This window comes from Furipterus horrens, unplaced genomic scaffold, assembly GCF_987537825.1.
Source record: "Furipterus horrens unplaced genomic scaffold, mFurHor1.1.pri manual_scaffold_2, whole genome shotgun sequence".
NCBI lineage: Eukaryota > Metazoa > Chordata > Mammalia > Chiroptera > Furipteridae > Furipterus > Furipterus horrens.
The window spans coordinates 169,956,163-170,090,132 of NW_028327172.1; the positions used below are offsets into that span (position 1 = coordinate 169,956,163).

The following is a 133,970-nucleotide window of genomic DNA, read 5'->3' on the forward strand; positions in this document are numbered from 1 at the left end:
TAGTAGTAACGAGAAGTGTTTAACCCAGGATAAATGTTGGACAGTAGAGGGAACAGAAATTTACTGATGATTGGCTGTGTGGTATGATAAAAAGAGTCGTGGATTGTTACAGAGTGGGGGTCACCAAAAATCCCCAGAGCCTGCGGGTTGGGGGATGGGGAAAAGGAAACAATTTTTAAGATGCCTTTGTATGACTATGGCTAGTAGCTAGGGTCTCTCAGTTATGCAAATGGCTTTGGTTCTTCCAAGGCCCCACAGATGGGAGGGGTTTGACCATGGAATGGTACAGAAAGAACATACAGAGCCTGTGCAAGGTTCTGTGAATGGTCATAACTGGTTATAACCCCCAATGCGTCACAGGATGCAGTCAGGGATTTAGAAATAGGCGGCAACCATTTTGAAGAGGAGAGGAGATCCATGTGGTTTGCAAGGAGGGTAGAAGAGAACTCCATGCGGCTTTGAAAGGGCAAAGAGAGAACCATGCGTGATCCTGTGCAACATGGCACATGTTTTCCTGGGCTGTTATATAGAGGCTGATGACATTGTACCCCAGATCCTGAAGGAGACAGCTGACAGATAAGGGATGGTGAACTTCTGGACATGTTTTTGGCTTCTAGCCTTTTGGGGAGCAAGGGAAGTGCTGGGTCCCTTGGGAGAGCAGGGCTCTGAGCTAAAGTGCTCACTGTCCTCCCCAGGTTGGAATATTGTTAATAAAGACCTGTTTTCCTCAACACTAGTTGTTGGGTTTTACACCAAGGTGCCACGTGAAAGAACCCCCTTTTGCTCTGTAACAGGATGACCTAGAGGTTTTTGGTTTGAGCCCCTGAGAGAATATGATTCATACTGGTTTCCCTGTCTTAGAGCCTATCATGGGAGAGACTACTTCATGGAGGTTATCTTTGAAGGGCAGGGAGATTAGTTAGGAGGCTACTGCAATCATTCTGGAAAGAAGAAAAAGGCCTGAGTCTGCGCAGAGGCTATAGGTATGGAGAGGCATTCAGAGAGCACAGACTTGAGAGACATTTAGGAATTAGAAAATTGCCACTTCGCAAAAGCAGGGTTTTTTTGTTTTGTTTTTTGTTTTTTAACTAAAATTGAAGATGGCTGAATCTTTTTTTTCCAGTAAGTCTACTTATACCCTAGAGCAGGGCTTACCTGAGGGATGTTTTTCTATAACCCTAGAGCTAAATTAAGAACATTTCTTACATTTTTAAAGGAAATAAAAAAAGGGGGGAAGATGTGTGACAGAGACTATTTGTGGCTCTCAAAACCTAAAATAGCAGATTTTTGGCCAAGATGGAGGCCTAGACTGACACACTCTGTCTCCCTCCACAACTAAGAAGGACTACAACTACTGCAAAACCAGAAATATCCAGAAGTTCCAGAAAATAAAGCTACATGGAACTCCAACATATGAAGTTATAAGTAAGTGGTGCTTGTCTGGATGGGTAGGAGGGGCGAAGCTGGGGTGGAGAGGTCAAGCTGTGCTGCTGGCTGCAGCTTCAGCAACAAGTGGGGGGACTGCGATAAGCACAGACACCCGTATTTAAGGGGAGGCAAGAAGCGTCAGGGGAGCACCCCCGGCTGCAGTCCAGACCCGTCAGCTCACGATTCTAATGCCGGGGAAGGCAGACGTCCATTGCCTCGGACTGTGCGGCCCAGAGGGCATGGGGATGGAGTAGGAGGCTCACGGTCTCTCAGTGGAAAGTGAACGGCACGAATCCATCTTGGACCCCCGCCCCCACACAAAGTGCCACAGTGTGGTAAGAAGGGTCATCAGGTAGTGACTAGTGCACGGGGCTCCGCCCCCTATAGCGTAGGAGGTGTGTCAGCCCGGCCCAAGAAGGAAAGGTAAAGAAACCTGTCAGGATGGCAGGGATAATGATAGAGATCCCAATCACGCAGCTGCCCAGAAAGCAAATACATGAATTAACGTAAGAACAGATAGATAATCTTTCTGAGGCTCAGTTCAGAGCTACAGTTGTAAGACAGCTTACAGAAGTAACAGCGGGACTTAATCAAGATGGTGAAGGAATGAAGGCTAGTCCTGCTGAAATGAACAAAAACACATATGAAACTAGTGGTGAGGGAAGGAAAACCAGGGATGAAATCAACAAATCAGAGCATAGGGAAGGAACAAACAGTCAACCAGTGCAGAAAGAGGAAACAAAAAGTGAGGAAAATGAGGAGAGGCTCAGAAACCTCTGGGACAGCTATAAGTGGGCCAACATCTGAATCATAGGGTGGGCAGAAGATGAAGAAGAACTAGAAATTGAAAAATTATGTGAAAAAAATAATGAAGCAGAACTTCACTATCTTGGGGAAGGAAATAGACTTACGGGTCCAGGAAGCACAGAGAGTTCCAAAAAAACGACCCAGGGAGAACCACAGCAACACACATTATAATCAAAATGTCAAAAAATTAAGCATAAAGAGAGAATCTTAAAAGCAGCAAGAGAGAAGAGAACGACATACAAAGGGGTCCCAATAAGACAATCAGCTGATTTCTCAAAGGAGACTCTGCAGGCAAGAAGGGATGGCAAGAAATATTCAAAGTAATGAAAAGCAAAACCTACAACCACGATTACTCTATCCAGCGAAGCTGTCATTCAGAATGAAAGGGCAGAGGAAGTGCTTCCAGGACAAAGTAAAACCGAAGGTGTTCATCAGATCCAAACCACTGTTATATGAAATGTTAAAGGGACTTGTCTAGGAGAAAGAGGATCAAAACTATGAACATTAAAATGAAAACCATATCACAACAACCAACAACAGAAGCTAGGGAATCGAAACAAAGGCAAACTAAGTAGGCAACAAGAGTGGGACAAGAATTATAGGTATGGGGAACATTTTGGGGAGAGGTCAGCAGGAGGGGTAAGGGGGGAGAGGGAGGGAGATGATGCAGGAATTCAGAAGCATAGTAGGAGGGAGTAGAGTAGACAGGAAGAGGTTGAGAAGAACTATATGCACAACCAATGAGCATGGACTAAGCAGGGGGGACAGCTGGAGGAAGCGGTGTCACTGGGTGGAGGGGAGAAGAGGGAAAAGATATTGGGACAACTGTAACAGTATAATCAGTAAGACATATTAAAACAAAACAAAACAAAACAAAAACCCCTAAAACACTTACTAAGTGGTCCTTTACAGTGTAAGTTTGCTGACCTATGCTGTAGATCACTGGTTTTTAAAGTATAGTTTAGCTGTTGCTAGAGCAGCAGCAGCACCTGGGAACTTGTCAGAAATGCATGTTCTCAGGCCTCAATGCAGACTTGCTGAATTACAAACCCTGGGAGTGGGACCTAGAAATATGTATTGGGTTGGTCAAGATGTTTGTTTAGTTTTTTTTTCCCATAAAATAAAAGATACATTTTTAATTGTCACCAGTAACTTCATTGACTTGGATGTTTGAGTATGTCAGCTATCTTCCATGTGGTATAACATTGATTGTTCTCAATTAACATCTCTATTTGATTGCTATCAATTTCAGTCGGTCTACCTGACTGTGGAGCATCGTCTAGTGAGAAATCGCCAGCACAAAACTTTGCAAATCGTGTTTGACAGTCACAGCACCTTCTCTATACACTGCACAAAACTTTTTTTTTTGCATTTCAGTTGGCGTTTTTTATCTTTAAATAATAAAGCACAGTATGCTGAAAATGTTGCATGTTTTCTTCCATCTTCAATATTAAAATGACTATACAAAAATTCAATTTTGATAAGCTTTTTTTTCATGCATGCAGATATGACAGCTGTCACAATACAGTGTAACAAAAATGCTTGAAATGAAGTTAAATACAATGAAGTGCTCCTAGAGCCATTTTATGGAAAAAAACAACCTACCAACTTTTTGGCCACCCAACATTTTAACAGGTTCCCCAGGTGATTCTAATGCACATTAATTTCTGAGAACCACTGCTCTAGAGAAACTTTTTACCTGTGCACTGGGATGTATGATGAAGAATAATAGTGTTGTACATGAAAGCTCCAAATTGGAAACTACTGAAGGTCAATCAGCAGTAGAGGAGATAAATTGTGGCAATTAATAATCAATATAATGAAAGTATTGTACAGCTTGTAGTTAAGGGCATGGAGTGTAAAAGCAGACTGCTTGTGTTTGAATCCCAGCTCCACCAAAGAGTAGCTCTCTGACCTGGCAAGTTACTTGACCTATTTAAGCCTCATTTTCCTTCTCTGTAAAATGGACATAAATGTTAACTATTTTATAGGGTTATTGTGAGGCTTAATATGTAATTAGAAGAGTGCCTTGTACATAAGTATTAGACTTAAAGGGCAATCTGCATATTATAATTCTTTAAGGAAAAACATGTCAAAGTTCATAAAAGTGATGGTCTGCCTATATATTTTGCATGTAACAAAATGATTAAGTAACCTCAGGTAAAAACTATGTCTATTTTGGAGGTTAGAATGTTGGCATTACTGCTGTAAACCTGGGTTTTCACATGTAAGAAATACTAAAATTACTATTACAGGATTGTGAAGAAAAAACTGATGAAATGTATATGCCCGCATTATGTTTGGCACATGGGAATTTAATAAACATATTCTCTTTCTTAACTGCCCTTTCTTTCACCACTCCTTCAGCCCTTCCTTCCAAAATTATTCTGCTGTCTTGATATTCTGATAGAACTAAGGTGCGAAGTGGCTTCCCTGACGGTAAGATTTGACTTTTTCCAAGGTCAGGAGAGTCAGTAACTCATTTTTCCCCAGCTACGCCCCAGGGCCAATTTGTGTCTAGATCTAGGACAGGGCTGTAATCCTGATATCTCTTGGGATTTCATTCTTTAGTAGCCTCGGTTTGTAAAATGCTTAGCATGTACTTAGCAACACCTGAATACAGAACAGGCACACAGGGAAATAGATTCTTTTCCCCTCTGTGGAGGCCACAGCTTATTCTTCTACATCCCAGGGCCTAGCTGTTAGGGTAAATTTGAGTTTCTCAGTGGAGTTTAAAATCTTCATTTCCTAGAATGGGTTAACGATATAGGTGAGTTTAGAGTTCAGCTGAAACCACTGGCAGCATTTTATGCTCATCTTGGGTAGCAAACACCATAAAGACGCAATTCAAAAAGAAAATTCCCTTCCTCTTAACATTAGTAATCAAAGGGCACTAGAAATATCGGTCTTCGAAACAGCCCAAAAGAGGGAGCCCTGCACGCGAACCGGCTCCAGCTCTGGCGCGATGTGAAAGGGCGGCAAGGCCACACAGCCTTCAGGCAGGAGAAAGGCAGCCTCCTTGTGACGTCAAATCAGCGGACTCTAGTACCGGCTTTAGGCCGGTTCCGGTTCCCCGGCTTTCTGGGCGCGAGAGTACGTGAGCGCGGCGGTATTCTGCGCGTGCTCCGCAGAGGGACGCGAGAAGGTTGGGCCCAGCTCGCGAAGAAGATGCGTGATTGGTTGGGGCCGTGCTGGGGGGTTCCCCAGCCCTTTCGGCAGGGGTAAAACAATAAGAGGGGGCGGTGGCAAAGGGGGCGGGACGTCCGTGTTCTTGGTAGCTAGCTGCAGCGCCTGGCGCCCGCGAAGAGCTTGTTGCAAGGGAACGAGCTCGCGGCTCTCCTGCTTCCGAAGCTTGACGTTTGTCGGAGAGAGGGGGAGGCGAGCGAGAAGAATCCGCTGCAGCGGGTTGGGTTCTCTGCGACTCTCCTGCTGACCTCCGCGCGACGTACCTGCCGCGGCTGTTGGTTGGAGGTGTGTAAGGGGTCCGGGAAGCGTTGTCGGTGTAGTGGTCGGAAGGGGATGTTCCCTTCGCGTGCGGCGGCTGGAGGCAACCGCCTAGAGCGTGAACCCTGATGTCGGAGGTTTAGCGGCAGAGAGACATTGTTCTTGCCGGCTGCCTACGCTGCCGTGTGTGCGTGAGAGAAGCCGAGCGTTTCCTCTCAGGTGAGGGGTGGGAGGCCGCGTGGGAAGGGAGGGAGGTGACCGACCGGCGTTGGGCGGACTGAGGGCTCCGAGGGCACAGGTGGAGCCGGGATTTGTTGGGGATGAGGTGACGAGCTGGGAAGGGGGACGCAGTAGTTCCCAAAGGCGCGTTAATGGAGGCTTAATACGGGCGGTGAAGGAATGGGCATTTCGGAGAGGATGTTTTAGGTGGGAAGCCTACCAGCCTTATCTCCGACTCATTTTTGCTGCTCTTATTCCTGGTTCCCTTCGAGCGGGGGGGGGGGGCAGTCGCCGCCGCGCCCGTGGGGGAGGGGGAAAGAGGCTCTGTCGGCTGAGGCAGAAGCGACGCAGATGCGAAAGTAGAGGCCTCCGGGCACCATTTCTGTGCATGGAAACAGAATCCGGGTGTGAAGGCAGCCGCTGCTTCGCTTAGCCAGCCAGTACCTAAGCGTTCCGCCGTCTTTGACCTCCTCTCGGGTTTATCCCCAACGTGTTCAGAAACTGGAGCTATCTGTAATGTTTGCTTCTTCGTGCCCTTTTTATGTAAACGATTCTTTATTGATCTAGGAACAGAAAAGATGTTTGCTTTGGGGAATGGATTTTTTTTTTCCTACCCCACTTTTGTGGGATGTGGGCAGGATAGTGAAGGGGAGGACTCTAAGCCTCCCTAGAGTGTTTTGTTAGTGGAATCTAGTTGAATTTTACCTGCCTCTAAAAGATTTCTTAAGATGGCCCTGTGCCGCTTTGGAGCGGATATAGATTTGCATCTATAATTTTCCGCATAGATCAGTATTTTTCCCCTTCAAGGTCTACTTAATTTTTTCATAGTTTTCTTTTTGCGGGGAGGTGTCTTTGCTCTCTTAAACAACCAACCAAACAAACAAAAAAAAAAACGTGTACCGAAGGTGCAGTAACAGCAACCCCCTATATGATTGCTGTGATATTAACTTAGGTTAAAATACTGTTTTGGGGGGTTCAAGACTCCACATCTCATGCTAGTCTTCCAAATGTTAGCATTGCATGTACCTGGCTCCGTGAACCATTAACTGCTGTCTGGGAGCCCCATATGCTAGAAGGGAAGAAGATGGGAATTCCTTGTCCAGCTCCATATTTGGCAGTTAATATAGCCTTAGGCATGTGAGCAAAGTTTCTAAGTAAACGTTTGGCCCCGTTAGTGTCCAGTGGTCCTTTTGATGTCCAAAATTTCTGGTCTTGACAAAATAGACGTTATGGATTAGTTTGAACTTCTTGGAATTGAATTGCGTGTTTCTTTGGTGATATGTATTACCTTTTTATTTTCTTAAATGTTTAGAACTAGGTCATGTGATTTAATCTCTGAATGGTGTTTAATTTAAAAGGTTATCAGGAACTGTTGGTAGGATAAAGGACCTCAATGAATTGCTTACTAAGAGCTGTTCAAATTGCAAATATTCGAGGCTGAAATATTAGTCAGTAGTGAACAACTAGTACGAGTGGAGAGAGAAAAAAGCGGAGAGAGCCAGAGTGCTTGTAGGGTAGGTGGGTATCTAAAGTGGTGGAACCAAGGAGAAAAAAATAAGTAATAATTTAATAATTGAATTGAGTGCTTATTTTGAAAGCGGCTGAGCACTTGAGTTGCCAGCAAACTCTTGACTTTGAATAATATTGGCACTGTCGGTAGCAGGAAATATTTATTTGTATTTCATTTATGAGAGATCAAAAATGAAAATTGCCATAGCAGTTTCTGAAAACCTATAAATGCTACTAATAATGTCTTTAGATTTTTAACAGTTTCCTTATCCTGCAGAAGTACTGCTGTTGATGTCCCATCAGGATTGAGAATTCTTTCCTAGGTTGCTTTAAATAAGACTTTTCCTAGATAATTTATGCTGAGGGGGTGTGGTGGTGGAGAATGACTACTTTTCAAGTCTGGTCTTTATAGGTACAAACTTAAGGGTTATTTCTGAACTTCTAAATTCACTCAAGTTTAATTGACAAACATAACTTGGTTACTCTCCACTAGTGGCACTTGTTTGAGAGCTAATAGGGCACAATTGGTTCTTCTCCCAGAACTCTGGACTGGCTCAGAAGCAATAGTATCAGTTTCTTGACTGCTTCGTCTCGGCTTATTATTGTTTAATTTCTGTATATTTTACCTTATTTTGATACTCCTTTGTAGTATGTTTGGATGACTCTTGGATTTCCTATCATGTTACTGTCTCCTGCTTTTTAGCTTCTAGCAACAATATCAAATATGTGAACAGTTGGACTTGAAAAAAAATTTTTAATGTATTTTTTGTTGTTTTTCTATTACAGTTGTCCCATTTTTCCCCCTTTGCTCTACGCCGCTTCACCCACCTCCCTCCTTGCCCACAGTCTACCCCCATTTAGTTGTCCTTGTCCATGGGTCATTCACACTAGTTCCTTGACCTGGACCCTTCCTCTTCTTTCCCCCCTTCTCGCCCTTCCCCCTCCCCTCTGGTTCCTGCCTGTCTGTTCCCTGTTTACATGTCTCTGGTTCTATTTTGCGCATTTGTTTGTTTTGTCCATTAGTTTCCTGTATTAGGTGAGATCATTGGACTTGAACCTTTTTTTATTTTTTTGTGTCTTTGGCTGTTCTACAGCGGTTGTTTTTGACCAGTGTAATGAAAACATCACCAGAGGCAGGACACCTACCTGATTTCAGATTGTCTCTCATTACTGTAACGGGGGACCTTGAACTCCTTCCTTTTCTTAGGCTCTAAACATCAGTTTCCTTTTTTGTAAATGAAGCTAATATCCTATCTGTTTCAAGGAGATAAAGGAAGTGTAGGTTACTTGCTGATCTTTAAAGCATAATATAAATACATGCTTTTTGTTGGACAGCATTTCCTCTCTTAGTACTTGGTCACTTTTAATAGTATCTGAGCTTAAAAACTTGCCTCTTTACCTTTGGGACCTAAAAAAAAGAAAAGAAAAGGCTTAATCCATTTATTGTTTCTTTCTACCACTGGTGCTTGGAGTTTGATTGTAATTCTTTCATTCTGTGGTCTGCCACAACAAATGAGAGGTCTTGGCTCTGAAGAGAGAGAGATATTGTACATTGCTGTTTGATTGGTAAAGTCATTTTAAACAAAGAACATCTGGAATTTTGCAGGGTTCTAGTCTTAATATGGGGTTAACTATTGAGAATAGATATAGTCCATGGCTTAGTGAGAAGGGGCCTGGGCCTGACTTGTGGGAGCCCAGGATGAGGGGCTCTAGAGGGGAAAGGGAATGAATAACTATCCAGCAGTAAAGATAATCTGTGTCGTAGCATAGACATAGCCTTTGTTAACATTTTTTTTCTGGTAAAAACTGCATCCTATTAGAGATATTATTTTTATAAGAAGCAACTTGTACATATAACTTTACAGTGCTGAAAAGTTTTGTAGATCTTCTATTTTTCTAAATGTCATATACTTTTGGTTTCTTGGGAGTCTTTTTTGTTTTCTTTTTTAAATAAGAAGACATGGTGTCTCAACTTCATAGCAGTTTTCATTTTGGCAATTTTCTCCAAGCATTGAAATAGCCACCAAAGTGTGACATGAATTTTCATGTCAGTAGTTTGCAAAGTGAATGCCCCCCGCCCCCAGAATTATTTGAGCAAAGATGCCACATGTCTTATCATTTGTAAATAGATGGTGGTCAGAACACTCTTGGCTGCTCAGAAAGAGAATTTTTGATTGTCTGTTTTCATGCTTATCTGTAGTGTCCCTGGTTATGACCATTTGTTTGATGTTAACAATTATAATTAAATTTTATGGTTAGATGCAGATTTAGCTGTTTTATCACTGTATGGATAATAGACAAGTTTCTTTAATAAAATGAAGATGCCATTTGAGATCCATGAGATTAAAGAGAATTGATGGGATATAAAATGATTTCATTTTTTTATTGAAGTCTGCTCTGATAATTATTTTGCTATAGTAGTAGATCTAAAAGATTAATTTCATTGTCTTACCCAAGTGCATACATTGCCATACATTATTGAAATCAGACCTTAGTTACAAATTTTATGCTGTGTTTTTCATTGGTTTTTCTTTCCCCCAAGGTTTTATAATCTTTGACACCATTTTAATGATTACATGAACCTGATGTTTCACTGTTGTGGTTTGGTTTATTACATATTTGTAAGACCATTAATACCAGGTTATCTGATAATACTATATCAGGTAAGCACAAGTGTTTTTTAAATTACCTCTTGGAAACATTAAAGTTGGAGATGTACCTTACAATCTAGGCAGTAGGTTTTTCTTTATTCTTTCTGTATGTAGCTGCTCATTTTTAATTCTAGTTTGGCATCTTTACTGGTCTCTTTCTCCCATCTCAGTCTTTTCAATGTTTTCTCCAATTAGTTGGCCATATTTAGGCATACTGTCAGTACTTTTTTGGTTTACTAGTGCTAAGTGAATTTTCACACTTTCAACCTTTATTCTAGAGCCATGTTTCCTAACCAGTAATTCGTATCTGTTTAGATCAGCGGTTCTCAACCTGGGGGTCGGAACGACCCTTTTACAGGGGTTGCCTAAGACCATCGGAAAACACATATATAATTACATATTGGTTTTGTGATTAATCACTATGCTTTAGTTATGGTTGGGGGTCACCACAACATGACGAACTGTATTAAAGGGTCGCGGCATTAGGAAGGTTGAGAACCACTGCTTTAGATGGTTATCAGAAACTAAAGGGAAAATTTTAAATATTTTTAAAACTACAAAGTTAATATGTTTTTTAAAAATACTTGGGCAATTAGTAAATATATTACCAGTGATCTTAAGAATTGGTATGTAGCTTTCCTTGTTTTTTCCTAGACCTGTAATACATGTATCTTGTATATTTCTTTCTGTATCATGCCTTTTTTTCCAAGGGTGTGATTGTTATTCTACAATTTAGTTATTGTACTTAACTTTTGTGGACAGTATTTCCACAAGTTTATAACTTTCCTGCTTTTCTCTATTTCTACTGAGTGTATAATTTTGTATTTTATAGCTGTGCTATAATTCAGTAAACCATTTCCCTCTTGGTGGGCATTTAGACTGATAATTTCTTCTTTTGTGGCACTGAAAAACCTCTTTGCATGTATTTCTTAGTGATATGTCTTGAAGTGTGATTACAGTATTTGTGTACTGTGTATGTGTTCACTTTTAATACTTTGATCAAAACTGAAATTACATCTCTAAAAAGTTTTTAATATTTTATATTTTCACCAGTACTGTAAGTGAAAAGAGTCTATTTTTCCACACTTTTATAATCCTCGCCAGAGGATATGTGTATTGATTTGAGAGAGAGAGAAACATCGATTGGTTGCCTCCCTTATGCACCTCAGCCTGGATGGAACCCAACAACCTTTTGGTGTATGAGATGATGCTCCAACCAACTGAGCCACCTGGCCAGGGCTCCCACACTCTTTAACAGTACTGAATATTATCAGTCATTTTAATTTTTGTTAATCCTAGTAAGTGAAAGATGGCAACTTTGAATAAATTGCCTTTCTTGAATCATTGAATAGTATCAGGGTACCATGTTTCTCCAAACAATTGGTGTGTAGTATATTCTCCCAAAATGATTGTGAAATGATTGACGTATGGAGCATAATTACATTGCTAAATGTTAATGATGGAGGAATAATTTACAAACAATTAAAAACCCTCTTCTCATGTGCTTGTTATATGACTTTGGATAGACATACATAGTCATGAACCCACCACCACAATCAGAACAAGATATTTTTATCACCTCAAGATATTTTCATCACCTCTGAAGTTCTCTCATGTTCTTTTAATAGTCATTTCGTTTCTGCCTCCAGACCCTGATCTGATTTAGCCCTATAATTTTACATTTTACAGAATGTCTTTAGCTTTGAATAATGTTTTTGAAACTCATACATGTTGTTGCATAAGTCTATAAGTTTTTTGTTTTTGTTTTTTCTGATCGGTATTCAGTCAAATGGACTAATACCACAATTTCTGTGTTCATTCACCTGGCTAATGGTTATTTTGTTATTTTCAGTTTTTGAGTGTTTATTTTTATTTGTTTTTATTTTTTAAGTTTATTGATTATGCTATTATAGATGTCCCAGTGTTTCCCCTTTGTTCCCCTCCATCCAGCACCCCCCACTCCCTCAGGCAGTACCCCCATCATTGTTCATGTCCATGGGTCATGTCTATAAGTTCTTTGGCTACGCCATTTCCTATACTGTACATCCCCATGGCTCTTCTGTATTTCTTAATCCTCTCACCTCTTCACCCATTCCCCTGCACCTCCCTCCTGCCTAGCAACCGTCAATACATTCTTCATATCCATGATGCTGTTTCTGTACTTCTTGTTTGCTTAGTTTGTTTTTAGATTCAATTGTTGATAGGTGTGTATTTATTGCCATTTTATTACTCATAGTTTTGATGTTTATTAATAAAGCTGCCATAAACAACATACAAGTCTTTGGACTTATGCTTCATTTCTCTTGGGTAAATGTGGAGGCAGGAATAGGATTGCTGGGTAATATAGGATGTGCATGTTTAATTTTATAAGAAACTGCCATACTGTTGTTGAAGGGACTGTAACATTTTTTCATTTCTATCAACTTTCCCTATCCTTGTAAACAGTACTTCTAGATATTTATGTAAGTCATTATAATTATAAGTATTTAGTGGTATGTTATTGCCTCATTGTAGAAATCTAGAAGCGTTAGAAGGAGGTGGTCAACAGTGATAATACAGAGAAGTAAGAGGACTGAGGAGAAGATGTCATTGGATTTTTGACAAGAATTCTGACTTTCTAGAAAATGATATTCAAGGGAAAGCTCAGATTATAATATATGAGGGGAATAGCGAAGAGGAATACTAAGACTGATGTGTATTTAGCGATGTAGGATAGAATATGATAAAGACCCAAAGTACTTTGAGAAATCAGAGGAAAGACAGTTATATTCCATTGGGCAAACAGGAAAGATTTTCAGGGGACAGTGTTTTAATTGGAACCAAATGTGAATACATAGGGTTTTAATCATTAGATAGAAAAGAATGGAATGAGTATTAGAGTAGGAGTAAAAGGTGTTCTTGTTAATAGACTTCTAGAATCCTGGTGTTTGAGCAATCAGACCTAACTTTATTAGACACATGACTATTTTTACAATATTTCTTTTGAATTGTTCAGTTGGTCTCTAGAATAAATACCTGCAGTGACTGGTCATTCATGAATTACTCTTTCAGGTTATTCTTTTCATTTTATCTATATGGAACCTAAATATACCTTCCTGTAATTTCCATTTACTGTTCAACCAGTATGTAACTTGTATTGTACAAAGTAGAACTGAACTATCAACTCGTTTTCAACATTATATGCATACTAGCCTGAGGTTGTTTGCTTTGAGGGCAGCCCAATTTCTTTCTTTTTCTTTTTTTAAATTTAATTAATTAAGTTTTAGAGAGAGGGGAAAGGAGAAAGAGAGGGAGAGAAACATCACTGTGTGGTTGCCTCTCACATGCCCCCAACTGGGGAACTGACGTGCAAGCTGGTCATGTGCCCTGCCTGGGAATCGAACCAGCGACACTTGGTTCTCAGGCTGACGCTCAATCCACTGAGCCATAGCAGCCAGGGCTTCCCATTTCTATACTAGTAATTCACTGACTTTTAACCAGAAGGTAAATAAAAACCTAAGTACTTAACTAAAAGCTGAAGTTTTAGTGATGGAAGGAATAGAGGGTGATAACTTTGGTTAAGTTTTATTTATTTATTTTTAAGTCCTCACCAGAGGATGTGTTTATTGCTTCTAGAGAGAGATAAAGGGAGGGAGGGGGACTGACAGACATCCATGTGTGAAAGAGAAACATCGATCGGTTGGTTGCCTGCTGACTAGGGAACGAACCCTCATCCTTTTGGTGTTTGGTACAATGCTCTAACCAAGCCATCTGGCCACGGCAGTAACCGTTTTTGGTCTTCTTTAAGTATTTATTTTGAAATTGAGGAAATCTGAGCATATTGTAGGTATCTATATGAAATCTGATGTGGACTTTTTTTTCTATCTTATTTCTGTTTATGTGTTACTTTCTCACTTTCCGCCAGTTCCCTCTCAATGGGTTATAGGTATTAAGAGATTTAGAAAAGATAGTACAGTAACAGTTGACATAGAGCAGTTTCCCTGGACGACATATGCTTCAGGAATTAGTCTAGGCAGGTGGAGAGGAAACATTTTTTTAAAAAGGAATGAATAAAAGAATATTGATGAAGATACACAGGGATTTTAAGTGGCATGGACAGAGTTGGTTAGTAGAATAATCTTTGAAGTAGCTGAAGTTCTGTAAAATAGTGAGGGAAGGTGGATAATCATGTTCGTATCTGGATGAATAAATAGGATTGATAACTTATTGACAAAGAAAAGAGTAAATTTTACATTGTGCATCTCAGTCTGACACAATCTCCACATTGTCAAATGGAGTTTAATACATGGAATTTCACTCTTTCTGAAAAGATATTTGCTTTTCGATGGTGCTAGAGGCTAACAACCTTCTGAAGAATTGTTTGGTACCATCTTGGCTATCATTTGAACTGCATAGTCTTGTAGACTTGACCAGAGATCATATCTCAGTTTGTAAATGATGAAATTGAGATCCAAAAAGGTCATTACTTATTATTCTGAACATGCAATTTGGCTCTTTCTTCCTCTTGAACTTATTATATACACTGGCTGTGTCTGAATGATAAACACAAGTTGGTATTACTCAGTTGTCAAGTCCCAAACTACCTTGTTTAGTGGTTCATCTATAATTTATCCCTAATGCCGCTTTGGTGCATTCCTTATTTATTGAATTATTAGTTTTCCTACTTAAGGGGATAAAATGGGAAGATGGAAGAATGGCAGTTAGTTGCTTGTAAAAAACACACAAATTAGTCTCTCATTAAAAAATAGAGTAGTCAATTAGGCTGTACTCTCTCCCCCGAATCCCTTCTGCTTGATTTCCATCAATTACTTTTTAACCCTCTTAAAAACTTTTTTAAAGTATATTTTATTGATTATGCTGTGACAGTTGTCCCAATTTCTTTTCTCTTTGGTCCCCTCTGCCCAGTACCCCCTGTCTATTTTGTACGTATCAGTTATGCTTCTTAATCCCTGTACCATTTCCCCATTTCTCACCCTTCGCCCTCCCAGCTGATAATGATCCCCATACCTATGATTCTTTTCCTAGTCTGGTTGTTTGCTTAGTTCGTTCTCGTTTTTATTTCATTTTTTGGTTCCATTGTTGATAGTTGTGAGTTTGTTGTCATTTCAATGTTCATAGTTTTGATCCTCTTTTTCTTAAATAAGTCTCTAACATTTTATGTAATAATGGCTTGGTGATGATGGACTCCTTTACCTTTACCTTGTCTGGGAAGCACTTTATTTGCCCTTCCATTCTAAATGATAGCTTTGCTGGATAGAATAATCTAGTTTGCATGTCCTTGCTTTTCATTACTTTTAATACTTTTTGCCAGCCCTTTCTTGCCTGCAAAGGTTCTTTTGAGAAATCAGCTAATTATCTTATAGGAACCCTTTTGTAGGTAACTCTTCTTTTCTCATACTGTCTTTAAGATTCTCTATTTATCTTTAATTTTGGCATTTTATGATGTGTCTTGGTGTGGTCCTCTTTAAGTCTGGCTTGTTTGGGACTCTCTGTGCTTCCTGATTTGTATGTCTTATTTCCTTCACCAAATTTGGGAAGTTTTCCTTCATTTTTTCAAATAAATTTTCAATTTCTTGCTCTTCCTCTTCTCCTTCTGGCACCCCCATGATTCAGGTGTTGGCATATTTAAAGTTGTCCCAGAGGTTCCTAAGCCGTTCCTCATTTTTTTCAATTCTTGTTTCTTCATTCTGTACTGGTTGACTGTTTCTTCCTTATGTTCCAAATCATTGCTTTGAACCCTGAATTCCTTCCCTTCACCATTATTTTCATGTGGATTTTCCTTCATTTTACTTAGCATAGCCTTCACTTCTTTCCTTCTGTGTTTGCCGTACTCAAGCATAACTGTCAAGCCTGTGAGCATCATTATTACCAGTGTTTTGAACTCTGCATCTGTTAGGTTGGCTATCTCCTTGTCACTTAGTTCTCCCACTGCAACCTTGATCTGCTCCCTCTTTTGGGCCATGCTTCTCTGTCTCTTCAACTTGACGGTCTCCTGTGTTTGCCTCTGTGTCTTAGGTAGAGCTGTCGCACCTGTTACATTGTAAGGGGCGTAGCCTTAGGTATTGGTCAGTATTGGGCAACCCGTGTCACTGTGGCAATGTATGTAGGGGAGGGGTCTGAGAGGGAACAATGCCACTTGCTGAGTTCTCACCCTTTTTCCTGGCACTTCTGCTTTCTGTGTGGGACTGGTGCCCCTCTAGCTGTTGCCCTGGTTGTGGTTCTGAGAGTGGGTAGGTTAGTGGACGTTCTGGGACTGTGGGGGTTCTATAAACAAATGGACTCTGCTGAGAGACCAGTAGTTTCTTCCTCTACCCCAACCCCCAGTGTTTTTCACAGGGGCAATGTGGGTTTATTTTCCCCCACTGTGGGGCTATGTGGTCTGGTCTGGTCTGAGGCTGTGATCGCTCCCCAGAGGTCCCTCCCTACTTTTTCAAATGTGTGCTTTGCATTTTCTAATGGCAGCCACATCACATGCTCTCTGCCCCTGCTCTGCCCCTCCTACCTGTCTGGATAAGTATTTCTTGTTTGTATCCTTGTTGAACTTCCATACAACTCAATTTTCTGGAACTTCTGGTTGTCTCCAGTTTTGAGGTAGTTGTAATCCTTCTTAGTTGTAGAGGGATACACAGTGTGTCTACCCATTCCTCTGTCTTGGCCAGGAGTCCTAGCCCTCTAAATTCTGATTCACTAAATCAGAATTATGGTAAAGAAGTACCTGATCTGTAAGTTATATTTCGCAGTATAATTTAAACAGCATCCTCAGGGTGACATCTTTATTTCATTTTATCATGGAGCCTCCTGTGCCTTATAAAAGAGGCTCTGCATAGCCTCTTCTGTATAGCTTTTTAGACTTTTACCAGATTAGCATTGCCATTTCTCATTTACCATTTCAAGTTACCTCTTTTGAATAAATGACTTATTGAATAATAATCAAGTAAAAGTTACCTCTTGCCTAGCTCTGGGCTAAAAAATCTTTTTAGTGTATTTTGACCCTTTCTTTGATATTGATAGGTGTATTTGGTACCCTTTTTCTTTTTTTTACTTTGGTTGTATGTGATAAAAATAGTAAGTGAATATTTATCTTAATAAATGTGATGGAAGATTTGAGATAAATGACAAAGCATCACTGTAGAAAATCTGGAAATAGGGAGGAGAAAGAAGGAAAATGAGAATCCCCATACCCAAATACAATCCCTAATATAGCAGATTTCTGTCTTTAACCTTTTTCTTTTTAATTTTTTTATTTGTTAATTAATTTATTTTATTTTTAGAGAGGGGAAAGGAGAAAGAGAGGGAGAGAAACATCACTGTGTGGTTGCCTCTCACTTGCGCCCCCAACTGGGGACTTGACGTGCAACCTAATAATGTGCCCTGACTGGGAATTGAACCAGTGACACTTGGCTTGCAGGCCGACACTCAATCCACTGAGCCACAGCCGCCAGGGCTCTGTCTTTAACCTTTCGAACAAAACTATTTTGTACCTTTTTTTTTTTTTTAAGAGTTTGTTTGTTTATTTGGGGGGGGTGGGGAGGGAGAGAATCAGTGTATGAAAGATACATCAATGGATCAGTTGCTTTTTGCATGCCCCAACCTAGGACCTGGCTGGCAGCTCAGGCCTGTGCCCTGACTGGGAGTCTTGACGGGTGACCCTTTGGTTTGCAGACTGCATTCAGTCCACTGAGCCACACCAGCCAGGGCTGTATCTAATAGTTTTATTTACAGGATAAGTTAGTACCTTCCCCTGTATTAATATTTTTTTTAACATCAGTTGTTATACAGTATTAATATGTATGTATTTCCACATTGTAGTTTATAAAATGTTACTAGATAAGTCTACTATTCTTCACCCTTCCCCTTCATTCCAAATAAAAATACTTTGTTGCTTAGCTTTGTTACTTCATATGTAACAAACGAGAGTCCTTCATGCCTTATCTTCTCCTCTTTTATCGCCTTGGCCTGCTTTTTGTGCTACTTTAGCGGCTTCTTCTCTTGCTACTTCCCATTCCCTACACCCTGCCACTGGACACGATGAATTAACTATTTTTATTTATTTATTTATTTTTAAAAGATTTTACTTACTTATTTTTAGAGAGGGAGGAAGGGAGGGAGAAAGAGAGGGAGAGAAATATCCATGTGTGGTTGCCCCTCACAGGCCCCCAACTGGGGACCTGGTCTGCAATCCAGGCATGTGCCCTGACTGGGAATTGAACTGGCAACCCTTTGGTTCACAAGCCTGTACTCAGTCCACTGAGCCACACCAGCCAGGGCGAAATAACTATTTTTGAAAGCAAGTGAGGCATTATACAAAAATTTTAAAACATTATGGGATTTTTTATAGACAGAGTTTTGGGACAGTTATAAAAGGAAAAACAGGGAAGCTAATAGAGCATATGTGAAAGTTGAATTGGGAGTCACTTGGGTGGTATAGAGCTAGTCTTAAATGTAGGCTCCAATATGGTTTGTATTTGATTTTTGTTACAGTTGTAATGATGACTGTGGACCATTTTAGGCTTATAATTTTAACAAATGATAGTCAAATTTTCTCCCCCCCCACTCCCTTCTCCAGTTCTAATGTTATAATTCTGACTGTTCTGAGGCTATAAACATATAAATTGTTTACTTTAAATGGTGAGAAGTTGTTTTTCTAATTTTATTTTGTTTCTTCACCTTTATCTTTGAGATTTCAGCTTAAAAATAACTTTAGCTTAGCACCTAATATATTCTGTTCTCTGTTTGCTTGTTTATATTCTGTGGCAGACAATAAACTCCTTGAGGGCTAGAGGTTTATCTTCCCAGTGTATTTTATTTACTATAAACAGTATATGGCTTAGGTGCTTTATCAATGGAAAGAAAGATTGGAAAGAACATACACCAAATGTAAAAACAATTATCTTTGAGTACTGAAATTATTGGTGATTTTTAGTGGTAATCTTTATTTTGAAAAAGTGAAATAAATTCCTAGGATAGAAAATATGAAGAAGACACAGGCCAGTAATTTTCCAGTAAGTGTAATCTCCCCGTCCTGCCCTGTATCCTCTATGTAGTTTTCAAAAAAGAATCAATAACACAAGAAAGAAAGGATTGTCCCCAAAGAAAAAAAGATGCTGTGAATGGAAAGATTTGGTTATGATTTTCTTATAGTCTGAGGCAGCACCTTTGAGGGATAAGGGAGATGAAGAAATAGAGACAGGAGATTCAGATGTTGATTACCAGTAGTTGTTGGGATTTTATTCTTTTGCCATTGTAAACTACTTTTTAATAAATGGTATTGATTTTTTTATTACCACTTGTATGTCTCAGATAACTTTGTGAAAGTTTACAAAGAGGACTTTCTAATACTTACTAATCGTGTGTTTTTTGCTCCTTTAGCATTTGACATTGTGCAGCAAAGAAATGGTTATGGAGAAGCCCAGTCCGCTGCTTGTAGGGCGGGAGTTTGTGAGGCAATATTATACTTTGCTGAATAAAGCTCCAGAATATTTACACAGGTAAATTTTAAATGTATTGTTTTAGTATTTTTTATTTAGTTTTATTTTCCTGAATAGGAGTTGACATACCGTCTTTTCCTGTCTCTTAGCAGTATATTTGTAAACCATATCTAATCTTTATATATTTTTTAAAGATTTTATTTATTTTTAGAGAGAGGGGAAGGGAGAGAGAAGGAGAGGGAGAGAACCATCAATGTGTGGTTGCCCCTCACAGGCCCCCAAATGGGGACCTGGCCTGCAACCCAGGCATGTGCCCTGACTGGGAATGAAACTGGCGACCCTTTGGTTCGCAGGCCGGCACTCAATCCACTGAGCCATGCGAGCCAGGACCAAATCTAATATTTTAAACATCTAATAGCTAAAACCAATATTTTCCAAGTTTTTTGATGAAAGCCACAGTAAGAAAAACACTTCATATATAACACACACACGCTTTTGTGTATGCACAAAATTACATCCTCTGATACTTTGTTTCATTTTAAGAAAATGTTAGGCTTGACAACTAATGAGTCCCAATCTGCAGTTTGAATTCATAAGCTTAAGTCGGCTCTTTAAAGTTCTCTATAGTAATGTTAGGAGATGAATCTTATTAAGTGATTATACTTGTGAAAATTTCTTGATTGATCTGCAAAATAGTATTCCTTGGTAAAACAGGAATAGGAACCTTGTTTACTATTTTGGTAAGAATTGGGATTTATAAGCTTATTTTCTCCAGAGATTGGAATGAAATTTATTTATATTATGACTAGTACTTACAGTTTTTTTGTTCTTTTTGGTATATTTTAGCAAGTGGAAGATGTGAGACTTTTGTAAGTATTAGGTTTTGCAAAGTATTTGTTGTGTAGTACATTAGTTAAGTGAGTTAAGGATAAACATATGAGGGGCAGGCCCCTTGTAGTACAGACTTCTTCACTAGGTGAGTGTTCTAGGAACCCATCTATCAGTGTACCAGCAGCTGGCGTTGTTGTTAGAGGCTGCGTACAGCTTCAATGAATTTTTTTTTAAGACGTTTTCAGGGCATTTGCCCATTTCATGATGGGTGATTTATGAGAGCACCTGCCCACACCAACCTGAGAGTTCAGTAGTTTTTAACCAAAAACAGCATTACCCCTGTGCCCCACCCTCTAATTCACCTGATCTTGGCCCCAGCGACTTTTTTTTTTGTTCTCCCCGGTTGAAAAAGTCTTCAAAGGGAAACATTTTGCCAGTTGGAAGAGGTGAAACAAAACATGGCGGGAGTACTAAAAAGCTTCAAAATTGACAAGTTCAAAAAACTGTTTTGAGCAGTGGAAAAATGTCTTGATAAGGTGTATTGCATCAAATAGAGAGTACTTTTGTAGGTAACTGAAGTTTAAACATGTAAGAATAATTAACACAATATTTTATAAATACTAGGTTTTTTTTGTGTTCCCCCCTCCCTTGTATATATTATCTAGGTCCTCTTTATAAGGATATTGGTTATCCTAAAGTCAGATTTTGCAATATGTCCTACATTGTTATATGTGTGTAAAACTCTGTTAATGGAGACATTTTATATAACAACCCACACAAACTCAAAATGAATATATGTTGTAGATTTTCCTAATTATAAAAATAAAGGCGTTCTTCATGACATTGTATGTGTGGAAGTTTGTGGGAGGAGAATAGAATTAATAGGGCCTTTCATTATTTGGAATTTAGTCTTTTCAATGTAGACAATAGCATTTTTAGTATTATATTAACAAGGAACTTTTTTTGTGGTGACAAAAAAGTAAAATTTAAAACAGACTTTCCACCATCATTTCAAACAACAGCACATACTTCTGTCATATACTAAATGTAACCAATCTCCCTAGTATTGAAGATTTGATTTGTAATTTGCCACTTGTTAACATTTTAATGACTATCATTACACATGCCTTTTTGTGCACTTTTAGGATATGTCCTTAGAAGTTGAATTGTTAAATCAAAGGCTTTTTATACACAAGGGCTGTCCAGAGAAAGTCCAGCAATTGTTAATATAACAAAAAGGGTATGTGCAACATTGATGTAACCTGGCAGCCAAGGAGAGTGCACTGGAATGTGCATATGTGAACAATGTCGACTTCACTGTACTAGGCAATTGGGGGAGGGTATAGATGCCATTGAGTGAGCATGTGTACTGTGTGTCCGTCTGTTGCATTCAAAATGACTGAGTGAGTAGAGCAACGAATCTGCATCAAATTTTGTATTAAGCTTGAACATTCCTCTGCGGAATCTTACTTGAATGATTCAGAAGCCTGCAGCTATGGGTGGCTGGTGATTGGCAGCTTCATCACGACAAAGGACCTGCTAATGCATCACGTCTTACGAAAAGTTTTTGGCAAAACATCAAATCACCCAGGTGGCTCAGCCTCCCTATAGCCTAAATTTGGTGCCCTGTGACTTCTGACTTTTCCCAAAACTAAAATCACCTTTGGAAGGGAAGAGATTCCAAACAATCAATGAGATTCAGAAAAATACGATGGGACAGCTGATGGCGGTTGGGAGAATTGTGTGAGAGCCCAAGGTGCCTACTTTGAGGGGCACTGAGGCATCATTGTCTTGTATACAATGTTTCTTGTATCTTGTCCCTTCTTCATAAATGTCTCTTTTCATATTACATGGCTGGATACCTCCTGGACAGACCTCATATACATGTAGAGCCAAATTGTCCTCCAGTAAAATAATAGTTTACATATTTGACAGTTTTACACATGAGGAAATATAAACTCTAAAATATATGTAGCAGTTTAAAGGATGGATTCTGGAATCAGACATACTAGTTTCATGTCTTAGCTGCCATACTTTGAAAGGAGTGTGATCTTAGGTGAGTTAATTAACTTCTTTTGAACCTCAGTTTACTCATTTAGATAATAGCACCTATTTCATGAAATTGTTGTTAGGGTTAAATGAACCAATATATATGTAATGCATAGAGGAAGTCTTAGCTTATTGACACTAATTTAATTGCTTTAAGTAATGCCAAAGAAACATTGTGTACTTGAGAGCAATATAGAAATATTAATGAGCAATTGAATGTTTAAATAATGTAGATGTCTTATGTAGTCTTGAATTATTTTAGTTATTTTAAATCTAAACTGATTTAATCTAAGCCTTTTCAAGGATTACTAATCACTTGAAACTCAGAGTAGAATGTTAAACAGCATCTGATTCCCAAAGAAGTCTAGATAATGGAGTTTTTGTTTCCAAAGGGGATAAAAGGGATTAATTACTACAGCATCAGTATGTAGAATGTATTATAAATATTTTATTTTTCCACTTAACAGAAAATAGGTGTGATAAGAATTAGAATAGCTAATGACTTGAGTGTGGTATATTCAGTATGCTAGGAACACTTAAGAATTTTGTCATTACTCATTTAATCCTTACAGAAATCCCTATGGGGTAGTACTGTTCTCGTTTACAACCAAGGAAAATTTAAAAGATTGTAAATGTGCTCAAGATTTCACAACTAACGAATGAGGGAGCCAGACCTGGAAATTAGATCTGACACTAGAACTATTACTGCCTTTTAGGCTTCCCTTGATAACTGAATATTAATTGTTATCAATGTTTTACAGGTTTTATGGCAGGAATTCTTCCTATGTTCATGGTGGAGTAGATGCTAGTGGAAAGCCCCAGGAGGCTGTTTATGGCCAAAATGTAAGTATATTCCATACACATTTTTTATCTTCTGTGTGTGTCGAGGTAGATATTTGAAAAATAGCCTTTTTGTGTCCATGAATCTTGACTGTGATCATTAATTGTAACTAGAATTTATGTTACAGTGATTGTCGATTGTGCTTGAATTCTTGTAAACATTGATTTTATATGAAACACAGTATTACATTGATTTGGGGGTGGATACAAAGGAGAAGATGGGATGTTTTATATCCTTGATGTATTTTATACATGTAACAGTTGAGGTAGTATATTAAGTTTATACATATGTGGGCTAAACCTTAACTTTAAACAGGAATGCACAGAAGTATATATGCGCCATATGATTTTGTAGAGGATGGGATGTGGCATTTCAGCTATACTCTGAATTGCAGGATTGTCTTACCAAACAAGAGGAAATTGAAAGTAGAAGAAATGGACTCAGCACACAAGCAGTAAGATTAGATGTGAGGTCAAAGAGTAGTTGACATATTTTGTGTGCATGACTAAATATCAAATGCAGATAGTGGGAGAAAGCTATATAAAGCCCATATTACTGCATAATAAGATATAGCCATTGTAATTTCTGGTGTAAGGAGTTGACGTGTTGAAAATGGTGGTTTTAGGAACATCAGTCTGTCCGTAAAACAGTATGATAGAATGGATTCAAGTGAGGCAGAAATAATTAAATAAATATTGTACAAGTTGTGAGGAAGAAATCAGTGAAGTTCTCTTGTAGTGTTGTATAGGTATTTCAGTATCACAAGAGTTTGTATTTTCTCCCTTCTCCTTACAAAGGATATACACCATAAAGTATTATCTCTGAACTTCAGTGAATGTCATACCAAAATTCGTCATGTGGATGCTCATGCAACTTTAAGTGATGGAGTAGTTGTCCAGGTCATGGGTTTGCTATCTAACAGTGGACAGCCAGAGAGGAAATTTATGCAAACGTTTGTTCTGGCTCCTGAAGTAAGTTTTCATTTGTATAATTTTATTTGGCTCTTACTAGTTGCTTGATATGTCCAAAGACTTTTTTCTTACCAGTTTAGATATACATGTAGCTTTTTTGAAAAATTAGTACTGGACCTGTTGATATAATTTATTTGAGCTTTTGGGTGTTCTTTGACTAGAGGTAAAAGTCAGATACTGATACTAACATGTAAATAAATGATTAAGATTACAGAAATAACACAAAAGCATCTTATATTTGATAGGCTACATATTAAGCAATGGAAAAGTTGATTTGTTAATTGGTTCTGCTTCTCTTACATTAGTAAGACACTTAAATAACAGTATTTTTTGAGTGATCTGTCATTTAGTTAATGTCATAGTGTGTTCAACTTTAGAAAATTACATTTCGTCTACATTATTTCTGTAGTATTAAAATAGAAATTGTATATGGCATGCAATTTTTTTTTTTTTTAACGTTATGGCATCTTTATGAATACTTAATGGTGTGTTTGGGTGTTGTTTTTCTATAGGGATCTGTTCCAAATAAGTTTTATGTTCACAATGACATGTTTCGTTATGAGGATGAAGTCTTTGGTGATTCGGAACCAGAACTTGATGAAGGTAAGGTTACTTTCAAGATAAAAGGGTTCTTTGATCATTCTTAAAGGAGAAGTATGAAACTTTTAGAAATTTTCCTATATTTTCTTTTGGTTTTTGTTATGAATAATGTAGGTGTTTTGTATGAAATAATTAAAAAGTCAGACATAGAAAGTGAAAAAAATTCTCCTCCATCTCATCCTCTGTAGATAACTAAGAGTTTGGTGTCTATTACAGAATTTTGTTGGGTCCTAGCCTTACTAATACTTACTTTTATTTAAAAAAAAGGTATTATGTTGGCTCAAAGTTTCCTTTCTGTTTTTTACTTAATATCTTTGTTGGCTGTCAATCTTTTGCCTATGCCATAATTATTTAATTGATCTTCCATTGTTTACATCAGTTCCCCTTTTTAATCTTTATTCTATTGGGTAAATGTGGCAAAGGAAAGTAAGTTATGGCTTTATTGTTTATTTTCTACACTTTGCTTTTCTTACTAATAGGTTTTGTTTAAAAAAATAGGGTAAGTAGTAAACTTCATCTTGCTTTTCAGATTTTTAAGAGAATAGGGAATATTGCAAATGAATGCTTTTGTAAGAAACATGCCTTTTTTTTACTATCACATCACTGCCTTAATAATTAAAAATTGGATATCAAATTAAGCCTCTTAAAAGATGTGATGAATTATATATTGTCAGAATCAGAAGATGAAGTAGAAGAGGAGCAAGAAGAAAGGCAACCATCTCCAGAACCTGTACAAGAAAATGCTAACAGTGGATACTATGAAGCTCACCCTGTGACGTAAGAATAGTGTTTGCAAGGTTAAATTTGGTCTAAACTAATGCAGTTGTCAGGTGGTTTTTGTTTCTATAATTACTGCTGGAAGTAAATTTTTGATAAAGCTACCTCTCAGCAGGATTTAAGTACTTTGCAAGAAATTTGGAAATAATTGTTTTATTTAATTTAAAAAATTGAACATGGTTTGCTTCAAAGCACTGATCACTTACTGATAATGCAGTGTTGAGACAACACAGAGTGAGCATTTTATTTTAGTTTTATAAATATCGGGTTTTTTTATAGTTAGTAATAAAGTAAACATTTTTAGTAGTCCAGTTTAAAGATAGTGGGGTTGAAGAAATGTTGCTTGAGTATTAGTCCCTTCTGCCTTCTAGTTTTTATTGGACTTTTGCTCGTTACATTAGAGAAAGACTGAATTTCATCTTATTTGAATTGATCATTTCACTCATACTGAAAAGGGAATAAAACATTTTGTTGTAGTAATGGCATAGAGGAGCCTTTGGAAGAATCCTCTCATGAACCTGAACCTGAGCCAGAATCTGAAACAAAGACTGAAGAGCTGAAACCACCAGTGGAAGAGAAGAACTTAGAAGAATTAGAGGAGAAGTCTACTTCTCCTCCGCCTGCTGAACCTGTTTCTCTGCCACAAGAACCACCAAAGGTTAGATCAAAGGAACTCTTTAACTTCACACTTTTATATTTGATGCCATTAATGAAGCATGACCTTTGTTCTATTACATTAAATTGTTTAATATAGTAAACTATACTTTTTTATATATATGAAAAAAGCTGTGTTTTTTTTGTTTGTTTTTTTGTAATCCTGAGAAAATCTGCTTGTATTTTACCCCCATCCAAAAAAGGACCCCAGAATGAAGTTTTAGATAAGTCTTTGTCTCTATGCAGTGTTTAGTACCTTACATGAACTTATTTGGGTCCATGTATAAACCTGAGAGTTGCTCTTCCATTCTGTATTAAGTCCTGTAGACGGGTGCAAGAAATCATGCAATTTCCCAACTTCAACAAGTTGGCTTATTATTAGAGAAGAGATACCTGTTATTTCTGGTTTAAATGGGAACGGTTTCCTTTATACCAATTAAACTATCTTGGAAAGATGAGTCACACCGATAATGTATCAGTTAAGCCTATCTACACATCTTTTATCTTTCTGTAAAAGTAGAAGTTTAAAATATATTTGTGTAGTGAGAGAAGATTCCTTGTTCAATTTGTGAATGTTAAAGTTTCCAGCTAGTACTTTCTTCTTTCCTGTTCTTCCCCTCTTCCCTTAACACCATCACACACTCTATTTTTCTCTAAAAGGGGAAAGAAATTGGTTCTGTTAGGCTCTTACTTTTCTAGCATGTGTTAGTGGTTTTGTGCCACTTGCTCATCTACTTAAGGCATATAGGAAGTTGCTTGTGGATTTATTTAGTAGTTTAGAAAAGAACCATCAAATAAGCTTGCATAATGAGATTTTGAAAGCTGGCACATAGACTGGCATGTGTGTGTGTGCCTTTCTTTTAGGAATCCTCCAATATATAGCAATAGTTTAGAAGTGAAAAAAATATATATATTTGGAAGTTTCCCTATAGGAATGTTGGTGGTTTTCCATGATTAGTAGTCTAGGTTTGTTGCATTTCCTGCAGGCTTTCTCCTGGGCTTCAGTGACCAGTAAAAACCTGCCTCCTAGTGGTACTGTTTCTTCCTCTGGAATTCCACCCCATGTTAAAGCACCAGTCTCACAGGTAACCAAATCTGTGAACACAGTGGATTGTATCCTTGTTACATTGCCAATTGCTTATCTTTTTAATACTTTTTTAAATGAGTCAATCAGAAATTATGGATTAAATATACAGAAAATTGTATTAAATGTCAGTGCACCCACTTTAAATACCAGATCTCCATTCATCATCTACATAGGTGGTATTTGGGGTTTGGGTGTGTGAAATGCAGATTAAGTTGGTTTTACATATATATATTAGTGTCATTTAAAAGGCTTCTTAAAATAACCTAAAAAGTTCCTTTTTAATACGCTTTAAATTTTATTTAGCAAACATTTTAAGGAAGAAATTTGGAAAGACACAAAGTAGTGTGGCATTATAAAGAATCACTGTTTTTTAAAAAGAATACTTTAAAAAATATACTCCTAAGCTCTTCATCTATAAGTGGTTCACACCGTTTAACTGAAGCCTGTACCAACTTATGACTGTAGTGTTCACCTTAACTGATCATTCCAGTATTCTGCTTTTTGTCTGTTTGTCATCATACCCATTTCAGAACTTTCAAAACATTGAAAATAAGACACTGCCTACTATATTTATTAGGTATACTTTAGAATTAACTAAATTTAAGTTTATAGGCACAGTTTAAAAGAGTGTCCAATTCTTTTACTTACATTTTGAGTTAAACTGAATTCCACCAGAAAATCTACATTTAAAATGGTTAGGGCACATACAGTTGTTTGTATATACCTCTTAATATGCTCTTAATAGTGAAACTTTGAGATTTCAAAAGGAACTAGTAATTACTAGAAAGTCTTGTTGGTATATATAATCAGGTACATAATAGAATACATGGCCTTATGATAACCTGGTTTTTTCAGTTAGATATTCAGGAAGTGTTGAGTAATTAACTCAGATCACAAATTAGGATTCTCTCTTAAAATTAATTTGCCAGGTATTGCTTATCCTTTTCAACTCATCTGAAGACCTGATAAGGGTCTTCTGTATGTGCTTCGAAATGCTTGATTTACCAGATTTGCATTTGGAATTCTTTGGATTGTTACTTCATTTCAGAGAGTTGGCTACATTTCTTTTAAACTTAATGCTAGTTAGAAGTTTAAAAAAGCTAATGGTTATTATACTAGGCATTGTCAAAGTACTTTACGTTTATTTTCATCTAATCATAATCACTTTGTGAGGGTGATTACTTATTATTATTCTTGTTTCCCACTTAATTAAATAGAGGCCTAGAATACCTCACCTAAGGTCAGACAGGTTTATAAATAAATAGAAGGACTGTTCTTTGAATTCATGCTGTTGAACATCATGGACACGAGTCCATATGTGATTCATGCAAACCTGTACCAGTTTCTTTAGCTCTTTGGAGGGGAATAGGGGAATGTATCTCTATTTACATTTAAGAAGAGTACTATATTAAAGGCATGTCTAAATTAACGTGTTGTTATATCCTAGCCTCTTACCCGGGAAAAAATTTCTCTTAATTTTTGTGGTTTTTGAATTGTAGGAGACTAGATTATATTTCCCCATCTACACTCTTATTAAAACAAAATGTTTAGGTGTTTACAATTTGAACTTTAAAAGAAATTTCTGATCTCTTTAGGCTATATTTGGAATGGATTCATGGTTTTCCACTTGATTTAATAAACCCTTTGATTTTATTTTGTTACTTTGGCGTAGTAGTTTTTTTCTTGACAGTTTTAGTATATCTTACTAATAAAAGAAAAATTAAATCTAATTCTAGGGTATTGGTAGGCATTAATTTAGAAATAGGTAAGTTAATTTCTTGGTAAAAAATATTTCATCTAAATAGCTTTTGTAAAATTGAAGGATGTGTTTATTAGTTTTGGTTTTATGCACTGTTACTGACTTGATGCTTCCATTTTTACCTTGTATTCCATTTGACTTTCATTTGTAGGATTTGTCATGTGAGCACACTTTCTGGTTATGTGGAAATAGTTTTAAGGCTCTTAAATAATATGTGGCTTATTAGCCATTTTATCTAGTTAGTGTAAATAGTGTTTTTTTTTTTTTTTGAAGTATATTTTATTGATTATATTGTTACAATAGTTTGGTGTAAATAGTTTTAGTCATGAAAGTGAGCCTGAAGAATTTTGTAAGTGCACAACTGGCTTAGTTTACAGGTATTTATCAGTTATTGAAAGGATTTTGTTAGACTTTTGGTTTTATTTTTCTTGCATTGGCATCATCAGGTATATAGGTTGCTTAAATCAAAGTATGAATTATTTATAAGGTATTGAAAATTACTTAAATTGATTTTTATTTTGAAGTTTAAAGGATAATGAAGAACTTTTCTATTTTGCTACTTGTGGTTTTGTTTGGTAATCTGTTTGAAAACAATTTGAACTAGTCAGGGTGCCTCAGTTCTTTGGTAACATTTGGATTGAATTGAATCCGAGGTTTTTCCTGAGATTTTTAAATTAAAATGTACATTTGCTATTTTTCTTAATTTCCTAAGCACACTAGCTTCTTCAACATTGTTAGAATACATTTATTCTTTAATTCTGTTTACAGTCATATTTAAATTGTGCTTTTAGGCCTCAAGTTGAAATTTTTAAATAACTGCCTTTTTCAGGCGTCACATCTTGGGTCAGATTATCTCACGGTATTAAATTCCTACTATAGATAGCAGTGGTTTCAGGGCTGTAACTTAGGTTCCCTTGTCAGACATAAACATTCTTCTACATGTTTTGGGTTAGAAAACTAAATGTGAATTAACTTTAAGTGAGTCAGTAGTTACTAAGCATCTATATTTATTTAACAGTACTCTTGATTTTTTGGGTGGTATAGAAGTAAGCTGTGGTCCTTATAGAAACAAATACACATGATAACTGAAAAAAACTGGAGACTTAAAATGTTTTAACTAGCAAAATTCTAAAACGTGGGAATCAACTTCATCTTATTGGAGGAAATTGGAATCTACATGGAAGAAAATAGAATTTGGGAAAAGTCAGGTGAATCTGTTAAAAACTGATAGGATATAAGTTACAGTGGGTGAAGTCATTTACAATAAATTGTCATTTTTGAAGGAAATACAACTTTTTGTATTAAAATTTGTCCTTGCAAATTATCCTACTTCAGTTATATAAATGATGAAAGAGTGAGCCACTGCCCAGACTGAGGTCCTTAGAGATGCTTGGCCATAAAGACAGCACTGAAATTATTAGCTTTCTCACTAGGGGACCTGTTCTTCCTATTTCTGCTGAGTGTTATCAGCATCCTTTGAGGGTGCATATATTTTGTTTCTTCCTTGGATCACAAATATTTGGGCTGTAGATAACCTGAAGATATTGGGAATATTGAAAATGTCATTGTATAAAAGAAAAGGTAATAGATGTGGATGCTATTTTGCTTTTAAAAGTTATTTCAATATGTGTTTAATTCAGCAGTTAGCAGAAACTTTTGGAAGACATCTTAAAATGTCCCATTACTCCCCTTCATTACCCCCAAGAAATAGTTAATGAAAATTGTTATGGTCAGTCCTTGAATAAATGCACAGCTTTCCCATAAAGAAGACCAATAGAAAGTTAAAGGATTTCAACTATTGAGATACTATGTACATTTCTACCTTGTTTTCTTGTGTACATTTTGGCTTAAAAGTAGTATTTTTAGGTGTTACAGTAAGCTAAGTTGTATATTTTGAACTATGAAAATATTGATTTTCAAGATTTGTTTATGGGGTGGGGTTTAGAGGATATTGCTGAGCCCTTACATTTGAAGGGCAGCAGATTAGATAATTAGAAGTATGTGTTGTATATTCTTGTCTTCCTAAGATAAAGATTGCCTTTTCTTTTGTATATGTATTCACATGGAGTGGCTGGCTCATTTCCATTTTGGGAATTTTTGTAGGAATACATTTATGCTGTCTCAACGTAGATGTAACTTTTATTTTTTAAATGTGGTTGTAAAAAACAGCTTATTGTGAGTTATATGGCCTTGAGTGGGAAAACAAAATCTACCCTACAGTCCTAGATTGGTACAGAATATCTTTATAAAAATTTATTTTTCATGTACATAGGACAACGCTATGTTAAAAACATTCTAAACTTAAAATTACCATTATATACCTGTTAGTGACTTCTGATAGTTGCTTTGGTTGTTTTTTCTCCTGTGGAATGTGTTTCTTTATAATGTTTTTCCCTTGCATTTTATAATGTGTGTGTTTCCCTTGCATTTTAGCCAAGAGTTGAAGCTAAACCGGAAGTCCAATCTCAGCCACCTCGTGTGCGTGAACAACGACCTAGAGAACGACCTGGTTTCCCTCCTAGAGGGCCAAGACCAGGTGAGTCAGCCTTTCCTGTAGCCTTTAGAATTTAGCGTTTAGTACTTGAAAAGTTGGAAAAAACTAAACTTAAAAACTATGTGTTTTATACTCAAATTCTATTTTCAAAATACTTCAAGGTTTAAGTAAACTGCTAAAATTCAGTCTGGGGCAAAACAATTAACTTAGAATGTGTCATGCCATAGACACATGTATTTTGAAGGCATGAAATAATTTTGAGACAAGTATTTGGTTATTGTCACTGATTCAAAGAATTCAAAACCCAGTGCCAATAACCTACTCTTTCTTTAGCCCTCTTACCTCTTCACAAGTGAACAATAAGCACACCCTGATTCTTCTTACTTTGATTGTCTTAGGTTTTAAGTAAGTTGCCATGATTTTTGACTTGCTCCCATTGTTAGCTAATACATGCAGCACCTCTATTTGAGTTCTATAAGTCCGTTTGGGTTGCTTTTGGGAGGAGGTGAGAGATTGTATACATCAGATTTAGAATATGTAATTTTTTCCATAGAAGTAAAATATAAGAGGTATGTTACTGATCCAGAAGTTATGGAAGCTAGGGTTTGTCATGGCTTTCCCACTGATTGAGTTTATGATTGTAGGGGAGATGCCCTTAAGTTATGAGCTGTTTTTATGCCATTTAGTTACTACAAAAATTTTTCTTGTGCAATGCATTTCTTTTATGCCTGTGTCCCTTGTGTTACTGAGGATCAAATAAGATTTATATATGTGTGTCTATATGTATATGAACACCCTAATATACATATACATTGCTGTATATATGAAGTAATTACTATTAAATTTACTGACTTGGCTGAAATTTCATATAACCAAAGGTTAAGTAATTTATGTATTTCAAAATATTAAATATTTGGTATAAATATATCTCACTATATGAAATTCATTTGGCTCTCCTGGGTGATAGCAAGAGTTTGCTTAAGAAAGAATACTTGTGCTACTAACATTTGACTTTTGTACAATCAGATGAGTAGATGTAGAAGAGAAGGTACTTCCACAGTCTAGTCAATACCCTCACTTTACACTTAAGTGTCACGTTGTTCGTTGTTTTTAACTAACCTACTAATAATAGGCACTTGCATTTCTGTTCAGGAAGCTCACTGTCTTATTAAACTAAACCAGGAGCTGTGGCTCAGTGGATTGAGCGTCAGCCTGCGAGCCAAGTGTCGCTGGTTCGATTCCCAGTCAGGGCACATTACTAGGTTGCACGTCAGGTCCCCAATTGGGGGCTCAAGTGAGAGGCAACCACACAGTGATGTTTCTCTCCCTCTCTTTCTCCTTTCCCCTCTCTCTAAAAACAAAATAAATAAACAAATAAATAATTTAAAAAAATAAAATCTAAGCTAAACCAGGAATATTGATATTAAGTGATTTTTATATTTATTGCTTTGAACTAGTTTTTAAGATCTGCTGTATTCCTTTCTCAGGCAGAGGAGATATCGAACAGAATGAATCTGACAACCGTAGAATAATTCGCTACCCAGACAGTCATCAACTTTTTGTTGGTAACTTGCCACATGATATTGATGAAAATGAACTGAAAGAATTCTTCATGAGTAAGTGGTTTATTTGCTTTATTTTAGAATTAGGCATGAGAAAAACATTTTTCATAAAAATTTTTTAAACCATTTATCTCTATATACTTGGTATATCTCCAGATAACAGTCATTTATCAGCAGGTAATAGAAGGCTCTATCAGATGTTTCTCAGTGCATGTACTTAGTGTTGACTGCCCTGGTTCTCTAGGGTTAGAGGGGCTGGATGAATTAGTTTTACATTTGGAGGTGGGATTCATATGGCAACTGTAAGTCAGAAGTAGAAAATATCATTGTCTTTCTAAAACTATGTAGGTAGCCTTCCTTTTGAAAGTTGTAATAAAGATGCTGAAGGGTAAGAAGGATGAAAGAACCAGCAGTCCAGCTAGTTGGCATCTTAGGTGAAGAACCTGTGTAAGTGAATGTGTACCTTAGTTGTTGGATATAGCCAGTAGCAACTTTTATTTGGAGATGGATCAAGAAGAATAAGGTCATTCATCCTGAACAATTGAGGCCACAAAGTATTCTGTTAAGATATTTAACCCTTGGTATAATGTATATTTTCACAGGTTTTGGAAACGTTGTGGAACTTCGCATCAATACCAAGGGTGTTGGGGGAAAACTTCCAAATTTTGGTTTTGTGGTTTTTGATGACTCTGAACCAGTTCAGAGAATCTTAATTGCAAAAGTAAGTGACTTAAAGGGCATAATTTAATACTTTATTATTCATGTTATATATAGTATTAATCTGGTGCATTTTTAAATCATAATCTTTTTTTTTAATGGTAAAACTAAAAATAGTTCACTATAAAATGGTATTTATGCAAAGAATAAAGATTTGTTTTAAAGTCTGAGGTATAGATCATTTTAAATTTGTTTCTTTAGGGTTTTCTTATGCATGTATGTATGCAAGGCTGTACTTCATTATTACTGTCTAACCTGCCTATGTCAATCTTTTCCTCCTCTTTTAAAGCCAATTATGTTTCGAGGGGAAGTGCGTTTAAATGTGGAAGAGAAAAAAACAAGAGCTGCAAGAGAGCGAGAAACCAGAGGTGGTGGTGATGATCGCAGGGATATTAGGCGCAACGATCGAGGTCCTGGTGGTCCACGTGGAATAGTGGGTGGTGGGATGATGCGTGACCGAGATGGAAGAGGACCTCCTCCAAGAGGTGGCATGGCACAGAAACTTGGCTCTGGAAGAGGAACCGGGCAGATGGAAGGCCGCTTCACAGGACAGCGTCGCTGAAGCCCCACTGCTGGCAAAGTCTTGGCAGTGGTACATTACTCATCGTGTTTGCATTCTTGTTAATTTTTTGGCTTTGGAATGTGACACAGCCTTTTTGATCATTTCTTTGATGTGAAAAGCATCTTTTGGTTATGAGTTAAATTGAGGTGGACATTATTTCCCCAATTTTACAACAGGATTCACATTGTTAATTTATAAATCTAGACTTGGAGAATTAAGGACTGAGGAATGACCATATCTAACTATCTACATCAAAATGAACTTTTTAAAAGGACATGCCCAACTGAATTCAGGTCCATTGAGTCCAAAAAGAATCCTCTGCTGCACATTTTGTTTAAGTGTTACTGTTTCTGCTTATTAATGTTGGAAACACAAATAGTGCAATTGGAGAATCTTGCCTTTTTTTCTTGGCTCCCCCCAAAATACAAACCAACAGAAACTTGTTATGCACTCATCAAAATGCACTAATGGGTACTCTGAACTCATTAACATTTGACATCTGCAAACAGGAGGCAACAGGGGGAAAAAATCTTTCATCTTTTTTCCAGTAGGGAATAGTTTGTGAATGATGAGGGCATTTTATCTGCTTGCCGTGACCAGCGTGTGTACACATAAACCTTAACAAGACTACAAGTATATTCCCAAGGAAATCATTTAATTTGAACTAGATAACAAAAACCAGAACTTCAAATGCTTTGGTCTTGAATACTAGACCAGGTTTAGTAGCTCTATATCTAGGATTTTTCTACCTGCCCCTCTTCAGTACAGGGATGGCTGGCTGCTGAACACACTCCTCCCCTTTTTCCTTTCTTTAAGCTGTGTACAGTGAAAATTGTCTTTACTGTATTTTTGTTCCCTGGTAATGTAATAAGCATGATGGTGCCTTCTATTAATACATCATTCCAGTCTTGCTGGTAATTTTGTACAGTATAGTGTATGAATTGCTGTGCTGCAAAGCCAAACAGCTGCAAAATGTTGAAAAATCATTGAAGTGTATAAAAATTGCAGTATCTTTAAAATTAGTAAAATTGACTAGCATATGATTTACTTTGCTCTTTAGTTAACAACTTCGTGTTCTATGTGGGGGGGAGTCTTGTGTGTTTGGGAGGGAGAGGGAATGAGGAAGTCGGTTATTTGAGTAAGTCTCTTGTTGACTTTTCTCTTATGAATGTGAACGTTAAAGCGGATCACTTTGGGAGGTGCTTGGAAAAGTCAATCAACTTTGATATACATTTTTAGGGACATTTTAAAAGCAGTCAGATTCCTTAAATGGCAAGTAAACCTGAAGTGAGGATACTGCAATTTTCAGAGAAAAGAACAGCAGCTCTTAAGTGTTAGCATTTTCTATTTCGGGGGCAGGGAACTGTCATTCATTTTGCACAATTCTTGAACTGATGTCAGCACCCGAGTGGCTCTGAATTTAAGTCTGGGACGACATCTTTTATTTTTACATGAATCTCTAAACAATTCTGTGAGCAAAGTTTGTAGCTGCTGGATTATTGTCTGTCTATAGCAAGTTCCAGTATACCGCAAGTATGGCAAAGGATATTCAATGTTATGCTTGAAATACTTGGTACATATCAGTTTCTGATGTTTCAGGCTAGGAGTGGGGTAAATAAGTGACCACTTAAAGCTGCTTGTTAGCATGGAAGACTTCTCCATTCTGTCTTGGTAAAAATAAAACTGCACTTGACATAGTAGCAAACTGGTTTTGAATTATGAAAATTGTTTGCTATTTAGTAAACTAGCAAATGATGCACATATTTTGTTTTTCATGTACTGGGCAATATAGGTAAAATTGAATCTCCCTTTGGTTTTTTCTTTGATTGAGGTCTTCCATGTTTGAGGAGAAGTCTTGCACTATTGCATATATCTTGGGGGCATAGATATCTAATACTTTCCATGGGGGGGGTGCTAAAGGATTTTTCTTTCTCCTGTTTAAGACACTTTTTACACTTTCTGATGTATAGTACTTGAATTTCTACCAGAAAATTAATTTTGAGTTTTGAAGCTTTTATTCAAACTACTTTTAAATGAGTGGTTTATTGTCAGTGTTTTTTTATAGCACATTTTTCCTTTACTCTTTTCTTTCTTCCCATTTCATATATATATATATATATATATATATATAAAATTGCAAAACCAGGATATTGCCCTACTACTCATGAAAACTGTTTTGGCACCAAAAGTAATGACAGATGTTACGTGTAATAGAAAATTAGAGCAAAGAGCCGTTCAGCTTTAGTCTTTATGTACCATGAATACATCATTAAAACATCATATGGAGAAGTTTACATGGTGATCGTTCACCTGCCGTACTGTGGACCTTTAACATTTTGTCCCCTTTTCAGTGAACCAGAGTAAAAATAGTCATCTATCCTTACTGTTATTTGCTGATTTTTTTTTTTTTTTTTTTTTTTTTGATGGTATATTCTATCCTTATGACACTATTGCAACCAAATTGGCTTTACCATCTTGGCTTTAGTAGGTATAGGAGACAATGGATTACCATCTTTATTGCTGTAATGTGTTAAGCATTATATGCTAGTAGAATCTAGTTTAAATGTTTCAGGTGGAAAGTATTCTTTCAGTTTCCATTTTGAATGTGTTTGGACTAAACAAACAATAAACTACTGATGTCTGCAGCATTTATCTATGTCCTTAATTTAATCTATAGGTTTGTGTTCCAAAATGTATTCTCCCAATTGCATTTCATACATCCTAAGTAAAAGTAAGGAATTGTTCTAAAACCCAACTGCTTAATTGTGAAGTTTGATGTATAAATAGGAAAACATTCATGTAAGACTTGAACATTGTTTGAAAATCAATCCCAGTTCAGTTTGATAGCTGGTATACAAGTTAAAGAATCTTAGAACAATAATAAGTAGTAAGGAAGGTGAGAGTGATCTAAAGCAGACTACTATACATATTTTTAAAAACAATATCTTCAGTTTTCCAAAAGATTCCTACCTTACATTTCAGAAGGACAGGAGAAGAAAAGGGATTGAAGCTCTCTGAAGTTATGGACATGACCCAATTCAGAAATTCAAACAAATTTGTCAAGCTCTAAAAGAATATCAAAGGAAAAATATTCATTTAATTATACTTATGAATATATACTTTTAAAATGAGGTCCTGAAGTATATGTAATTTCAGAATTTGAAACTTTTTCCTTAGTTAAAAGGAATGGTATAATTGAATTCTTCCTGAAGGTTCTTAAATCAGACTCCAAGTTTGTACCGGAGAGAAGCCAAAAGAACCATTATTTAAAATAAGTAAGACTTAAGATTTTTATAAGTGTATATTAAACTCACTTTACACTTTAATTATAATGTAATGACTTATCTAACTATGTCTGTGGAAAAACAGTTTTTAGAAGGGATAAAATATATTCTATACTATTGAAAACAAAATTTGAACGAGGATATTATCGTTTGGTCCAGGAAATTTTTATGAAAATATTTGAATATTTTAACCACATAAGATGCTTCATTTCAATTGTGATATATAATACAGTGTTTGTAGCAAGTGAATGGAAATTTAGTGGGTAGATGTTTATATTTTTATTTAAATTAGGAAAATTTGCTCATCATAATTTATATTTTAACTACAGATTAATAAAGACCCTTGACTTTTCTTTTCATTCTGTGTTCATAAGTTTTTAAATTATTTAGTAGTAGACTGTTTTGATTGATTTGATGCCAGAGTTCTAAATTATTTAAAATTAATTACTAGATTAGTGAACAGTCTTATTACATCATGAAAGAAATTTCCCTCTGATAGATTTCAGTCGGTCATATAGAGAGAAATTGTGTAAAATCATTTGCATCACTGTTAATTCCTAAGTAATGAAGTTTCTGAGTATTTTTGAGAAACACAGACTTAAATATGCTTATGTAGATTTAAATGTGCACCTTATATTTAACATGTTTCAGAATTAATAGGAGATAGTCTGTTTTTTAACATTACCAAATACTGGGCAAAATACCATAAATGGAGGTTTAGAATTAAACATTTAAAGAAAGATTACTACCTTTGTATTAATTACCAAATTAACTGATCTCTTTGTCCTTGATTTCTTAGAGTTGACAAAGCTGGCCGCCTACTTGGAATGCTTTCATTTTTTTGTGACAATATTTTAACTGCTCCTGTTTTGTGTACTTGCTCTTACCATCCCATAACAACACCCCTACCCCACCCCAATCCCTTTTGTGCTAAATCTCTTCTTTACCCACAAACTTTCTCTGGGTGCTTTCCTTTAAGTCCAGCACTATCTTGCTTCAATATATTGTCCATTTTGTAGATTCTATACAATATAATAGGAGGAGGGCTTTGGAGATATAGATAGCCTGGACTTGAATGACAACATTCAATGGTCATCCTTTTTTGCTTCTGTGTTTTTCCTTAGTAAGATGTGGTGGGTGATAGGATTTAATGCTTTAATATATAAAGCACGTAAAACAATGTAGTGGGCCTTTAGTAAGTGTAAGTGTTACTGTTTTGGCTTCCATTGTAATTTTACTGTCTCTGTCCTGTGTTTCATAAACATCTTTTAAAAAAGAATTTTTTTTGCCACATCCCCTTTTGAAGTCCTAGACAATTTAAAATTTGAAAGTCCAGTCAATATTTTCTTCTAAGCGACTTAGTGCATATCTGGCTCTCTGATGAAAATTTCTATTTTTCTGACCTATTTAACCCAGAAATGTTTGAAATCAGGTCTGTTCTCAATATTTTGTCCCCTATCCTTTTTTCAGGCTGCAAAAAAACTTGTTCATGCTATTGTGATTAATTCCCACTGGTTCATCCAATTCACTTAACTCTTGAGCATTAAGAGCCAAGCACTGTTCTAAGTGTTCTAGGTACTGTTGGTAATGATAAACAAGGTTTCTTCTTCTCAGGCTAAAGGACAACTCTGGAGTGAATGGGTCCATGTGTAAGAAGGTAACTAGGTGGCAGAACAATAAGGGCCTTGTTGGCCTTAAGCAGGTTGGTCTTTATCCCCTGAGTATTGAGAGATTGAAGGCTTTGACAAGTCAGGGGAGGAAAGGGGCTAAGGTAATTTTAATTTGAAATGTCTGGCTACACAGTAAAACTGTAGTTCAGTAATGAATTGAGTAAATCAGGTAAAAGGATGCTGCAATATTTCAGTCAATAGCTATGATACTAGAGTCGTAAAAGATTGTATTAGGTTGGCCAAAAAGTGTTCAGTTTTTTTCGTAAAACATTTTTTCATTTTTCACCAGTAACTACTGATTTGGGTCTTTCAGTATGTTGGCTATCTCCCATTATTGGCTTCTAGTAGGGATAGGCCAGGGGTGCTGCTAAATATTTTAAAATGCATAAGAGCCCCATAGCAAAGAATTATTTGGCCAAAATGACAATAGTACCAAGAAACTGCAAACCACTCTTGCCACATTTGATCTGTCACAGCACCTCCGTACACTGCACAAATCTTTTTTTGTGTGAGTTGCATTTTTACCTTTCTCAAAGTAAAGCATACTACACCGAAAATGTTGCATACCTTCTTCCGTCTTCAATATTAAAATGGCTGCACAAAAATTAACCAATTTTGGTTTTTCTTAAATACATGTTGATAGGACAGCTGTTATAATACAGTCAAATGAAATTGTTATAAATGAAGTGAAACAAATAACACTACTAGAGCCATCATACAGAAAAACACCTTTTTGGCCAATCTAATAACTAGAGTGATGGTAAAAATCTAGGGAAAACACAATCGAAAGACTGAACTCACAACCTAACCCATAGATGGTCCCTATAAATACCTTGGCATGTGTGTTTCTTCCATTATACAAGTAGTTGTAAATGCTGTGGAGGGTGCCAAGATAATACAAAGCAACTGAGTGGCAGAATGTAGGCCATAAGGACTTGGGAACTATTTCAGTTAAGTGATAAGGTGTTCCTCAATCACCCATTCTGTAATCGGCATGGAACTGGGGAACACTGCATCCAAAAGACTAGCTAATGTACAAGGCGGGACCTGAAATAAACTGGGATTATCCTCTGGAAGGTAGGCCTTAAGCTTCCTCCACTAGGTGAGTGTTGTAGGAACCCATCTATATCAGTGTACCAGCTAGCATTCTGAGAGGTGAGAGGCTGCTTTTAGCTTCAGTGAAATCTCTTTGAAGATATGTTTGCCCATTTCATGAGGGGTGACTTATGAATGCCCCTGCCCACACTGTGCTGAGAGTTCAGGTTTTGACCGAAAAACAGCATGATGCCCGTGTTCCACCCTGGTCTCCCCCGAGCAACTTTGTGTGTTTCCCTGGATGAAAAAGTCCTCAAAGGAAAACATTTTGCCGATGTGGAAGAGGAAACAAAAATGGCAGAAGCACTAAAAGGCATCAAAATTAATTCAAAAACTGTTTTGAGCAGTGGAAAAAGTCTTGATAGATGTATTGCATAAAATAGCTCTTGGAAGGTGACCGATGAATAAGTACACTTATAAATAAAATTTGGGGGGGGGGTCTACCCTGATAAAACCTGTAAAATAGGAAAAACTTGGAGGGTAATGATAAGAGGCTGAGGTATGTGGAGTTTGGGTCAAGGGGTGGCAAAATAGTTGAGTGGTGGGGTAGGAGAGAAGGGGGACTGCATCATGTAATCTGCAAAGGGTAAGTAATTTGGATCTTCTAATTGCAAGAGGAAGCCATTAAAGAGAAGCATTGGGGTGACATCCTTGTACAGGGTAGATGGGATAAATAAGGAAACAGGAAAATTGATAGACTTGCTGTAGTTTAAGACATGATGGAGGGAATAGGTTTAGCTTATTTTTTTCAGCAGCTGAACTTAGGAGGTATCTTGAATTGAGGATGACTCGAGTTCTGGATAGTTAGTGTAAAGATAGAAGTCAATAACAAGCAGACACTTGTAAATAGTGTGACCAATAGAAATAGTTATCTTTACTCTTTTTATCTCTAATGTGAGTTTTCTGCAATATTTGAGGACTGAATCACATCTGATTTAAAATTTAGGCAAGCTAAGTATAGTTATCTAGTACTGCCAAAGAGACTCGGAAAGGATAAGTCACACTAATATGAAATTATTTGAAATACTGGATTAGCTGAAAGTGTTTATCTGCTTTAAGGAACAGTTACTTTTAGGAAAGGAGTTTTATTTTTATTTTTATTTTTTTAAAGTATATTTTATTGATTATGTTGTTACAGTAGTTCCAATTTTTTCCCCTTTACTCCCCTCCACCCAGTATCTCCCTCCCCCAGCATCCCCCCCCAAGTCCATACCCATGGTTCGTAAAAAATAACTATCCCTCCCTCTCAGATATTAAGACCCTTTGTAATCTTGTAAAGGACAATGGGCGAAGGTCTCAAGCTCCTCTAGCTGCTTCAAGCTGGACATGGTCGTCGTCCTACCTACCCTTGGGTCCAGAAATCCCTAATAATAGTGGGGGTGTGGAGGGGAGGGTGGCCTTCCCACATGGGGAAGGATTGTGCAGACTCCAGGTCAGTTGGCTGTCTCCGGACAACGGCGTGCTTGGTTTAGCAGGCTGGCATCCTTGTTGTGTTCTCTGGTTCAATTTTGCTCATTTGTTTGTGTTGTTCATTAGTTTCCTGTAATAGGTGACAGCATAACATATTTTTCTTTCGTTGCCTGGCTTATTTCGCTAAGCATAATTCTCTCTAGTTCCATCCATGTTGTTGCAAATGGTAGAAGTTCCTTCTTTCTTTCTGCTACATAGAACTCCATTGTGTAAATGTACCACAGTTTTTTGATCCACTCATCTACAGATGGGCATTTAGGTTGTTTCCAGCACTTGGCTATTGTAAATAGTGCTGCTATGAACATTGGAGTGCATAGGTTCTTTTGAATTGGTGTTTCAGGATTTTTCGGATATAATCCCAGTAATGGAATTGCTGGTTCAAAAGGCAGTTCCATTTTTAGTTTTTTGAGGAAATTCCAAACTGTTTTCCATAGTGGCTGCACCAGTCTGCATTCCCACCAGCAATGCACCAGGGTTCCCGTTTCTCCGCATCCTCTCCAGCACAAGTTGTTTGTTGATTTGTTGATGATGGCCATTCTGACTGGTGTGAGGTGGTATCTCATTGTGGTTTTTATTTGCATCTCTCTGATGGCTAGTGATGTTGAGCATATTTTCATATGTCTATGGGCCCTCTGTATGTCTTCTTTGGAGAAGTGTTTGTTCAGGTCCTTTGCCCATTTTTTAATTGGGTTGTCTGTCTTCTTGATGTTGAGTCGTATGAGTTCCTTATATATTTTGGAGATCAATCCCTTGTCTGAGATGTCATTGGCGAATATATTTTCCCATATGGTTGGTTTCCTTTTCATCTTGCTGATGTTTTCTTTAGCTGAGCAGAAACTTTTTAGTTTGATGTAGTCCCATTTGTTTATTCTTTCCTTTATTTCCCTTGCCTTAGGAGATATATCAGTGAAAATGTTGCTATGTGGGATATCTGAAATTTTCCTGCCTATTTTTTCCTCTAGGACTTTTATGGTATCACGGCTTACATTTAAGTCTTTGATCCATTTTGAGTTTATTCTGGTGTATGGTGTAAGTTGGTGGTCTAGTTTCATTTTTTTGCATGTCCCTGTCCAGTTCTCCCAACACCATTTGTTAAAGAGGCTCTTTTCACTCCATTTGATGTTCTTTCCCCCTTTGTCAAATATTAGTTGACCATATGAACCTGGGTTTATTTCTGGGCTCTCTATTCTGTTCCATTGATCTATAAGTCTGTTTTTATGCCAGTACCAGACTGTTTTGATTACCGTGGCCTTGTAGTATAGTTTGATATCAGGTATTGTGATTCCTCCTACTGTGTTCTTCCTCAAAATTGCTGTGGCTATTGGGGCTCTTTTTTGGTTCCATATAAATTTTTGAAGTATTTGTTCTAGGTCTGTGAAATATGTTGCTGGTATTTTAATAGGGATTGCATTGAATCTATAAATTGCTTTGGGTAGTATGGACATTTTAATGATGTTGATTCTTCCCATCCATGAGCATGGTATATGCTTCCATTTATTTGTATCTTCTTTAATTTCTTTCTTCAGTGTTATGTAGTTTTCTGAGTACAGGTCTTTTACCTCCTTGCTTAAGTTTATTCCTAGGTATTTTATTTTTCTTGTTGCTATGGTAAATTGAATTTTTCTTTCAGTTTCTATCTCTGAGTTTTTATTGTTGGTGTATAAAAATGCCTTTGATTTCTTAATATTGACTTTGTATCCTGCTATTTTGCCGAATTCACTTATTAGGTCGAGTAGTTTTTTTGTGGATTCTATAGGGTTTTCTATGTACACTATCATGTCATCTGCAAATAATGACAGTTTTACTTCCCCTTTTCCAACTTGGATGCCTTTTATTTCTCTTTCTTGTCTGATTGCGGTGGCTAGAACTTCCAAGACTATGTTGAATAGGAGTGGGGAGAGCGGACATCCTTGTCTTGTTCCTGATCTCAGGGGGAATGCTCTCAGTTTTTGCCCATTGAGTATGATGTTGGCTTCAGGTTTCTCATATATGACCTTTATTATGTTGAGGTATGCTCCCTCTATTCCCATTTTGCTGAGAGTTTTTATCATAAGTGGGTGTTGTACTTTATCAAATGCTTGTTCTGCATCTATTGATATTATCATGTGGTTTTTGTCTTTCATTTTGTTTATGTGGTGTATTACGTTTATTGATTTGCTAATGTTAAACCATCCTTGCATCCCTGGGATGAATCCTACTTGATCGTGGTGTATGATCTTTCTAATGTGTTGCTGGATCCGGTTTGCCAATATTTTGTTGAGGATTTTAGCATCTATGTTCATCAGCGATATTGGCCTGTAGTTTTCTTTCTTTGTTTTGTCTTGACCTGGTTTTGGAATTAGGGTTATACTGGCTTCATAGAATGAGTTTGGCAGTCTTCCCTCTTCCTGTATCTTTTGGAATAGTCTGAGAAGGATAGGAGTTAGTTCTTTCCTAAATGTTTTGTAGAATTCACTTGTGAAGCCATCCGGTCCAGGGCTTTTGTGTGCTGGGAGTTTTTTGATTACTGCTTCAATTTCACTAGCTGTTATTGGTCTATTCAGACTTTCTGCTTCTTCTTGATTCAGTTTGGGAAGACTATAGGTTTCCAGGAATTTGTCCATTTCCTCTAGGTTGTCAAATTTCTTGCCATACAGTTGTTCGTAATAATTTCTTATAATCCTTTGTATTTCTGTTGTATCAGTTGTGATTTCTCCTCTTTCGTTTCTGATTTTATTTATTTGGGTCCTCTCTCTTTTTTTCTTGATGAGCCTGCTTAAAGGCTTGTCAATTTTGTTTATTTTTTCGAAGAACCAGCTCCTACTTTTGTTGATCTTTTGAATTGTTAGTTTAGACTCTATGTCATTTAATTCTGCTCTGATCTTGATGATTTCCTTCCTTCTACTTGATCTGGGCTTTGCTTGTTGTTCTTCCTCTAGATCTTGTAGCTGTAGGGTTAAATTTTTTATTAGATATTCCTCTAGCTTTTTTAGGTAGGCCTGTATTGCTATGAACTTTCCTCTTAGGACTGCTTTCGCTGTATCCCATAGGTTTTGGGTTGTTGTGTGTTCATTATCATTAGTTTCCAGAAACTTTTTGATTTCTTCCTTGATGTCATTGTTAACCCATTCGTTATTTAATAGCATGTTATTCATTCTCCATGAGTTTGAATGTTTTTGAGTTTTTTCCTTGAGGTTGATTTCCAATTTTAAGCCATTGTGATCTGAGAAGATGCTTGATATAATTTCAATTTTCTTGAATTTGTTAAGGCTTGTTTTGTGTCCTACCACGTGGTCTATCTTTGAAAATGTTCCATGTGCACTTGAGAAGTATGTATATTTTGCTTCTTTGGGGTGAAAACTTCTATATATATTGACTAAGTCCATTTGATCTAGAGTGTTGTTCAGTGCCTCAATATCTTTGGTGTTTCTTTGCTTCGAAGATCTGTCCATTGTTGACAATGGGGTGTTAAAGTCCCCTACTATGAGTGTGTTGTTGTCTATATCTTTCTTGGAGTCTTTCAAAAGTTTCCTTATATATTTGGGTGCTCCCTTGTTGGGTGCATATATATTTATAAGGGTTATATCTTCTTGATGGATTTTTCCCTTAAGTATTATGAAATGCCCTTCTTTGTCTCTTTTTATGGACTTTGCTGTGAAATCTGTTTTGTCTAATATAAGTATTGCTACCCCGGCTTTTTTTTCATGCCCATTTGCTTGAAATACTTTTTTCCATCCCTTTACTTTCAGTCTGTGTAGATCTTTTGTTCTAAGGTGGGTCTCTTGTAGACAGCATATATGTGGGTCATTCTTTCTAATCCATTCAGCTACCCTATGTCTTTTAATTGGAGCGTTTAATCCATTTACATTTAAGATTATTACCGATAAGTACTTATTCATTGTCATTTTTCCCCTTTGTACTCGTGTTCTTCTCTGTCTGTCTCTGTTTCTTTATCTTCTTAGAGCAGACCCTTTAGCATCTCTTGCATTGCTGGTTTGGTGGAGATGTATTCTTTTAGCCTTCTTTTGTCTTGGAAGCTCCTTATTTCACCCTCCATTTTGAATGAGAGCTTTGCTGGGTATAGTATTCTAGGTTGTAGGCCTTTGTTTTTCATTGCTTGGAATATTTTTTGCCATTCCCTTCTGGCTTGTAGTGTTTCTGCTGAGAAATCTGATGATAGCCTTATTGGAGTACCCTTGTATGTTATTAGTTGTTTTTCTCTTGCTGCTTTTAGGATCCTCTCTTTGTCTTTGAATGTTGCCATTTTAATTATGATGTGTCTTGAGGTGGGCCTGTTGGGGTTCATCTTCATTGGGACCCTCTGTGCTTCCTGGACTTGCGTGACTCTTTCTCTCGTCATGTTAGGGAAGTTTTCTGTCATTAGTTTTTCAAAGAGGTTTACTATCCCTTGCTCTTCTTCTCCTTCTGGAATTCCTATGATACGGATATTATTACGTTTCATGTTGTCCTGCAGCTGTCTTAGAACCTCTTCAGTCTTGTTCAGTCTTTTTTCATTTTGTTGCATTGTCTGGGAGTTTTTGTGTAGGTTGTCATCCAGCTCACTGATCCGATCTTCTGCTTCCTCTAGCCTGCTTTTAATTCCTTCTACTCTGTTCTCCAATTCAGAGATCGTATTCTTCATTTCCTCCTGGCTCTTATTGATAGCTTCTATGTCCTTTTTCATGCTCACGTAATTTTCTGTGAGTTCCTTGTAGTTTTTCTGGAGTTCTTTGTAGTTTCCGCAGAGCTCATTCAACTTCTCCATAATCCATGTTTTGAATTCCATATCTGATAGTCCGCTCCCCTCTATTTCTTTTAGCACTCTTTCTGGGGATTCTACCTTTCCTTTTGATGGGAGGTTGTTTCTCTGTCTCCCCATTTTTGTGACTCCTATTGTTTGTTGGTAGGAAAGGGGTTTTAAATATCAGAAATTTAAACTTGAAACGCACTGCATTTTTCCTGGCTTTATTTTAGAAAATTCTGAAATAGCCTCCAGCATTTGCAGGCCTAAAATTAATGATCCCTTAATCAGCAACTGCATTCAGGAAGCACAACTGTAAGTAATGAGACAGAGTAGAGACTTGGAACAGAAATGAAATAGCTGTCAAATACTGTGTTACTGAATTGAGAAAAAGAAAAAGTTGAGGTCCTGTCTTTTTAAAGAGATTAACTAAAGCTTGGAGAGGTAAAAACCAAAACTGCCTGGCATATGGTGATGAGGATAGTGACTTTGGCATAGAAAACAGATGTGAGAAATATTTCAATGAATGGTGGCATCAGAAATGTCAATGATGTTTCAAAGCATTATGCGTTAAGTGACAAAGACTTGTATAGCATCCAGCAAATATTCCTTTGCACTGAATAAGCCAGAAACCTTCCTAGATGATGGCTGGCAATACAGCAGGTACAGCCTACTCAGGAAACTTTTTTTTTTTTTTTTGAGGGAGGGAGGCAACAAATACGTAAATATCAGTCTTGATTAGTCCAGAGCACAGCACAACTTTAGTCCCAACAGTAGTCCTTTGAGGAGGAGTACTACTTATTTCACAGAAGGGTTTACTCAAGCACAGTGGGATTAGCTACCTTTCCAAGATCACATGACTAATGGGTAGAACAAATTAAGGCAGAGAATGTAACAGTGACTGGAGATGGGGATGTTAATCATTATCAAAGGTAGTAATGAAAGGCCTCAACGAAGAGGTACAGTTGATGTCTGAAATGAAGAGAAGGCAGTGTTGAGATCTGGAGGAACCACATTCGAAAAGCAAGAAGGATGGAGGTCCTTTGGCAAGTTTATTGTACTCAAGGGCAGTAAGGCCAGTGTGGTCATAACAGTAAACAGATGATATCAAGAGGGTAGGTAAGAGCTGATTCGAGGCTGACCCTGTAATTTGGATTTTACTCTTGTACTGGGATGGTAGGGATCCAAACAGGGAAATGATGTGATCTGAATCAGTGAGGGGCCTGTTGGGAAGAAAGATGTCAGCTAATGGTGATGGTGGCTTGGATTAGAGGTGTAGCAGTGAAGATGATGATAAATGGTTGCTTAATAAGATTTATTTTGGAGACAGAACCCGCAAGACTTACAGATTGGATTTTGAATGTGAGGGAAAGATAACATTCAAGGGGTTCCTGGGATTTTGATGCAGGAGAGAAGAGCAGGTGTGGATTGTGGTGAAGAAAATCAGGACGGTTTATTAGCCATGGTAAGTTGCATATGCCAATTGGATATCCAAGAATGAATGTCACATGGTATGATTTTGGAATTCTGCAGAGAGTTCAGTGCTAGGAGTCATCCATATAGGTGTTTTCAATTATTGGGTTAGATGAGGTCTCCTAGGGAGAAAGTGTACATAGAAGAGGCTGGGTACTGAGCCCTCAGATACTTCCAAAATTTCAGTTCTAGTACAGGCATGTAAAAACAAAAACAACCACCCTGAGGGAGACACAACAGGACAAAATTGGTGTCATGGAAAGCTAAGTTTCAAGAGTTTCTCTCAAAGGAAATAGTTGCGTCAAATGCTGTTGAGAGGTCAAAAAAGAGGTTAATTAGGGTGGGCTAACTGCTATAATAAATAGACCTCAAGATGTCTAATGGCTCAAGCATGATAGTTTATTTACCCCTCATTAAAAAAAAAAAACTGGAAGAGTGGTAACAAAGAGGCCAGTGATATGGGGGACACATGAAGTTTCTATCAATTTCAGTCTACAAGATCACACTGTAGTCATCTCCACTGTAGCTAACCGAAAGGGAAAAGGAACATGGAGGATATGGAATGGAGATTTTTATGGTACGCATAAAATGGAAATGGTGCACATCTCATATTGCATTGACTTCTGTTTGGTCACATGACCATCCCTAACTGCAATGGAGATTACACAAAAGAAGCCATTCCTACAGGAAAAAAAAGAACCATCTTATTGTAACTAGTAATGTCTGCTACAGATGGCTTTGGCAGGATGTAGGTGGTGAAGAGCTATTTCAGTGAAATGATAGGGTGAAAGCCCAAGAGAAGAGGAGGTAAGAAATGAACACACTTTTTCTGTAGTTTTTCTATGAAGATGAACCAAGGAATTTGGTAGAGCCTAGAGGGAGATGGAATGTTAAAAGAGTTCTTATAAGAGACATGTTACCATTGCTAACAGAATATATACCATTTTTAATATTCCCAGGTTCACACTGTTATGATCCAGATGCTTTGATGACTTAATAGATTGAAACATGTTGTATGGTGAATTCGGTAAAATAAGTGGTATATTCAGGTTTCCAAATTCCAATTGTCTTAATCACTTTAAAGTGTAATGATGTCATTGAGGCAACTACTCAAGAACAGAATTCACTTTTCTATGGCAAGTGCCCTTCCATCAAAGAACCAGAACTTCAAAATGAATCAGTCCATTTTCTAAATGAATGGTGGAGTGTTTTTATAGTTGCATGCTCTATATACTGTACTGAAAAGAATCTTAACTGTATTCTGAAGATTGTATGCCCTTTGCATCCACTTGGTGACTCGAAGTGATGCCAAAAACCCATGACTAATCTGTAAGTCATGGGACCTAGGTGAGAGATTTTTGCTCCCCCCCGACCCTCCTCCCCAAACACCCAAGAACATTGTTTAGAGATATCAAGATATGTAGAAAATGATTGTTGCCAAAAGTCATTTAACAGAGATGACTGCTAATGTGAGGAAGAGAGTTGGGCCACCTACGCTAAAATAGATAAGTTTATTTAAAAAGATTTCTGGAAAGGCTACAAATTTCATATCCATCTGTAGTCTATTTTTTAAAAATTGTTTTTCTATTACAGTTGTCCCATGTTTTCCCCCATTGCTCCCTCCTATCCGCCCCCCCCACCCAGTCAATCCCACCCTGTTGTCTATGCCCATGGGTCATACATACTAGTTTCTTGACTAGACCCTTCCCCTTCTTTCCTTCCTTTCACCCTTTCCCCTTCCCCACTTGTGTAGTCTATTTTTTTAATGAGATATAATTCACACACATAAAATTCACCCTTTTAAAGTGTACAATTCAGTGGTTTTTAGTGTATTTACTAAAAAAGTTGTGTAATTATCACTAATTCCAGAACATTTTCATCACCTTGAAAGAAACCCCATACCCATTACTAGTCACTCCTCATTCCCATCTTCCCCTCAGTCCCCCGTAACCACTAATCTACTTCCTGTTTGTGATTTGCCTGTGCTGAACATTTTATATAAGTGGAATAATATATATGGCTTTTTATGTGGCTTCTTTCACTTAGCATAGTGTTCAAGGTTCATCCATGTTGTAGCATGTATAAATAATTTCTTTTTACGGCTGAGTAGTATTTCATTGTATGGATATACCAAAATTTAGCCATTCATCAGTTGGTGGACATTTTGAGTTTCACTTTTTGGCTAATATGAATACCAATGTTGCTATGAATATTCATGTACAAGTTTTTGTATGAACGTTAACTTTTTATTTTTCTTCAGTATATACTTAGGAGTGGAATTGCTGGGTTATATGATCCTTAGTCTCTTCTAATCCTTAATTCTTTACCATCTCTCAAGCTCTTCTCTCTTGCTGCCAACTTTACGCACTCCTATACTGTTTTCTTTAGATTTTTAGATTGTATTATAATGTCCTTGTCAACCTCTTTCCCTGTTGTCTCTCTTGGGTAGCTCATATGCTTTTTCCTGAAAACCTCATGACTTTTCATTCTGTGACCTCAAGTTTCTTTAAACTTAATTCCCATGACATTTTTCACTAAATTTCAGCTACCCAAAGGAACAAACAGTCCATCCTTTAGAACTGGTCATAATTTTGTGCCATTTCTAAGATATTTTTTCAGCTACAACTTTATTAAGCACACACACAAATATGATAATTGAGAAATTGCAGCAGTGTAGGGGACCGCTCCTTGTGGTTTCGGGAATTGTAGTCGAAGCCGTGAGCCAGGCCCCCTGAGAGGCCTCTAAGACTCAACAGAAACTGGAAGGCTAAGAAGCAGACAGGACCAAAAGCCACTCAGAGGGTTCCCATGGGAACTGGATTTAAAGAATGCTATTATGCTTTATAGAGTTTGCTCTCTTTTTCTTATCTCTTAGTTAGCTATAAATAGTTTGTAGCTTAAAATGTATGAAGCCTTGCACCTGATGTCAGCTGGTGCCCGGATGTTTAGCAGACCCTGACACAGACTGGTCACTGTGTTCTTTACATTTTTATCTGTAATCAGTAATTGTCAACTGTAACCCAAGCATCTGAAGGCATATTGATGATTTATAAGTCTTGACCTTGTATCTCCCAAATCCCCTTCTCAATAAAAGGCACGGGGAACGGGAATTCTGTGCTCTTTTTCTATAGAGCGATTAGTCCCCCCCGACCCTCCAGACAAAATACAGTGTCCTGGATAAATTCGTTCTCTCAGTCATGATCCTGAAACCTCTGCTGAACAGGGAGTTTCCAAATGAGCCGGGGCATTGGAGGTGGACAGCCTTACAGCAGGGTGGGAGTGGAGGAGAAGCATGTTGTTATTTGATTGTTTAGTCATTTAGAGCTTTCATGCAAAACCCTGGCAGCCACCCACCAGGAGGACTTGACAGCTTTTGGTGGGCAAGGTCAATAATAACCTTGACTACTGAGAATTTTGCTGCCGTTCTAAGGTAGTTTTCTTACACTTTAAAAACCTGGAAGGTAAGAAACCTTTACCAGCAGCTTCATAGAGATTATGGAGGAAACATGTCTTAACCACAGAACTGCATGATAATATTACATTTCTACTGTTTCCCAAATCCAAAGGGGAGGTTCCAATTTTGGTCCTGATGTTAATTCCAATTTTTATTGCTTAATCCTCAGAGATACAGCACTGAATCCAGTTGATGAAGACAGTGCCTTTTCTAAGATCTTCACAATTGATTTGACAGTAACTTTTCACTCCTTTTAAACTTATTCTTCATGCCTCTGATGACCTTTACTCCCTCAGTGCCTCTGTATTTTTAGTTTATTATCTTAACTTCTGTGATAATTTGTCTTCCTATCTTGCTGGAACCCATGACAAGCCATTTCAGTGGTGCTTTCTTTAACTTTTTTATTTATTAATTTTAGAGAGAAGAAGAAAGAGACTAAGAAACATCTATTTGTTTTTCCACTTGTTTATGCATTCATTGGTTGATTCTTGTGTGTGCTCTGACAGGGGATTGAACCTGCAATCTTGGCATATTGGGATGACACTCTATAAACATCTGAGCTACCCAGCCAGGGCAGTGGTACTTTCTTCGTCATCCTTGACTTCTTAACTCCTTTGTTTAATATATGCTACACATTCTCTAAGAGGTAGCTTACATACTATTTTCTCCATTGTCCTTGCGGATGCTAATTCCCATGAAACAGAGCCAGTTGGTTTCAAGTGGGCACATGGTACTATTTTGAATTCCTTTCATATCAAAATTGACTTCTCTCATAGCTACCTGTTTCAAGGAATTTCTTTCTTCAAATCCTTAAGACTTAATCTCACCATTATCTTTTATACAACTATTTAAGTTCTTTAAGTGAGAAGATCTAGGCCAGCTAATGTGTCTGTCCAACACTTTCTCAGTTTTTCTTTAAACCCCTTTTCTCTAAACTTCTTCAAGGCTAAGCCTTTTTTTATACTTCTTTACCTTCTCTTCACTACTTGTCCTTGGTTTTTCATTAATTATTCTTTTTATTACCTCTTTAAAGCTTTCCTCTCCATTCTTTTCCCCTACAAAGATTTCCCTGTTTAAAAAGAAAAAATAAACAACCTAATCCTGCATCTACATAATGCTGCCTCCTCTTTAGCAAAAAATGCCAATGACTTTACCCAGGATGTGTAATTCTTGAATACCATGTCTCCTTTACAGTTGGCTTTCAAACACAATTCATTCATTCATTCATTTATTCATTTTTAGAGAGAGGGGATGGGAGAGAGAAAGAGAGGAAGAGAAACATCAATGTGTGGTTGCCTCTCATGCTCCCCCAACTGGGGACCTGGCCTGCAACCCAGGCATGTGCCCTGGCTGAGAATCAAATGTGTGACCCTTTGGTTCGCAGGCCAGTGCTCAATCCACTGAACCACACCAGCCAGGGTAAACACAATTCTTTTTGAAGTTGTTTTCTCAGGCCTTCCTATTCACCAAATGCATTATTTTTAGTATTTATCCTTTTGATTCCCTGTAGAATTTAAGCTTCAGGGTCTCTTGCTTAAAGGGGCCTTTAAAATGTTTATGTTGTTGCTCTAGCCAGTGTGCCTCCGTTGGAGTGTCGACCATGCCTAGTTTGTGGGTTTGGTCCCCATTCCAGGCGCGGACGATCCCCCTGTCCTGGTGCATTAGGAAGGCAACCAGTTGATGCTTCTTTCACATTAATGCTTCTCTCTCTCCCTTCATCACTCCCTTCCTCTCTCTCTAAAAACAATGAAAAAATGTCCTCTGATGAGGGAAAAAAATTATGTTGTTGAATGTTTTTGTAAAGTTGCAAAAGCAAAATATTTTTGCACTTTTGTCAAGTTTCAGGCCCCCCAAACCTGAATTTGCCACTTTATAAAAGGGGACCTGCCCCTGTAGCCTATAGAGGTAACACAATTGGGCATGGCTCCCTCCAACTTGGTCTCAACAAAGGATAGAGCTAATTACTATATTAAGACATATATCTTGGATCGACCAAAGAATTATATTTTTCCCATATCCAGGTCCCAGGTCTGGTCCTCAATGTTACAGTTTCAGGAACTAGATTTTAAACAGTTTGACCAAGGTAATCAAGCACTGGGAGATTAATTCATGTTAACCAAACTCACAAAAGGTTAATTTATAAACCAGAATGTTTATTTCTTAGTATACAAAAGGGAATTAATACTGTAATATTGAGTATGGATATAAGTATCTGCTACAGAGTACTCTCTTAATTGGATCAAGATAGAGGCCAAATATGATTATAAAATGTTTAGTTTTCGTGGTTAACGTGAACTGAGTGCTGAAAGCCTCCTTACTGCAGGGGAATGGCCTAAGCTTCAAATTCCTTGAAATGAGGAAAACCCTGTTTCTTGTGTGACTTCAGCATGCACAAGACTCTGATCTACGAGTTTTGCCTGGTTATGTAGGATAGAGTTGGTCTGTGCCTTAAAGATCACATCCCTCAACTGCACCCTATTTAGCTGCCATTGGCCAGTATTGTGCATCTTCTAGTTCCCCAGCCATCCTAGCCTTTTCCTCATTTCTTTCATGTTACCTCCATTTCCCTCACTTGCAGTGCCCAGGCTATCCTCAATGTCCCTCCTAATGTCAGTTCTGTCCTCACCTACCTCCTTTAACCTTTCCTCCCCTATTCATCAACACCTCCTAGCCTTGACACTCTCATCTCCTACCTGGCCCAGACTGGCCCCAACGCTCACACCGAAACTTCCCGGATGAGGGCGCCTGGGGCCAATCCTCTCCCATTGGGAAGCTGTCGGGCATGTTTCATCGCGCTCTTTGCATAGTCTCCCTCTTCCATGTTCTCCCAGTCCTACAAACCGCTACCACTTTTACCCTTTAGGTGAGCACCATAATCGTCTCTTCCCTCATTTGCTAGGAGGCAGAAGGTAGAAAGGTGTCTCCTTACTTGAGAGTGTACTTGTGTCCACACGCTGCCTCCCGCACATCAGTGAACAGAACCCGGGCGGAGCCCCAGGTGTAGGGGAAGGGTGGTTGGCGCTGAGCCAATCATAGCTCATGACGACAGGGCGCAACCAATCAGAACACGGGATGCTTGGCGCAGGGTAAGGACCCGCCCCCTTGCAGCTGGGTGGCCAACGCCTTCGCCCAGGGCTAGCTGGAACCCAGCAGGTTCACAGAGTCTGGGGATAGGGACCCTCTGAGTTGGGAGACAGTGCCCTCTCACCCCTGCTAATTTCTCTACAAGCCTTGGCCTTAACAGGTGTCGGTGCCTATCGTGGACGCATTCTTACCTGGGCCGTATCTCTGGAGACTTTGTGCCTATGGTTGGCGACAGAGTGAGGTCGTTGCCTTGACGACGACAGCATGCGGCCCGTGGTCCTCCGGAGTGTGAGCTTGGGGCCGGCCGAGGCCAGTCTGCCTCCCTGCCTGCTTCACCTGGGACCCGTGACTATTTCCGCACAAGGAATCATTTTAGCACTAAAATTGGTAGTTTGCTAATCAGCATCCTTAATACCTACGAGCGAGATGAATTTCACCTCAAATTTGTTTCCAAGTTGAAAACCTTTGGGTCTTTCCACGTGAAAGGATATTAAAGAAACAGTAAGTATAATACTTTTAAAGGCTTCTATTATCTCGCTCTTTTATGTGTAATAGATTTCAATCTCTTCAACAAAATTTAAAAATTAGCATTATTTTAATCTAAACTATTGGTACTGAAACCATATGCTTACACGGCACATGTCCAGAAATACCACATTGCCAATTGGCCAGGCTTCGTTTGTATTGCCCTTATATTCAGGAGTAGAAGGCATGAAATCTTATGGTTTATGAGTAAGTGTTTTGGGAAACAAGAGGCTTTTTAAGCCATGATACTTTTGAGGTATTTTCAGGCAGTGCCGCTTGAAAAATAGGTGTGTTCAATGTGCTGTGACTGAATGTGCAGTTGGTTGCAAGAATAAATTTGAAGTAGTCAACTTACATAATGTTAGCTTGTGATATGCTTCAGAACACCTAAGATGTGCTTAATTAGGGTACCGTAATTTTAATATTGTTTACATTTTCAAATATTGAGGACACCAATTGCAAAATGTTTTTAAATGATACAGGTTATAGACTCCATCTATTTTTGTCCTTGACATGATAAACCTAAAATCTAGCCCTTGATAAAATATGCTGTCTTAGTGGAAGGAAAAATAATTGAGGAAAAGAGAGATAAAATTACACTGAGAATTATTTTTCAAGCACAGACATTTTATTTGAGAATAGTTAATAGACATTAAGTGGAAGTAAAAATTTCAAATGTATGGAAAGTAGTGTTGGACACTGCTGTGTAAACAGTTTATAGTAGAACCTATTATCAAAGGTGGTAGTAAAAAAATGAAACAATTTGAGTTGGTGTTCACTGGGATTTGTTTTCATTTATCTCTCATCCCCAGATCAACTTCTGATTTTCCATGTATATCTATAAAATAAAACCCTGAATTATTATATGTATAATGCTAAAAATGTATTCATTGGATTATCATAGTTTTCTAGAACAATGATATTTGTATTGTCTTTGTCATCAGTGTACTGAAAGGGGAGTAAATAAAGAATCACAATTCACGATCTGGGTAAATTAGTTTTAGATTGCCATAAATACAAAATGGTAATAGGTGAGAATATTTTCCCCCCAAGTTTTATGAATGGGTGTTTTGGTATTGTCAGATTTTTAAAAATTTAACTATGAATCATCATTTGAATATATAGTTACCTAAAGGTATTTTTTTCTCCTCAAACTTTTAGAACAGCATTTTTTACGTTTTTGGTTCTAGAACTTAATTTCAACACCAGATTTAAAAAATAAATTTAACTTTGAAATTGTAGTTTATTAGCCTTTATATTTCGTGGCAATAAAAACTTATGGGTAAAATAAGAAAGCTTTTATTAAGATTGTCTTTATCCAGCCCTGGCTAATGTGGTTCAGTGGATTGAGCACCAGCCTGCGAACTAAAGGGTCACCTGTTTGATTCCCAGTCAGGGCACATGCCTGGGTTGTGGGCCAGGTCCCCGGTTGGGGGTATGTGAGAGGCAACCACACATTGATGTTTCTCTCCCTCTTTCTCTATCCCTTCCTCTTTTTCTCAAAATAAATAAATAAAATCTTTAAAAAAAACAAAAAAGATTGTCTTTATCCAGAAAATGACATGTAATGGGAATGTAAAAGAATTCTAAATGCAAAATTCAAGTGATCATTTTCATAGTGAGTAATTATTACCAAACAGCAATTTGGAGTCCTGCTGCCTGCCACCACCCTCTAGGTGAAATCCCAGAGGCAACAGTTAGGTGATAAAGGAAAGGAGTTTTTATTCAAAAGCTTCACAATTTTTGGAATAACAGCTTTCCACAAGAATTAGTCACTTAGGCCTATCATCAATTAAAGCTAAACTCTTTAACTATTTAGTTACAGCTTTAATTACTTTAGCCTATCAATTAAAGCTAAATTCTAACACCTGGGTTCTCCTAGCATTTCCCCCTGTTCGTTTTTAGTTATCTTATTTCTATAGGGTTAGTTTACAAACTAAAAGAACATGAGATATGAAAGTTGCACAATTTTGGAAGAATGGCAGGCTTCTGCCTCTGAGCTCGTCCCGTCTAGAACACCCAGAGAATAAACCTGCCACCCTCTGCCAGCTCAGCCCTGTCCTAGGCTGTACTTAGAGTTCCTTCCCTCCAAAATACTGTGTGTTGGGAAACGCAGGCAGCTGCAGCATGATCATCCAGGAATCTTCAAGGAAGAAGAGCCTGAGTGTGAGTCAGAGCCAGAGCCAGAGCCTGAGAGAGAGCCAGTTGAGGAACCAGAAAAGCTTGTGAGCCAAAGAGCCAGCCCTCTTTTTATTTCCATTGGCTCTGCAGGCGCTCAGCTCCTCAGCCAATCCCCTCCTATACTGCTTTCCATTGCCTTGGCAAACTCCTCCTATAGTCCTTCCTACTTCTCCCCAGTGATCTTAATCAGATCCCTCTGTATCATAATCATTGAAAGGAATTTTGAAATCCTGTATTTCTTACTACTACTATTTAATTTTTAAAAATCTGCCTATATACTGTGATGTCATTGCTGTTATTTTGTAAGTTCAATATAGGAATTTAATTACTATAGTAAGAAAAGTAGAGAAATTTTATTAAAGATTCTTAGTGTTTACTAGGTAAGTGATCATTTTGTGAACAAATATTTTTCCCAATTGAGTAGAGTGTATAAAAATTTTTAACTTTGATCTTTTAATCCTGCTTTAAAAAAGATAAACATGATCTTCACAAAACCAAATTTATTTGTTCCTTTTCCACCTTTGAGTGAAAAGAAATTTTGTTTTTGTAAAGTGAGCTGTAACTGTTTTGTACAATAGTTCAAGTATGCCTTTATCTGAATTAACAATATATTGAATTTCATTAACATGACATTTAGTAATTTAAATTTAAAGTTAATGGCCTCAATTACATTTGTGTTGTCTATTATGAAATGTATATGCATATTTTGAGAACATAACTTAGAATTGGAAACAATAAGAAATTGTGAGTCAGCAAAGGAGAGCTGTCAACACAGTGACTGCTCTAATATGGAAATCAAATGGGGAAGAATGAATTTGCTGGGAGGGTGGGGGAAATTAACATACTCAACACTATTAACTCTATGCTTTGGTTTCTATAGCAGGAAAAAATTCTCCTGGTTTTGAATCAAAATGGAAAAATATGAAAACCTTGGATTGGTAGGAGAAGGAAGTTATGGAATGGTGATGAAGTGTAGGAATAAAGATAGTGGCAGAATTGTAGCCATCAAGAAGTTCTTAGAAAGTGCTGATGACAAAATGGTTAAAAAAATTGCTATGCGAGAAATCAAGTTACTAAAGGTAAGTAAATTCATCTGTTCTGTTTAAAAAATGAGTTTTGTGGTCAAGATTTCATTTTGGGAAGAAATTACTGTTTAAAGTATAAATTTCTTTTTTTGACAATAAATTAAATGAGTACATATGAGTGTTCATTTATATCGTGAATATAAACATAATTTAAAAAGTATTTGTTGCTTCTCTCTATATTTATCTGCCTATCTGTCTACCTACCTAGCTAGATAGAGCTAGCTAGCTATCACCTGTATTGGGGGTTTCAAAGACCAACACCAAGGTTCAGTGATTCAGTAGGAGGACTCACAGCCCTCAGCAATAGTTGTACTCATGGCTATGACTTATTACAGTGAAAGGATGTAAAGCAAAATCAGGAAAGGGAAAAGGCACATGTGTGAATTCCAGCGATAGACCTGTTACAGGCTTCCAAAAATCCTCTTCTCATGGAGTCACACAGGGTGTACTTATTTCCTTCAGCAATGAGTTGTTATATCACGTGTGAAATATTGTCTACCAAGGAAATTCATTAGGGACTCAGTGTGCAGGGTTGTTATTGGTGGCTGGTCACGTAGGCACCTCTGCCTGGCTTGTACCAAAATGCCAGACTCCCAGAAGGAATGTGGGTGTATAGCATAAACAATATTGTTTGCACATTGAGCCATTTTTATCAATTCTGAAAATGAAGAGAACCCTCCTGAAATCCAAGTTCCCAGGTAATGGCCAAGGGGGCTCACTGTGCATGCAGACCTATCTAAGGATAGTGGTCTCAAGCCTGCTATGCTAACTCTCTTTCTCTCTCTCTCTCTCTCTTTTTAATCAGTCTCATGAGAAGTTTATCAATTTTATTTATGTTTAGAAAGAACCAAAATTTAGCTTTGTCGATTCTTTCTGTTATGTATTTCTCATCGATTTCATTAATTTTTGTTCTTTAGTATTTCATTCCTTCTACTTATTTTGAGCAGGTTTATTTTGTAGTTCTTTTTCCTACCCTGTTGAGATAGATGTTTATTTCTTTTATTTCTAGCCCCCCTCCATTTATGCATTTGAGTCTATGAATTTCCCTCTCAGAACAGTTTGGTATGTATTGCAGAAATTTTGATTGGCAGTTTAAAATATTTTCTTATTTCCCTTAACTTCCAAACATGTGGAAATTTTCTAGGTTTTCCTCTCCTGGTTTTTTACTCTTGACACGATTGTCCTGTGATCTGAGTATATACTATGTAAGATTCTATTCCTTTGAAATTTCCCATTATGTGCTTTTTGGTTCTGAATATAGTAAACAAACAAAAATTACTCATGTACTTGAGAAGTATTTCATTAAGTTAGCTTTGTTACTTGCATTGATTAAATCTTCTAAATTCTCACTAACTTTTTTGTGTGTGTGCTTGTTCTATCCAGTACTGAGAAGAAATATGTGATTATTGATTTCTCCTTTTTTCATTATAATTCAGTTAAGGTCTAACTTTTTAAACAGAAAGGCCATATTATTAGTGTGCAATACTATATTTAGAATTATTATATGTTCATATTGAATCAAATACTTTATTATCATAAAATAACTTTTTGTTACAGGAATGTTTTTTCTTAAAGTCTATTTTTTCTGAAACTAATAAGGTTACACTAGTTTAATTTTGGTTAGTATTTGCATAGTATATCTTTTTCCATGTTTTTACTTTCGGTTGTTCTCAGTCCTTGTTTAGATGTGTCTTTTGTGAATATATAGTTACATTTTGCTTTTTATCCTGCTTCACAATCTTTGCATTTTAATTGTAATAGTTAGTCCATCTACCTGTAATATAGTTTCTATTTGGTTATAAATTTACTGTCTTAATATATGCTATTTGTCTTATTGGTTCTTTATTCTTTTTTTTCTTTCTTTCTGTCTTTGGGTTGATTACATTTACCATTCCTTTATTTTCCTCAAATAATTAGAAAATTATATATTGTTTCTATCTTTTTGTGGTTACCCTAGATATTTATTAAAGTCTAACAGTATCCAGTACTTTTATCCTTCTTCCAAAACTTTGCAATACTTATCTATGGTTATTCCCTTTTATCTTTTATGCTAATATTATCATATTTTAAGCCTTATATATGTATATATATTTAAACATCATAAGACATAAATATCGTTAAATGTTTATTTAGGTTTATTTTTACCACTTTCTTTGTTCTTCCTTCTTTTCTTCATCTAAGATGATTTATCTGTGATCTCTTCCCTTCTTGTTAAAGATTTCCTTTTGTGAGGATCTACTGTAGAGAAAACATTTCAATTTTAGTTTACATGAAAATGTCTTTATTTTGATATTATTTTTGAAGGATATTTTTGCTGTGTATGGAAGCTTAGGTTGGTAATTATTTTCCTTTAACAAAATGAAAATAACATTGTTTTGTCCTCTGGCTTTCATTGTGGCTCTTGAGAAGGTAGCTGTCAGTCCAATTGCTGCTCTTTTGTAAATTTGTTTTTTATTTGTCTGGATCTTTTTTTCCCTTTCAACTTTTTATTGACATATACATATAGAAAAGTATACATAGCATAATAATATATCTCCATGGATTGTAGAAAAACTGAACAACCCCATATAACCACCAACTAAATCAAGAAAGAGAACACTAAAATAAGCCCAGAAGCACCTTCCACTCCCATGCCTTCTCCAGTCACTACTGCCTTAGACTTCCTCGTCCACTCAGGTCACATCTATCCTGATTGCAATCAACATAAGTTAGTTCTGTTTTCTGGAACCTTGTTTCCATTATCAAAGAAGGTTGGGGTTTTTTTTTTGTTGTTGTTGTTTGTTTTGTTTTGTTTTTCCTTTCCAGGGTATGTTACCAACTTTAGAGAACTCTGCTCCACCAGCTTTGTGGCCACAGGTGATCTTTTGGTATCTTCCTACACTCCTGTTTGACCTTGACTACATTGGCAGTTTCACCTCATTGTTGTGTGTAGGGGTCATAGATGCTACTTAGTTTCATCAGAGATAGAACTACATTTCTTTTTCTCATTGGCTTTATTGTGTTCTCTGAGAGGACAACAGAGCAATGTGGTCTTTTAACTATAATTTAAAAGCCAGTATATATGTTTATAATTTATACTGTTCATGTATTTTACTTATGTCTTTCTTATGCTAAGATCTATTTTAGATTGTGATCAATCACTTATTATTTGAACTTGTAAAAACTATTTTGCATTTTTTTATAACAGCAACTGAGACATGAAAATCTGGTGAATCTTTTGGAAGTGTGTAAGAAAAAAAAACGATGGTACCTAGTCTTTGAGTTTGTTGACCATACCATTCTTGATGACTTGGAACTCTTTCCAAATGGACTAGACTACCAAGTAGTTCAAAAGTATTTGTTTCAGATTATTAATGGAATTGGATTTTGTCATAGTCACAATGTAAGTATTTAGTTTAAATAATTATTTGGCCAATGACTGCCTCTCCAGATAGCAGTCATTTAATTTCATGAGACACTTGTTTAACATTTGGACCAGTAAAGTCATGGAAATGAACTGTTGCTTTGATATTGCCAATTTTCATGTGTCACAATATATATATTCTTTCCCCTGACATTTTATTATGAAAGATTTAGGCCCTACTGAAAGGTTAAATGAGTGTGCCATGAACGCCCATATACTTACCTCCTGGATTATATACCTGTTAATATTTTGCTGTATTTTTTATGATGTATTTATTCATATGTTTATCAGTCTATTAATGTCTTATTTATGTATGTATCCGTAAGTAAATTATTGATATCAGTACACTTCAATTCTAAATACTTCAGCTGTGCATGTTAACTAAAGTTTAATATTTGCTTTTTTGAGATGTCATTTACTGAGTGAAATGCACAAGTTTTAAGTGCTGAGTTTTGACAAATGTATACACCCCAGGATCCATGTATATGTTAGTTCAGATTCTCTCGCAGAGTTGTGCAGCATAAAAATCCCTACTCTTACCCTATAGTCTGTCACAACAATTTTATATTCTTTGCATATCATATAAAAACACCTCTAGGTAAAATGACACAAAGTGCAAAATGAATAACTCAACACACTTATTCTTCCAGTTTTACAAAATATTTAAAATGACATTTTGGTGTGATTATAAAAGTAATAGATGCTAATGGTAGATGTGGGGCTGCGCCTATCAGCTTGCCATGGATGTCTAGGGTGTACTAGAAGTTGGTAGCCTATGCAAAATACTCAGCAGTGGCAGATTGCCATTTAGGATGCTGGTACTCTGAAAGATTTTTAAAAATGCATATATTTTCAAATTTTTTCAAAATATAGTTTACTTGTATTAGAAATTAGGTCTAATATTTCATTTTGCCTAGCTGTAGAATTTTTAGAATTCTCTCCCAGTGCCCATATTTTCTGCTTTAGAAATCTTAACCACAAACTTTGTTGACCCTCTTTACATTTCTAATTGCCTGAATAATGCCTCCATTTAGGTGCTTGGCAATCTACATAAAAGCCCCGTGTGGCTACAACTAAACTATTACTTATTCCATCAAAACTAACCTTTTCTACCCTGGCTGGTGTAGCTCAATGGATTGAGCACTGGCCTGTGAACTGAAAGGTCAGTGGTTTGATTCCCAATCAGGACATATGCCTGGGTTGTGGACCCAGTCCCCAGTTGGGGGTGTGCAAAAGGCAACCACACATTGATGTTTCTCTCCCTTTTTCTCCCTCCCTTTCCCTCTCTAAGAATAAATAAAATCTTTAAAAATAAAATTGGTGTGTTAAAAATGTTATATTTTTAAAACACTAACTTTTTCTAGACTTTACTTTTTTGGTAATGAAGCCACGATTCTTTTAAATTCCTAGGTTTAAATAAAATATCTGAGATTATTTCCTAAAATCTATAGGTGCTTGATTTAACATATTTCTAAACTATGTCCCGTTCTTTCCATTCCTCTGAGCACCAGCCTAGTTGTCCCTCTGCTCTTTTTCCTGCTTTTTGTCCCTCTCTCTGATTTAGCTTGTTTATGGCCAGCATCTTTAAACACCATATTGGTCAGCCACTTCCATGGGCTTCTGTGGCCTTGATAGAAGCTCAGGCTTCTCAGGCTGGCAGTTGAGGCATTCTTCCTATCTAATACATAACCTCTACTCGAGAAGTAACACTTCTCAGAATCTCCTGATCTATTTCTATCTGCACTCTTTTATTAAAAAAAAAATATGCTTTATTGATTATGCTGTTACAGTTGTCCCTCTCCCCTTAGTCCATGCCCATTGGCTGTGCATATAGTTCTTCTCAACATCTTCCTATCTACTCCACTCCCTCCTACTATGCTTCTTAATTCCTGCATCATCTTCCTCCCTTTCCCTCTTTTCCCCTCCCCACTGACCTCCTGCCAAAATGTTCCCCATACCTATATTCTTTTCCCACTCTCGTTGCCTACTTAGTCTGGCTTTGTTTCAATTCCCTAGCTTCTGTTATTGGTTGTTGTGATACAGTTTTCATTTTAATGTTCATAGTTTTGATCCTCCTTCTTCTAAACAAGTCCCTTTAACATTTCATATAACAGTGGTTTGGATCTGATTAACTCCTTCAGTTTTACTTTGTCCTGGAAGCACTTTCTCTGCCCTTCTATTCTGAATGACAGCTTCACTGAATAGAGTAATTGTGGTTGTAAGTTTTTACTTTTTATTACTTTGAATATTTCTTGCCAGTCTCTTCTTGCCTGCAGAGTCTCTTTTGAGAAATCAGCTGAAAGTCTTAGTGGGACCCCTTTGTACATAGTTCTCTTCTTCTCTCTTGCTGCTTTTAAGATTCTTTATCCTTAATTTTTGACATTTTGATTATAATGTGTCTTGGTGTGTTTCTCCCTGGGTCCAGTTTTTTGGAACTCCTGGATCTGTAAGTCTTTTTTCTTCCCCAAGTTAGGGAAGTTCTGCTTCATTATTTTTTCACATAATTTTTCAATTTCTAGTTCTACTTCACCTTCTGGCAACCCTATGATTTGGCTGTTGGCCCGCTTATAGCTGTCCCATAGGTTTCTGAGCCTCTCCTCATTTTTCTCACTTTTCATTTCCTCTTTCTGCACTGGTTGACTGTTTGTTCCTTCCCTATGTTCTGATTTGTTGATTTGATCCCTGGTTTTCTTTCCCTCACCACTTGTTTCGTATATATTCTCATTCATTTCAGAGGGGCTAGCCTTCATTCCTTTCCTGTCTTGTTTAAGATCCGCTGTTAGATCTATAAGCTTTCCTATAACCAGAGTTCTGAACTGAGCCTCAGAAAGATTTCCTATCAGCTGGTCCAATAGATCATGTATTTGCTGTCTGGTCAGCTGCGTGATTGGGATCTCTATCATGATTCCTGCCACCCTGACAGTTTGTGTTTAGTATCTTTGTTTCCTGGGTGTGGCTGTCACACCTCCTATGCTATAGGGGGTGGAGCCCCGTGTACTCGTCACTACCTGGTGACCCTTCTCACCACATTGTGGTGCTTTGTGTGGGGGCGGGGATCCAAGATGGATTCCTGCTGTTCACTCTCCACTGAGAGACCGTGAGCCTCCTCTTCTGTCCCCATGCCCTCTGGCCCTCACAGTCAGAGGCAATGGGGGTCTGTCTTCCCCAGCATTAGAATCATGAGCTGATGGGTTTGGTCTGCAGCCAGGGGTGCTCCACAGGCACTTCTTGCCTCCCCTTAAATACGGGTGTCTGTGCTTACTGCGTTCTCGCCGCCTTCGCTGCAGCTGCTGCTGCCAGCACAGCTTGACCTCTCTGCTCTGGCTTCACCCCTCCTACCTGTCCAGATGAGCACCACTTCTTTATAACTTCATATGTTGGACTTCCATGTAGCTTCACTTTCTGGGACTTCTGGTTATGTCTGGTTTTGCAGTAGTTGTATTCCTTCTTAGTTGTGGAGGGAGACGGAGCGTGTCAGTCTAGGCCTTTGTCTTGGCCAGAAGTTCTCTCTGCACTCTTTACTCCTTTTGTTACCTTCACTTGGATTGCCTTTTCATTTCTACATTTATTGAGGCAATGCTTAATATTAAAGGCCTACCCTACAACTCACCCCTTTCATAAAATTCCTCCTTGACCACCCAATCTTCAATTACTGCTTTACTCTCTTAGTCTTGAGAGCAGTTACTAATTAACTGGACAATTGATTTGGTAATAATATATGTATATATTTATATCTATATATATATATATCTCATCTAGTATCTTTGATTGTTTATATAACATTTTAAGCATAAATGTTATGTCTTGCCCAACTGAATTTCAGGTTTTAGAGAACCAGGAACAATTTTATATGTTTTTATCTCTGTTCATTATAGAAACAAAAACAGTGCCCTGAACATGGTAAGGGCTCAAAAAATAATTAACTTGCTTAACTTCAGGTGTCAGTATATGTCATTCTCTATTTTTTTTTGTCTTAGATTATACACAGAGATATCAAGCCAGAGAATATATTAGTCTCCCAGTCTGGCGTTGTCAAGTTATGTGATTTTGGATTTGCACGGACATTGGCAGCTCCTGGGGAGGTTTACACTGATTATGTGGCAACCCGATGGTACAGAGCTCCGGAACTATTGGTTGGTGATGTCAAGTATGGCAAGTAAGAGATCATGGTGGTGGGTGGGGGTGGTTAATATGTTTCTAATATAATAAAAGATTCCTCGATCACTGAAAGGAAGTTTTTAATTTAGGAAACTTTATAAAGTGATTTGTAATTTTAATGCTTCCCCTTTAAATATTCTTGTAAAACAACTTGGGGTGAGTATACTTATTTTAAGGGTAGGGAAATCAAGGTAAGCAAGTGGTCTTTTTTTTTCTTTTAATATAGTGGTTTGGATACAGATATGTTATTTTTCACTTGTAAAGAGAGGTAACATTGATTGGGTAAATCTGACTGTTGAAGTGAGGCAACGTGGGGTGGGCAAGGGTTGGGACAGAAATAATGGAGTAAAATGGTTTCAAAACATAAATTGTTCCATAAATGAATTTGTCAAGAAAGAAGGGACTGTAACTTATACTAATTTTATAGAATTCTTTAAAAAGTATTTTCTATGATTCCTGTTTTCAGAATATACATCATTTAATATTTTCTTGATTACTTTGAGTTCTGATTATACTGCCATACTATAACTTCTATATTGTTTTATAATTGAGCTATGACCTTGAGCAATTTCAAAGTAGTTGTCCTTATGCTACTGATGCCAGCACATTCTTTAAGTTCTTGTGACTGATTTTAAAGACAGTTTTTCAATTTCTTTCCCCCTATTAGCTTTCAGTTCTCCTTCTTGTTACTGTGTGTGTCCCTAATGACCACCTCCTTCTGGTAGTTTTCAGTGTATGGTAGGATAGACTGATTAACTGGTTAGAGTTATGTGTAAACGAAGAGTGAATAGACTCTAAATGGAAACCCAAAAGGCTTATTTTCAGAATAAAGTACAGATAACTGTTGTGATTTTTTAGAAGTCTTTTCTCTCTATGTCACATGATTCAAGTTTCTGGATCTGATTTAAATAAAATTGGGAATTAGTACTTTAAGTTTGTAGGAAAATGCCTTTTTATAGGTAATCTAAGGCTTGTTACTACTATTCTCAATGCCTAGAACACTGAATAGTAATACTCAGAGCAGATTCAGTCACGGTAAACATACTAGGATGCCAGATTTTATACTACGTTGCTTTTCCTTCAGGGCTGTTGATGTGTGGGCCATTGGCTGTCTGGTAACTGAAATGCTCATGGGGGAACCCCTCTTTCCTGGAGATTCTGATATTGATCAGCTCTATCATATTATGATGTGTTTAGGTAAGATTATACATCTGCATTTTAAATTGTAGAGATTTTTTTCTTATATTTTTTGTTTGTATTGATTTTACAAGGTAGGAAGCAAATAGGAAAACTTCATATATACATTCATTCTCAATCTGGCTTTGGTCTGTGTGACATATGGTTTAATCATACTCTTACCCCACCTACTGTTCCCCTTGCCCCTAAAATAAAGGACAAAAGTTATACACATTTCTCTTCACTTTTGCATTCAATAAATCACACAGAGAGAGGATGCAAATGCGCACTTATTACCTATGGGTCAACAAGATTTTGGTATTATATTACTGCACCCTCATCCTTACCTTCATATTGAGAGATACAGAGACTTCAAAGGTAGTTTAGTCTTGCTTCAGATATGACGTTTGTTGTTAGTGCTTTGGATAGAATGTCAAACCTAGACTATCAAAGTCTTTTACATTTGTTGAAATATCAACTTCGTGTTGGGAGATAGAGCTTGGAACAAGGAAATAATGGTAAAACACTTGGGGGCTATTTAACTATTGGATTTTAAGTTTCCAGGTTATAAATTCAATAAACAGTATAATGGTTTTATATATATTTTATGCTCAAGTAGGTATTGAAGTTGAGAAAAAAGATAAAAGTGCTCAAGTCAGACCTTAGACATAGTTACAAAATGAGTTGACCGGAAATTAAATTTTTAAATGTTAGGACTGAGTTATCTAGATTAGATTTTGGCCACGTGAATATTAGTATTTTCATTGTTTTAGTCAGCACTTTTATGCTTTGTTGTTCGAAATGAAGTGCTGGTGGTTATATTTTAAAAATTATGAAATGTTCTCTACCTCTCCTTTTCCTATGCTTCCCCCAGTCTTCAGTACTGTGTTTACTGGCATGTGCACTTTTCAAAATGAGTATGTTGAACTAAGAATGTTCATTTCCTTGAACTGACTTATGTCAAAACCACTGTAAGGACTGCCAGATGCCACTACATTAAGAGCACTGTCTTTGGTTGATTTTGCATGCTGAGAGAGCTCCACTTCCATAAATGGTGTTCAGCTCTTTTTCCTACTCTACATCCTCTGTCTCTGCCATTTCTGTCATGATGTATAATGACAGAGATGTGTGCTATTCTCAAATACAGGTTATCTCATTCCAAGACATCAAGAGCTATTTTATAAAAATCCTGCATTTGCTGGAATAAGGTTGCCTAAAATCAAGGAAATGGAACCCCTTGAAAGACGCTATCCCAAGCTCCCTGAAGTTGTGATAGATTTAGCAAAGGTAATCATACTTTTTCTTTCACTTTCTGACAGGGAATTTATGTTATGGAGACTTGGCCTTTTCTTCTTCTTTTTCTTGTCCAGTTGATTGTTTAGGTCAACAACTTTGTGTGTGGGGAGGGGTGGGAGGTGGTTTCAGAGATAAAGACCTAAAATTTCACTTAAGAAACAATTTAGGATTAGTTATGTAGCATGTTTTAAGTGTGAAAACATCCTCATAATGATATGTTTTTAATGTTTAACATTTAAAATGCAAGCCTTGTTTGAATGGAAAAAAGAAGAAAAACTGGGTAAGAAAATAAAAAAAGAGTAGAGTTGTAGGAAAATAAACTAAAGTATAGGGCATAAGATCGTGACCTGTGGTGTCTTGTTAAACTGATAAGAACAGATACTACACTTGATCTTAGCCAAAAGGCCAAGAAGCGATCTGTGGTATATTTATTGTGAAAGGGCCGTTTGCTTAGCCATTGAATTTGCTGAAGGTAATTTACAAATCATCATTATCTTTGCCTTGTATTTGAGTGAGGAATATTAGGGAGAGTCTCAGTGGAGCAAATCGTCTCTAGAAGTGGACATTTTGGAATTATTAGCTAAAAAATTTTTATTAGGATTGTCCTAAAGTATTGACAAAATAAGTGTCTCTAAGACACCAGGATCACATAACATTTATCGAAGATATTGTTTTGCTTTTTAAAATTTTCTATATAACTCATTAAAAAAGTTTAGTGAGCTTATAACTAATTATAATAAGTTCTTAGAATAATACATTTCTACTTTTCTACATAATCTTTTAATACATGTAAATATTTATCATTGTGATCAGCTTTATGATCTGTATAGAGAGTGATTTAAAGGGAATAAAAATAAAATTATTGTCTAACTTATGTCCCGTATAGTAGAGTCATGTAAGTTTTGAAACCTTTTATTGTAGAAATTTTCAAACAGAAAAGAAAGTAGAAAGAGTAACATTATAATGAACCCTTATATACTTGCCATCTAGCTTGAATAATTAACAACCTCTTGGACTTTCAGTCAAGATAGAGTTGTAGGTAGCTCTTTTTCAGAAGTTTTGACCTATTCTTTCATTTGGGCCATGTCTCCTAGTCTTCTCATTTTGGCAGCCTCCTTGTATTTGTTTATATGTATTAGGTAGAGCTGCTTTGACTCCGTGTCTTGGTAGCATGGCCTAATGTAGTAGGTGTCCTGTAGATAAACACAGTTTGTCTCCTCACACAACCACAGCAAAAATTACAGCTAAACTGCAAAACAACTATCACCCAGAATCATCAGAAAATCAAGCTGTATAGAAGTCTAACAACCAAGGAATTAAAGAAGTCGCATTCATCTAGATGGGTAGAAGGGGTGGAGGTACAGAAATGTGGAAACGTGGAAAGGATAGTCTCACTCCCATGTGTGGTGGATAAAAATCAGGAGGGATACCTCCGGAGCAAGGGATCCAAATCCCACACCAGACCACCCAGTCCAGGGTTCCAGTGCCAGGAAGATGAGTCCCCATAACATCTATCTGTAAAAACCAGTGAGAGTTCGGGTGGCGGAAGGAACTGTGGGATTCTCAGGTGTCTCCTCTTAAAGGGTCTGCAAGGGACTTCAGACTCCCTCCCTCTGGAAGGGCACCAGTGACATATGGGGAGAAACTAAAGTGTGTGGCATCAGGGTGAGTGCTGGGGGACAGCTTCCTCCTGGACAAAACCCCAGAGGCCAGGCAGCGGCCATTGTCCCCTTTCTGAGCCCTCCCCTACACAAAGCCACTGAGCAGTGACACCATATCTGAGACTCCATCAACCTGGTTCACATGGGTTGCCCCACTCTAGTGATTACCTAAGGCTCTGCATTATCCAGATAACTGGTGTGCTTTTCAACAATAGGCCATGCTACTAAGGCAGGGAGTCAAAGCAGCTCTACCTAATATGTAAAAACAAACACAAGGAGGCTGAAAAAATGAGATAAAGAAACATGGCCCAAATGAAAGAACAGAACAAAACTCCAGAAAAAGAACTAAATAAAGTGGAGATAAGCAATCTATCAGATGCAGAGTTCTAAATACTGGTTATTAGGATGCTCAAGGAATTCATTGGGTACTTCAACAGCATAGAAAGAACTCAAGCGGAAATGAAGGTTATACTAAGTGGAATAAAGAAAAATTTACAGGGAACAAACAGTGGAGTGGATGCAGCCAAGCATCAAATTAATGATTTGGAACATAAGGAAGAAAAGAACATTTAATCAGACCAACAAGAAGAACCCCCCCCCCAAAAAAAGAAAGGGTAAAGAGCTTGTAGGACAACTTCAAACATACCAACATTCACATCATAAGGGTGCTGGAAGGAGAAGAGAAAGAGCAAGAAGTTGAAAACTTCTATGAAAAAATATTGAAAGAAAACTTTCCAAATTTGGTGAAGAAATAGACATACAAATCCAGGAAGCACAGAGAGTCTCAAACAAGATGGACACAAAGAGGACCACACCAAGACACATCATAATTAAAATGCCAAAGGTTAAAGATAAAGAGAGAATCTTAAAAGCAGCAAGAGAAAAGCAAATAATTACCTACAAAAGAGTTCCCCTAAGACCATCAAATGATTTCTCAAAAGAAACTTTGCAGGCTAGAAGAGATTAAAAAGAAGTATTCAAAGTGATGAAAAGCAAGAACCTACAACCAAGATTACTCTATCCAGCAAAGTTATCATTTAGAATCAAAGGGCAGATAAAGTGCTTCCCAGACAAGGTAAAGCTAAAGGAGTTCATCATCACCAAGCCATTATTATATGAAATGTTAAAGGGACTTACTTAAGAAAAAGAAGATCAAAACTATGAACAATAACATGGCAATAAACTCACAACTATCAAAAATTGAGTATAAAAAACAACTTAAGCGAACAAGCAGACCAGAAACAGAATTATAGATATGGAGATCATTTGGAGGCTTATCAGTGGGAAGGGGAAGGAGGAGAATGGGAAAAAGGTACAGGGATTAATTAAGAAGTACAAATTGGTAGGTACATAATAGGCTGGGGGTTGTTTGTTAAAAACAGTATCGGAAATGGAGTAGCCAAAGATCTTATATGTATGACCCATGGACATGAAGTAAGGGGGAGATTGTTGGAGGGAATGGGGTGGTCCTGGGTGGAGGGGGACAAAGGGGGAAAAATTGGGACTACTGTAATAGCATAATCAATAAAATATATTAAAAAATAAAAGATAAAAAACAACTTAAAAATTTTTTAAAATCTCTTCACAATCTTCTTTCATCAATAATACACCCTCCTAACCTTTTTATTTTGAGCATTTTGAAGCAAATCTCAGCTATTATCTTTTTTTACCTGTAAATACCTTAGTTACATATAGAAATTTTCTTGTTTTTTTAAAGGCACTTATTCAGTCCCTTTTATTTTTACTGGCATTGAGTGATTTTAATTAATCAGAATAAGATCTGCATTACAATAAAATCATTTATGTAAAGTATCTAGCACAATAATAAGCACAGAGCAGTCCTCTCCCTTCTATTCTGCAAGAGCTTTAAATTTTTAAAATTTACAGTAATTCCTTAATATCATGAAACATCTAATCAATGCTCAAAATTTCATTGATTTTCTCATAATATTTTTATAGTTTAAATTAGGACTCACATGAAGTCTACATACCAAGCAATTAGTTATATCTTTTTAATGTTCTTAATTTATAACTCATCTTCATCTCTCTTTCTCTCTATTTTTTTTTAAACCCTGGCATTTATTTGTTGAAGTAACTAGCTTGTTTGTCCCTTAGAATTTCCTACATAAATATAGTTAAATATGTTCCTCTGTGTCCTGTATTTCTTGTAAGTTCATAATGGAGCTAGAACCGGATCAGAATGTCTGGTGGTCTTTCTTGTCATGATATTAGCTACTGTTGGTGGTCCTTGTCTAGATGTGTGCTTTGTTCTTTATCATTTATTATGGCTGTTTAAAATTCATGGAATATAAAGAGGAATTTTCTATACTTAGAAATTTAAATGTAGGCAGTGTTTTAAAAAGTATGAGATGTATATAATCTTTGGTTTTCCAGAAATGCTTGCATATTGATCCAGAAAAAAGGCCCTTCTGTGCTGAGCTCCTGCACCATGATTTCTTTCACATGGATGGATTTGCTGAGAGGTATGGTACTGACTCATGTTTTCCACATCACCTCAACCCAGAGTTGAAATGAGGTCTCCATAACAGTAACAGACAGCATTTCTCTACCCAGCTACTTTTATAGGATCTCAAATATTTACCACCTTACTTCCATTTACCCTTAGCAGCTATGGAATTTGTAGGAGTGGTCCTCTGTATTCACTCTCTTAGGGCCTTTGGTTTTTCACGAAGCAGTCACTTCCTACTTTTCTTCCTGTCTTCTGTGTGATGACATGCACCACTCAGGTTATTGATTTCTGTGTTGCTACCAGTTGTGTGATGCATCATCTTAGATGCTGATGTGTTTGCAAAGGTGCCGTCTCCTGTTGCTGCCACACTCACACCACACCCTGTCCTATGACACTGCTGATGTGCTGGAGACTTTGGTGTGCCAACCCTATGGGTGCCCGGGCTGTGGGCATGCTCTCCTGTGCTGCTGAGCTGCTGGCATCAGTGCAGCCGAGAACATAAGAAAATAGTGAGATGAGTGGCAAATGACATCACTTTATACTTTTACAAATCTACTTAACACCTAGCTTAGTGAAAGATACCTGAGTTCTTATATTTGCTTCTGCATTCAATTAGTTGTGATGTGTTATGTTGTTTGAAATATATGAAGAAACTGTGACCTCATATAAATATATTGTTGGAAAATGAAATGTTTTAATAACTTTTTTAGAAAGTTGTGGGCATTCTTATTTGACTCTACAGCAAAAACTTCAATGCTATACTAAAACTTGACACTGGTAGTTTTCTTAAATGTTGATTGTGGTACCTGAAACCGTATCATTGAGCTTTGTTACCCTGTCACATTAAAATCCATCTTGTACTGCATTGGCCAGTGTGGCTCAGTTGATTGGAGCATCATCCCATAACCAAAAGGTTGCAGGTTCGATTCCTGGCCAGGGCACGCACATATTGTACCCAGGTTGTAGATTCGATCCCCAGTCCAGGTACATACAATCCTCAGTCTGGGTGTGTACAGAAGGTAACCAGTTGATGTTCCTCTCACATCAGTGTTTCTTTCTCCCTTCCTCTCTTTCTAAAAGCAATGAAAAAAACATCCTTGGGTGAGGATTAATATTTTCTAAGAAATTCATCTTATACTTTGAATAAATCTTTTACCCATGTATACTTTTGTAATATCATACATTAGTCATTTGGAAAATATGGTCTTGCTGTTATGCAAATCTTTAAAATGTTGACATATTTCATTATATAATATCAAAAAGTCACATTCTATCTTAACAAAAGTTTTTAAATATTGGGAATCTGTAAGTTCACAGTAGTGGATACAAGTTTAACAGAGTTGTAATTTTGCATAAAATTTTGAATTTTATCATTGACACAAATATTATCAGTTATTTTCCTTGAAGTGACAAATACCTTCGTTTATTTTTTAAAGAAAACCTCTGTCAGATACGCCAAATCTGAATAACCATAGTTTTTCTGTCAGTCTTTCTTTCAAGTAAAAGTGTTGTCCCATGAAAAAAGAGGCCAGTTTAGTTTGTATCTCAATCATATGGTACTTTTTTTCTTTATATATATACAGGGTGTCCCAAAAAATGTATACACACTTTAAAATAATTATAAAGTCAGAGTTTATTAAAATGCACTTCATTTTCAAAATGTAATAGAATCTACAGACATTATTTAATTGTTTTGTCAGTGCCTGTTTTCAAACTGATGTCCGTTCTGGTCCAGGCACTGCTGACAACATGAAACAGTGGAATCGCAAACATCACAAAACATTTTGTTTGGTATTTGTGTGCATTCTCATTCAATGGCTGCTCTCAATTCAGCGGCTGTTGCAGGTTTCATAGTATAGACTTTGTCTTTTAAGTATCCCCATAAAAAGAAGTCCAGTAGTGTGAGGTCCGGTGAATGCGCAGGGTATTCTATGAAACCTCTTAGTTCAATCCACCTGTTTGGCAAGATTTCATCAAGGTAGGATCTAACATCGTGATGGTAGTGTGGGGGTGCCCCATCCTGCTGTTTTGTGATGTTTGCAATTCCATTGCTTCACGTTGTTAGCAGTGACTGAACCAGAATGGATGTTAGTTTGAAAACAGGCATTGATAAAACAGTTAAATAATGTCTGTAGATTCTGTAACATTTTGAAAATAAAATGTATTTTAATAAACACCAACTTTATAATTATTTAAAGTGTGTATATATATTTTTGGGACATCCTGTATATATTTTTAAAGTGGTGGTTTTCTTAAGACAAGCATTGCACTTCATTGGGCATCAGAAGTGCTTTTTGCATATCCTCATTTTGTCACACAGACAATGAAAAAAACCATGTGTTCAAGGATTTAGATTTAATAAAATGAATACTTTTTTACTGCTTTATCAGGGACATCTTTAAGTAAAACTGGTTATGAAAAAGACAGTGACTGCTAGTGCAATTAGGTGCCACTGCTTCAACTCCTGTTGCAGTGCCAGTAGCTTTATCCACCATTGCTTTTAGTTTTATCCACCATTGCTTTTAGACCATCAGTGCGAATGTTAACACGATGAAAAGGAAGTCATCTTAGTATTAAGCTAAGAATAGCTTTGACTTTTTGAACCTCCTGAAAGGTTATTAGTGATTCCCAGGGGTATATGAACTACTTTTTCAGAACTACTAATCTAGGTCATAATTTTTCTCATTTTAAATGCACATCCTAGTTTAATACCCAATTTTTAATAACAAATATCTTGAAAATCAATTTTTCCTTGATTTATCTCACACAATTTTTTTTATTGACAAATATATTTTTATGTAGGTTTTCTCAGGAACTACAGTTAAAAATACAGAAAGATGCCAGAAATATTTCTTTAGCTAAAAAATCTCAAAGCAGAAAGAAGGAAAAGGAAAAAGATGACTTCTTAGGTGAGGAGAGGAGCACACTTGTGGTACAGGTAAATGTCCATGTTTTAATGTGTATTAAATTTTAATTTTAATATGTCCTTAAGTTTTAGTAGGGAAAAAAATGAAGACTAAAAAAAATCTTCTGAGTGGTGAACAAGTTAACTTTTAACTTCTTTGTAAAAACATATCTTCTCTATAGACATTACCTGTTTAAAAATCTTAACATCATCTAGTGATTGCCTACTGTGTGCCAGACTGTGCAATAGAGCTTCTCAGGAAATCATACTCAGCCAAGAACATTTAGACGCATGTGTACGCACCCACATACAGATATATGGACACAAACACAAACACACCATTTTCACCTTAAATGATAGGAGAGAAAATATCATTATTAGAATTTTATATATAGTATAGCATTTTAAAATTGAGATTTGGATATTAAATTAATTTGAAGTTTACTTTTTCCTGGTATTTTATCCAGAATTGGTCCTTGGTAAGGTAATTCAAACCCATTACTAACCCACTCCCAGTTTTTCAAGTGAACCAAGAGGAGAGACTTTTCAATTTTGTGTTCCCTGATTCTAAATATGTAAGAACAAAAGTGGGCATGCTTCGTTCTTCTTACAAGTTTTTTTTCCCACTGAAATATATATAAATTAGATATGTATATAGCATAAATCTGATATATACATGGTGGGGCAAAAGTAGGTTTACAGTACACGGACCAATTTATTCTTTTGTTTTATTTTCCATAGGAATGCTGTAAACCTATTTTTGCCCCACCCTGTACACATCAGAGTTAGTGTGAATGCATTTCCATTCAAAATAAATGTCTTACCAAGAATCTTGGGTTTAATTTTAACTTCATAGGTAGAATAAAGAAAACAGGGGCACAAAAAGGTGATATCTATGGAATTCTGCTTTAGTTGACAAGTACTTTATACATAGAGGTGATTTTTCATTCTTTTCAGATCATTAATGTTATTAACATTTTTATCAATGGTCAGGATTCCAATGCTGATCCCAAAATTAAGGATTCTAGAGTATTTAAAATAAAAGGGTCAAAAATTGATGAAGAAAAAGTTGAAAAAATCAGTCGAGCTTCAAATGCCAGCTGTCTCCATGACAACAGGACTAGCCACATCAAAACAGTGCCTTCAACAAGCCTCAGAGATTGCAGCAATGGCAGTGTGGACCATATGCGGAATCCCAGCATGGCGATTCCCCCACTTACACACAGTCTTTCTGCAGTAGCTCCTGGTCTTAATTCTGGAATGGGAACTATGCCAGGACTTCAGAGTTACAGGTATGAAATTAAGAAAATATGGGTTGGGTGGGGGAGAGAAATTAGGGGAAAAGGGGACAACTGTAATTGAAAAACCAAAATTAAAAAAAAAAAAAAAAAAGGAAAAAAAATTAAGAAAATAAGAACAAATGGTTATGTAGGGATATATTTGCAAATTTTAAGTGATTGTCAATTCAGCTCCATTGTGTTACTCTCAGGCTTCTGGATGCCATTCATTCTTGTCAGGTTGCTGTTTCAAAAGACTTTTTGGCCTATTTAATGAAAATTATTAGCATTTGGTAAAAAAATTAACATGAGTCCTAAGAAAGTAGGGTTGTATTGTTTAAGATGAAGAGACTCTACATCTATTTAGTCTAATAATATGGAAGGAAGTTGTCGAAATAGAAGACATAATTGGTTTTGAAGGTCTGTTGCTGCATGGTATGGCTATAGGCGTTTAGTGGTAGAAACGGGAAATTTTGCTGAAAGAAGGTAATTTATTTGGTTGGAGAGACATGACTGTAGCAGTAAAGGACAGAAGGTTTCACCAGATCTGTGTGCATAGTATATTTATGAATAAGCATTAACTTCTGATTAAATTGCATGTCGCTTGGTGCTATGTAATTTGGTTTTGTGCTTGAAAAAATAATTACTGCTGGTTCTAACTTAATTTTTTTGCTATTGTTGTTACAGAGTGGATGAGAAAACCAAGAAGTATTATATTCCATTTGTTAAGCCAAACAAACATTCTCCAGGCATTTATAATATAAATGTGACCACATCAGTAAGTAAACTTTTCTCAGTGGTAGAAAAGCAAGCAAAGTCATTTCTAGACTTTTGGTAATATTAAATATGATAGTGAAGAACTGACCATTTTATTTGGAGACAGGTGATTAAGTGGAACCTTAATTATGCATATATCTTTCTAGCCTGCCATAATGCTAAATGTGAAAGTCTTAAAGTTTAAATAAGTTTTGAAAAGTATTATAAGCCTGGAAGTTAAAATATAAGATGTTATTAAAATGACATCTATTTTAATTCCTTACGTAATAGTAAATTTTCTTAGCCTAATGCTTGGTGACCAATTCTTTTTTTAGAGTAGAGAAGATAAATTGTCTCATCTCACCAATAGGTTTTTGGTGAAAGTATTCCATTTCTTCATTTAACATATTCATTGATTATCTATTATGTATAATACACTGGAGATGAATAAGTCAATCTTTCTCTTCAAGAAGCTCATGGTCAAGTAGAAGGTCAGCAAATTAAATCATAGTGTCAGATTGTAACAGTAGAAGCATGTACAAGGTTCGTAGGTTTTCTGAAGCTTCAAAGGAACATTATTGGGCTCAAGATAGCTTCTTTTTTATTTTTTAAAAAGACTTTATTTACTTATTTTTTAGAGGGGGAAGGGAGGGAGAAAGAGAGGAAGAGAAACAGCAGTGTGTGAGATTTACATTGATTGGTTCCTCTCCCACGCCCCCAACTGGAGACCTGGCCAGCAGCCCAGGCATGTTCCCTGACTGGGAATCAAACCAGCAACTTTTTGGTTCGCAGGCCAGAGCTCAATCCACTGAGCCACACCAGCCAGGGAAAGATAGCTTCTTATTACAGTTAAATCATTATCACGCTTCCATTCAAAACCGTCCATAAGCTTCTCTTCTCTGAGTAAAGACCCAAGTCCCTGAATGATTCACTCCCCATCCCTCTATCCCATTCACAGCTACTCTCTTTTGTGATCAATCTATTCCAACCACACTGATTTCCTTGTTATTCCTGGAACATGACCAGACATACTCCCACATTTAGGCTTTTGCACTTGCTGTTTCCTCTGTTTTAGAGCATTCTTTTCCCAGATAATCTAAAAAATTTGCTTTTTTCTCTTTCTTGGCTTACATGAAACAATTACATAATACTGTGCTCTTCCCTAATATTATAACTCATTTTGTCTCCCATTACTTTCTGTCCCTCACCTTGCTTAATTTTTTTCTAGTATATATTCTTGACTCTTATTCATATATTGTCTGTCTCTCCCCAAAATGTAAGTTTCCAAGGCAGGAATTTGTGCTTTGTTTTCTCACTTCTCTACTCCACACCTAGAAGAGTGTCTAGCTCATTGAAACTGCTTAAGAAATATGAATGAATTCTGCCAGAGAAAAGGAGGTTTGGACATATTCCCAAAAGCGTATTTTTCTCTCACAAATGTTTCTTCTCTACTTTCTGATTATCCCCAGGGCTGAAAAATATATCCTTTCCTTTCATCTCTCATTGTATTTGTTTATCTTTTAATTTTTCTTAGTCTACAATTTCTGTACCCATAGTACATTCTTAGACATACCCTACCTTTTGATTTCTTTGTGGATATTTTGTTTTACATTCCTGGTCTGCTTTGGAAGATTATTTTGCTCAGCAAGGCTTTTCAAAATAGCTGGCTCAATACCATTTTTCTGGAATGATACCACCCACCTTTCAGGTATTGCATAACCAATGCTGGCTAGTAATTTTAGATCTTATTTCTGTTCATCCTTCTTTGGAAGAGGCAATCAAAAAAAGAGGTAAAGATCAGTGGGGAGAAGACCCACTGGAAAATTAATGGAGGCAGAGCTAAGCCTAAACTTTCCTCTACTTCTAGGTTGAAGATTGATACCTCTCTCCCATGCTTCATTCCCTAGTTCTGAGATGTGAATAAATATGTATTATTATAAACATCTTTTATCTATTTTATTTGCCACTCCTTGAGTATGTAAATCTAGTAGTTTGGACTCATTATTTTTTTTGTATTTGCAGGTAGTTTTTTTGAATTAATTATTTTTATTTTGTAGCTGATTTGAACCAAGAGTCTTAACACTTATTCTATTAAAAGAGCAAACAGAAACATCCAAAAGAAAGAAACTCAAAAGCTTACTTCAGGACTTCTGAAGACTTTCCAGGAGACAGAGTGGCATAATCCACAGAACATTAAACTTGAGACATCAAGGAACCTCAATGGTTAATGCTATCATTATATGTGTTTGTGTGTGTGTTTCATTATATATACATATGTACATGCACAGACATATATGATTTCATTATTTTACGTATTTTTTCTTTTAGCAAATCACACACTCTTTCTATGTATCATCTGTTTTGAAAATGTGGGAGAGAGTATAGAGTTTCTGTTATTCTCAAATCAAACAGATTGGGAAAATGTCAAATTCATAAAGGTGCAGAGTTGAAGGGCTACTGCTATTCTTCACTTTATTATTTTTTTCAGACTTTATCAATCAACTATGTAGTAATAATACTAAAAAAGATGAGAAAAATAATTGAAACTGTAGGAGATGGTATAATGTGCTAACACTGAGGAGCAAGACAAGGACAAATTTTAAAAAGGCTTAACAAGATTATATTGGGAAAGCAAAAAATAAATTAGAACATGTGATATACATGGCAAGATGAACTGTTCAAAATTAAACAACTCTATGCTAAAAAGCTCAGCAGGTGTCATAAGGCCTCACCTTGCTGGCCTGGTGCCCATTTTTTAACTTTTTACTAATTGCCAGTACTTAATTGAAGGTTGATAGAGGGAGAAGGAGAAACTCATATCAGCCAGTAATCCACTTGTTAGCAATTTTAATAGATTTACTGAGGAAGAAGTTTGAAATAAATGGATGAAATTGTTTTGCGTGTCATTGCTGTTCTTCAAATTTTGTATTATTCTAGACCTTCAATTGCATAAGTTTTAGGGTATGAATACAGTAGTTACAAAAAGGACAAGTCCAGCTTACCTAGAAGCTAATTCATTTGTGTTAATCATTCTAATGATACTAGGTCACTTGTGAAAAGAGCCTACCTCAGGCAAATAAGAAAAGAAGAGAATATTCAAAGACAGATGTCCGTTTTCCTGAATTAAACTATAATCATCTCCCTGAACTAAGAGCCTTGGAAGGCATAGGTATGTTTATAAAGCTTTTGCTTTTTTAGCCCTTTTGTTTGTATTATTTAAAATGGATGTTAAAATGAACAGAATATTAAAAATTATTGTAACTTTACATATTTAAGTATGTAAATATGTACAAATTTATGTACAATAAGTACATACAGAGGGACATATATAGAATGTGAAAAACTAATAAAAATATCTAATTTTTACACCATGTTTATGGTTATTTTTATTCAGCCCGAAATTCCAGGCTAATAAGGAGAGAGAACAAAAATCTTTCAGAATCTCGAATCCCTTCTCTGGCTGCTATTGACTTGCATGCCCCCAGTGTTGCATTGCCTCAGGTACAGAAATACTCCTTGCATGTTGGGTGGAACTCGGGCCTCTCTCATACTTCCTTTTAAAGTATCTTAGGGAGAATTTGCTTTTAAGGATTGGGAGAGTTTGTTGGTGGGATTTATAAAATTTTATTTCATGATTCATTGAACTTAGCACCTTCATTATATGTATGTTTATATAAACACTTCCCAGCTTACAGTGATCAATATTTTATGATTAAAAGTGTGTGTGTGTGTGTAGACTACCTATGGCTTTCACGTAACTATAGGTTTTGTGGTAACTTATAGTATTTCATTGCATTAGTTTCAAAGTTATAACCTATCTTTCAAAGAGTGAAACTCTGAAGTTGTTTTTATTCTTTTAAAATTTATTGTATGTTTGACACTTTTCCCCAAGATGATTGACTCCATCCATGTTAAAGATTTGCTACTCTCAAAAAAAAAAAAAAAAAATTGCTACTTTCTATAGTCATGTTTTTCTATAATTTCTCTTAACTCTTAAGAATATTGGTGTTTTTGCTACTTTTATATCAACAACTGTCATTATCACTCATTTTCACATTAACGAAACTGGCAAACTTTTAAATCTCTTGAGTCAACCATAACTTGCTACAAACTTGGGATATGTATTATTGTACTTTCTGTTTACTTTTTCACATTTCTCAGCTTTGATTGATGCTTGGAAACTTTTGTTTTCAAATTAAATGCTCCATCATTATTTAAGCATTTTTATTTCATAGAGGGCAACTGTATGTTGCCTCTATATGTGGATGCTTTTTTTCATTGTTACTCCTTAAGTAATTTTGTAAAGTTCTCTAAAAAAGGGGGATAATATAATTAACACAGTTACCGAGTGATACTGAGAAAAAGGTTTATTGACTGCTCTTGCTTTGCCTAATCTCTTGGAAACAATTTCTATAGCAACATACTAAAAACTATAAACAAATTCCTGTTGTGTGAAGATTAATCACTGTCACAAATTTTACATTTAGGAACTACAGAGTCCCAGTAAATTCCTTGTATACTTCTAAACATACATTTAATATGATTTTAAAGGTGAACATATTTTTACGTGCTCTGTGAGTGTACACCATTGTTCAAAACCACTTTTCAGGGTTGACATAACCACATCTAGTTTCAATCAATGGAAGAAAAGGCTTTGGCTGCCTTCACACTTCTTTAGTATTCTTATTTTATTGTTTTAAACTAATATTTCTATACACATAAACTGGTTCTGCATTTTTACTCTCGATTTATTTGTTTAATTTCCAGTTGTCTTTAAAATGCAGTAAAAAGGAAAGTAAGTGTAGTGAAAAACACAAATTAACACCAAAATAAGATGAGCTTATATATGGAAAGTCTGAATGGAAAGAGAAACACCAGGAGACTAAGAGCAAGAGACCTGGCAGGAGCTGTTACTTGCTTTACACCCTTATAATACTTTATGTATTCATAATACCTTGAACTATGTTTCATTTCTGTACATAACACAAAATTTTTCACATTTATAAAATTCTATTATGTACCTTCTGGAAATATCTGTAAGATAGATTTTTGTAAGTAAAGTGTTGCATAATCCATGGAGTCTCTCTCCACTCCCCTACCCCCTACACACTTACACATGTTATGTCCTTGTACACATAACACAGTTTTTTTCTGTAAGCACTGTTTTTGCTTTATCCCACAAATTTTGGTAGGTTGTAGTTTCATTATCATTCAGTCCAAACATTTTCTTATTTCCCTTGTAATTTCTTCTTCAACCCATGAATTATTTATTTATTTATTTAAAATATTTTTATTTTTATTTGTTTTTAGAGAGAGGGAAAAGGAGGGAGAAAGAGAAGGAGGGAGACATCAATGTGTGGTTGCCTCTCACACACCCTCAACTAGGGACCAGGCCTGCAACCCAGGCATGTGCCCTGACTAGGAATCGAACTCACAACCCTTTGGTTCACAGGCCAGCACTCAGTCCACTGAGTTTCACCAGCCAGGACACTATGAATTATTTAGGAATGTTTGTTTAATACTTAGATATTTGGAGTTTTCTTAGGCATTTTATTATTGATTTGTAATTCCATGTGGTCAGAGAATATACTCTGTATAATTTTGATTCTTTTAGATTCATTGTGTTTTATAGCCCAGCATATGGTGTATATTGGTAAATGAACCTTGTTCCCTCAAAAATAATGTATATTCTTTACTTGTTGGAGATAATGTTCTATAAATGTGATTATATTAAGGTGGTTGATAGTGTTTTTCAGATCTTTTATGTCCTTAATGATTTTGTTGTTGTTTAATTTTGTTACTGAAAGAGTGCTGTCTGAATATTTTATGATGATTGTGGAATTGTCTATTTTTCTCTTATATCTGTTAATTTTTGCTTCATGTATTTTAAATCTCTATTTTTAGTTACATACACACTTAAATAGTTTTGCCTTCCTGATACATTTCCCTTTTTATCATTATGAAATCTCTCTCTTTATTTCTCATAATACTTCATGCCTTGAAGACTATTTCATCTGAGATTAAAACAGACACTCTAGACTACTTATATTTTTATGGTATATCTTTTTAATTTTCATTTACTTTCAGCCTATCTGGTTTTTATATTTAAAATATTCCTTTTGCCAACAGCATATGAGTAGGGTGTCTTCCCTTTGTATCCATTCTGTCAATTCCAATTCTTTTAATTGGAATGTGTGTTAGTTTTCTATTGCTGCTAACAAATTATTACCAACTTAAAATGATGTGCATTTATTGTTTCACAGTTTCCATGGGTCAGGAGCCTGGGCAAAGGTACTTTTCTCCGTAAGAGTCTTACAGGCCGAAATGAAGATGTCAGCAGAACTGCCTTTCTTTCTGGAAGCGTAGGGGAGAATCTGTTTCAGAATTTAGTTCCATGTGGTTGTCCCTGTTTTCTTGCTAGCTGATACCCAGGGATTGTTCTCAACTTCTAGTGGCCACCCACACTCCATGGTGCATGACTTAGTTCCACCATCTTCAAAGACAGCAACAGTGGCTGAATCTTTTTTATTCATTGAGTCTCTCTTTCCTCTTCTTGGCCTCATCTCTTTGACTCACTCTTCTGCTTTTAAGGGTGCATGTGATTACATTGGGCCCACCAGGACACGCTAACTTAACATCAGCTGATTAGTAACATTAATTATATGTGCAAAGTCCCTTCACACAGAAGCTAAATTAGTTTGATTGACTAATCAGAGATAGACATCTTAGGGAGATAGCTTTAGAATTCTGACTACCCCTGAATATTTAAGCCATTGATATTTAATGTGATTATTGATATGTTTCAGTCTAGCTCTGTTTTTATTATTATTATTGTTTGTTTCTTATTTGTTCCTCTGTTTTTCCTTTCCAGTCTTATTTTGTATTTGAATATTTTTAGTGTTGGCTTTTGGGGGATATCTCTTTGTATTATTTTTAAAGTAATTTATGGTTTACAGTATATATACATAACTAATCTTTCACAGCCGACTTAGAGTAAATATTAGGCCATTTATAAAATGTAGAAACCTTGCAAACACATTTCCCTTCCCACCAACCTGAACTTTATGTGAGAGTTGTCATATGTATTTTATTTATGCACATTGAAAACTATACCACACTATGTGATCTTTTTGCTGTAAAGTCATAAATATTTTAAACATTTTATGACAAAAAGTAGTCATATATTTGCCTAGCTACTTACTGTTTCTGTTCTTTCTTTTAAAAAAAATCCTCAGCCAAGATTATGGTCTTTTATTATTTTAGAGGGGGGATGGAAAGAGAGAGAGAGAGAGACAGAGACAGAGACAGAGACAGAGACAGAGACAGAGATATGAGGGAGAAACTTTAATCGGTTGCCTCCAGTATGCCCCTGCAACCTATGTATGTGCCCTGACTGGGAATTAGTCCTGCAACATTTTGGTGCATGGGACAGTGCTCCAACCACCTGAGCCACCTGGCCAGGACCTTCCTTCCTTCTTAGAGATTACAATTTTATTTTCTGGTATTTTCCTTCAACCTGAAAATTTTTCTCTAGCGTTTCTTACAGAGTAGGTCTGATGGTGACAAATTCCTTTAGTTATCCTTCATTTGAGAATGACTTTATTTTGCTTTCATTTCTGAAATATATTTTCACTGGATATAAAATTAGAGTTTGTAGGCTGTTTAAAAAATTTTTTGTGCTCGCTTCGGCAGCACATATACTAAAAATTGGAACGATACAGAGAAGATTAGCATGGCCCCTGCACAAGGATGACACGCAAATTCGTGAAGCGTTCCATATTTTTGAGTGACTCCCAACCAACTAGCCAGAAGGAAGATCCTACCAAAGAACATCTGAAATATAACCAGACAGCATAAACAAATGACATAAAGGGTAACTCAAGAACATCAGGCTCAGGATATCAAAGAGACTGCACCACTGAAACCCCCAGATCTCCCATAAAGAATGTCATACCACAAAGGAGGGAAGTCAAAGCAGATCATCCTCCCCCCAAAAACAAATAAATAAATAAAAACAAACAAAAAGAATCCAACATGGTAAGACGCAAAAATAACCCCTCAATGAAGAGAAAAGAGGAATCCTCAGAAAGAGAGATAGATGAAATAGACATAGCCCAAATGTCAGACATGGAATTCAAAACAATGGTGGTAAAGAAGCTCAATATACTTGACATCCTTAAAAACAACTATGACAACCTCCAAGGAAGTTACCAGCAGCTCCAAGAAAATTACAGGGAACTTGCAGAGAACTACACCAGCATAAAAAAAGACATAGAAACTGTTAACAAGAACCAGGAAGAATTGAAGAATTCAATCTCTGAACTGAAAAACACAGTAGAATCAGTCAAAAGCAGACTAAACGAAGCAGAGGATCAGATTAGTGAGTTAGAAGATAATGTAGAGAAAAACTCCCAGACAATACAGCAAAATGAAAAAAGATTAAAAAAATATGAACAAGATGTAAGGGAAATACAGGATAGCATGATAAGAAATAATATCAGGATCATCGGAATTAGAGAGGGAGAAGAAAAGGAGCATGGAATTGAAAAACTGATAGGAGAAATAGTGACAGAAAATTTTCCGAACCTGACGAGAGAAAAAGTTTTACAAGTTCAGGAACCACAGAGAGTTCTAATGAAGAGGAACCCCCCAAAACCCACTCCAAGGCATATCATAATTAAAATGGCAACATTTCAAGACAGAGAGAATCCTAAAAGCAGCAAGAGAAAAACAGCAAATAACATACAAGGGAGCTCCGATAAGGCTATCAACTGATTTCTCAACAGAAACATTACAAGCCAGAAGGGAATGGTCAAAAATATTTCAAGCAATGAAAAACAAAGGCCTACAACCAAGAATACTCTACCCAGCAAGGCTCTCATTCAAAATAGAAGGTGAAATAAGGAGTTTCTCAGACAAAGGAAGACTGAAAGAGTACATCTCCACCAAACCAGCATTGCAAGAGATGCTAAAGGGTGTGTTCTAAGAAAAAAGAAGAAAAGAACAAGAGAGGAGAGGAACAGAGGTACAAAGGGCAATGAATAAATACATGTCAATAATCACCTTAAATGTAAATAGATTAAATGCTCCATGAAAAGACATAGGGTAACGGAATGGATACGAAAACAGGACCCACATATTTGCTGTCTACAAGAAACACACCTCAAAACAAAAGATTTACACAGACTGAAAGTAAAGGGATATAAAAAAATATCCCAAGCAAATGGACCGGAAAAAAAAGCCGGGGTAGCAGTCCTCATATCAAACAAAATGGATTTCAAAGCAAGGGCAATAAAAAGAGACAAAGAAGGACATTTCATAATACTTAAAAGAACACTCCATCAAGAAGATATGACATTGATAAATATATATGCACCCAACATAGGAGCACCCAAATACATAAAGCAAATACTAGAAGACCACAAAAAGGATATCAACAACACACTCATAATAGCGGACTTCAACACTCCATTATCAACAATAGACAGATCATCAAAGCAAAGAAACACCAAGGATATACAGGCATTGAACAACACACTAAACCACATGGACCTAACTGATATATATAGAACTTTCCACCCCAAAGAAGCAAAATATATATTCTTTTCAAATGCACATGGGACATTTTCAAAGATAGACCACATGATAGGACACAAAACAAGCCTCAACAAATTCAAGAAAATTGAAATCATATCAAGCATCTTTTCAGATCACAATGCCTTGAAACTAGAAATAAACCTCAGAGAAAAAAATCAAAGACACCCAAACTCATGGAGATTGAATAACATGCTATTAAATAATGAATAGATTAACAATGACATCAAAAAAGAAATCAAGAAATTTCTAGAAACTAATGATAATGAGCACACAACAGCCCAAAACCCGTGGGACACAGAAAAAGCAGTCCTGAGAGGGAAGTTCATAGCAATACAGGCATATCTGAAAAGGATGGAAGAATCTCAAATAAAAAACCTAACCATAAAGCTACAAGAACTAGAATAACAACAACAAACAAAGCCTAGGGCAAGAAGAAGGAACAAAATCATCAAGATCAGGGCAGAACTAAATGACATAGAGACTAAACAAACAATCCAAAAGATCAACAAAACTAGGAGCTGGTTCTTCGAAAAAATAAAATCGACAAGCCTCTAGCCAGTCTAATCAAGAAAAAGAGAAGACCCAAATAAACAAAATCAGAAATGAAAGAGGAGAAATCACGACTGATACCACAGAAATACAAATGATAGTTAGAAATTACTACAGACAACTGTATGGGAAGAAATTTGACAATCTAGAACAAATGGACAAATTTCTAGAAACATACAACCTTCCAAAACTGAATCAAGAAGAAGTGGAAAGTCTCAACAGACCAATAACAAAGAAGGAAATTGAAACAGTAATCAAAAATCTCCCTGCACACAAAAGCCCTGGACCAGATGGCTTCACAGGAGAATTCTACAAAACATTCAGGGAAGAACTAACTCCTATTCTCCTCAAACTGTTCCGAAAAATCCAAGGAGAGGGGAAAATCCCAAACTCTTTCTATGAAGCCAGTATTATTCTAATCCCCAAACCAGGTCAAAACATGACAAAGAAAGAAAACTACAGGCCAATATCACTGATGAACATAGATGCTAAAATCCTCAATAAAATATTGGCAAACAGGATCCAGCAATACATCAAAAAGATCATACATCACGATCAAGTGGGCTTCATTCCAGGGATACAAGGATGGTTTAATATTCGCAAATCAATAAATATAATACATCACCTAAACAAAATGAAAGACAAAAATCACATGATCATATCAATAGATGCAGAAAAAGTATTTGATAAAGTACAACACCCATTTATGATGAAAACACTCAGCAAAATGGGAATAGAGGGAGCATACCTTAATGTAATTAAGGCTATATATGAGAAGCCTGAGGCCAACATCATACTCAATGGACAAAAACTAAAAGCATTCCCCCTGAATTCAGGAACTAGACAAGGTTGTCCACTCTCTCCACTCCTATTCAACATAGTGTTGGAAGTCCTAGCCACAGCAGTCAGACAAGAAAAAGAAATAAAAGGCATCCAAATTGGGAAAGAGGAAGTAAAACTTTTATTATATGCAGATGACATGATAGTATACCTAGAAAATCCTATAAACTCCACTAAAAGACTACTTGACCTAATAAGTGAATTTGGCAAAATAGCAGGGTACAAAATAAATATACAGAAATCTAAGGCATTTCTGTACACCAACAATAAAATAGCAGAGACAGAGATAAAAAAGAAAATACCATTTACTATACCAACAAGAAAAATAAACTACCTAGGAGTAAACTTAACCAAAGAGATAAAAGACCTGTACTCTGAAAATTACATAACATTGAAGAAAGAAATTAAGGAAGATACAAATAAATGGAAGCAAATACCATGTTCTTGGATGGGAAGAATCAACATCATCAAAATGGCCATACTACCCAAAGCAATTTACAGATTCAATGCAATCCCTATTAAAATACCAATGACATATTTCACAGACCTAGAACAAATACTCCATAAATTCATATGGAACCAAAAAAGACCCCGAATGGCAAAAGCGATCTTGAGACGGAAGAACACAGCAGGAGGAATCACAACACCAGATATCAAACAATACTACAAAGCCACTGTAATCAAAACAGTCTGGTACTGGCATAAGAACAGACATATAGATCAGTGGAACAGAATAGAGAGTCCAGAAATAAACCCAGGCCTCTATGGTCAACTAATATTTGATAAAGGAGGTAGGAACATAAAATGGAGTGAGAAGAGCCTCTTTAACAAATGGTGCTGGAAGAACTGGATAGGGACCTGCAAAAAAATGAAACTAGACCACCAACTTACACCACACACGAGAATAAACTCAAGATGGATCAAAGACTTAAACGTAAGCCGTGACACCATAAAAATCCTAGAGGAAAACATAGGCAAGAAAATATCAGATATCTCACATAGCAATTTCTTCACGGATACATCTCCTAAAGCAAGAGAAATAAAGGAAAAAATAAATAAATGGGATTACATCAAACTAAAAAGTTTCTGCTCAGCAAAAGAAAACATCAGCAAGATGAAAAGGAAACCAACCATATGGGAAAACATATTTGCCAATGACATCACAGACAGGGGACTGATTTCCAAAATATATAAAGAGCTGATACAACTCAACATCAAGAAAACAAACAACCCAATTAAAAAATGGGCAAAGGACTTGAACAAACACTTCTCCAAAGAGGACATACAGAAGGTCCATAGACACATGAAAAAATGCTCAACATCCTTAGCCATCAGGGAGATGCAAATAAAAACGACAATGAGATACCACCTCACACCAGTGAGAATGGCCATCATCAACAAATCAACAAACAAGTGCTGGCGAGGATGTGGAGAAACGGGAACCCTACTGTGCTGTTGGTGGGAATGCAGACTGGTGCAGCCACTATGGAAAACAGTATGGAATTACCTCAAAAGATTAAAAATGGAACTGCCTTTTGAACCAGTGACTCCACTACTAGGATTATACCTGAAGAATCTTAAAACACCAATTCAAAAGAACTTATGCACCCCTATGTTCATTGCAGCACTGTTTACAATAGCTAAGTGCTGGAAACAACCTAAGTGCCCATCTGTAGATGAATGGATCAAAAAACTGTGGTACATTTACACAATGGAATACTATGTAGCAGAAAGAAAGAAGGAACTCCTGCCATTTGCAACAACATGGATGGAACTAGAGAGAATTATGCTTAGTGAAATAAGCCAGGCAAAGAAAGAAAAATACCATATGATATCACCTAATACAGGAAACTAAAGAACAACACAAACAAAAGAACTAAATAGAACAAAGAGCAGAACAGCAGTCAATAAGGGGGAGGGGGGAGGGAGAGAAGGGGGTAAGTAAGGGAAGGATTTAGTCAAAGAACCCGTATAAATGACTCATGGACATGGACAATGGGGAGGGATATGATTGCCTGAGAGGGGGTGGGTTGGGTGGGGGAGAGAAATTGGGAGAAAAGGGGACAACTGTAATTGAAAAACCAAAAATTAAAAAAAAAATTTTTTTTTTGTTCCATGACTATAAAGATGTAATTCCTCTATTTTCTGATTTCTATTATTTCTGGGAGGAAATTGTCAGACATTTAAATTGTTATTCTCCTCTGTGTGATGTTTCATGTTTTCTGCTGCTTTCTATGTTCATTAGTTTAAATATGATGTGTCTAGTCATATATATATATATATATTTTAATTTTATTCTGTTTGGGGTTTCCTGAGCTTCTTGAATCTGTAAACTTATCTCTTTTACTAAATTGGGCAAGTTTTTAGTCATTATTTCTCAAAATTTTTTTCTGCCACAATCTCTTTTCTCCTTCTGAGATTCCAGTGACATATATGTTAGATCTTTTGGCATTTTCTCACATGTTCCTGAGACTCTGTTCATTCTCTTTATTCTTTTTTCTCTTTATTTTTAAGACCTGGGTCATTTCTATTGATCTGTATCTTCCAGTTCTTTGACTCTTTGTCATTTGCATTCTGCTATTAATCCCATCCAGTGAGGTTTTAAAATTTGTTACTGTGTTTTTTAGTCCTAAATATCCACTTAGTTTTTTTTAGAGCTTCTACTTTTCTACTAAGAATTCCTGCCCCTTTTTTTCAAGTATGTTTTCTTTCATCTCATGTACCATAGTTATAATGACTATTTTGAAGAATGTATATAAAGTTCTGACATCTGGGCCACCTCAGGATTGATATTTGTTGATTGAATTCATCACACCTTCCTAGATGTTTTACGCCCAGTATTTTTGGATTGTATCTAGGACACTGTGGGTACTATGTTGTGTAGCCTCAGGATCCGGTGATACCCTGAAAAATGTTCAAATTTTTGTTTTAGCAGGAAGTCACCCATTTGGTTCACACTGTAAATTCTGCCTTAGCATAAATCTCAGTTCTTTAAGTCTTTGTTACCTTAGTTTGCATCTGTTCTGTACTTGTGTAACTCAGAATACTTGTACAGGTGATTCAAATCTCATTTAGTTCTCCAAGCCTTTGTTGTGCTGGTCTGAAGCTATCTCATGCACGCATATTTCAGGAGTTGGACTGAGACTTCTGTGTGGCTTTACAGACAGAATTAGAGGATACCTTTCTCTAGTTCTCTTTTGTTCAGCATTCCCCTCATACTTTTTGGCCCACAGGGACGCCTTTACCTGGTTTTTCTATAAAGGTGGGGTTTCTTTCTGAGTTTTAGCCTGTTGTACTTCCTCACTGCTCTGGGAGTATGGTGACTCATTGGGCAAAGCCACAGGAGTAGAAAACAACATTGGAAACCTACCTTCCCATGCCATGAAGGGTCACTTCTTCAAGCTTGGACCCTCTCCTTAATCCTCAGTTATTGTGTGTGTGTGTGTGTGTGTGTGTGTGTGTGTGTGTGTGTGTGTGTATTTGGTATTTTTCCCAGAGGGTTTTGTTTTGTTTTGTTTGTGTGATAATAAGTAAGAGAGGAGGGTTGCAGTGGGTTTACCCTGCCTTGGCACATAGAAAGTGTCTTTTAATATAAGCATCAACAAAGAGTCAAACAATAACGTCCCCTTACTTCATCTTCTGTGCAAGCAGCTTGAGCTATGAATACTTAATTTTAAACATACGGTATTTGAACCACAAGAATTGGGGAGTTCAGGGAATGGGACTTTTACAGTTACTGAGGATGTATAATGCTACATTATTAACTTAAAGGTACTGGGATATCCCTTGTCAGATGATTCAGAAGTTGATTTACCTCAAATGGAACATCAGCACTGAATGTCAATTTGGTTCTGAACTAGGTAGGTTTGCTTTCTCATATTTGAAGCTGTGTAACCTTTTGTGGGAAATATTTTATATATTTGTATGTGAGAGAGTGAGATAGAAATCTGCAATAGAAAGATTTTATGTAAAATATTTGGTGGCATATATTTCCCCTGAGCTTCTATTTATTTATTTATTTATTTATTTATGTTTATGATAAATATTTTAATGAACAAAAAGCAGGTTATAAAAGTAAATACAGCATAAGGTCATGTTTGTAAATAAAATACATACTAATTCATTCAGCAAATATTAAGCCCCTATTATGCATGCACCAGGCATTGTAGATATTGGTATTCATGGCTTTTAAAAAAATTATTTATTGTTTTTCTATTACAGTTGTCCCACTTTTTCTCCCATTGCTCCCCCCCACCCTACCCACTCCTTCTCCCACAGTCAATTTCCACCCCATTGTCCATGTCCATGGGACATTTATACTAGTTCCTTGACCCCTGTGCTTTTAGATGCTGCTCTAGCACCTGAGATGCAACTGGAAACAAAAGTGCTGATATTCTAGGAGGAGATCTACGTGGTTTTGATAATTTACTTCTGAACTCCCTGTATCTTCTGAGAACGGTCTTGCAGAATGAAAGACAAAGACCTCCAGATGTTTTAAAGGAAGATTATACAAGTGTCCCTCCCCAACTGTTATCCTATCACCTTGCAAGTGACTGATGCTATTAAAAGTTATATTCAATGAAAGAATAGTGATATGGTTCTTGTTACTTGAATGTATAGTTGCTTTTAGTAGATTGTGTATTTAAAGTTACTCAAGATTAAAAGTAAGTAAAAAAAAAGGGGGAGAAAGAAACATTATAAAAGTTCATCTTATGCATCGAACTTTGTGTGTTATCTGTATTAATGTATACATTTATGTAAGAATGTTTGGTGGATGTGGGTGCTAAAAACTAGAATCAGTTGAAGAAAATTTGAAAAAACTAGGATCGGTCAGAGAAAATGTTTCCTTTACCCTAACTTAACAATAAAAACACATTAAGAATCTTGTTTCTAGGCTTTAAGAAGATATGCAACTGCTCTCGGTGGATAGATGTATTTCTTTGGTTTCTGTGATTATTATTGATATTTGATCAGTGTATCATGGGAACCTGCCTCTCTGCTGAGCTAAGAATCACACTAATGCAAGTTTCACAAGGAAACCTTTTATTTCTAGTGATTTCTGACACTGGATAGTTTTCTGTACTTTAAGATTCTGGTGCTGATGTTCCTGTGTGCTGGAAAATGATTAGAACAAGAGTGGTAAAGCAGAATTTTGTAGGTATACCTTGGCGTTGAATACTTAATCATTGACCAAAGAGGTATATATACAAAATGAGGAGATGGGAAGCAGGGTTACCTATTGACTAGGACTGGTTACCCTCCTCTGGGCTGATGGCTACTGAACTCCCCAGCAGAGGAGGCTTTGGGTGGGGAGGTGTCCATTGGTAGGGACTTCACTCCTGTCCACGTATAGTTTGAAGGTAATGTCAGATAGAATATCTATAGAAAATCCTGCAGGTATTCCTGTCTTCTTGTTTCCTCAAACACCTAGGCCTTCTCAAAAGCTTTTAACCAAGGTGCAAAATTATTAACTTACAGTACACTCATCTTTTCTAATGCACTGGTCCACAAGTTTTAGGTGGGAGAGTTAAGCCTATTTGGCTCCAGATTTTTGGTTTCTGGGTTTCCAGTCATGGTCTGCATTTATCGTTTTAGGTAAAGGTTGTTAAGGGGACCAGAATTGATTTTTTTTTCCTTAACCAATTAATAGTGTGTGTTTATTTTTTTTCCCCAAAAGACATTGACTAGAACTTAGACCAAGAATTTAACTAGCACTTTTCTCTATTACTTATCCTGTGGAGCTAGATATTGATATTCTAGATATAGTTACTTAAGTCTCAGAAAAGTAGGACATTCAGTGGCTGTCCAGCTTATTTCAATGTTATTTTTATTTAAAGATCAGTGTGAAAATATCACCTCAGTGTCTGAGGGTCTAGGATCTGTTACATTTTCATTCTATATTTTCTTTTGGTATCTTTTATCCACTAAATATTTTGTGAACTTTAGAATTAAGGAATTAAACATTATTTACTATAAGTCCAAGTTGGAATTTCAGGATCATATCTGGTTAGAAACTTAGCAGAACTACTTGAAAAAGATTTTGCATATTGGGGCTATTGACACTGAACTAAAATAATCCTATTTTTTTCAGTTTAAGATTACTTTGTCTTTCCTTACAAGATATGATTAAGTTATATACTAATAGGAAATACGTGTATGTACTTGTTAGGGAAAATGGGCTTGCTGTGTGTATGTATGTTTTAAAATTAATAAATATCACATGTTATTAAGCTCCATAGATAATTTTTATTTGCATTTATTTAAGTAGCAGACTATGAACAATGTGTGCAATACTTTATGGTATTTAACAGAGATGTTCAAAATAATTAATTCTTTTAGGGAAATGGATATTGGAATGGTAAGTTAATTTTTTTTTTTTTTTACTGTTTCTCACCAGTGATTATACCTTCTTTTTTTTAAGTATATTTTATTGATTATGTTGTTACAATAGTTCCAATTTTTTCCCCTTTGCTCCCCTCCACCCAACACACCCCCTCCCCCAATAATCCCCCCCCCAAGTCCATGCCCATGGGTCGTACATACAAGCTCTCCTGCTTCACCCTTTCATATATTCTTCTTCTTCTTTTTTCTAATTAATTAATTAATTAATTAATTATTTTAACAATAAAAAATAATCCCTCCCTCTCAGACTTAAGACCCTTTATAATCTTATAAAGGACAATGGGCAAAGGTCTCGAGTTCCTCTAGCTGCTTCAAGCTGGGCATGGTCGTTGTCCTACATACCCTTGGGTCTAGAAATCCCTAATAAGAGTGAGGGTGTGGAGGGGAGGGTGGCCTTCCCACATGGGGAGTATCGTGCAGACTCCAGGTTGGTTGGCTGTCCCCGGACAACGGCGTGCTTGATTTAACAGGCTGGCATCCTTGTTGTATTCTGGAGGCAACAGATTGGGCAACAGGGTTAAAGGACATCATTCAATCCGTAACCACTAGATGACAAAAGACAGGTATTAATTTTTCAATGTCCCATATTAGGGAAAAGAAGGGCTTCTTTGGAGGAAGGTGTGCCAGGTACATCTCACCTGTCCAAAACCCTTTTGCCCATTATACTTAGTTTTGAGTGAGGGAAATAGTTTAGGTTTCCCCCCTCTCAGGCCTCTGGGCTCTTTCTGTCCAAGCCTTTAGGACAGAAAAGAGAAACTAGTTTTAAAGTGAAGCCTACAGACCACCGCATTCTTCACCAACCCAGCCACTTAGGTCAGTCAAACCATTGAGTCTCAGGAGGCAGCGATGCAGACAGGATTAAGTGAGGCCTATACATACAGACAATCACTCAGGTAATGAGATCATAGGCTTATGTTCTTTGAAAACAGAAAACACATGTTAATTTATGTAACATGACCCACATACAAGTCTCTAAATTTGTAGGACTGTCTTATCGAAAAGACATCCAGTTGCAAGGCACTTGACATTCTTCTTACCTGTAAATTAAACATCCTTGATAATGCCACAGACATAGTTTAACTTCAAGTGAAAACAAATTTTAAATGAAAAGAAACCTTAAAGATGGTTAGCTGCATTACTTTACAGTCCACCACTGAGCATTGTGATTTTCCTTGAATCGCGATTTTTCTCCTTAGGATTACCCTCCTTGTCGTTAAAGGGACTGCATTAAGTCCATTTTTAATTTATCCTGTTCACTTCATAAACACAACATGAGCAGAAAATGATCACTTATGATATTTAGTTCCGCTTTGCTGGAACTTACGCGAGGAGCATTTAGGGTGACCTTCGGTCTGCCCTTCAAGGCCCAGAAGCAGAACCACATACCTGGCATTCAGCCTTGCCTGTACACACCTGTCTTTTCCAAGTCCTTCTGGATTTCCATTGTGCCTTAAGGTCCCATCTAGCCATCTTTCAGGAAAACAACCTTCATTCCTTCCCTGGAAAGATTGCCATGGACCGCGCATCCATCCAAGGTACCAGGCCTTTTATCTCGTGGACTTTTATTACCTTTGAAAGTCAATCCCAGTTCCTCAGGGCTTTTTGATAACAACCAAAGCCCAAGCATGTCTCCTTCAGGCATGACATTCCAGTCAAAGCCTTAGTTAAAAAACAAACAAACCTCTATTAACAACTGGTCTTATTAGTTTTATGCAAAGAAACCTATGTCATTACTTCTTTAGAATGACAAACTCTGGAGGGATCAGATAGGGAGAAAAATATAGAGTGTGAAGGAAAATCCTTGTCCTTCTAATATTCACTGAACTTGCATTTCCATTCTTTATATTTTCATTTTTTCCCCCACTAATTTTTTTTTTCCATTACAGTTGTCCCACTTTTTCCCCCTCTTGCTTCCCTGCACCCTGCCCCACCTTCTCCCACATTCAGTTCCCACCCAGTTTGTCCATGTCCATGGGTCATTTATACATGTTCCTTGACTAGACCCTTCCCCTTTTTACCCCCTTATCTCCCTCCCATCTCCCCCTTTGTTACTGTTAGTTTATTTCTTGTTTACATACCTCTGGTTCAATTTTGCTCATATGTTTGTGTTGTTCATTAATTTCCCGTAATAGGTGATAGCATAAGGTATTTTTCTTTCGTTGCCTGGCTTATTTCACTAAGCATAATTCTCTCTAGTTCCAATCATGTTGTTGCAAATGGTAGAAGTTCCTTCTTTCTTTCAGTACTTATTCATTGTCATTTTCCCCCTTTGTACTCATGTTCTTCTCTGTTTCTTCATCTTCTTAAAGCAGACCCTTTAGCATCTCTTGCAATGCTGGTTTGGTGGAGATGTATTCTTTTAGCCTTCTTTTGTCTTGGAAACTCCTTATTTCACCTTCCATTTTGAATGAGAGCCTTGCTGGGTAGAGTATTCTTGGTTGTAGGCCTTTGTGTTTCATCGCTTGGAATATTTTTGACCATTCCCTTCTGGCTTGTAGTGTTTCTGCTGAGAAATCTGATGATAGCCTTATTAGAGCTCCCTCGTATGTTATTAGTTGTTTCTCTCTTGCTGCTTTTAGGATTCTCTCTTTGTCTTTGAATGTTGCCATTTTAATTATGATGTGTCTTGACGTGGGCCTGTTGGGGTTCATCTTCATTGGGACCCTCTGTGCTTCCTGGACTTGTGTGACTCTTTCTTTCCTCATGTTAGGGAAGTTTTCTGTCATTAGTTTTTCAAAGAGGTTTTCTATCCCTTGCTCTTCTTCTTCTCCTTCTGGAATTCCTATGATATGGATATTATTATGTTTCATGTTATCCTGCAGCTGTCTTAGAGCCTCTTCAGTCTTGTTCAGTCTTTTTTCGTTTTGTTGCACTGTCTGGGAGTTTTTGTCTAAGTTGTCCTCCAGCTCGCTGATCCGATCTTCTGCTTCCTCTAGGCTCCTTTTAATTCCTTCTACTGTGTTCTTCAATTCAGAGATCATATTCTTCATTTCCTTTTGGCTCTTATTGATAGCTTCCATGTCCTTTTTCATGCTGGTGTAATTCTCAGTAAGTTCCTTGTAGTTTTTCTGGAGTTCCCTGTAGTTTCCGCTGAGCTCATTGAGCTTCTCCATAATCCATGTTTTGAATTCCATATCTGATAGTTTGCTCCCCTCTATTTCATTTAGCACTCTTTCTGGGGATTCTACCTTTCCTTTCAATGGGGGGCTGTTTCTCTGTCTCCCCATTTTTTTGACTCCTATTGTTTGTTGGTGCTTCTTAGAATGATCTGCACTTTCTGGATCTGCCCCTGGTGGCATCAGATCCTGTACCAGTCTGGGCCTAGGCAGCCTGTTGGAGACTTCCAGGGATCTACTGCCTTTGTCTGACTCCTTTTTTGTTAATCTATTCAATCTGTGATTAGCCATCAGGTTTAAGGACTGAGAGTGTGGCAGCTTAATTCCTGTAGGCAGGGCTTTCGCTTCCCCTCAGGCTGACTCTGCTTGGAGGGGAATGGTCTGCCTGCAGTGTGGGGATGAGTCAGCACTGGGACCCAGCCGGCCACTTCCCCAGCTCTCTCCTCAAAGCCACCACACCAAACTCTCCCCAAGCGTCTCCAGTCCTCTCTGCCTTCTCTCCACTCGAGACCAGGGTAAGTGGTGGCCAAAATATTTTCGTATGTGATCCGCTTAAGAGCTCTTTTTCTCCAGCTGTTTCTCTCCAGCTAGCAAGAAACCCTGTGGCTTTTTGCTTTTCTCAGCTGATACTATTTTACTTTCCACTCTGTTGCTGTAGGCTGGGGAGCTCAGCTGGGGGTTTAGACCCTGCCCTTCTCAGGGGGAACCCCTGGCTGCTGAGCTGTTTCTCAGTCCCTTCAGCAGCCACCCGCAGGAGCCCAGCCAGCCCTTCCGCGTCTCTGCACTCCCTACTGGTCACATTGTGATGTTGCGGCTTTTCTGTCTCTCCGTGGTTATAAGACTTCTCTCCAGCTAGTGTTCGGTTGGTTATTCCAAATGATTTCTCCAAAATTAAGTTGTAAATCCAGACTAGTTCTGGGAGGATGTTAGTGTAGCTTCCACTTACTCCTCCGCCATCTTGTTTCCTCTAATTTTTTTTTGTACAGCCAGTGATACAAGCAGTCTGGTCATAAAATAATAGGTCTTGTAAGGACTACCTAGTAAAAGTTGTGACAAACTCAGGCTTAGAACCTGGTTCTCCTGATTGAGAATCCCTTGCTTGGTTAGAATAGCTGACTTCTTATTGAAATAGGAACATAGAAGATGTGTTGTCTTGTGTGACTCTGTCATTATTGGTTTCTTTATCTTAATTGTGCTACAGTATAAGGTTGAATCCACATTCAACTGTGAGTCAGATTAGATTGAAAAATGTGGTTCACTTATTTTCTAAGCCCTCCTCTATATAACCTAACCGCTGGCAGAGAATTAGAAATTCCAGGGTCACTGCTCCTGCGGCTTTAATGCTAGTCCTAGTGAACTGGACTAAGTGGGTTTTTCTCTATTGTTTTGTGTTAAGTGATTTTACACTAGAAATGAGCCCTTAACACTCCTCAATATGAATAAAAAATTATATTCTCACATTGTTTTTTAAAGGATCTTGTTTTTTTTCTTTTGATAGCTTTAGACGTGAACTAACTTGAAAATGTAATGATTAGTTTGCTTTTTTTTAATTTTTAATTTTTTTAAATTTATTTTTATTGTTTTTCTATTACAGTTGTCCCACTTTTCCCCCAATGCTCCCCCACCCCAGCCCACCCCTTCTCCCACAGTCAATCCCCACCCCATTGTTCATGTTTGTGGGTTATTTATACTAGTTCCTTTACTAAACCCTTCCCCTACTTACCGAACTTCTTTCCTTCCCCCTCGCCCCCCTGATAACTGTTACTCTGTTCCTTATTCACATGCCTCTGGTTCAGTTTTGTTCATTTGTTTGTGTTGTTCATTAGTCTTCTGTATTAGGTGATATCATATGGTATTTTTCTTTCTTTGCCTGCCTTATTTCACTAAGCATAATTCTCTCTAGTTCCATCCATGTTGTTGTAAGTGGCAGGAGTTCTTTCTTTCTTTCTGCTGCATAGTATTCCATTGTGTAAATGTACCACAGTTTTTTAATCCACTCATCTACTGACAGGCACTAAGGCTGTTTCCAGCACTTGGCTATTGTAAACAGTGCTGCTATGAACATAGGGGTGCATAAGTTCTTTTAATTGGAATTTCAAGTTTATCTGTTTCTTAACATGTCCTTCTGAGAAGTTCCTTATCACAAATCTTGACATCACTTGTTACCACTTATATGTAACTTGTGATTTAGAGCTTTGTGTTTGTAGATGTTTGGGAATAGCTGACATTGAATGTATTATACACTGAGAAATTTTCTTTAAAACACACACAAAAAACCAAAAAATCTATAAAATGTCACTTTCTTTGTCCTTAAAGAAATTTTGTTCCCCCCATTGTGTAGCCTTATTGAATCTCTTCTCGTTTTACTTTGTCATTCAGGGTCCTCTCCAGTAGAAGAGAGGAAGGTAGTAACAAAATTTTGGAAAATGTATTGTTGGTTAACATGAATGAAAATAAGAATTAGAGAAATGACATAAAAATATCTCAATTCAGCATGTTTTCCTGTGCCTAGATTAGGGTAGGATCTCCTATCAGTCAAGTGAACAGGTTTTTATATCAGTTTATCTCCATTCAGCTGTCTCCTTGCCTCTAGATGCAGAAAGCGATCTCTATTAATGTTGCTGCTAGAATTAAAAACAACCCCTCCATTCCAGGACAAGTGTTTCAATTGGTCACTTCCCCGTTTCCAGCCTTCTTCCTTGGATCATCTCTCCTTTTCCTTATATGTGTTCTTATTTGTCTGTCTCCCCACTATACATATTTTTAAATAGAAAATCTGTTTATTAAGTTGCTCCTGGACCCTCCAGGAGAGTCAGGTCCAGATTCTGAAGGCCCATGGGCAAGAACAATACCCAATGTCACTGCCTCACTAAATTTTCTGTGTTTCTGAAGATTGGGAACCACACTTTATCTATTTTTGTTCCACACCATCTGGCATGGTGGTTTCTATGTGACAATAGTAATATTCCTATGAAGGCAGGAATGTTAGTCATATTTCACAGGCAAAATAATAGGCCTAGACACTTTAAGGAATTTACTCAATATCACTAAGTAACTGACAGAACCAGGCATGCTTGTTGAAGTAAATATATATGGTCATGATTATTTAGATCTGGAATCAATTTAAACAAATTTTTGTTTAGATGATATAAACTTTGGGAGCTTAGACTCCTGAAGCTATATACTGCCTCATTCACTTGAAGAGGAGGAAATGTGTTTCTCCAGCCATCAAATAAAACTTTGCTCTGACTAAGCCAAATTTGGATACTGCTCACCTGGAACCAAGCACTGTAGCTAGGGGAATGGTATAATATGTACTGATTAGCTTAGCTCGGGCCTTTGTTAAATTCCTTGGTCTGAATTAATAATGGGAGCTAAAGGAAATAGGATTATGCTGATTTGCTCAGGCCAACACCAGCTTACCCATGGAACCACCTGGCTTCTTCAAAGCCACGGAGATTAAGAGAATGGATGCTGGAGAAACCATCACAGTGCTTACCAGAGGAGGACAGTTTGAAGCTGCAAAAGGTGTTTCATTTTATTTTATTTTTTTGAGTCCTCACTTGAGGAAATATTTATTAATTTCAGAGAGAGAGAGAAAGAAAGAGAGAGAGAGGCATTGATGTGAAAGAAACATCGATTGATTGCCTCCCGCATGTGCCCTGACCCAAGAACCGAATCTGCAACCTTTCAGTCCATGGGATGATGCTCCAACCAATTGAGCCACACTGGCCAGGACTCATTTTAGATTTTGACTGATTCTGCCAAATTGTCCTCCAAAAATCCTGTACCAATTTACATTCCCACCAACAGTGTATGAGAAAGTCTATTTCCCCATATAGAAACATTTTAGATATTAATAATTTCTTTCACCAATTTGTTGGGTGAAAATTATTTTGCTTAAGTTTACATTTTCTTGATTACTACTGAGGTTATACATATTTTTATATTTTTTATTTTTACTGATATATCGTCCAAGTTCCTTTTCCTGTGACTAAAAATATTAAAGGTCATTTAAAACAGATTTTAGCTTGACTATTGAAGATTTTCCTCTGTTGATAGTTCTCCTACCTCTGGAAAACAAAGGCAAACACCAGATCAGATGTACAGTTTGACTCAAAATATATTGTAGATCAAAAGTTATTTTGTACTTGGAAATGCAACCTAGCCAGAGGAATGTATTGTAGGTTTTTTTAAAAAAGATTTTATTTATTTATTTTTAATTTTTATTTTTAGCACATTTTTATACGTTTTATTGATTATGCTGTTACATTTGTCCCATTTTTTTTCCTTTTGTTCCCCTCCACCCAGTGAACCCTCTCCCTGTAGTTGTCCCCCCCTTAGTCCATGCCCATTGGTTGTGCATATAGTTCTGATCATCATCTTCCTGTCTACTCCACTTCCTCCTACTATGCTTCTGAATTCCTGTACCATCTCCCTCCCTTTTTCCCCTTCCCCCTCCCTGCTGACCTCCCCCCAGAATGTTCCCCATACCTATATTCTTTTCTCACTCTTGTTGCCTACTTAGTTTGCCTTTGTTTCGATTCCCTAGCTTCTGTTGTTGGTTGTTGTGATGCAGTTTTCATTTTAATGTTCATAGTTTTTACCCTCTTTCTCCTAAACAAATCCCTTTAACATTTCATATAACAGTAGTTTGGATCTGATGAACTCTTTCAGTTTTACTTTGTCCTGGAAGCACTTCCTCTGCCCTTTCATTCTGAATGACAGCTTCGCTGGATAGAGTAATCGTGGTTGTAGGTTTTGCTTTTCATTACTTTGAATATTTCTTGCCAGTCCCTTCTTGCCTGCAGAGTCTCCTTTGAGAAATCAGCTGAGAGTCTTATTGGGACCCCTTTGTATGTAATTCTCTTCTTCTCTCTTGCTGCTCTTAAGATTCTCTCTTTATCCTTAATTTTTGACATTTTGATTATAATGTGTCTTGGAGTGGTTCTCCCTGGGTCCAGTGTTTTTGGAATTCTCTGTGCTTCCTGGACCTGTAAGTCTATTTCCTTCCCCAAGTTAGGGAAGTTCTGCTTCATTATTTTTTTCACATAATTTTTCCATTTCTAGTTCTTCTTCACCTTCTGGCCACCCTATCATTTGGCTGTTGGCCCGCTTATAGCTGTCCCATAGGTTTCTGAGCCTCTCCTCATTTTCCTCACTTTTTGTTTCCTCTTTCTGCACTGGTTGACTGTTTATTCCTTCCTTATGTTCTGATTTGTTGATTTGACCCCTGCTTTTCTTTCCCTCACCACTAGTTTCATATGTGTTTTTGTTCATTTCAGCAGGACTAGCCTTCATTCCTTCCTGTTTTTGTTTAAGATCTGCTGTTAGGTCTATAAGCATTCGTATAACAAAAGCTCTGAACTGTGCCTCAGAAAGATTTCCTATCTGCTGATCTGTTAAATTAGATATTTGCTGTCTGGTCAGCTGTGTGATTGGGATCTCTGTCATGATCTGTGCAATCCTGACAGTTTTGTGTTTACCTTTGCTTCCTGGGCAACGCTGTCACACCTCCTATACTATAGGGCTTGGAGGCCCATGCACCCTTCTCACCACACTGTGTTGCTTTGTGTGGGGACGGGGGTTGAAGATGAATTCCTGCTGTTCACTTTCAGCTGAGAGACTGGGAGCCTCCTCCTCTGTCCCCATGCCCTCTGGCCCTCACAGTCCGAGGCAATGGGAGTCTACCTTCCCCAGTGTTGGAATCGTGAGCCTACGGGTTTGGTCTGCAACCGGGGCTGCTCCCCAAGCTCTTCTCATCTCCCCTTAAATACAGGTGTCTGTGCTTACCGTCGTCCTGCCACCGTCCTGCTGCCATCGCTGCAGCTGCTGCCACCAGCACAGCTTGACCTCTCCACCCCGGCTTTGCCCCTCCTACCCGTCTGTACGAGCACCACTTGTTTAAAACATATGTTGGAATTCCATGTAGCTTTATTTTCTGGACGTCTAGTTATTTCTGGTTTTGTGGTAGTTGTATTCCTTCTTAGTTGTGGAGGGAGACGGAGCATGTCAGTCTAAGCCTCCATCTTGGCTGGAAGTTCTTATTTATTTATTTTTTGAGAGAAGGGGAGAGAGAAAAAGAAGGAGAGAAACATCAATGTGTGGTTGCCTCTTGCACACCCACAACTGGGGGCCTGGCCCACAACCCAAGCATGTGCCCTGACTGAGAATTGAACCGGCAACCCTTTGGTTTGCAGGTCAGCGCTCAATCCACTAAGCCACACCACCCAGGGCTGTACTGTAGTTTTAATTACACTTTTCTTCTTAAGTAAGGTGATCAGGTCCCTGTTTTTTCTGTTGGGTCTTGGAAGGAAATAAGTCAATGAGAGACAACATCCCTTTGGTAGAGGGATGAAGGAAAAGTCAATTCTACTTGAATGGACAAATTATTTAAGGAGAGTTCTGAAACACCTAGACTTAGCGGAGGCTGCCGTTGGCCTTGCATCCACTTCACTGGGATGACACCCTACTCCTTTGGCTCTGCTCAGAACAGCCCAGTGCTGCCAACCATGATCTAAGAGGTGGCAGGAAAACCTATATCCTTGCCAAGGGGAAAAATAATGCTAAAAACCTGTGATGAATTTGACCTGAGAAGTATTATCTGTTCCTTTTATCCATGCAATAAAGAGCCTTCTTTTTCCACTTTTAAGGACCTGATATTAAGGCATGCTTAATCTATTTGAACTGCAGGGACGACAAGGGAAAACTTTAATAAACCTACAGGTAGATGGCCCACCAAATGGTACCACCAGTGGAGTGGTGCACCCTAGTGGACATTGGTAGTTAAAACACTCTTAGTCTAGTCTTCCCTGATTTTCAGACGTTTATAGAGAATAGTGGGAACAGAAGAAACCAAATGTATGTGGCTTCTGTCTCTGATTGTGTCAGGGCTTCCCTAGTGTCAGCAGGTAGGCTGATGACTCAGGTCAGCAAAGCAGAACCAGCTGCTGGAAGAGTGCTGAGCTGATGGGAGCATGGTGGAGGTGGCGAGGAGCTGTCGACTTGGCTGAGAATTCTGGATAAAAAAGAAGTTGGAGAATTATTAAAGAAAATTTGCTTCCCAATGATGAAATGTGGGCAGATGGGCAAAGGGAGAGCAGTGGGAAGAATGATTAGCCGACTTGCAAGAGTGCCAACCCAAAAGGGGCTCTGAACGTCTTTGGAGTTAATTGAAAAGATGATTTTCAAATGTGATATTCATAATGAATGGAAATTTGAAAATTGGTCCATACTGACTCTGGCTGTTTTTTTGGATTCTTTTGGAATGCAGCATTAGGAGTTAGCACGGTACAGCCCCAGACACATTTCCAGCCTTGATATCGATCAGTCAGCTAACACATGTGTTAAGTCAGCAGTCACCAGAATGCTGACTTTGAAAAATGTTCAGGGCGTGTTGTTCATGTTAGTTAGGGGGAATAAGCAATCTATTTTGTGTCTCAAATTTAATTAAGACTTTAATATAACTCAGCATGTTGATTTAAAAAAAAAAAAAAAAAAAAGCCCTGGCTGGTGTGGCTCAGTGGATTGAATGCTAGCCTGCGAGCCAAAGGGTCCCCAGTTTGATCCCCAGTCAGGGCACGTGCCTGGGTTGTGGGCCAGGTCCCCAGCTGGGGGTGTGTGAGTGGCAACCAGTCAATGTTTCTCTCACACATCGATGTGTCTCTTCCTCTCTTTCTCCCCCCTTCCACTCTCTCTAAAAATAAATAAAATCTTTAAAAAATGTAAATAAAAGAAGGAAATCATCAAAGTAAACTGAAAAGACATGATGGAAAAGGAGACATACTTTGCCAATATGGAAACAAAAGAACTGTAAAACACATTTTGAACAGAAATTTATGACTGTTATAGCATAAAGTCTACCACTATCCCGAATGAGGGTGAGCATCTAATGTGAAGGAAACTTGTGCAAGATATTTCCTAAGAAGTTGAAATTTTTCTTATGTGCAGGACATGTAATAAACCTCCTGTTTAGAACATAAGTTAGGAAGTATATAAATTTTGTTGTCAGAAAATTAGTTTCTCCTTGTCCATTGAGCAGATTTTAAAGAATAACCATTTGAAAAGGTATCTCAGATAATTAGCCTTCCCTGGAAACTCATGTCTCTTGGCCTGGCTGTGGAGGAGAGATTTTACAAAGAGTACTGGATTCAGATTTTTTAAAAAAGAGTGATAGATTCTACTAATAAAGCTTGAAAAAATTACAACATTAATTAGTCAATTAAATTGGAAGATTTTCCATTTCTGGTTACCAGTCCAATCTAGCCTCCAACAAACTACTGAAAGAGAAATTTTATCTTCAGCGAAATAGAGAAAGATTCATGTTAGAGTTTCTGGAAGAAGGTTGAACGCATATACCAGTGGCCAGTTTAACTCTTTTATTTGTGTGCCTTATCTTTCTCACTGCAATAGAAGTTCTTTTCTTCTGGAGAAGAATTTAAAATCCTGAGACTTCCCCTGATATGTGGGAATTGATTTGGAAGCAAATAGGGTTAACTATCAGGAGATTTAAAATTTCATTTATTAAGCAAATATTTATCGAGTCCCTACTCTGTGAAGGTATTGTTTTAAGTCCTGGGGATAAAGGAGTTACCAAAGTAGACACAATTCCTCGTTCTTTAAGGAACTTAGTGTCTTACATGGAATATAAATAATAAAAAAGGTAACTAAGAATACATATGGAATGGTTGAATGTGATTCATGCTAAGGATAAAAATAAAGCCCAGAATGGGAGAGGAAGTGGGCCTGTGCCTGCACATTTAGATGAGGTGGTCAGGGAACTGAGAGGTGACTTTTTATGAGTGTGCTGAAGGAAGTGAGGGAAGCACCCATGTGGATGCCGGGGAAGGGCATTGTAGAACGAGGGGTCTGCAAAGACACAGGCCTCTGAGGGGGGCAGTGTCTGGAGTGGAAAGAGAAAGGAAGAGAAGAGTTTGAAGTGGGTCAGAAGCTGGGGATAGGGAGTGGGGAGGCCAGGTTATGCAGCCACCAAAAGGACCTGTATGTCTGTAGTAAGAGGCTTCAGATGTAACACGTAAAGGTTTGTTTGCATTGGTCCCTTCTATACAAGTCACTGAACTACTACTGTCCAATTCATGCTTATCATAGATTTTCAATGTTGAAATTGTAAGAGATACTTTCAGTTTGGAATGTGTGTTTAGCTCTTTCTGGTTCTTCGGCTAGCCAACTGTATGATGTATAGGGTTATATTTAAGGCTGTTGGAAATTTTTGGTGTCAATTTGCACTAGTTGGAAAAGGCAAATACTATGTACATACTAAAAATATGTGGACTTCTGTTTACTGATATGTGCTGATATTTCAGTGGAATACAGCTTTTCCCTCAGACTTATTGAGATGTAATTGACATATATGATTGTGTAGGTTAAAGGTGTACAATGTGTTGATTTAGTACATTAATAAATTTAAAAATGATTATCATCATAGTGTTAGCTAACACCTCCATCCTGTCACATAGTTACTGTTTTTTTTGGGGGGGTGTGTGCAGGATGAGAATGTTTATGATCTACCCTCTTAGCAACTTTCAAGTATGTAACTATATGCTATAATCATCATGCTGTACATTAGATCTTCAGAATCTATTTATCTCACAACTAGAAGTTTGTAACCTTTTGACCAATACCTCCTCATTTCCCCCCTCTCCCAGCCCTTGGTAACCATCCCTCTTTCTCTGAGGTAAGATTTTTTTAGATTTGCATATAAGTGATATCATATAGCACTTATCTTTCTCTGACTCACTTAGCAGTGATATATTGCTTAATACAACTTTGGTAACTATTAGTCAATAGAATATTTGAATTCTTGTTTGATAAATGAAATCTACAATTGTAAGCAGCATACACATACTGATTTCTTTTACTCTGCAGCATTTAAAAAATTTCAACTCACATATCACTTAGAGTAAAGTATATAAATCTTAACTGTTATAATACTATTACCAATCACATAGTCTGCATTAAAAATTTGCCAGTTGTCCCAATAATATTCTTCATGGCAAGAATATTATCTCCTAGAGGAGACCCCACCTCCAGGATCACATTTAGTTGTCTGTCCCTTAATCTTTTTTAAACCATGTCTACCGTGACAGCTACTTTTTTGAAGATTACAGGGCAGTTGTTTTGTAAATTTCCCTCAATTTGGGTTTTTCTGATGATTGCATTCAGGTTATGCCTTTTTAACATAATTAGAACTTTAGACTTGCATAAGCTATTTTTGCCACAAAGCAAAAGATGAATTTGAAAGTTAATCATACCCTTCCAACAGACTGCCATTGCTTCAAAAGCAGCCATTCCCACCTATATGCTAAGACGAACACATTTGATAAACTAGCTCACTTTGAGGTATCAGGGCCTGAAGACTGTACCCGAGTCAGTAAACCTGCTAGGCATCACTGTATTTTAAAAGAAAAATTTATTGACCCAAAAGGTGTAATTTCTTAAAAAAGTCACAAAGGCCTATGCTTTTACTTGCAGGCGTGGGCTGCTTTTCATATAGGCCACTCTATACATGTTCAAGGGTGAAAATGATGTAATTTTACTTAAAGTTATTTTGCAAAAGGCCCTCGGTATGAAACATTGCAGTAGTAGTCTGCTTTCTGCAATAGGTGCAATGACATTGAAGCTGTTCATCTCTCTTTAGTTTGTCTTAGTTTTCCTGGTGTTGAACATCACGTAGCAAGGCCTTCAGGGACTCATTTCAGAGCAGTTAACTTTTGGATTGCAAAAGTTCTAATGTTTGGGGAGAGAAAGCCCACTCAAATCAGGTTGGTTGTGGACAATTGGAGCTCCTGGGACAGTGCCGAGTGCCTGGGTGAGCAGTGAGCTGTGACAAAGGGTGAGGGGTGGGAGGGACGTCCCAAAAGGGAGGTGAGTCACATGCAAATTTTTCTCTGTCTTTAGGTTCACCCAAGGTTGGCGCTTTTCTACTTAATTCCCACTAACCAAAGAGAAAGGAAAAAAAGAAAAAGAAAATAGGAGAGAGAGAAAGCAAGTTTGTTTATACAATACAGAATTTCTTAATGAGGATTTCAAGTACAAGTTTTATTTAAGCCTGGCATTTTGAAGGAGATATCTATTCTTATATGAAAATTTGCTATGAAGTGAGTAGAGGAAATAGGTTTTCTTTTCTTCCTTTTTATCTTTTAAACAGCAATCTGTTTCCATTTCCCAGGCAACATTCCCAGGGACCTCACATCTTTATGTTCTTTTTTTCCTTTTGTAGAAGCAGAAGCAGCGGCGGTAACTTTTGCATATAGTTCTTAAGAGGAGCAGGTGTAAGACCCAGACCACCTATGCAAAACCAAATTTACTATGAGTGGCACAAGCAGGAGGCAGTATTTTGCAGAATGGCTAAAGAAATAACCAGTGAATGTAGTCTGTGGGACGTGTTACATATATGCACGCTAGGAATACAAGGTTCCTATATTTGAGTAAACTTATATCTGGGAAGTCCTTGAGTTAGCATAACATCCATGTAAACTTAACCAGACTTTTGAGCCTGGAACCATGTTGAAAGTTCTAGGGGAAGTGTATCACTTATGCTAGTATCTATATAATGATAATGGGAGAGAGTGAGATACTTATCGTGCTTATTTGCACTGGTTGCTTAGAAAGTTAACATTAAAGTACATTTAGATATTACAATTAAAAAGAGGTGTGTAGTTAGGTAATTCAGTTTATGATAGCTTTAAGTATTATCTATAGTCGACTTTTCTTAACCTTGTTTTGATTTCATCTTTATAATTTCTTTTTGTTGTTGTTAGAAAACTGAGTGGATCTTGCAAGTTCTCATCACAAGGAAAAATAAATATGTAACTATGTATGGTGTTGATGTTAACTGGACTTCTTGTGGTGATCATCTTTGCAATATATACAAATATTGAATCATTACATTGCACATATGAAACTACTACAATGTTATGTCAGTTGTACCTTAATAAAAAAATACAGTAAATTAATAAGTAGCTACTATTTACCTCACTGCCAGAGATGCTTTAAATAAAGCTTTCAGTTTTCTATAATTTCTTTGAAAGTTCACTTTGTAATACACCTTGCTAAATTTTCCAGGGGCTATAAAAAGGTGTCATTAATGTCTTCATTTGGTTTACAACAATCTCAATTTATTTAAATGTTCCTCACTCTAACTTAGAAGATGGAACCGATTCTTCTGGCATTTCCGTATGGATGGGAATGACTAGAACCACTCACTTAGTGATTTTATTTGCATAAATATTCTGCAATCATAAAATGTTGAGGATAAGAATAATGTGGTTATTGCTCTTAATTGGTGAACTTGAATAATCTATACACCAATATCTTCACTGCTGACAAGGAGAACAATTTATAGTCAGTCATGTTTAAGATAATTTTCAAATTCAATAGTTTTGGTTTGGAAAAAGAAAACATATTTTTTATAGTCTTTTCTGAGGTATTGACTTCTTTTGCTTCAGCAGGTTTAGGGCTTCTCTCTTCTATCTGCTTTCTTCAGATGAGCTTCCCCTCCGGAGTCTTCTTCTGGGGAAATATTTATAATGTGGAATAAGGCGACTGTTTGGCCAAAAAAATGGACGGGACTGAAAACGGTGATTGCACCTTGGAGGAAGGAAAGGTCTGTTTGGAAACCTAATGTGGACTCTGGGCCCCCATCTTGGAAAAAAATGGAAAGGACACTTGGGTGTCCTTGTGATGGGCTGGATCCTTGTCACCGGTTTCCTTGTGACAGGTGGAGGGGTGAGTGTAAAGATCTGGCAGTCTGTAGAATCTACATTATTTTGTGAGCCTCTGGGAGGGGTGACTACCCCTTCTTGTCCTGTGGGGAGAAAAATGCAAGTCAGGAAGCAGTCCTGATAACAAAAGTGCAAGGGAGATGCTTGAGGGGGTAGCAGGGGAGCAAGATTAGAAGAGACATGGAGAGGACTCAAAGTGTGTTGGGAAGAACTGCCACGGTTCTTGTGAGATGAAATACGGACAAACCTCACGACCCCCTCACATTTACACTCTGGGGAATTTAACTGAGACACATGAGCATCTACAAAAGACAAGTTTAAGAATGTTCATAGCAGGCTTAGTCAATTTACCTAAACTTGGAAACAGTACAAATGCCCATCAATAGGAGACTATATAAACAGACTGTGTACATACATACAATGAAATACTACTCAGCAATGAAAAGGAAGAATAGCTAATACAACAACATGGATGCATCCCATGGATGTTATGTTGAGCAAAAGATTCCATTTGTATAAAGTTCAAGCACAAGCTAAATTAATCTATAGTTTAAAAAAAGTTTAAAAAATAGTTAGCTTAGGGTTAGGGTAGGTGTTATTTAGTGGAAAAAGTAACTAGGGAACACTTTAAATCTTTACCTAGGTGGTTGTAACATGGATACGGAGATAAAGATTTTATATACATACATACATATATATACATACATACTACACATTACACTCATATACATTTATATTTACATATTTATATGTACACACATATATTTATACATAGTGTATGTATGTCTAAAATGTGATCAATCAGTATCTTTAAGATTTGTGCATTTTACAGTCAGAAAAAGACAAATACCATATGATTTCACTCATATGTGCGATCTAATGAACAAAATAAACTAACAAACAAAATAGAAACAGACTCAAAGATACAGAGAACAGACTGACAGCTGTCAGAAGGGAGAAGGGTTGGGGGTAGAAAGGTGATGGGATTAAGCCAAAAAAGAAAAAAGAAAAAAACCCTCAGAGAGACAACAGCATGGTGATTACCAGAGGGAGAGGGGGAGGGAGGAGGCAGGAGAGGGTAAGGAGAGGTGTATGCTGATAGAAGGAGACTGGACTTGGGGTGGTGCAATAAAATATACAGATGATGTATTATAGAAGTGTACACCTAAAACCTATACAATTTTATTAACTAATGTCAGCCCAATAAATTCAATTTTAAAATTTCGTGTGTAAATTGTAATGAAAGTTTGGATCAAGCTCAAGTGCCAAGGTCTTCCCTCTATATCATCTAATCTAATTGGCGATGAAAAAGTAAGCTTCCTTTTAGAAAAGTGTTCCTTCACTCCCTTACCAATGCAGGCCTGGAAAGGGCTGCTGAGTGTGGATGATGGGAAAATGAACTCTCCACAGGAAGCTGGGAGAGCTGAGTCGCTTAAAAAGAGCTAGATTCCCCTCATGGTTAGAACAGCTCAATTCAATTTTCTTAGTTGTATTGGTTATGCTTATTACCTGTGTGCATGGGCCCTTGCAGGGAGGGACTCTGTTTCACTTGCAGCCCCTGGAAAGGTCAGTCCTGCATACCCTTGGCAATGGCTGATTTGACTGCTGTTAGACACTCATTCATTGGCTGGCCATTGACCAATCAGATTCTCACTTGATAATTTTAACATAGAGACATGGTTAGTGGAAGGTGCAGGGCAGGGGCTAGAGTGTTAGATTTTGGTCAGTTGAATGTTGAGTAAGCAGAGAAGGTAGTCTTCCCATAGAAACTATAAAATGGGAAGGCCTCTCAAAGAGAAAAAGAGATGAGACCATATGAAGAGAGTGATGATGAAAGCTTGGTTTTTGACTTGCCAGGGTCCCTCTGAAGGCTGGCTGGACTTAAGGGTCATGGAGGTATCTTTATAATAATCACTCCACCTCCAGTTCTTCTCTTTTAAAGCGAGCATGAGGGTGTCTGTTCCTTGAAGAAAATACTGACTCATTCTCTCAGACCCACCCAGGCTACTGGGTATTGAAATTCTATGACTGGAATTCTAGATTAGACATTTCAAACTACAGAAGATGATTAAATCCCACATTACTCATTCTTTCCACCTACATAATTAGATCAGTTCTGAATGTTTGTAACATGAAAACCTGCTGAGGTACCAGTTGTTAGGGGGGAAGGTAGCCTTACTCTTCCTCCCCATGTTGACAGTTTGCTATCAGATCGGATTTAGCTAAGCCTTGAGCTCTGCCACTCAGTGAGCTGCCTTCCAGTTGTTCAAACCAACCAATCCACCAATCCTTGTGCTCCTCTCATCTCTTACAACCCAAGGCTACTCTCCAGCCCCTCCAGCTGACGACAACGGGGTCTCGGAGCCTGCTAGGCAGCTTTTTTTTTTTTTTTTTTTTTTAAACTCTGAGCTGTCCAGTAGTGCTCAGTGTTCTTTTCTGGGAACTTCTAAGGGCTCAACCAACACGCCTGTCCCATTAACCAGACTAAGAATGTGGGCAGGACCACATGAAACCACATTCTTCCAGCAGATTAGACACATCGTGCCTATTTCAGGTCACTGGTTGGCTAGCACAAGTGTTCCAAGATGTGGGAGTCATAGGGGTTGATTTGGGAAACTGTCATGGTCCCCTCACAAGGTTAAGGCCGCCCATCTAAGGAAGCGGGTTGATACCACTCATGGTCTCCAACTGTGACTGAGTTAATACTGCTCATTAACTCTTTGGTTTACCATTGTTGTGCTCAGTTCCCATTGTCTTCTAAACATTTGGTACTCTCCTCCAAGAGGCCTCAAAATTCTCATTCTCCTTCATTTATTTGAAGAATTTGCTTAAATATTCTCTCTGTCTTTCTAAGTAGAATGCTTATTATTTAGCTTCATATTTCAGAGAGAAAACGTCAGTGATCTACCGTGAACTTCTTTGGCTCCTACTTCTCTCATTGCAAAGAGACGTCTGAACACTTCTCACTCCACCCCCCTCCCCACCACCTATTTAATCCATTGGAAACTGACTCTGCCTCTTCCACTCTGCAAAAGCAACTTTGGCAACACTCATCAATGGTATGGGCTTCAAATTTGGTTCCAGGTGCCTAGGGTACCGTTTTCTGCCATCTTTGCCTGGCTTACTTCTATGCAGATTTCATGTCTCATTTCTTCAGGGAGGCCTTAACCCTGAGGCTGTGTTAAGGTAATATGCTTCCATAGCATCCTGTGAATCTACTTTCATAATCCTCACCAGTCATATGATTACTCTTCAGAAGTTATATTCCTCCTCTGAAATATCCACTTGACCATTCTGTAGACTACATTCAGTAGACCTCATCCCCAGCAAAGTGACTAGAATAGAATTGATTGATCGGCAGAAGTCTCAGTTTCTATCATGGCATAAGTTACCATACTCCTTTCTCTCAGAGAAAATGTGATTGTTAATTAGCAAATAGTTCTAATTATGTAACATACTGACATACCACCCAAAGCTGTCCATGTCAAAAATGAGAGCTCTTCTGCAACCTTTTTCAGACCAAAATAGGTCAAAAATATTTAAATGCAGATTAAAAACATTATGAGAGGCAGAATAGCATAGGCTCCAGAGCTAGGTGTCCTGAGCTCTGCCATTTAATAACTGTGTGACAGAAGACAGGCTTCTTAACGCTTCCTTTTCCTTATTTGTAAAATGGAGAAATTGATACTACTTATCTATCTGGGTTGTTTTATTATCTGAAATAAGATTAAGTGCTCAGAGCATTCCTGACACACTAAATGTGCATTTAGTAGGGGTTAGCTACTGTTATTTTTAATCTTGAATGTTATGGAAAGTTTCTGTTAGCAGGAATTCCAGTTTCTTGGTTCCATTTGGTTATACTTTATACTTAATATCTGTGCACCATCGATAGGAATAAAGGGTACAGATCTTATTACAACAGAAGCTCCATGAAGACAGGGACTATTGACTTTGTTGGTCACTGCTATGTCCCTGGCACCTAGAATGGTCCCTGGCTTAGAGTGGTGCCCAGTTATATAGTCGATAAATTGAATGAATGGCCAGGCAGATGTTGAATTTTACGCTCTGTTGATTTTTGTAAAGCTCAGTGAGTATTTAATTCCCGTCCTAGAAAATTCACAATAACTTACATTTAAAATTAGAATAAAATAGGCCCTGGCTGCTGTGGCTCAATGGATTGAGCATCGGCCTGCGAACCAAATGTTGCTGGTTTGATTCTCAGTCAGGGCACATGCCTGGGTTGCACACCAGGTCCCCAGCTGGGGGCGTGTGAGAGGCAACCACACATTGATGTTTCCCTCTCTTTCTCCCTCCCTTCCCCTCGCTCTGAAAATAAATAAAATCTTAAAAATAAATAAATAAATAAAAGCTAACAATAGAAAATATATTAAGAAAATAAGAGTAAAATAAAAATATAAGTCAAAATATTGCTTAGAACTTGTATATCAATTTTAAATGCGTTTATTATAGTCTAGACATAAAACTCATAGCATATTAACCAGTAGTACTCTTATAAAAAGTAAGATGAGATCTTTTTTATTTTTTAAATATATATAATTACCTGTAGTCTGTGGTTATTTGGGCAGACAATAGCTGGGTTGATTTGTAAGTATGTACTTCTTCCTTTGCATGGCACATGGAGTATTAGAGAAATTCTCATATGCTTTGGAGTTGAACCAGAAAGAAATATAAATCCTGTGATTAATTAACTCACAGCTCAACCCAATTTGATTTTAACTTAGTTAACTGCAACTCAGTTCATTTTGTAAGCTCACAGAATGACTGACTATCTTGGTCAAACTTCTAATTTTACAGGTAAATAATTTGGAGGCCAGACTGTGTCACACAGGGCTATTTCAATTCTATGTGAAAAGTCTAATCACTTTTCAGCAGTGTGCAGGTTACTGTGTTAGGTGCTGTGGCAGATGTGGAGATGATAAAGCCATGGTCTGGGCTCAGAAGTGCAGACAGGTTGCAAATACAAGGGTCTGTACTACAGAGGAGAATGCAGTAAGTGCCGCGGGTGATGTACAAATTATTACAAGTAGCCTAAGATGTCAGAGAAAGAGAGAGATAATTTTAAAATTATGTGTCTTAACAAAAGCCTTTGTGAAGGCAATACTATAGTGGCATTTAATCGTCAATAAACAGTTGAAAACAGGAGGAGAGGGCAACCACAGACTTTCAGGGAGAGTAGAGAGACCGAGGATGAGGGTTTGTGTGAGTGATGAGCTGAAACCAAGGCGGCTTGTGTAGAGTGAAGCTACGTTTGAAGGGCTCAATGCCAGTCTGAGGGCCAGTGAGGGAGAGTCAAGTTCAGAAATCAAATCTCACATTTTAATTGGTGTTCTTTTAGGTGTGAATAAACTTCTTATCTCACTATAACCTGTTTAGTTACACATTACAAAGTTTTCTGATGAATGGTTCACTTTTTGGAAAGAGGTGTCAGGTGGTTAGTCCTGGTTTATGGTGCCTCATTACCATGTCACCTTTAGCAAGTGATGCTTGGGGGCCTTGTCTTAGAAATTGGGGCAGGGTTATTTGTAATCTCCATTTCCTTGTCCCCTGATCACCAGAATTCATGCCGAGATGGGACAGGGTGAGCTCTGGTGGTCTCTCCAGCAGCTCCGGGGTCTCTGCCCCTCTCTGCTCTGTTGTGAACACTGGAAGGTGAAAGCAGGGAACTGTTGAAACCAGCTTCTGGCTGGGTCCCTGCAAAGCCCCCAGGGACATGTAAAAGGGAGAAAGATTCATTTTTGACTCCAGGATCTCTATTCCCTGAACCATATCTAGTTCTGGAGCTAAGGGGAACTGTGAATCAGACCCAGGTCTCCCAGGATCTCCTTCCTCTCTCTTTCCCCCTTCTCCTCCCTTCCCTATGCTTGTTTTTCATTTCCTCAGCAGTTTGGAAACCAATTCTAAAGCTCAAGCCACTTGGAGATTTTACAGTGCAAGAAAGAGAAAAGAATAGGAAGAATGGAGAAATGGAATCTAATATAATCCTGAAGAAAGAAATCTATGTTCACCTGAATAGCACCAAAATACAGCTAAATAGATGTGATGATTAAAGCAGTTGGCAGAAACTGAACTCCCACCATGTGCAAGTTACTGTGCTTCTGGGGATAAAAGAGGTGGACCTTGCTATAATAATTCAGGGTGGCACATGGTTAGCCTTAGAACAATAGTAACTAGTATTTGTATAGCATTTTAAGCTTGAAGAGCTTTTCTTGCATGCAGAGTTTGGACAGGGTGAGCTCATTTGGTCCCCACAACTCCCATAATAACACATTGTATTAATACTGTCACTTCATGTATGAAGAGACTGATATCAGAGAGGTTAAGCATGTCTGAAGTCACAGAGCTAGAAGCGAGACTAAGACCAAAGTCTTCAGATGATAAAATTCAGCCTCTTCCTCTTCTTTAACCACACAGGCTGGTAGAAGCTGACATAAATATTTTCCACTTATGGACATGTATAATCATGGAGCCAAATTTTATCTTTCCACACAACTTATTGATTAGTGGGCCAACAGTAGAATGAAAACAAAACCCTTACCTTCTGCCACAGTCACTGCCAGCCAGCAGACCAACAGCCAGTAGGAGGAGCAGAGCTTGTGGGCCATGGCTTCTGCCCTTAGCAGTTGCTGCCTTGAGCCCAGCCTTGATTTAAAGGAGAGCTGGTGAGTCACCAGCAGCCTGATTCAGGTAATTTGCATGTGCACCGTGGACCACAGTGGTCAGGGCCTGTGGTGAGAGGCTAAGAAATCAGCAAGGAAATGTCAGAAAGTACATAACAACCAGAAGCTTCTTGTAATGACAGCCAAACATCATTCATCTGTCCCTGGAGTCAGACTGTGGACAGCCACGCCTTCCCTCTCCTTTTACAGTAATTCCCTCAAATCTTCTCTGCTGCTGGTGCTTTTTTTTTTTTTTTTTTAAACTGTGTGTGTTATCTAAAGGCTTCCAGAGCCGGGCAGTTTAAAGAGGCCTCTGATCAGGCTTTATGGCTTCTTCTCCTCTTCTCTGCTTTTGCCCGAAGGCCAGGGGTAGCGGAGTCAGAAAACTGTCTTCCCTAATAGCCATCATGGTCACTGCCCAAACAAATGCAAAAGTTCGGGGAGATGAACTTAGCGAGTTGTCCTGCCAGGGCTCCTTCTTATGCACCACGTTGTCAAAATGATGAACATGAGACATCTGTACTCGTTTTTTGTTTTTTTGTTTTTCCTGAAAGGACTGTCTGTCAGCTGCCAGGGCAATGGGAGGGATGGTCATAAGTGATTAAGAACATGGGCCTTGGAGCTACAAAGACCTGGCTTCAATCTTGGTTCATTTTCTTACTAGCTGGGTGACCTGGGTTGAGTCCCTGAGAGTTGCTGAAGTCTCAGGTGCTTCGTTTGTAAAACGGGGCTTCTGGTATCTCTCTCAGAGTATTGTTGTGATGAATAAAAGAGGTAGTTGACATAAAGCCAACTGCAGTGCCTGGCCCAGGAGAGGGAGTGGTTGGGTTGTTATAAAATTATACGGACTTGAATTTTTTGTTCTCTTAGAAGTGATACCTGCTAAATCATTCAATTGCTCAAAAGGCCTCCACTTTGAGCAGAATGTATTCTTGGGTGTTATTGAATAAACAACCCAGAACACAGTCTTTAGCTTCAAAGAGCTGACAATCTAACTAGGGACACTGTACAAACTGAGTACTAAAATGAGTAAGAAGGCAAACACTCATAATCTAGAAAATGGCAAATTCCACAGGCTTGATGGTAATCCTAGGCAAAATTCTAGAACAGATGATTAAATAGGCTATTTGTCAGCAGTTTGGAAAGGAAGCAGGAATCATCCAGCTCAAGCTAATCTCCTTAGATTAAGGTAATTTACTGCTGCTTCAACAGGTCTCTATTGATCATGTATCATGTGCCAGACTATGGTCTAGGTGCTAAGGCTAAAGACACGGTTCTCACTCTCATCGAACACACAGTCTGGCAGGGATATTAAATATTAACTAAGTAATAACAATAAAGGATTTTGAGTGCTGAGAGACAGGAAGTACTGGAGGCTCTGAAGCAGAGCAACAGAATCTATAATTTTACATCACTTGGTGTGTATTACAGGTGCTACTTGGGCCCCTGCATTGGAAACACATTGCCATGACAATGAAATCAGATCCATGTAATCTCTTTATCTACTATCCAGTGTTCAATTATATGGATTATTGTACATTACTTAACCAGACTTTTAGTTGATGGATTTTGATCGCTTTTCTATTCTGTATCAGATTTCCAAGGAGCTTCCAATTTAAATGTTGATGAAAATAAATAACAAAAGCAAATGGCATATTTTTCCCATTTGCATCTTTGTCCTGAAATTTATAAAATAAATAAAGAGAACTTCAAAAAGGACAAATTTTTAAATTTTTATTAAATTCTTATTTGACAGAAAATTCTTATTTCTTTACTGTTGGTGTATAGAGTAACTAAGAATTGTCACATTTTATTTATTTATATGTTATCTGTAGAGTAAAACCAAGTATTCAATCACGCATAAAATCAATAAAGTTGTGGTGAGGTTATCAGGTTATCAGATTTATTTGCAAAAATTTTAATTTAACTTAAAAAAGGAAATATTTCTGAAAGCTTATTGCAAATGTGATAACTTTTTGATAAAAACATATTGTCAGTCATATACTTTAAAAATCCATGAACCATAACTGTATCATTTAGTTGAAGGCCAATCAATGAGATTCAAATTTCCATATTTCCAATGTCAAGAAAGCTATAATGGCTTTGAGTCACTGTTTTTGGGCCAACATGTTAAGGGGAAGGACCCATACAGCCAGTTGGTGTTAAATGTTTTTCTATGAGGAGGTGACCTAGAACTCAAGAGTTGTTACATTTCTTTCTCAAAGACTCAGATATTAAGTGTAGGGCTGGGATTCATACCTGAGATTTTTCTCTTAATGCAATATATTTACTTTGATTTAAAAATCCATTCATTCACTTATTCACTAATTAATGAATGAATTTGTATTCTTATTTTAACTGACTTTTGTTTTATATCCTGTGGTTTTACAGTCTTTGAGGAAAGAAGCCCTACCTTGCCAGCACCATTTAGAAATGATGCAGGGAAGAACTCTGGTTGGCCAAACTTGTGGCTGGAGACGGGAGAGAGGGATTGGTTACTAGAAGAAGAGAAGTAGGGTAACAGAGACTGGATCACTGGAGATGTTGGCCGAGGAGCTACTCTGGTTTGTGTCTTTTACACCTACAGTGTCACATGTCCTTTCCACCCCAGGATATGTCCTTCCCAATCTCCAATATGTGCCACTTACACAGAATGTCTGTTAACAAAGGCCAATTAATGTTCCTGTGGAAAATAAAAAAGAACAACTTTTTATTGCTAGATGTCTGGGATTGCTACAAATATAGCAATATTTATAGTGCTTTTTGGGGGGTAAATTGTTGTTGGTGATTGAAGGGTCATGGGATTCAACCACCTCTTGGCATGTGACCTTGTTCCAACCAAATATCAACCAGATGGAATGATGGAGTTACCCAATGCTTTTTTGGGGTCCAGTGTCTAAATATAGGTTTCTCTGATAAAAAGTTTCTGATATACTGTAGTGTCATGTTTAATTACAGAAGGAACACTGGTCTAAGAAGGCTTTCTGAACTTCTTAGAGAAAAGTCCCTCATGTCCTTCTTCCAGGTTTGGAGCCCAAAAAAGCAGGGAGTGTTTTTATTTACGTTTTAAAGATGTTATTTATTTATTTTTAGAGAGAGGGGAGGGGAGGGAAAAAGACAAGGAGAGACACATTGATGTGCGAGAGAAATGTGCACCCTGTTCAGGACCAAACCTACAACCCAGGCCTGTGCAGTGACTGGGAATCAAACCAGTGACATTTTGCTTTGTGGGATGATGGCCAATCAACTGAGCCACACCAGTCAGGGTGAGAAGCAGGGAGTTCGGTACAGGAGGATGCTGCTTTGTGAATGTGTGCCTTTTTTCATCATTCATTCAACAACTACTTATTTAACTATGTGCCAGACACTATTCCTGATGAGTGAAACAGACAAAAAATACCTGTCCTGCTGCCATTACCATTCCAGTGGGATGGAGACAGAGAATAAATAATAATTGTAACAAAGAAGTAAATTATACAATATGGTAGAATATATTACAATGTTAGAATATTCTGTAATATGTGCTATAGAAAAAAATAAAAAATAATCAGGGTAAAAAATGTTGGTGGATGTTGCATTTCAAGTAGATGATATTTGAACAAGGGCTTGAGGGAGGTGGGGAAGCTATTCATGTGGCTATATGGGGAAAAGTGTTTTGGGCAGAGGGTACAGTCAGGGCAAAGGTCCTGGGACAGGAGTAGGCTTGCCATGTAACATACAACCACAAAGAGGTGGTTGTAACTGGGCAGAGTAGTCAAGGGGGACAGCAGCAGGATGAGACCAAGGAGCAAATAGGTCACTATGTGAAGCCATTGGAGGTTTTTTCAAAGGCATGGTATGATCTTACATGTTGAAAGGACAACTCTGGCCAGTTGTGGAGAACACATTGTTGGGAGCAATGGTGGAAGCAGTCAGTCCAGTTATAATAGACTATAGCAGTAGTGTTGGAGGGAGGTGATGGTGACTCAGATTGGGGTGGTAGCAGTGGAGGTGTGGGAAATAGGGAGATTCTGGATATATTTTGAAGGTAGAATTGACAGGATTTCCTGGTGAATTAGAAGTAGGGTGTGAGAGACACAGGGGAGTCATGAATTACAGCAAGGTTTTTGGTCTGAGACTTTGCTGTGGTTGGGTGTGATCAAGTAGTGAGATTATGGTTAAATTTTTTAAATGCTGGTATAATATTGCTTTTTACGTCAATAGAAATTGGAAGAGTAAAATACATTGGCACTCTAGTGACCAAATACTGACCCGCTTTACAACTTCAGCCAAGTCATTAGTCTGAGGAGAGGTCCTGTGAAGTTGCAGGGCTGGAGAGGTGAGATGGTCCTATCTGGGCAAGGAGAGGAGCTGGCTTGCAGCTCGACTGGCGGTGAACCAGGGGATTCTTATGTCCAGAGCAGCTTTGCTCAGAGTGGAGAGAAAGGGCAAGGTGAGCAGGTTAGTGAAGTGCAGTTTCCCTTGACCCACGTGGGCTTTGGATTCTCTGACGCCCTGTCTTACCATGGGTGAGCTCCTACATTAAAAACATGCTTTGCATCCTTCTTCTCTCTTTCTGGATTTTGAGATCCTTGATGGCAAGAACTAAGTTTTTTAAATTTTTATTTTAAATTGTGATAAAATAGACAACATAAAAATTGCCATTTTAACTTTTTTTTTTTTAGGGAGATGGAAGGGAAGGGAGAAAGAGAGGGAGAGAAACATCAATATGTGAGAGAGAGATACATTAGTTGCCTCTCACATGCCCCCAACTGGGGACCTGGCCCATAACTTGGAATCTGCCCTGATGGGGAATTGAACCAGCGACCTTTTGGTCTGGAGGCCAGCACTCAATCCACTGAGCCACACCAGCCCGGGCTTAACCATTTTTAAGTGTATAGAAGAACTGAGTCTTAATTCCAGCTGTGGCCTCAGAGCCTCACACATAGGAAACTCAATACGCGGTCTGGAATACAGGGATAGAGGAATGTGTGGGGAGGGGGAAAGAGAAGGGTCTCTGCTTGTGCACATGAGTTTCATGCACCTTGCTGTCTGGCAAGTACCTTTTACGAAAGGACATGAGGGCAAGAAGGTGGCTTTTCCAGGGTCTTTAGCTCTCTACCACACCTTGCTTTTTGGATCTGAGTTGAAGACAATTTCATCTCCTTTCTTTCTCTTCCCACTTACAATCTGTGATGGTTCATTTTTATGTGTCAATTTAGCTAACACATGGTGCCCAGGTATTGGGTCAAATATTATTCTGAATGTTTCTTTGAGGATGCTCTAGGATGAGATTAATGTTTTTAAATGGTAAATTTTGAGTAAAGCAGATTGCCCTGCATAATGGGGGGGTAGGGAGGGTGCTCATCTAATCAGTTGAAGGCCTGAGTAGACCAAAAGATTGATGTCCTCTGAGCAAGAGCAAGAAGGAGCAGTGGAACACAGCCTTAGACCTCAACTGCATCATTAGCACTTTTCTTGGCCTCCAGACTGTCAGCCTTTCTGGACCCTGCAGATTTTGGCCTCCATAATCACATGAGCAAATTCCTTAAAATAACACTCCCCCCCTTTATATATACACCCTATTGGTTTGTTTCTCCAGAGGATCCTGACGAATACACACCCATATTCTCTCTCTCACTTTCATGTATATATGTGCTTCTCTGTAGGTTTAGGGCACAAACACGAATGAACAGACTTAATAAAGCAAATTCTCCTAAAATAAGAGTCTGGTTGTTGGTAGATAATGCAGGGCATAGCCCAGTGCACCTTGACCAGAGATGTGTGCTATGACTTCAGGAATTTTTGGCTGGTTTGTGAGCGTTGAACTGCCTCTAACACATATATTTCAGAAAGATGCTTGTGAGCCTACTATCCTGCCCCCCCCCCCCCCCCCCCCCCATCTCAGGACAGCCTGTCTTTTAACTGGAGGCTGAATACCTGAATTTTGGGGAGAACCTCATAGTGAGTTCCCTGCTTCATTTCTCCTACCAGCCTCCCTTGCCTTCCTTCCAGGTGGTTTAAAAACGTGTTTAGAATTACAGGGAGCACAAACTCTGAAGATAATTGGGTTTGGATATAATAAAAATGGTTTTTGGTAATTTATTTTAGATGCTCACATTGAGATAATATAAGTCGTCCTTCTGTACGAACTGAAATGGAAGCAAGCAGCCTGAGAGGGAAAAGCCCACACAAAGGCTGGGCTGTTGCAGCTGCCCCTCTGCAGCTCTGCGGGCCGCTCTGCAGGACCGCCGGTCACGTCCTTCAGGCACACACCGGGATGTCTGCATGCGGAATGGGTCAGCTGCATCTCGCCTCGCTCATCTCTGTGCGATGAAGGTCCCGTTTGGCTGCCATGCCTTGGAGAAGCAAAGGCAAGCTACAGCCATGTCCAATGAGGCTTGTCTCCTGCTGTGGAAACGGCCTGGGTGGGAGAGGCATTTTCCTCCCACGGTCTGTCAGTCTGTCGGTGGGTCGGTCGGCCAGCCACACTGAGTCATGCAGAAGACTGCCATTAGGGCCTCCATGAGTCAGGATTACGTGAGTCAGGTAGCCTGGGGAGTGGTGGGTACCAGGCCTGGCCCCTGAGTCAGGCTGAGGAAGTAGTGGCTGGCGCTGTGAGGCTTATCTCCTGGAGGCCTGGGATAGCTCAGGGTTCTCTGTGGGCAGGATGGGCAGATGCTCCTTCTGGGAATCTAAAGGTTCTGTGGTCAGTACGGATTTGGAGGTGCTACTCTGTGGTGGTCTGGATGACTCCCCTGCAAGGCTTGCTAGGGCATCTTCTGCTGGGGTTTCTCCTAAGAGGGATCTCAGCCTTCTCAGATACATCTCCAACTCTCCCATTTTGCAGATCAGGAGACTGAGGCCTGGGAAGTTTCCTAAAGTCACCCCAGTGTTTTAATGACAGAATGGCAATACTATCCAGGGTTAGAGTGATGACCACTACGAAAGCCTTCATTTATCAGTGGTTTCAAAGAGTATTAAACTGGTGGGATAAATGAGGTTTACTGTCCCATAATTTCCTTATCTGTTTAATATATCATTTACTACATTCTAAGCATCACTCTTCTAATTATTGTACATCTACTAGGCCACTTAATCCTCATTAATCCAGTGAGATAGATACTATTGTCACCCTCATTTTAAAGACGAGAAAACTGAGGCACAGAGAAGTTCAGTCACGTGGCTAATAAGTGGCAGAGCAGTGATATCAACCCAGGAAATTAGGCTCTAGAATTCTTGCTCTTAGTTACTGTGCTTGGTGTGTTCTGACACCCTGACCAGCAACTTATTGCTGTAACAGCTCTATGAAAGTATGCTTAAAATTCAGTCATGCGGTGTAGGAAAAAGTCTTGGCTGAGGAAATTTTTTTTTCAAAGCAAAATAAATAAAAAGAGGTAGAAGGGGAATCTACAGATTAGAAGAGACCTAAGAAACATATCAACCAATTACAATGTTGAACTTTATTTGGGTGCTGTTCAAATAAATAAATTGAAAAAAAAAATAAGAGGAAGAAAAAAGACAATCGGGGACATGTGAACACTAATTGGATATTTTGATATTAAGGGATTATTGCAAGTGTGAAAATGACAAACAGCTTTGTCTAACAACAACAACAAAATTGAGTCCTGACGTTTTAGAGATAGATGCTAAATATTTATAGATCATATGTCACCTGGGATTTGTGACAAAACAATCAGAGAATGGGGAGTGAGTAGGGGTATGGATGGAACAGGATTGCCTATATTTAATAATTGTTCAAGCTAGGTAATGGTGCCTTCTAGTTTACTATAGTCTCTACTTTTGTTTGGAACTTTCCATTGTAAAATGTTTTAAAATATCATCCAGGATAAATTTTTGTTTTATTCTCTCAGAAATGTTACAAGCACCATGGACCTACTTCACAGGGCTAGAAGAATACAGTCCATTGGGATAAAGTGTGTGGGACTGTGCTTAGAAGACTCACCTCCAAAGGGTGTCATTTATTTGAGGGTGACCCCTAGGGCTTCCCACATGGCAGATCCTTAGTACATTCTTCTAGACTGCATGCATGCATAAGCATATGAATGAACAAATGTGAACAAATTGGTCTACAGTGAGTTGGAGAACCATTCTGTCACAAGATTAGAAATAGAATCTAATTTCTGGACCAGATATAATGATAAAATGACTCTCTGTGTGTTCCCCACTTAACCAAATAGTGCATTTAAAGACAGCTTTATCTACCACAATAATAACAAGGACCAAAATACTCCTACACTGTTCCTCTTTATTCTGGAGGACAAATGTACATGAAGAAATTTACTTAACAAAAATCTTCACACTGCTGTACCTCCGAGCCCACATTCTGAGTTCCATTGCCATTGTTTTCTGCTTGTCCAGCCCAGCACCCATCCTGATTCTTCTGATTAACTAACCCTGAGCTCCCTCTGAGGAACCATCATTTCTCTACTCATCTGTCTCTGGGATTGCCTGTAACCAACACCTGCCAATCATAGCATAGCAGGCCTATGGCCATAGTGATATATTTAGGGATGGGCATTTGACTCAAGGCAAGTCAACCAAACCCAGTCAAAACCAGTCCTGGGACTTTATGTTGTTGTTTTTTGTTTTACATTTTATCATTTTCTTTTTTTTTTCATTTTTAGTTCTGGGAATTTTGTATGAGTGGAAAAGAGGCACATTTGAACTTGAAGTTGTGAAGGGACATACATGAGGAGAGAGACTACTTGATAAAGCGGAGTGGAGAGATATCAGATTCTGACATTATTTGAAACAGCTGTACCTGAAGCCATATAGAGTATACTGCATGTGGTTTGCTGAAACTGATTCTGAAATATTACTGACACAGTCTTATAGTAGCAAATCACATAGCGAATGAAGATTTTATTTTTAGCCTAGTATTGCTCACTGAGTGGAGAAGAAGAGCTATTAACTTCTTTATGCCTGAATTCGATTAGAAACTATTATAGATGTAGACACAGCAGAAAATTATGTCAGTTCTAGTGGTTGTATTAACAGAGATTAGGATCAATCTTTTTATTATTCCATGCATTCTCCCTGAGAGCTGAGAGAAACCCAGTGACTAGACGAACTCCTGTGCAGGTGAAACCCGTGGATGCTTGAATGTCTTGCCTACATATGTGGTAAGGTGACCACCCTGAGTGCTCAGCTGCCCTGTGTGTGCTGGGCGGCAGCATCAGACAGATCCAGATTGTGGTAATGAGTAACTGGGGCTCTCCTGGCTTCAGACACAGGATGAGTTCACATTTTATCCTTTGACCTGTAACTGCCCCAGTTGGAGCTTCTGAATGCAACGATTGAAGTCTAGCCTTCAGATACTGTGAATGTTCAACAGCAATTCAACATTTAGTGAATTGAAACCTCTGGGCTTGGGGTTGTAGGTCAGGGTTGATCACAATGTGGCTCCTTGCATGTGGATGAGAATATTTATCATTATACTTTGGGCAAGTTCCTTAACATTTCTGTTTAATTTCCTCATCTGTAAAATAAGAGTAATAATAGTACCAACCTTATAGGATTATTGTGGGTGAAATGAGTTAATAACATTTAAGCACTTGGAATAGAGATTGGCACCTTGTAAGTGTTAGCTACCATTATTACTGAAATTAATAACTTTCTGCCTCAGACAAACATTTCCTCTAGAACCTGGATATCTGAAATTAAACAAAGAAAAGGCAGGAATATGAGGATTTCTAAAGTTGTGGAAAGCTCCATGAGAGTGTGCCACACTTGTCAGACATCAGTACTTTGAAGTCATGGTTTTTAGTTTTCTGAGGTATTGAGTCAGTTGGAAAGCTGTATTGAAATGTTCTCAGCAAGGAATGAAGGTGGGTTTTTCTTTTTTAGAGCTCTGCTAGGTGACCACAGATAACTAAAATCTGTAACCACACCTTCCTGGACAGTAGTTTCTGAGAATCTCAATAGTTAAGCTGGTAGGGGTTTTGAGAGAGTTCTTTGAAATATCCAAGTTTCACAGGAAATGGTGGCAATTCAAGACCTGGATCCAACGTTAGCCAATATATATCAAGGAGATGATGAGGGTAATGGTAGCAAGCAACCACTAACTAGTTTTCAGGGATGAAATGGTTTTTATCTAAATATGTACATTACTGTTATTATAATTTTATTTTCTTTCTCTCCCTCCCTGCCTGCCCTTTTTCCTTCCTCTTTCATCTCTCTCTGTTTTTGTCACAAGAACGATTCCACAACCCCCGTGCTCCCCCAGAATTAAGCACTTTTAACAGTTTGGCAGATATTCTTCAATTCCTTTTTCTATTTTACACACATATACAATTAGAAATTGTTTTGTAGGTGGATTTAAAAATTTTCTTATGTAAACAGGATACTTTGAGTTGATATCTAAATTATTTCTTCTCACTTAAAATGTCTTTTCTCTTCATGCCAATGCATAGATCGATCTATTCCTTTTGAATTGTTGCTTATTATGGCATTATATGGGTGCACCATGGTTTTATTTATCCATTCACCATATGGCTTAATTGGGTTGCTTTCCATTTTCTTCTCTTACAAACAATCCTCCCATAACCCTCTTTTTGGGCACTTGCAGAGTTTTTGTGCCATAAGGCACATTTAAAAATAACTTGCCAAATTTAAATTATGTAATACATTTTCATTTTACTCTAAAATCTTCCAGTCCTGCCCTGGCTGGGTGGCTCAGTTGGTTGGAGCATCATCCCCTATGCAAAAAGTTTGCAGGTCCAATCCCTGGTCAGGGCTCATATCTAGGTTGTGGATTCGATCCCCAGTCAGGGCATGTACAAGAGGAAACCGATTGATGTTTCTCTCACATCAAGGTCTCTCTCTCTCTCTCTCTCCCTCCCTCCCTTCCTCTCTCTCCAAAAGAATCAATAAACATATCCTTGGATGAGGATTAAAATTTCAAAATAATTTCCAGTCCCTATGGGGCCTTATTTGATTTTTCGGATTGCCACAATTTAATGCTGGTTAAAATCATTTTCCAGCTTTTCAACAAAATATGGCCAGGTACTGGTGATGGCCACAAAAAGGTAAAATGTACATCCCTACTCTTAGACTCATCATCTACAAGTGTCATAATGAGAATGGCAACCCAAATATTTTTTGAAATGTTCAGGATTTCAGAGGTAATGTCCTTCAGCTGTGTAGCCTGACAACATTTTGTACCATTACAAAATCTCTCTCTGTCCTAAACACCAGTGCCCTTCATTCTGAGTTAAACTGTATGCTGAGTGCAGTTTGCTGGCAAGCCTGCAGTGGAATGCCTACCTCCAGAAGGGGCTCATCACCAGTGTTTGTGGTTAGTTCTGCACAGCCTGTACACTTCACTATCTCTGTTTAATAAAACACTGTGTTTTCAAAAGCATGAGGCCCAGATCTGCTGAGTCAGATGTGATGTTATCTTTCAACTGCCCGAGCTCTACCATAAGCATTTGGGAAGTTTGTTATTTGACACACATCTGTTGCGGACTCTTCTGCTGTCAACTGACCACAAACCAATGAGCTAAGATTAATTCAAAGAGGCATATTTAGTGACTGGGTACTCTGAGACAGTGCTATGCAAAACTGCCGCCCAGTGAACTGTTTTTTTATTGGTCCAGCATGGAATAAGGTGTTTGTTCCAGAATGTAAATCAATACACTGTTTCATTCACTGAGAAAGTCTTGCTATGAAATGTTGACTGAACCAAACAGTGTGCTTCCAGATGTAGCTGATTTACATCTGGTGCAAACTCCTTAACTTGTACACTTGTCTGTGAACCACGTTTTGAGCAGCACCATCTAAGGTGCTTTATGAACTTGAAGGAATGAATGATATATCTACAATTGATTCAATGGCTTTTTGGGGTAGAGGTTGGGAGAATGGAGAGGAGCATGGTGATTAAATAAAGTTTTCAATTTTAGTGACAGAGCATTTCTTCCCTGCTTTTGAGCTGCCACAGGGAGAGACAGTTATTTAAGATACAAATGGCCTGCCTGGCTACTGTTGCCTGTGCCATTGTCATTCCCTATCAAACGCATTGTCCCCTCTTACTTTTTGCCCATCTTCCTGTTATGTCTGGCATGGGATTTAAAGAAAGAAAAACAATACAGAGGGCTCATGGTCTTATGTTTTACAGAGAATTAAATACAATACTCAACCACAAGTGAGTGTCCGCTTTGTAAATGCTCAGAGAGGTTCAGTTAACTTGGCCCAGGTCCCCTATGCAATAAAAGGGCAGATTTGCAACTGGAACGTAGGTCTGTTTGGTTCTCTCCTGGGTGGTTTGGTCTCTTATAGTCACATCCAAGGAGGGTGCTAACAGAATCCAGGTCCTAGGACAGAACTTTAAAATGCATCTGGCTGCTATGGCTCAGAGGGTTGAGTGTTGGCCTGCAAGCTAAGTGTCGCTGGTTCGATTCCCAGTCAGGGCACATGACTAGGTTGCACGTCAGGTCCCCAGTTGGGGGCACAAGTGAGAGACAACCACACAGTGATGTTTCCAGCCCTCTCTTTCTCCTTTCCCCTCTCTCTTAAAAATAAAATAAATAAATAAATAAATAATTTTTTTTTTTTAAAAAAGGACACTGACATACCAATGTTCCATTTTGGAACAATGAGGCTCCATTAGTTTTGTAATCTCGGTGTCTTCTTTAATGGCCACAGTTCTGCCAATTGCCCACTTCTCTGTATTTATGTTATATATTCAATGTGTGTCCTTATAGATTATGAATGCCTCATCTTATCATCTTTGTATCCCTCACAGTAGTGTATGAAGCTTTGAAAATATTACATGCAATGGGTTAGTAAGTTGTATTAGCCTATGAACTTCTTTCTGTGCCTAAGGTAAATTAATGAGACTGAATGAGGCTGAAACACTAACATTTTAAAATTAAAATTAGTACAACTGGTACCTCACTATGAAGATGAAAGCATAATGCTTAATAGGCCTCCCTGAGTTTTGAAGGCAGCGTATTTCACACCTAACACTACTGCTCTCTGCTCTACACTGGATGACATAAAAGGCTGCCAGTTTTGAGTGAGGCCCAGAGCAGGAAAGGGCTCTGTGGTAGGTCCATGTTGTGGTGGAAGCAGGGCTACCACTTGGGTCATCTAACCTAGCAGACTCTGTGATATTAGAGTTATTGGTGGAGGAAACATGTGGAAGAAATTAAATCAAAACCACTGTCTATAAACTCTTACTTTTTATTTTTATTTTACTGATTAACTGAATGTATAAAAACCACACAGAGCACATTACTAATGAAAATATTTTATTTTTCAAACATGTAATGGATTCTTCACTCCCAATTATTTCTATGACAATTTTATTTTTTATTAGAACCAAATATCTATATTTTAATATATATTTCCTCAAATTAAAGAGTATGCTATAATTGTTATTATTGTTAGCAACCAAAGTCTAAAGACTTAACCTTGATATAGAAAATAAATGTCATGTCAAGTCCTTTGTGCCTGATTTGGTGCTGAGGGTGAACTGGTGTACTGGTTTTTCCAGAATCCAGAGTCCACTCCAAGCTTTAAAGCAAAGTGACACCCTTAGTTTGGCCTTGGTTGCTTGGGGAACCTCTGGATGGGGGATGACTGGTTTTGTGCTGCGCAGGGCAGTTCTACCCCAGCCTAAGAACCTAAGAACTGTTCTCTGGGAACAGTAGACTGAGGTATATACTGTGTTCAAGCACTTGTTTGGGGTGGAACATGGGCAGGACCTTATTTGTGTGTCATATTTCTATTAGTAATCATCTCTCCATAAAAAGAAAGAGCAAATGGGTAGCTCCAGATCATTGATAATACCAATACTTTTCCCACAGTTATCTCTCTCTCAGTAATACTAAGACCAGTGAAAAAGAAAACAATGGCTGAATTCACTGTGAACACAAGAGGTGAAAGTGACTGGCAAGTGCAATAGTGGCAGAAGCTGGGACTTGACCTTTGCAAAGGTCTCCAGGGCTTGATTTATTCTAAGCAACCTGTAGAGAGCTAGAATTAGGACACATTGTTTTGGGTTTATCCTTTTACTTTTCTCCATTGTCTACTGACTTTAATTTTTATACTCAAAAATACAGTGAGGAAAAAAATTTCCATCACTGTCACAAAATCGCCATAAAACCTAAGGTCATACCCAAATTTCCTATTTAGAGTGTCCACTATGAATTCAAAATTAAATAACTAAAATAAATAATGGGTAGCTAATGAGTTTTTTACAGAGAGTAAAAATATATGACCTCAGTGATTTCTTAGTATAACGCTGATCTCTCTCAGATGAGGGTAAAATCCCATTTAGAGGGAAGGTTTGAAATCCTACATAAAAACATAACATGCATTAAAACAGAAAATTCTTAAATATAAAAAATTCAAGTGACCATATATCCCTACTGATAATAACACATATAAAATTATAATGAACATTTTAGCACAAAATGCAGTTCATGTCTAGTTAATACTGAAATAATTGATACCCATCTAACTAATGTAGCATAGGTATCTGAATGAGATTAATATATGCACATATGCTTCAGAGTATAATTTGACTTAGGGCTAGTAAATCTTATTCTAATCCATAGTACTTATGACTCTTAATTGCAGTTGCTTTTTCTAAGAAATCTGGAAAAGAACAAAATTTCTGACACTTGGATCAATCAGAAAATAGCTAAAAGTTATTATTTGTATATTCATTAAGAAACTATTCTAAAGCTGCTGTTTTTCTTAACCTATTTAGCTAAATAAAAGCTCTTTGATGGTAATCTACTCTTCTAATTAAAGGAAAATATTGTAACCCTTTCTCCAATTACTATTTCAACTGGAAGAGCTACATCATTATTTTTAATGGTTTCCTCTATATTTTGTATTTTTAAAAATGTCAGCAATATTATAATACTTTCTGTAAAATACAAAGAAGTATTAAAAGTATTCATCTAGTACTGGCATTCAGATTTTGAAGATACGTCTTTATGGTGAAATAACAGTCATAAAACCAAATGTTAAGAACTGTCAAAGTAACTAGCTATTTAAAAAATCAGATTTATCACCCTTTCTAAATTTTTTTAAAGCTGTGCAGGTTAACATCAAAGTGCTCCTGGTGAGGAAGAATAATGCACTGTACTGGAAAACTGAACTTGTCTCTGGACAACTTTAAAAGCCAACAGATCTGTACCATATACTGTTCTCAGGGTCAGTACCATGGGATGTCTTGTACTTTTTGGTATTACAGTAGTCCCTCTCTATATCGTGGTTCACTTATTGCGGCCTCACTGTATCATGGGATTTTTAAAAATATTATATTTAATTATTTACCGCAGATTTATCGCTATATCGCAGGATTTTGCTATACTGTATACATATGTTGTTAAAGTTACGTAGGTTTAAGAGTGTAGAATATGTTTAAGAACATAAGTAGTGCTTATAAAAGTATGGAAAAGGTTAATAAAAGAGTGTGAAAGGTTAATAAGGGACTGGGAATGGTTTATGAGTGTGTGGGAAGGGTTTATAAAGCCTAAAATATATATAAATACTAAAATAAATGTAAGGATCCTACTTCACGGATTTTCACCAATCGCGGGCGGGGGGGTGTCTAGAATGTAATATCCACGTTAAGTGAGGGAATACTGTACTGATAACAAAAGGACCTTGGAATGGATCCAAGCTTGACATGTGTATAAATGAGGTACGATACATTTAAAGTACAAGTAAACAAAAAGTACAGTTCAACATATTTACCATAAAGTGTATCTAAGTAAATAATGAAAGCACTTCTTTGAAGTAAAAAATCTGATGCTACTGAAGAAGTGTTCAGTTCCTACTACTACAGCTTAACATGGCTGATTTGGCTTCCTTAGTCCTGAGGGACTCCAGCAGCTAGTCACTTGCCTTTCCCACGCATGCAAGGAGTTCGGACCAGCCATCAGCCTGACGAAGACGAATGTTATGGCTCAAGGCACGGGGACTCCCCCATGCATCACCATCGACGGATACACCCTGGAGGTTGTCAACGACTTCACTTACCTCGGGTCCACCATCTCAAGCTCTCTGTCAGTCGACTTGGAGGTCAACCGGAGAATCGCCAGGGCAGCCACAGTTATGGCCAGACTGAATCGGCGAGCGTGGAATAATTCCAGTCTCACTGAGAAAACCAGACTGCGCATCTACCAAGCCTGTGTACTCAGCACTCTCCTCTATGGCAGCGAGACGTGGACCACCTACGCAAGGCACGAAAGGAAACTCAACAGCTTCCACATGAGGTGCCTGCGACGCGTCCTGCATGTCGCCTGGCAGGATAAGGTCCCCAACACCGAGGTGCTGAAGCGAGCCAATATGAGCAGTTTGCATGCAGTTCTTAGCGAGAGACGCCTCAGGTGGCTCGGCCATGTCAAAAGAATGGATGCAGGCCGTATCCCCAAAGACCTCCTCTACGGCGAGCTAGCAGAAGGCAAGAGGATGACAGGGCGCCCAAAACTGCGGTTCAAAGACATCTGCAAAAAGGACATGACACAATGCTCCATCAATCTCAACACAT

The 133,970-nt window shown here is 37.6% G+C and overlaps 3 protein-coding genes, 1 non-coding gene and 1 pseudogene across 5 annotated transcripts; 3 read left to right on the plus strand and 2 right to left on the minus strand.

The window, feature by feature from the left end:
• The first annotated feature begins 5,529 nt into the window (after positions 1-5,529).
• Positions 5,530-36,509, plus strand: G3BP2 (G3BP stress granule assembly factor 2). 2 transcript variants are annotated; one of them, XM_090266748.1, is made up of 12 exons: positions 5,530-5,706; positions 19,428-19,546; positions 23,128-23,209; positions 24,005-24,178; positions 24,691-24,781; positions 25,453-25,555; positions 26,033-26,213; positions 27,196-27,294; positions 31,489-31,591; positions 33,037-33,165; positions 33,714-33,832; positions 34,118-36,509. In XM_090266748.1, exons 2-12 carry the CDS (start codon positions 19,452-19,454, stop codon positions 34,388-34,390), a joined length of 1,449 nt encoding a protein of 482 aa, XP_090122874.1. In that variant the 5' UTR covers positions 5,530-5,706; positions 19,428-19,451; the 3' UTR covers positions 34,391-36,509. The 2 variants fall into 2 exon arrangements, with proteins under 2 accessions (XP_090122874.1, XP_090122873.1); XM_090266747.1 differs by lacking the exon at positions 27,196-27,294 and having other exon boundaries at positions 5,649-5,706.
• A 21,726-nt stretch (positions 36,510-58,235) lies between these two features.
• CDKL2 (cyclin dependent kinase like 2) lies at positions 58,236-94,703 on the plus strand. Its single transcript, XM_090267383.1, has 15 exons — positions 58,236-58,425; positions 61,619-61,813; positions 65,812-65,990; positions 67,077-67,189; positions 68,316-68,455; positions 72,520-72,608; positions 75,398-75,533; positions 76,494-76,792; positions 77,465-77,555; positions 80,579-80,702; positions 80,928-81,034; positions 82,301-82,328; positions 83,797-83,824; positions 92,291-92,379; positions 92,866-94,703. The coding sequence occupies exons 1-15, from the start codon at positions 58,258-58,260 to the stop codon at positions 92,916-92,918; spliced, it is 1,839 nt and encodes a 612-aa protein (XP_090123509.1). The 5' UTR covers positions 58,236-58,257; the 3' UTR covers positions 92,919-94,703.
• LOC150019957 (U2 spliceosomal RNA) lies at positions 68,759-68,881 on the minus strand (annotated as a pseudogene).
• LOC150019958 (U6 spliceosomal RNA) lies at positions 85,210-85,317 on the plus strand. The gene has a single exon (XR_016509373.1). It is a non-coding gene; the product is annotated as a U6 spliceosomal RNA (small nuclear RNA).
• Positions 94,704-110,164: 15,461 nt separating the features above from the next.
• On the minus strand, positions 110,165-117,589 carry ODAPH (odontogenesis associated phosphoprotein). The gene is made up of 2 exons (XM_090268104.1): positions 117,337-117,589; positions 110,165-110,863 (listed from the first exon to the last, which is right to left on the minus strand). The coding sequence occupies exons 1-2, from the start codon at positions 117,401-117,403 to the stop codon at positions 110,526-110,528; spliced, it is 405 nt and encodes a 134-aa protein (XP_090124230.1). The 5' UTR covers positions 117,404-117,589; the 3' UTR covers positions 110,165-110,525.
• Positions 117,590-133,970: the final 16,381 nt, after the last annotated feature.

What these genes read in the sequence shown, in the direction of transcription:
- G3BP2 (XM_090266748.1), top strand. Translation starts at nt 19,452, where the DNA reads ATGGTTATGGAGAAGCCCAGTCCGCTGCTTGTAGGGCGGGAGTTTGTG. An exon ending in CGTTTGTTCTGGCTCCTGAA is followed by an intron (nt 24,179 to 24,690) that starts GTAAGTTTTCAT and finishes GTTTTTCTATAG; the next exon opens with GGATCTGTTCCAAATAAGTT. An exon ending in ACTGAAAGAATTCTTCATGA is followed by an intron (nt 33,166 to 33,713) that starts GTAAGTGGTTTA and finishes ATATTTTCACAG; the next exon opens with GTTTTGGAAACGTTGTGGAA.
- CDKL2 (XM_090267383.1), top strand. Translation starts at nt 58,258, where the DNA reads ATGGAAAAATATGAAAACCTTGGATTGGTAGGAGAAGGAAGTTATGGA. An exon ending in GGTGATGTCAAGTATGGCAA is followed by an intron (nt 65,991 to 67,076) that starts GTAAGAGATCAT and finishes CTTTTCCTTCAG; the next exon opens with GGCTGTTGATGTGTGGGCCA. An exon ending in TTGTGATAGATTTAGCAAAG is followed by an intron (nt 68,456 to 72,519) that starts GTAATCATACTT and finishes TTGGTTTTCCAG; the next exon opens with AAATGCTTGCATATTGATCC.
- ODAPH (XM_090268104.1), bottom strand. Translation starts at nt 117,403, where the DNA reads ATGGCCCACAAGCTCTGCTCCTCCTACTGGCTGTTGGTCTGCTGGCTG. An exon ending in GGCAGTGACTGTGGCAGAAG is followed by an intron (nt 110,864 to 117,336) that starts GTAAGGGTTTTG and finishes TTCTCCCCACAG; the next exon opens with GACAAGAAGGGGTAGTCACC.